Raw genomic sequence first — 144,179 nt, 5'->3', positions numbered from 1 at the left:
AAACTTTAGAATTATTCCTTGTACACTTGTTGCTGTTATTGTAGTCTTGTGCCATCGGGACTGTTAGTTTAGGATACGCTGCTTCACTTTCCCAACTATACCGTAATTTGGAGTGAAGTCCGACTACCACAGTACACACATGCCATAAGGCCCCGTTTATAGGGTAGGCAACCATTCACAGCACAAGACATTCACACAAAGGAAGGACAAGGACAGGAGAGAGACCGTACGTCCAGACCCGAGCTAGGATTCGAACCCGGGACCTCCCTATTGCAGTCAGACTCCTCTGTCCATTAGTCAGAGCGGGCGACCAATGTACACTTAAAATCGCTTTTTCTAAATGCTCGGACTTTTTCTCTGATTTATAACGCTTTGTATTAAACTTTACTGTCCCACAGATAGAATTAGGGTAGACCGACCAGTGAATAAACAGTTAAGCACTATTTCATTTTTTAAAAATCCTAGTAATTTTAAATTCTATACTATACAGATTGTGATAGCTAAAACATTTTAATTGATCTATGTAAATATCTCTAAAAAATCGCGGGAACTTAAATGATTCCGCTTCCGACTTTTTTAGGCGTTTAAAGAAAAAATGGCACAAAGACCTAGTGAATGAACATGATAAATTTTGATTCAAAAGGAAACTAAGTTTCTTTGATATCTATCTATCTATCTATATCTACCTTTTTATATCTCTATCCATCTATCTATCTATTTTTATATATATATATATATATATATATATATATATATATATATATATATATATATATATATATATATATATATATATATACTTATCTATATATTTATCTACTTATCTATCTATGTGTATGTCCATCTACCTAGCTATCTAGGTTATGTATGTCTATCTGTATTTATCTGTCTGTACATTTAGATATCTACCTATCTAAATCTATCCACCTATATATATCTATCAATCTATCTACCTGTCTATATATCTACTATCCATCTCTATATCAGTCTCTACCTAGTTATCTATCTCTATATTAGTCTCTCTATCTACCTATCTATCTATTAACCACTACCTATTTATTTATTTATCAATAAATCTATCGATCTATCTATCTATCTGTCTACCTACCTACTCTATCTCTATATTCATCTGCCTATATATTTATTTACCTCTTATTTTTTATATATTTATCTCTATATCTTCCTCTATCTATTTATCTATCTATATACAAACATACATACATATCTACCTATCTATTCTGTCTCTTTGTAAATATATTTCTATTTCTCTAACTTTCTATCTACCTGTCTATCTATCAAGAGAGAGAAAGATATAGAAAGATAGATGCAGTAGTGTAGGTTAATATACAGATAGAGATATAGATAGATAAAAGATAAAACTCAGTAAAAAGTGCATTGTTTGCAAAGACAAAAATAAAGAAATTATAAAATATAAAATGAAATACATAAATAAATAAGCATATAAAACTATCTGCATCACAAAAAAGTACGAAAATGAAAATATCTCAAAGAAACTTCAAATTTTTTTTTTAAATCAAAAGAAATTTTGCCATTGTTCATTCACTGGGTTTTCCCAATTTTTCGTACCCAGTGACTGTACACCCCTTTACCTGAAAATCTACGCATTCTGCATTGACTAAAACAATTTAAATCCATAGCCTAAATATGTATACTCAATTTTTCTTTCGTAGAGTTAAAAAATAAAATGTATTGATAAAAATAATATGTATCAAAATAATTGCTAACACGAAACCAGCCTTATTATTTTGAATGAGAGAAAGAACGATTCACAGCAGCAAAAATTTCAAATTTTTTCCAGGAAAAAATACGTATCCAAAGTAACCAATCAGGTGTCAGATAGCTTAGAATATCAATAAAGAACGCTTTTGTAGTGAATTTATTCAGAAAAAAAATTTTGGAACCTTATTTTTTTTAAAAAAATGACACACTGTTCATTCACTGGGTGGTGTTCACTTACTGGTCGGTCTACCCTATATAAAATACTAGTGGTGAAATACAGCTTGCAGGGTGCTTACTGTTTCGTACTAAGTTAAAGCAACTTCCAATGTCAGATGATATAGCTATCAAACGAGGTTTTGCGAGCAACATAAGAGAATTAAAATTGGGATTGTGAGAAAAAGTGAAATATCGGGGTAAAGTGAAATGGTGAAACATTTACCCTGTTTCCTATCATCCACTTATCCAGTATTATTTATTGTAGTAACGCATGCAGTCTATTTAAATCAGAGAAAAACTATCTCTGAAGATCAAAGCAATATTCAAAACGCAAGCAATATTCAAAAATTGATACTAATATTGCAATACTATATTGTAAGTCAAAAATCATGTTTGTTATTATAAAATTTTTGTTATTAGCACTTTAAATAATAATTTAGACCTTCTAATATTCGGTGCAGTATTTATTTATTTAAACTAGGCTTAATTTTATTTTAAATGCTTTTTGCAATTTGTCAAGTGCACGCGGAGCAAAGTGAAATAGTTCATTTTGTTTACGTATTCAATCTTTATAGGATTCCCTACATGTTCATTTATTTACCTTCCTTTATATAACAATTCACTCATTTATTCACCCATTCACTTGTTTTCTTATTCATTCACTATTTTATTCACCTATTCATTTTTATCATACATGAATTTATTTATTTATTTATTTGCTTGTTGTCACATTATCTGTTTATTTATTCCTTCCTTCTTTTATTCACTCTTTGTACTATTGTATATTACTACTTGATCAAAATATTTTTAATAAACAATAGAAAAATTTTCTGTCGAAAATTATTTAATTTTTATGAACCCATAAAAAAATATGAACAATTCCACATTTTATTTGTTTATTTGTTTATTTATTTGAAGGTAAAAATTTACGACCAAAAATTTAAAATAATGTTTGAATGCAAGTTTTTTTTATAAAATACATTGCTGCTTCTTTACGTACTATAATTTTCAAAACAAATTTTCAATTTGTTCATTTTGAAAAAGGTAAGTTAATCTATTTCACCTTAACTATTTCACCTAGCCCTATATCCCCCTGCATAAATTATAAAGTAAAATTTAAAATACAATTTATAAAATTAAAATAAATTCTTTGAAACACAGAAAATATTCAGCTTAGTTTGTACTCGTATAAAACCAAACAGTTTATTTTACTTGATTTTTCAAAATATTATGTAGCACATTTTTGCGTTTTATACTTTAATAGGAAATCAATAAAAGTAACGGGACCTAAATGTAAAAGCCTAAAAAAAAGCAGTTCCCAAAGCTGGCATCCATAAATAAAACAAATATTTAAGCATAACCAATTTTCAAAAATATTTTAGAATGAGTTTTTCTTTATCAAGAAGAAAGAAAAACTCATTTTAAATTATTTTAGAAAATTGGCAATGCTTTAAATATTTGTTTTATTTGAGAAGGTCAGCTTTAGAGTACACTTTATCATATCGTCGCCTCAGAGCAACAGTACGACATCTTAGTGTTATTTCCTGAATTTGATGATATACTGTTGCTCTGAGGCGACTATATATGTTCCTTACTGTAATAAATATTGAATAAAATATTTATAAAAAATTAATTTGTTACGCATATAAAACATTCTAAAATTTTATTCTAAAAATTACTTTACAGCAAGGGCTAAAATTTAAAAAATGATTGTCTAAAATAACGCAATTAAAGAATATCAAATGGACAAGAACCGTTCTATAATAATATCAAACTTTTTTCAAAATAAATTTAGAATTTATTCGCATCATTTTAAGTATTTTTTTTTTCTGAAATCTACTGTACAAGTATTATAGACTTCAGGGGCGCCGACTTGGAAAAATTATTGAGGGGGCTGGGGCCAGTCATCACGTGGGGTTTATGGGGTTATGTAATCCCACGGAGGTTACCCCCCCCCCCAAATAAAGATCGTTTTTTTGTGCCTTGAAAATGCCAATTTACAGAGTTTTAAAGTTTTTTTTAAAGCATTTTAAAGTCATATAATCGCCATTAAAACCCCGAAAAGTCAACAAGCTCGACACATATTTTTTGGCTTTGAAAAAAGGAAAAAATAATATACGAACACACCACAGTATTTTTGTAAAAAGGTAATTTAATTTACGCATGCTTTTTAAGACCAGTTGTTTTTTCATTAGTGATATCGGCTAACATATTCAAGCGTAAACGCAGTCTCTCAATGTCTAGGTCATTTTTGAAAAACTCAGTTGATTTTTCAAAATGTTTCACCTCTGTTTAATAAAAGCAAGCACTCTTGTTCAACTGCAATGACCTGTGTGCGTCCAGTTGATGTAAATCGCCCAATAATGCAAAATTGCACCATTTTACAAACCTCAATGTATATTGCCTTGTAGTACACTCGACTCCCCGACCTACGCAAGCGATGCATTCCAAGATACCTCGCGTAAGTCGAAATTTCGGGTTGTGGAAAAAGGTATGTGTAAAATTTTTTATAAACGTACCCAATTATTTTAGATACTTGTAAACACCCCCTCAAACTGTTAAAACCATCTCTTAACTCTACTCTAACTGTACATTCCTGTTTCTTACATAAAGGACTGAATGTTACTCTTGTTTTTTAAAAATACCGTTTTATTCAACATAAAATACTGCTACGATGTACAAAATCAATGATCAATGGGAAAGAAAGAAAAAATAAACCGGTATACGGTAAGCACAGTATATAGTAAGAAAAGCAAAATGCATCTTTAGTTGTACTGAACAGTCGATCCATTAATGATATTTGTACACAATACATGAGCAGTTTCCATTTTCATAAATATTTGCATTTTACTAATTTCACTACTCGGTGAATTTTTACGGATTTCCTTTTCTTGACTTGTTGTATGTATGGAAGATTCACTCATACCTAATTCTCGTGCTACCTTCAACGCATTTTTTAGTTGAGCTTCAGCTTTTCAAGAAGCTCTAGCTTTTCTTTAATTGTCAGAAACTTTCTCCTTTTATCTTCACAAACTTTAAATGAAACAGCGCTCTTAGGTGTCATTATATTTCATTAACTTTCGCATTTAAAATGAAAAAGGAACTTCCACTCTCAGCGATGCTAAAAGGAAAAAGATCCATTCATGAAAAAAAAAAAAAAATGTTAGTAGCCAAAGCCGATACGAACACACCACAATTCCCCTCCCGAGAATTTTCGTGTTGCGGGTGCGAAATTCGCGTTAGGTCTGAATACTGGAGAAAAAATCGCGTTATAGCCATTTCGCGAAAGTAGCGGGAGTCAACTGTATTCCTTTTAGATTTCGAAAGTGTGCGGTGAGCTGCCTTCGTTGTTTTCACTTCTTTGGTATACGTCGATTCCGAGGAAGGGAAGGATCATCATTTTGTGAAGGTTTTCTTTTAAACACAATTCCTAAAAGTATTCAAAATTATCACGCCTCCCATTTTATATATAAATCAAGCTCTCATATATTTTTTCCGGATCAGCAACACATAGGTGTGCGCGCCGCAGCGCTGCCCACCGGCAACAGGCTTGACCCGTAATTCGCGCACTTGGACAAATTTTTACAGTACTCGCAGCAAAATTACATTATCATTATTCACACCGCTCGTTTTCAGTTAACCTGCTTACACAACCCGTAATAATTATTTGTTTTAACTCATTACTGAATGTATTTTACAAGATAAACTATCTTCAAACAAGGAAAATAAAAGATAAATTTATGAGTTTAAAAAAGCATAATGTAATTAATATTTTTTTTTTGATTTATTGGGGGGGGGGCTCTGCCCCCTCAAAAATATTTTTGAGGGGGCTCGGGCCCCCTCAGGCCCCATGGAGTCGGCGCCACTGATAGACTTACCAGATTTCTGAAATGTTCAAATGGGACACCGAATTACCATCCCGCCGGCGTAGTGAATATCAAAAAGGGTGCACACCTCTGGTTGTTTTTTGGAATGTTTTAGAGGTTACTGAATTCTCAATAATATGAATAAATGGTTACTAATTATGAGCCTAAATCTGAGGTAGTAAATAATACATGACGCAAGCAAATACAGTTAAACATTTTTTCCCCTACCTGTTAATTTTTTAATGTTATTTTAGTAAGAAGAAAAACTTTGAATGGGGAAAGCAAAATTTAAACAAAACTTACACGCTCTTTGCATTGACTAGAACATTTTTAGAAAGACATTTTTGTTTTTAATCTTGTTGTAAAAATCCCCATAGGATAATACAATATTAATTTTACAGGTCAATGTTACAAATCTGTACCTCAGAGCCAGACTAACGTCAGGCACATAATCGCTACTTTACAGGAGATACGGGAAACATTTGTCTGGAGTATGCAAAGAATAGAACGGGCGCTCTTTTAACATTGGTAAATAATTACAAAGGATTTCTCCCTTTTTTTTAATTACGTTTGCATGGGTCGATGTGAACTAGGATTCTACGTACAATGTAGTAATAAACAGAAAATCGCATTTTTCGAACTTACGTCAGTCTGGCTCTGAGTTACAGTAAAGACTAAGTTATTATTTTAAATAACCCTTCACAGTTAATTATTTTGAAACTTTTTGGTCATCTGTAATGAAATTTATCTTTTTCCGGGACGTGAAATAAACCAGCCGGGACACCAAGATTTTGTCTGAAAACCGGGACGTCTGGCAAGCCTAACTATATACGTATATTGAGTTAGTTGCTTAGACCTTAAAATCGTATGATATTTTTTACTGTTTAAAGGGAATCAAATTAAACAGCTAGAATTTTCGAAAGACTTGAAGTTGAGAAACGAATTGCAAAAGAAAAAGGTAGCAAGACTTTCTTTGCTTCTTTATTTTAAAATGGAGACATTTCAATTTAATAGCTATTGCTTTACGACACTTGCACACGAGAGCAAAATATTAATCAACCTGTAATTGCCGATGTAGAAAGAAATGAAGCATACGATTTGAATTTACAAAATAGTTAAGTAGCCAAAGGCCTTTTTTGTATGCAAAGAACACACGTGGAGAAATAGACAATCTGAAGAAAAATACAAGGTAAGAAAAATTGCAGCTAAACGAAACCATTTAAAATATTTATTCATGTTTTTAATAAAGAAAAACATGATTGACCTCAAACTATACCGGCCCACTAAAGTTAAGTCTCGAACAAAATGGAGATATCTTAACTGTAACTGTAATTGTGAGGGAAAGGGTTCGTCCAATCATAAGTCAAGGAATCAAAAAAATGCGTTTAATTTCTAGGTTGCTTTTGTACGGCGGGATAACCTTTGACAGCTCTCGTGACTGGAAAACACACGTGATATATGAATTAATTATTCGCTCTTTCGAAGTTCACGTGTTTTATAAGATTATGAACAGAGTTAAGAGTTGTGTGTCTTACATTCAACAATGTACTCCAAGAAAAGTTTAGTATAACATTCATTTATCACTCATTTATGTAAAATTCGCTTCACACTAAAAGAAAAGAGGAGGGATCGCTTTAGAAACTTACTAATCATTGTAATTAATTTTGTTTCCCACAAAAGAGAAAATGAAGCAAATCAAAATTTAAATAACTTTTTAAAAGATTTTGCTGGTTGTTGAAATTTTTATTTCTCTATTTAGGAAGCAAAATTTTTAATCAAAATAAATAAATTTTCATTTATTTATTTTTTTTTTACTAATGAAATATAGCTGTCCTTATATGAAGTGTTGCCAGCTTGGTTTTGTACTGCAAAGCACGCAGTATTAAATGTAACGCTTGATTTCAATTTTCCATGTATAATGAATAAAATCCTACGTATCCGAGTCGACCTAATACTGCGTTAGACGCAGTGTCATTAAGGTTCAGATTTAAGTACAGTAAAAATACTTGGAGCGGACAGAAAATAATCAAGTTATCTTCTTGTAGATAATATTTTCTGCAACGATAGTACATTGACTAGTTAGCAAATTACGTCAGCGGTTATTCATCGTAGAAACAGAGAAATTCATGACTGTCACTACTGCTAAAGTAAAATATGAGTCATACATTTTACTGTCATATCAATGGAAATGCAGCACAATAATGCTGAGAGAGGACGCTTGCACATGCGCCTGGGGCAAGTTTTATTTTAAACGTAAATTTTGAATATTCTTGAATCATGGTTGCAAATCTTTCTTTTCAGAAAAAATATAGATGCCAGTACAGTGGACGCTGGTTAATTGAATCAGTAGTTAGTTGAATCAACCGCTTTATTGAATCAAATCGTCAAAACAGAACAAAATCCAGCTTTATTGAATTAGCCGCTGTATTGAATCAGTCACTTTACTGAATCAAAACCCTTTTGTACGAATGTGATTCGTATAAGCGGCGGCCACTGTATTATGAAATATTGTAAAAAAAAGACAACTATAAACATAGTTTCAGCATCTTATTGCACTGCAGTGCAATTCTTTTTCCCAACGCATTCAAATGACTTGGAATGACATGAACATATCAGACTTTACAGAATCATATTTTAACGATTGCAAATACCGTCAGCCCGGTTATGACATCCAGTATTTGCAGTTTCGTCTTTGCTATGGACTCACCAGTCTGGAATAGTCAATAACCGAGCTGGAGGCAGATGTTCTCTTACTGAAGCTGTGATTACCAACAAACTGGTAGCCAAAATTAATTTAGCAGAGGGTCGTATTTAAAGGGTGGATTTTTATGGTACTACCTCGAAAAAATTTCATCACTATTCAAAAAATGCTTTTATTAAAACTTTTTGCTGCAAAAAGTATTGTTACTATTTATTTTATATATCTATTCATTTATTTCTCGATTTCACTTGAAAAATTACAAGCTTATTCTTTAGAGTTGTTAAAAATACACCAAAAATTTAACACGGGTGAAGCTACGAGTGCACATCAGATTTGTTTCCTTCATTTTATAAATACGTCATTTCTTCATATTTGCTTATGTTAATGCCCTTTAAGTATTGCCCCCCCCCCCCTTAAATAACCTATTGTGATAAAAATCAATAAAATATGCAAGTGAAACAAATTTTATTGATCATATCGATTTTGGATCATACAGCGTTTGGTAAAACCCTCCCCGAAACATAAGTCGGGTTACGATCCTGATTTAGTACACTAGCAAGAGCACACAAGCACATTGCAATCCATCTCGTAAAATGATAGTAGGGGAGAGCGGGGCTAGAAGTTCCGTTTTTTAAACAAGCTCAAAATTTGTTATGAAAACGTAGTTCTAGAATTATTATTCTCAGATTAATATAGAGTAATATATGCCCCTATGATGTAGCAACTGTTTTTCGGGTAGTATTTCGTACGATTTTTTTTATAATAATTTTATAGTACCAAAAGTCGATTAGGAACAACTTGCCCCTTCATGGGGCTAGTTGTTACGCGGGTGAGGCAAGTTGTTCCAATGTCAACACGAAGATGTTAAACGATGATGATTTCGAGATGAACGTTGTTTTTAGACAAGTATTTGTTAAAGGTCTAATTTGTGATAAAAAAAATGATTGTTGATTAAAAACAAGTGTTTATTTAAAGAGTAATAATCAATATTCACCGAACAATGAAATGTCTTTCTTAAGCTTAAAAAAAAGTTTTTGACTCATATTACATTTTAGAATCGATAATTTGTGCTTAAAGGTTCAATTATTACATTTTAAGTACAGATACATATGTTAAGGCACAGTTAATAAGCACAGTAATATTATAATATATTAACAGAGTAAAATATAGTAGGAATAGAATAATGAAGTAAAATGAAAGAAAATATTTAACAGATTCTATAGCTAATAAGCTACGATAACTAGTTCAGTCTGCAACCATAACAGAAAACCATCTTTGATTTAAGACTTATACGATGTTTCGCATACGATCCATAAACGAGGTTAGTGCAAATAATAACAATGAACTCCAATTTTTTTTATTTTTTTTTCGGATTTGTTTATTTATTGTTTATTTATTTATTTATTTATTTTTGCGTTTGTAAATTACTGAATATGTCTAGAAAATACTCATTCTAACTAAACATGAGCAAGGTCCATTTTTAGGCATTCCAATTTGTTTCTTTCCCTTTTCTACCAAGGACATCAAACACTCCTCGGACATCGAAACCTGACTAGTTGAAACCCGATTTTTACATCTAAACTCCTTTTGCATGTAAACGAGTGACCGAGCCAGTTTTCCTAGAAAAATTTTTCCTGCTTTACACATTTTAATCGTAACCTAAGTTGATTTGATTTGGTTGATCTGTTTGCAGAATTTTCTGTGTCCGTTTGCAGTAATGAGCAACTCTTCTTTTATTTTTGCATTTATGTACATTTTCTACATAGTGCAATTGTCACTTTTAGTGTTACTAGTTTAATCTTTTGCCTCTAGCATCGTTCTGCAAGTTTGAATGTATGTCAGTGTTCTTGATTTTCATTTGCTCTTGTGTGTACTCGTGTTGTTTTTCTTACCTATGGTGCAACATCAAGCAAATGTCCACGAAATTCGCTTATCCGCGGATACCGTGGCATCCTATTCCGCGTATAACCAGGAGTATATTGTACATGCATGATATTCTAGCTACCATTTTCATCGACTTTTGCAACTACCTTTCTCTGGACTAAAAAGAATGAAATAAAAAAATTTGAAAAAAAAAAAAAAAATAGAACCGACTTCAAAATTGCTCTAAAAAGTGAAAAATAATTTTATTCTTTAAACACCATCGATAATACTTTTAAACATAATTTTTGAAGTTGGCACAAAACAAAAAGTAAAATCCATTGTAACCATGCTTCGTTCATATTTTTATCAAAAAATCATCCAAAGTTAGGAACGAAACATTTATATCGTTACTCAAATATGCTGTCATCAATGCGTAATGCACGTGGTAGTGAAGAAACTGGACCTGGTTAAATTTATACTTGTAGCTGAGTTATGGCTGTGAATTATTTTATCTATCGTTTTTGCGCCAACTTCAAAAATTATGTTTAAAAGTATTATCGATGGTGTTTAAAGAATAAAATTATTTTTCACTTTTTAGAGCAATTTTGAAGTCGGTTCTATTTTTTGTTTCAAAATTTTTTTTCAAGGACTTGTGCTTGTGGGGCTAGTTGTTATTTCTTTGTGGGGCAAGTTGTTCCGAGGAACAAATAGCCCCAAGAAACTCCTTGCTCCTATTTATCTATAGCAGCAGTACGCATATGAATAAATATTATATGTATATATTCGTTACTGTAAAATATAGAAATCGGAAAATGTCGACTCTCACCTATGATTTATCGATAATATTTCGTTATTTACTTATAAACAGATAAAAAAATGTGAAAATTTTGAAGATCAAAATGTGAATCAAAATATCTTTTGTACTTTTATATGAAAGTATGAAATTTGCGAAATTTTTTGTTCTAGAGCCTGATTACGCCGCCTTGCGGTGGTTTGAGAAAGTAGTCAAAGATGTAAAGCAGTTCAATGTTGCTCAAGACAGATATCTCATTAAACAGATCATATGCTGCGCAAGTGGATCTTTCTAGGCTTTACCTGGTCATTAGCCAGAGCCTGTACCTTCTCCTTTGTGAGTTTAGCGTCCTGATCAAACTTGTGCAGAACTTCCATCATCGGAGGTGTAAATTAAATACGCAAGTAATTTTATATTTCAGTAAAAGTAAGAAGTTACCTAGTAAGAAGTTCGGCTCTATATCACTGTATTGCTTTAGAAAAGCCTTTATTCAAAATTATCATTAGAATTACTATTAATGTTACCTACTGTTATATGGCACCAAACTTTTATAACAATGAGTTTCATATTGTCGCGTAGATGAAGATAGCGAGGACAATGTGAAAGCCAAATGAAGCAAATACTCGTTAGTCTCAACAAGAGATCTTTATTCCGAACCACGAATGAACATTACATCTCCTTATATACAACTTGAGAAAGTGCTGGAACTTTCCAGACTTGGAAAGATACAGAAATTAATAGAACATTCGAGAAAATACGGGAAACAGTAGAAACGAAATTTAAGTAAAATTCACTTTGTACTAGTCGGGATTTGAACCCGGGTCGCCCGTGTGGGAGGCGAGAATTCTACCACTGAGCCACCGTTATCCACGGATAAAAAGGGCGAACTTCGCTACAATATCATTTTAATCATTTAATAGGGAAATTTACTGTGTTTTGCCCATAACTTTTTTTCTCAAGAACAAATATGGTCAAACAAAGTAATGGGACCTAAGTTGAGCCATCCCCTATCCATTAAAAAAAGAATCATCAAAATCGGTTCACTAGGTGAGACGCTATGAGTGGACAAACAAAAAAAAAACATACATACGGTATGAATTGATAATCGCCTCCTTTTTGAAGTCGGTTAAAAATTAAATTTTAAGTTAGATAACGAAACGTAAATTGTTTCAGCGCAATGTTTTAGAATGCACAATAGATATTTGCATAAAAACACCAAAAAACTAAACTCTATCTTTAAATTTCGTGAAAAAGACCAAAAAGTTCTAAAAACGAATTTTTTTTCAAAAGTAGATCAGTGACGCACGTGCTCAGCTTTTAATATACCGGACAACACTGGCCTGGCTAATATGACTCCCATCGGTGCGCAGAAACGTTCCATTTTACCAGGTATTTACAAAATATATTTATCTTTTTTCTTCATTTAGCTATTTCAAAGGGAACAACTTACCGCGGAACTTTTAGCCCCGCCCTCCTCTACAGGTTTAAGTGATTAGTAGTAAGTTTCCTTCCAAATCCATACGGTTGATTATTTTCAATATCACGTTGACAGTGTTGTATTAGATGTAGACCAATTAAAAGACGCATTCATAACGATATCAAGTTCTAGGTATCGAAAGTTATTTCTAAAGAACTTATTTCATCCTTTGTAGGCCTTTAAAATGTTGTAATTATGCAAATAGCCAGAAGTGGAACCGTCACATTGCAAACGGAAAGAAATTCTTGCGATTAGAAATAATAGTCTTATGATTCATGTTGAAACATCCCCTAACTGTTGGTTCATTTGACTAATATTTTCATAAAATTGCAACGAATTTCGTTTTAAAAATAAGATTGAGGAACAGGAAGAGCTAAAGATCTTCCATGATTTTAATATTTTCTCACATGCTATGTTAATGTGTTCAAAGTTTAACAACAGCTATTTTCTACAAATCATATATTTATTTAATATTTTTGAAAGCTAAATGGAAAGTAGATGGTCTTAAATGTGGAAGATACTTTCCTCTCCTTAAGATAATGCTGAGAAATAATTTCCAGTGAAGTATTATAAGATGCGTTTTTCTTTTTTAAGTACAATATCAAAGTTGTGCAAGTGCAAACATGTTCCAATTTTAGTCTATTGCCAAACAATGTTGACAAGTTAAAAATCAAAATGCGAAAGATCGAGATCAGTTAAAGTTGGAGGAAGGGGGCCACAGGTTAACACTGTATGTTTTGCTATGATAACTTGAAGCAAAGTGACTTGAAAAATTCTACAGTGATGGCAGTACCAGTTCTAGCTCTTGACAAAACTTTTAGAGCAATGGGCTAGTTAGTAATTTAGTGCTGACAATTTCTTTGTTTTTGTCGCTGTTGTGTGCAATTTCATCAATGTCTTCTTCACGTGGAAGAATTTTTAACTCACTAATGAGCTTAACTTAACTGTTGCAAGCCATCGCAGGAGCAATCAGGTAGAATTTTGACAATGTTCAAATTTTCTCGTTTAATTAAAAGTTTTTTATTTTTTGCAATTTGCCCCTGATGTGGGGCATTTGTGAACATAACATCTGGGTCTGGGGCACATGTGAACAGTTCCTACTATATCCTCTCCGTAGTATGATATTAGTGTTTATGATATTATAAGTTTTGGAAAAATGTGTAAACATTTATAACTGTTATTTTTCTACAGTCAATTTATAAATTTATTGTCAAATGTGTTTTCAATTATTTATAATTTATTTATTTTATTAATATAATTAATATTTTTGCTACTACTTAGTTGGTCAAGAGTTTCGTATTATAGAACATCTACAGGAAATAAAAAGACACACAAAATCTTATGGAACTAAAATGATTTTAAACTTATTATTTTCAATACATTATCATACCCTGTATGAAGCTTAAAATCATTATATAACAAGAGTAATGTAATAGCATAAAGTACATAGTGGAATAGTATAGACAATATAGAACACATATAGATATTAAATTACATAATACAATAGTAAAGATAATAAATTACATAATAGAATAGTAAAGGTAATAAGTTACATAATACAATTGTAAAGATAGTAGAATACACAATAGCATAGTATACACAATAGAGTAGTTTTGATAATGAAATACGTAATAGAATAGTATTTCTGCTATGTAGTTTAATAAGGTTTATTTTTTTTTTTTATTTATTTTTTTTTTGTCACACGTGCTCCGTGTTGGGGCATTGAAGACATTTTTTTAAAAAAGGCTATTACGTACAGTTTTTTTTTTTTTTTTTTTTTTTTACAAATCTCAAAAAACACTATAACACGAAGGAAAGACTTCAATCATAGGGAAACTGTTACTATGAAAAGGATTTTTTTTTTTTTTTTTTTTTTTTTTTGCAGTCAGGCAAAATGGCAAACTCTGTTAGAAACGAGATTGGTTGGAGTCCTCGGTCTTACATAACATTTATTGACAACTTAAACAGAAAAACTTGAACTTAGAATGGAAGTTATGGAACATTTTATCAGTAGAATTATTACACTTTTAAAAATATGATATGGTTACCGTGAAGACTTGTCATTTGGGTGGACAGGAGGAGGAGGGGGAGGCAGAAACACAACGTATTTTTCCCTTTGGTATGTATTTTACTGTCACTTCTACAAAATACATTGAGTAGGGTCTGGTGGGGTAAAGTGGTCATAAAACCGTAGGTTTTCAACTTAGGTGGATAGTGAATACAATAAATTCTTTAAACATTCAACTTTTTTTGTTATTTTACATTGCATTATGAAAGAACACGGTACATTGAATTTTAGGGTGGAAAACATTGATTTAAGTAGTTTTATAACATTTTCTTTTCCCCATGTATTTATGACCACTTTACCACGTGTACACACTCTCAGAAATGGACTTTCAAATTCGACGAAATTTTCTTCGTTTCTGACGAAATCGCTTCCAGGGATATGCTCCGAGCGAACATTTCGTCAAATTGAGGAAACTGCTTTCGTCTCTGGTTTGAAGATGCGAATTTCGTCAAATGAAACGAAATATTTCTTCATTCTAGTTTCGTCAAATCGACAATCATTTTCGTAGTTTTGAGAGTATTAGTTTCGTCAAATTAATTTCGTCATATTTGAGCATGTTACTTTCATAATTTTTTGAGTTTATTATTTCTTTTATTTTTATTTTTTCCTTTTGCGCTGATTAGTTTTCTTTCTTTCTTTCTTTTTTTTTTTTTTTTGAGAATACAGACGAACCTCGTTATTTCGAACACGCTTAAAAAGAATTACTTCTAAAACGGACTTTTTTGTAATCCCTGTCCACTGTTTATTGTTTTTCGGATAAGACGAATTCTGTTAAGAATAATCGATTTTAATGATCCATTAAAGTTCGTTTTAACGAGGTTCGACTGTATTTTATAAGATTTAGTCAAATCTTTACTTCAGAATCTTACTACCATAATTTCCCACTTTGATGCGCATAGTCACACTCATAGGTTCGTCATTTACGGGGGGGGGGGTCATTTATGGGGGTTGACTTCCCCTCTTGATTTTTGAACATTTATGTCTTTACGTACGAAAGGCAGTGGTTTTAGTTGGTTTTCTATAAAATTTTTGAAGAGCCTTTTCCACAAAAAATCGAAATGACTGCCTGCACCCCCCTCCACCTAAAGCAAAAGGTAAGTATTTGTTGAAAAAAGAGGCACATAAAAGATGTTTAAAAATTTTTTTATTAATGTAAAAACTTTTTAACAAAAAAATTGAACCGCCGAAAAAACTGAAAAGCAAAAAATAATAAACCGTTTTAATTAAACCTTAATAACTAAGTTCTTAAACTGATGTAAGTATACCTAAGTATATATTTTTGTAATAATTTAGAGTTTTTAATTAACCTTAATAACTCAGTTCTTAAATTAATGTAAGTATACCTAAGTAGTTTTGAGTCGGTGCCAAACAAGCAAATTAATTATTTTTGTAAAGCGTGAGGCGCAGCGGTGGCGTATGGCGACACGCCCCTTCGCCGGAAAATGCCGAGCGTTCACGAAGTTAAAGCCGAACGTCGTCGAGTGGTCTCGAAGAAGCACGTGTCGAGTATTTGGCTGCTGCTGAGCTTTTGACTCATATACAACAGTCAAAATGTTTATATCATTGTTCATCATACTGAAGAAGGATTTCTCATCTTGTTAAAAGCTCAAATAAATGGTTTTGTGGGTCATAGTATATTATTCAGCGTAAGTATGGCATAACAACTGTAGCCGTTAATTGCATACATGACCCTGAAGATTTTTCTCACTGGTTGTTTGCCTCTCTCGTGCGAGGTCCCAAAGGTTTCAAAGCTCCAACGAGAGGTACTTTTTGTTGTATACGATCTACTAGTATTCATGATTTAATGATGGCGTGTGGAGGGAGCCTTTTTTGAAACATTTATGTTTATCGCCGGACATTTCACATTACATTGCTAATTTTATTTGGTTATTTCTTTAAATTTAGGTAATTTAGGGATCTTTGTTTATTTATTGTTTGGCACCGACTCAAAACTACTTAGGTATACTTACATTAATTTAAGAACTGAGTTATTAAGGTTAATTAAAAACTCTAAATTATTACAAAAATATATACTTAGGTATACTTACATCAGTTTAAGAACTTAGTTATTAAGGTTTAATTAAAACGGTTTATTATTTTTTGCTTTTCAGTTCTTTCGGCGGTTCAATTTTTTTGTTAAAAAGTTTTTATTTTATAATTTTTTGTGGCTATAAGCTACTAATGTGGCTATAATCTGTATGCTTATATTTTTGATTACTTTTAAAATAGCTACCTACCTTACTTTAGCTATTAACATATATATATATATATATATATATATATATATATATATATATATATATATATATATATATATATATATATATATATATATATATATATATATATATATATAATCGTATTTTAACAATTATCTGTTGTGTTACATAAATAATTTTTAAAAAGCAGGCTTTATATACTAACATGAGTAGGCCTACAAAAAATGCTGCTCGGATGAGGAAAAGATGTTTAGAAGAATCTATTAATGAGAAAGAAAAAAGGTTGGAAGCAAACAGAAAGAGAATTTCATTAACACGTTTCACAGGAGAGTTTAGGTCAGCGCGAGGAAAGACTGTCGAGAATGAGAAGCTACAATAACGATAGGTTATTGCAAGAAGGTGATAAGCAGCGCGCTCGTCGTTTAGAAATGAATGATAAGAGAGCGACTTTCAAATGAGAGTGAAGAGCAACGCGCTCATCTTTTAGATCTGATAAGAGAGCGACTTTCAAATGAGAGTGAAGAGCAACGCGCTCATCGTTTAGATCTGATAAGAGAGCGAGTTTCAAATGAAATTGAGGACGAACGTATGCTGCGTTTGGATGCTGCTCGTAACTGTTCAGCAATGGTGGTACTTCACGAATCTTCCGAGGAGAGAACTAATCGTCTGAGCGCCATGCGACAAGCAGCTCGCGAGCGAAGAAACCAGTGTAATGGAGAAAACTTTAAGAAATCAATTAATGTTTATGCTGACTTGTCGTGTTCAATGTGCAAAAAAAATTTGTATCCTCAGCAACGGAGGAAATTGCAAACTAAAAATTTAGGCTCTATTTTGCCTAACGAACTGGTAGCTTTAGGTAATATAATTACTTGTTCACGATGCTCAAACAATATTAAAAATTATAAAACTCCACCCCAGGTCAATTGGAACAAAATGTCGGTAGCTGCAATACCTACAGAAATTGATGAGTTATCGGAAATTGAGAAACGTTTTATTTGCAGATTAGTGCCATTTCTTAAAATAATTTTCATACAAATCCTGTATATAAAAAAATGTTTGACGACTGGCACTGAAAACTAACCCTAATCACAAGTACCAGAGACTGAGAGGTCTACACTGCCGTGTGCAGGTAAAGGGCTATAACTGCAATTTTATCTCTTTTTTTTTTTTTTTTTTTTTTGCATTTTGTCATCATTGTTTGTACGTTAGCTTTGTTGTACAAACTAACTTATTTGGTTTCCGGTAAAAAAAATATAATTCCAACATTTCCCAGTTGATGGTACTGAATCCAGCGCACAATTCTTCAAATATCTCGAAAACTCATTTCTGCAGATGCTGTCGTTTACCTGCTCAAGACAGTACACACGAGAGACATACAAGTCTGCATCTCATTCATCGTGAGGTTTTTTTTTTTTTTTTTTTTTTTTTTTTTTTTTTTTTATACCCAATTCATCATCAAAAAATCTTAGAGTGAACTACAAATCGCCCCCCTTTCCCCACACTTAGGGTAGGATTTTTCCCTCAAATTTATATAGAAACAACTTCAGGCTATACCCTTTCCAATAAAAAAAGAATATACTAAATCGGACTATTCTGTAAAAAGTTATGTGTGGTCATATATAAAAAAATCTGTGAGTGAACAACAAATCTCCCCCTTTTCCCACCCTTACTGTAGGAATTTTTTCTCCAAATTTATATGAGACCAACTTCAGGGTATAACCTTTCCAGTGAAAAAAGAATTATCAAAATCGGACTATTTTGTAAAAAGTTATGTGTGGTCATACATTAAAAATCTGTGAGTGAACAACAAATCAACCCCCTTTTCCCACCCTTAGGGTCGGAATTTTCTTTCAAAATTTTTATGGGACCACCTTCGGGGTATACCCTTTCCAATAAAAAAAGAATTATCAAAATCAGACTGTTCTGTCAAAAGTTATGCGTGGTCATACATTAAAAAAATATATATATATACGTGTCGAATTGAGAACCTCCTCCATTTTTTCGTCGGTTAAAAATACAAGCAGACAATTTCTTTAAAATGTAAAAATAATTATTGCAAATACAAGTTAAAGAACAATGTGAAATGATATCTGGGAATTACGCATTACGATGCATCGATACATCGTAAAATACCGATGTACAGTACACCCTACATCATTACAAAGGTTTAGAATAAAAACCTCTAAACCGATAGATCGGTGTGCTCCACAAGTTTACTTACATCCAAGCTTTTTTCTTTTATCCAAGCAAAACAAAAAAAAAAAGAACGGAGACCTGCATGTTAGTCCGGCCCCATAAACTCCCCATGGTATCTAACTAAACCCCCATAAGGGGGGTTTTCCTGCAAAAAATCTATTTTTTGCCGGATCTTTTTCAAATTTGGCACTGAGGTTCATTCTTGATGCTCAGGAATCCTCATTGAGCAGTTTTCATCCCGCTATGGGGGGGAGGGAACAACCCTCATGGGGGTTCTCCTTATAAAAGCCAAGTTTTTGTCGGATTTTTTCCAAATTTGGCACAGAGGTCCTTTGATGCTCGGGAATGCACACACAATGGTTTTAGTCCCTCCATGGTGGGGGGGGGGGGCAACGCCCATGGGGGTTCTCCTTACAAAAAAAAAGTTTATGTCGGATTTCTTATAAATTTGGCACAGAGATCGTTTGATGCTCGGGAATTCAAAGGGTAGTTATCGTCCCTCTATTGTGGGGGGGGGGGGAGAGGGAACCTCATGGGGGTGCTTCTTATAAAAACCACGTTTTTGTCGAATCTTTTCCAAATTTTACACAGACGTCTTTTAATGTTCGGGAATTCAAGCAGGATAATTTTCGTTCTTCTATGGTCGGGGGGGGGGCAACCCCTCATTGGGGTTATTCTTATAAAAACCAAGTTTTTTGTGGGATCTTTTCCAACTTTTACACAGAGGTCTTTTGTTGCTCGGGAATTCAAGCAGGGTAATTTTCCGTCCTCTATGGGGGGGGGGGCAACCCCCATTGGTGTTCTCCTTATAAAAAGCAAGTTTTTGTGGGATCTTTTCTGAATTTGGCACAGAACTTCTTTGACGCTCAGGAATTCCCATTGTGTAGTTTTCGCCCAGCTATTGGGGTCTTTTTTTTCTTTTCCAAAACCAGTTTTTATAAGATCTTTTCCCAATTTGGCACAGAATTCCTTTGATGCTCGAGAATACCCCCCGTTTTAGTCCCGCTATGCATGGGGAATCCCCCGCGTGGGTTTTTGTCGGATCTATTCCAAGTTTGGTACATTTGTCCTTTGATGTTTGTGAATTCCCATAGGGTAGTTTTCGTGCCAAATTTGGGACAATTCTGACAAAGGCTTGGATTTTTGCAAGGAAAACTCCCCTAATCGGGGGTTTGCCGCCTATAGCGGGGAGAATAATTCAAACTGCTTCAACTACTCGCAAGGTAAGTTTGGCGATGCATCACGATGTAAAAATTCCTACATCGTCCAGCACTACTGGGAATATAGAACTGCGACTTCCTCAGCAGACATTGGGTTCTGGAAGAATAAGACATAGGTTATTTTTATGCAGAGTTACATCAATATTTGCTCATGAGAAAATTGCTGGGGATTTACTTCTTCATTGCATCGCATAAAAAATTCCAAAAAAAAAAAAAAAGATTTTTATCAAACTAATACCATAAATTTTAAAGAAATAGTGCAATAAAATGGACAGCTTTAAGTTTGTATATCTTTGGTCGAAAATTAGATACAGAAAATGAAATTAGATAATCTTGAGAAAAAGCTTACCTTTTTCTTTTTTCAATCGATTATTTGTCTTATTAATTTTGCTTCTATGTAGAATGCTTGTTTGGCAAAATTTATGTTTAATACAGGAAGTGTATAATTGCATGCAGTACATATTTCATACTTTGGAGTACTTTGGTACATACTTCATACTTACCTGTCTGGAACTTCAAGGGAAATTAGGTACCTTTATATATCATAATTGAGTAGAACCTTGCTGATTTAATAAGATAGCTCCATAAGCATTAATGCAACCATGGCCAACGCTAAGACAGAATTGCAAGTAAGAGATTCAAAGGTATGTAATGAAAATAGTGACAAGCGTATCGAGCAAAGTTTTCTAGTTTTTATCATATACTTTTTATTTTCCTTTCAATTTTTCAATTGAAATTTTACATAGACATTTTACTTTGTCTACAGCAAAAACCATTACTCTAACTTAAATTTGGACTTACTAGTAGTTCGTCTATGAAATGCTTCTAAATGGAATTTCTCTTTTTTTTGCTGATAATTCCTTGAGGCAACAAATATGGCAATAAAATTAATGCTGCATTTATTTCAGCTGTAGAAACTATGTATAATGGAAAAATGCATAATTATCACAAATCAAGTAACACAAATTAACATAGAATTTAGCGTACTAAATGTGAAAATAAACAACAAAGAACGCTTTATAATTGTTATTATTTTCAAACGTGCTGCTAACTTACCTTTTTTTTAAAATCAAGGTTACCTACAATAAGTTATTTTAAATTTGGGAAAAATTGAAAAAATATTGAAAATATGTAGCTGCAAAGCACAATGATATAGTTCTTTATGGAAATTAATATTTTCTTTGTAACTTAAAATGCCTTGTATTAAATTAATACTTACTTTACTTCATGTTTTATTTTGCAAGTAAAACCATTCAAAAGAAAAAAGAAAGAAACAGACTCAACAAATAATGAAGTATTGATACAACATAGACAGGAGACAGCTGCAGAAGGGAATGACATTACATAAACAACATGAGGTGCGACTTTAATAAGTCCGGTCAACGAACCTAACAAAAAAAGGGGGGGGGTATCATTTCCGAACCATAAGCTGATAGCCAGTTTGCATTTATTTTTAATTGCATTAAGCGCTTTTTTTCCTCGATTTCTATGGGCTTGTTTAAAAGGTTGCTAAGCAATTATTAAAAAATATTCTTATGAACACTTTTGTGAGATAAAGTTCTTAATACTTTTTTATTATTAATTTGTTCAAAATCATATTTTATTTTGCTATTAAAATATTTCATGTAGTTTTGTTAAGAATTAGCTATAGAAGATCTATTGTTTACCAATTCCAAAATATTAATCTTACCTAATGGGTAGAGCAGTATTTCATTAAAAATGATAAGTGCTACGTACACTTTTGGTAGAGAGCTATTGTATAAATTATTGTATTGAATAAAATATTACATGTAGAGTAGAAGAAGAAAAAAATATCAATACTTAGAAAGGGAAAGGGGGGCGGTATATTTGTTTAAGAAAATAAAAATGCGGAGTAAAAAAATTTTGAATTATTAAACAAAAACACTTCGTTCACCAGAATTATATTAGTAAAATTCATGAGGAAGAATGAAAACACATAACCATGTAACATATTCAAGGTTGAAATTAAAAGCTTCAAAGTTCTATGCTATTTATCTAGGCGCTGTATTTATTATCTGCGTTGCTGTAGCAACGGTGGAATTTTTTACGTAAGTTTAAATTCGTAAAAATGCTTTGGTCACCTTTGTTAATTCTCCAACGAAATAAAGGAAGTACGTTTTCGAAAACAAATGTCAACAAACACACATTTTCATTTGCAAATAAAAAATAACGCTAGTTAAGCCTAACGTGGAGGTGATTCAAAGTTAGTTTATACAGAATTCCAAACCAAATCGAACACGTCGTTTTCAATTTTAAAGTGTTTTAAATACAATTATAAACACAACACTAAACAAAAATGTAACAATACATAAAAAAGGCACATTGCACATACAAATTTTAATAAATACTAACCTTTTTTATGAATCCTTTAGAATAACTGCCGTAAAATAATTTAACGAGCAAGTACAAGACTAAAACGAAAACTCCCAGAATGCACTGCAATGTTACGAAATCGAGACGAAATTATTTCGTGAAAAATTTGAGATTTCTGGTTTCGTCAAATATCACGTGATTCGGTGACTAAAGGATCGTAGAAAATAACGAAATAGTGCTCGAGGATTGCCGAATCGTTAAAATTGAGCGTTTCATTTTTGACAGTGCATACGTGTACATACGTCACGTGTACATACGTGTCACGTGTATATACGAGTATATACGCGTATAAACGAACATCATATCCGCGTATGCACTTGCATCTCGAGTACATACATGTATACCTGAGCATATCCGTGCACAGTAGACGTATATATGCATATATAAGTGTACATACATACATAAACGGGGGTATACACGAGTTAATTCGTGGATACATCCAGTGCGTCTTTGGGTAGGCGTCTACACACGTTTATATCTATGGAAGCCTGAGTATATACGTATGTATTCGTGTAAACACTATTATATACCTGTATAGACGTATATTTACGTGTATCCACCAGTACATATATGTATACATGAGTATATACGCTTATATACATGTATGCCTGCAGAGTGAATCCAAGCTCTTAGGCAAAAATATGAGGGCTGTGAGAGGGGAGGATACGAAGTTAAGAATCATAAGAGGAACTTATAGTCGCTGACGCGCTACATGCACACCAAGCCAGAAACTGATGGTTCTGAAACGGGTTACAAAGTTGTTGCACAAAGATGATTTTACTCAACATTTTAATTTTTAAGAAATATTTAGAGTAGTTGTTAAAAGTTACGGCCTGTGATAGCGCTAAAACACGCATCGCAACAAAGGCGCAGAGAGTGATGAAAGTTTTTCAAAAGTCTCGTTATTGCAACAGAGAGTGATTTGTGATTGCGACGCACATGTATAACAGCTGCAGGTCGCAAATTTCATCAATCGCTTTAAAACTTTCTTGAGACCTAAAATGTTGTGTAAAATTGACTTTGTGTAATAAATTTGTTACCTGTTTTGCATCCATCAATTTTTTGTTTACGTGCATTCCTTATGTGTGTGTGTGTGTGTGATTCTTGCTTCTTATCCTCCCCTTTAATACTTGTATATCATATGCTTGTATGTAAGTGTCTACTCGAGTACGTACGCGTATATACTTGTCTACCTGAGTAAATAAGTGTTCGTATATATACGAGTATAAGCGTGTATAGTCAAATGCATATCGTATATTTAAAACCACTTACTGTCAAAACAATACATATTAAGTGAAATTAATATTTAATTTATATCTGCCTTATACTTAAAGATTAAGTGACATTACAAGGACAACATTCTTTCAGCTTAATATTGTGACCACTTTACCCCATCTTACTTACATTGTTCTAAAAAAATATCTAAAATAGATCCAGCTAACTGCTAATGAGTAAGAGTTCTTGAGACATGTAAAAAGCCTCCTGTGTAGTCAATTTGTTCATAATTCAAACAAACAAAATTTCCCAAGGAAGAAAAAAGAGGTATTTAGATTTTAAAATTTTAAATTTTCACACAAAATATTTTTTTTTAATAAAAAAATAATATTTTGCCAGCTGTAAAATTTTGTCTTCAAAATGTAGTTTTTAACTGCCCTACACTGTAAAAACGATTCAGAAATGTTTCTTTAAAAAAATAAGCAGTTGATGTGCCCAATTTCAATCAGTAACATATCTTACAAAAACCAGGAACGTTTTCCGATAAAAGTGAGTAACTTTCCTGAAATACTAGGAAATCTCCCGGTTAAAGCGCGTCGTGAACCTTCTACAAAAATTGAATTGGTTTAATGTATTTGATTAGAACCTTCCTGGTTTACCAAGAAAGCTCCAAAAGCATTAGCGCAACCATGGCCAAAGCTACGAGAAAATTGCAAGCAAAAACCAAGCACATTCCTTGCCTGCAATTACTGCCTCGCAAAACTGCAGCTATCCAGTGACTTATTTGCTCCCATTGGGAGCTTAGTCAATCCAGACGGGCCGTAATTAAGCTAAAAACCAAACACTTAATAAACACGCTCAGTCAGCCTTTAAACCGGTAGCAAAAAACATTTTTCACACCAGTGAAAAGTCTACATTCGTGCATCTTTTAGCAATTCAGGATATTTTTTTGCGAAAATACTTGATTTTGCGGGGAAATAGGTGAAAACCTCTGAAATCCCGAAACGTTATACGGAAATAACCAGTAACGTTTCGGAATTTTTTTACAGTGTACTCTAAAACAAAATTTTCACATTCATTCGAACATTTATTTCCAAGCTATAGCCATTTTTTTGACGTATGACCACTTTACCCCATTGAGCACTTTCCTCCACCAGACCCTATATACTCTTTGTTCCTTCCCCTAAGGAATCCTGAAGCGACGAGACTACTTTCATGGTGTCAAATGGTCAATACATAGTAGGGTGGTTCGAAAAAAACGTTTTTTTCGAATTTGGTATCCGATTACCCCTCAAAAGTTGCAGTTTTGTACCCTGAATTCGGGAAAAATAATAAAAAAATTCTAAATTATCATCTATAGTTCGCGCATGTCGCCTAAAGTTACGAAAAAATCAATTATTTTCAAAAAATTTTATAATGTTGAAAAAAAATTCTAATTATGTTTTTTTTATCCAACACCAAAAAAACCAACAGTATGTAACATACATTTGATTTTAAAAATGGTTTTATTGCTGTTTTAAAATAATTTTGGTTCGCAAAAAAAGTTATAAAATGGTAATAAATCGGTGAATTCGGACATTTTTGACTATATTTAAATCACATCGTTGTACCAAAATTAATAGTTAAAAGGTTTTAACTACACTTAAAAATGAAAGTGTGATCGATGCATGTATGTGTGCAGCTCTTAGCTCGTCTCAAAGACATTGAAACTACCCAGAACTCACCACGGGGAGGTGGCTGCACTTCGAGTTCCACCCACTCCCTACCCAACCATCCATCCAAATGTAGGGGTGTTTTTTACAATATTTACATATTTACATTCACCAATTCTTGGCTAGCATGATAGTGAATTTAAGTTTACTTATCATCTTTAGACATTGTCTTGAATTCACTCTTAAAGTTAAACGATGGCATGACTGATCTTGAGAGCAGTGTTGCTCTTATGAAACCATCTCTATTTTCTTCCCCGCAAACTTTTGTACAAGACTCAGTTACCAGTTTTACTATTCTTTCCACACTTTGAGTATGGCAAGGAAATTTCATCGGGTCAAACTCCGGCAAAACATTACTACCAATCAGTTGTTCTAAGCTCTCATTTGACACATGGTTCATTGCTGGAGGAGGTGAAAGTTTACACTGAGACCAGTCAATCAGTTCAATGTAATCTGAAGCAGCAAAATTGATGGTCGAAGGTTGAAATGTACGCACGGATTTCCCTTTGGGCTCTTGATTTCTAGCTTTTAGCAACCTTCGAAAAGCTAACTGCCGAACATGGATTCTTTCGTCTACTGCCACTGATATTAACATATTTTCCGGATGACAAAAGAAAGCATTCCTCTGCATCACAGGATCAATGATATGCTTTACACTATCGGGTAGCTGACGTGACGACTGAATAGCTTTGAAGATGTGCTTGGGTCCAAACTTCACTGATGGGATGCCTTTTGATTTCAAACCAAACTGGGGCGTATACTTTCATAATGTAGTCTATAAGCATCTTAAGTCCTTCAGAGGGTGTCACTTCAGATATGTATAGCCTTAGTGTCCTATTTGCACATGCCAACCACCTATAATGACTAAGAGGACCAGGATCTTTCACAGCAAGATCTGAAGGACACTCTCCTGTCTTCACTGCTTGATATATGTCAAGTAAGTACTTTTGGTCCCTGCTCAAGTCAGTTTTTGTTATGTTTATATCTTCACCAGTGATTGTTTCAAAATTAACAACCGGGCGTTTTTCACAGTTCAATAGAATTCTGCCAATTGTTCCCGAGAAACTTGTTGGCCCTGAAGTCTCACCATCTACACTTTCAAACAAATGTCTCAGCGGCAGTTCATTGAAATGAAGCAAGCATATGAACCATTGCACTGGGCGGGCAAGTTTAATCTCAAGATTACGTATTGCACCGTTTTTCCAACCTGTATTTGTTGCTGTGCCGTCACATCCAACAGCAACAAGCTCATTATGGTCAAATTCCTTACTTTCTAAAAAACTCAAAATGGTTGATGCAATTTCGCTTCTTGTGCCACTTACTGGTGTCAAATGGCCTATGTACTTTCCACCAGGCTCTTGTACTAAACTTATGTGCTCTTCCTTCTTCAGTCTCCGATACATTTTATTACCAATTTTTTCTTGGAAATAAACATTGTCCTTCCTCCCATCAAAATATACCCCATATATCTTAGCACTGTTATTTTCGGTTTGTAAGGACTCTCGAACTTTATGTTTTTCACGTCTGATCTTGCTCTTGTCTATTACAAGTGATAAATCTCCTTCATTGATTAAGCCGATGTCTTGTAAAACACTTGAAGCGATAGCGGCAGTGGCTCTATCTGATATCCCGTATCTATCACTCATCAATGCAGTCGCAGGAAGTTTAATTCGCATTTGAGAAGTCGATGGTAAACTGTCACTGTCATCTCCGCAATTCTCGATTAGAATGTCATGTAAAGGTTCAATTGTAATATCTGTTTTACTGGCATTAACATCAGGTTCATCAATTTTAGGTTTCTTACAGATTTGTAATCGTTGATCTCTTTTAATTAACTTATTTGTCTCTACTCTGTCCAAGGAACCAATATACCTTAACCTCATATTTCGTTGGTCATAGATAAATTCTCTCTCAATAATAGGGATTTTCTTTTCCTTATCACACCTACAATCTATAACTATTTTACAATTACAAGAGTTTGGCCTCTTACCACATGAACACGTAAAATGCATAACACATTTGCATAAAGCAATGTCAAAAAGTTTGTTATTGGCTTCACTGACAAACTCGTTAAGCTGTTTCTTAAAGTTAGGTTTTTGTTTATCACGATTGAATGATTTTTTCAAAGTAAAATACTTGTCATGCAAATCTTTAATTAATTTTACGACACGTTGATGACTTACAGTTGGTATAGAAGCTTTACTGTAAATTTTTTCTATTTGATTACCAACACAATGAGATATCTCGGAAAAGGGTACATTTTTCGCAGAATTTGATGTTTCCTCAATGCATGCTAACAAAACATCTTTATGTGTGGGTAAAACACTTTCACTAAAAGGTTTTGACTTACCAAGAATTGGACTAAGACTCAAACGCTTAGAAGTTTTGGTAGACGTCATGTTGATTGTTTAGGACTGACTGACAGACTGTGAGGTGAGGAACGGGTGCGGTATGGTTTCATGTCAGCACAAGCTCGGCCAGTGTGCTGCATGTCGCGACAAGTAGGCGCCGTGCCGCGGTGGCTTAGTGCGTGGATCACGGCCTTGGCGAATAATTTAGTTTATTTTTGACTTTTATAGAAACATACATGCATCGATCACACTTTCATTTTTAAGTGTAGTTAAAACCTTTTAACTATTAATTTTGGTACAACGATGTGATTTAAATATAGTCAAAAATGTCCGAATTCACCGATTTATTACCATTTTATAACTTTTTTTGCGAACCAAAATTATTTTAAAACAGCAATAAAACCATTTTTAAAATCAAATATATATTACATACTGTTGGTTTTTTTGGTGTTGGATAAAAAAAACATCATTAGATTTTTTTTTCAACATTATGAAAATTTTTGAAAAAAATTGATTTTTTCGTAACTTTAGGCGACATGCGCGAACTATAGATGATAATTTAGAATTTTTTTATTATTTTTCCCGAATTCAGGGTACAAAACTGCAACTTTTGAGGGGTAATCGGATACCAAATTCGAAAAAACGTTTTTTTCGAACCACCCTAATACATAGACGAAAGTTAGAGTCAAGGAAATTCCAATGAAAATGTTGAGTAGTTGATGGTACTGTCCAATATTAAAAATTGACGTGAAAGGCACGTATTCATTTGAGGAAGATTGGAGGCGTCTTACCTTTTTTTCCGATTCATTACTTGCTTACATTTTATACTGACCTGCGTGATTTGAATCTAGCTTGTCGTAGCTCATCGTTTCTGCTTATGATTCTCCACAAAGTTCATTTCATTTTTATACCTTCCCCCTCAAAATTACGCTATAATTTGATAAATTTTTACAAAAAAACTCATCGTAATACCAAACTTAGTGTCTCATTTTAAAGTTCTTATAAATGAAGACACGTCAAGCAGTAGCACTTTAAAAAGTAGACTAAAAAAATGCTTGTGTAGAAAAGTTTTGCACGTATTTCCATAAATATTTTATTTTTATCAATTTATCACAATAAATCGCGGTGAAAGAGATCATGAGTAATTTAACCGTATGCATAACTTATTCATGGTTAAATGACTGAACTCATGTTTCGTTTTTGCCTTTCTTGAAAAACTAGATGATTGATGAAGAAAGTATGCAAAGCCTAAACAATCCTCATGTAAATAATAGCCGATGATCGAGTAACCCGCGTGCTTCAACAATAAAACTCGTGCCACGGCATGATAATTTGATAATATGTTTTGGTTGTGTTTAATTAACAGGGAAAGGCTTTGTTGAGACAAGGCTGAACTCGATCCGGTAACTTAACAGTTTTACTGTAAGACTGTGTCATTTCAGGGGAATGAAGAAACGAAAAAATGGTCAAAAATGAACGCTACCTACAGGAGTTTAGGGTTAATCCACTGGAGTTAGGGTTAAAATTTCAACTTTCAAAATATCACCAAACAGGCAATGGCTTCATTCAAATTTAGAATCAATTTTCGCCTGTCATACCTTGACGGACGACTTTCTAGTGGTACAATAAAAAAAAAATTTGAAAATATCAAATTTCAAATTAATTTTACCAGAATTTAATCTGGAATATCGGTGGACAAATCTATAACGCTATAAATTTATAGTTTCATAAATGAACTTTTGTCGAATGTGTTTTCATCCATAAGCTTACTTCTTTGTTAAAGAAGGCAATCCTTGAAACGCCGAAACGCGTGCATGTAATTATCTTCGAGTTTTGTAGAATAATACGTTGTTAATTTTAATTTTAATTTTAAGTTTAATAAATAAAAAATGTTGTTCAATCTTTAAAATTTTAAAAAAGAAGAATTATTTTTAAATGATAATTGTAATAAAAATAACAATGATGGTCACATAATATTTTACCAAGTAAAATGCATTAAAAAATTATTCGCCAATCAAACATAAAAATTTGTGAAAAGATATAAATAAATTTTCATATTTATAAAATTAAATATTTTTAAAAAAGTTAAGAAAAACTAATTTAAAATAATTAAAAAAAACTTCATTTGAAATTTATTTTTCCTGGTTTTTGCAAATGTCAACAAATATTCCCATCCCAACACAAAAAGTCTCATTTAACTCGAATATCTCTATTTAATTTCTGCCATTGAATAGACTACATTTGTCTTAATCATAATTCGTGAGCTAAAAGTAACGGACTTCAGCCAGCTCAACTTTCAGCGCAGTCTGGTATACTTGATAAAAGAAAAAAAATTAGATTTTTGTTGGAAAAAAATTTGAATGAAATTTGTATATTTAGAATTGTTTAAATAACTTTGTAGAAATGTTATTTAATTTAAATTGTTTTGCTATCGTTGTTGTTATAAATTTGTATAGGAACTTCATGAATAGTTAAGATTTTTAAAAGTTTTTTTAACCAAAACTATAATATTGTCTAGCAAGTAAACTGAACCGATCGATCAAGAAAATATCGCCCTCTGTTAGAATTAAAAGATCATAAAATTGACAACGTTGAATGTAACAATACGTCCAAATATAAACGTAATATAAGGTTTATAGCTGTGCTAATTTGTAAACGTTCAACGCAATATTCCTACACAAAGATTTCAGTAAAATTTTGTGTTATCTAGCGCACAAATTTAACCTTTAGCTTAAATCAACAGTAATAAGTACAAGTTTTTCAAACTCTAAAGTTTTATTCATTGAGCAACACCTATTTTTCCTGTTAAATCAAAATACCAGCAATTTTATTTAAAAAAATTCTGCATGAAACGAAGATTATTCACGATGAGAGACGATCATAGAAGCAATTGATATTGATTAAATCAATTATTAGTGTGTTTAAAATGTCATAATCATCAGGCTGTTGGTATTTTTAAACAAATCATGTAAATCACAGCCAAGTAGTTTCTTTTAAAAAAATGCCTAATAATTTTCTTTTCTAAAATAAAACTAACACAGTATTTTTTGTTCCAGTATATACTCATAAATTAGAACATCGCTTTAAATTATCGTAACTAGACTGCAATTCAAGCAAGTGAAGTAGGACAAAATGCTTCGGGGCATATATCAAGACCTCAGAATGAGTAATGTGTAACTTATTTATTCCTGATTTGACAAGTACGAAAGTTTACTCCTAATCATTTTCGCTCATGATGTGACTGATTTCTGATTTAATTTTAATCTTTTTTTCACAATGACATGAAAAATGAGGAAAAAATCCTCCCTGCAGGTAAGGCGTGAGTTTCACGGTTCAAAATTATGAAGGAAAATCAGAGTTTTTTTTTTATACGATAGACAGAAAAGTAAAATCAACAAGAGTAGCCATTTCGGTGATAAACGTTTTTGGCTAAATTAACGTTTTCCGTTGTAAAGGCAATAGTTAGTGAACTATTATTAGGCCACAGTGGGGCAAAACGATTATGACTTAATCAATCTTTACTATCAGTTCAGATCTACTCATTGAATTAACATACTTAATGTTCACTGATAATGATTGTTACTATGTACTTTGCAAAAAAAAAAAAAAAAAAACGAGGGAAGTTTTGGATTATTATATTATTTAGAGCAAGTAACTAATATTCTGAAGTTCCCAAAGTTTTTGAATTAATAAAAGGCTTGTAATCCCAAAATGCATGTATGCAATTCGTCTTTTTTCTTTCTTTTTTTTTTTTTTTTTTTTGCTTCTTTACTGCATGTTCTCCTGCCCAATGGAAGCTTCATCCTAGGGTCAAAAGACCAAAAAATTATACTAAAACTACTACTAAAACTATATATATATATATATATATATATATATATATATATATATATATATATATATATATATATATATATATATATATATATATATATATATATATATATATATATATATATATATATATATATATATATATATATATATATATATATATATATATATATATATATATATATGTACATATAGTGTATATATATATATATATAATATAATAAATGAATAACATCTTTATCCCTAATATGGCATTTGTTTAACAGTGATGAAAGGCGAGCAGATATCAATATTTGTCAAGCTTTTTGTCATTGAGGTAGACTAGCTGTAGAAAACAAAAATTCAACAGTTTAGGATAGATATCCATTTCGGTATCTAAATAATGTGAATCGCAAGAATTTGATGATAATAAAGGACTATGTACTGAAGTAGAAGAAAATTAATTTAAAGTATAGATTTCTACATCGTTCTGATCTGGATCTTTTTTTTAAATTTAGGTTTTAGCTATGGGAAATACAGTATATTTTTATGGTTGGAAAAATCGAGGATTTTTCGAAATTTATATTTTAAAAATTGAAAACTGTTTGAGCAATTGGGTGTGTTTATAACTAAAGAACAGCGAATTAAAATATAATTGCAATTACTTATATTTATAGCATTGAAACCTTGCGACTCTATTTGCCACACCTATTACATACATAGGGAATTTTGTAAATCAACACCCCCAAAGCCTGGAGGAGGTAATTGTTGCTGTCAAAGATCATTCATTAATGGCCTACAGAATCCCTTGTGTCCATCTTGGTGGGAAGAAACGTTCCCCTGCTGCTTGGTTCGAACAAGCACAGAAGAGTGGTACGCTTGACCCAAGGCCATTGGTGTACATGTACCCTCTGTAACATGTTAAATTTTACAGAATGAAGGTGAGAGAATGATTCGGTCTGGAAGTAGCAGCACCTATTAAGGTAATTACTTTAAATATAAAACGTTAGAATTATTTTTACATAAAAATGAGAAAATCCGCAATTTTTTCTTCGAAATTCAAAAAAGGGGGACCTTGGGCACGTGTTCATATTCATGGATTGACTTAAAATTTTGCAGGGATCATTTATTTGTATAATGGAACAAATTGAGGGGGCGTCGCGTAAAATATCTGCAATTTCAAAAATTATCTAATCTCGAGTTCCCGAAATGCGCATCAAGCAAATGTATACTCAATTTATTTTATCTTATAAATCAATTTCCATTCTCGCAATAACAAGCTACTCATTGTACAAATGTAAATTTCTGAATCGAAGCTACAGGTAGAGCACGAATTATTTTTTTTGCTGAAACACCGAAACCCTTTTTGATCTCTTTATTAAAATTGCTTTGTTCAAACTAATTGGGGAAGTAGTGAGGAAACTGAAGTAGGTCGTAAAAGAATGAGTTGATGAAAACGATAGCTCTTTTTGGACAGATAATTCGATTGACTCAATGCTTGTCATAAAACGAATGAAATGGTATTTTAATGGGAGTAGATTGCTTTAATTTATGTTATGATAACAAATGGAAAAAAGAAAATTCTCTTTTCAAAGAATATTTTAAATGTTTTTGCCCTTTAACTTCGCCGATTTTTATTTACATTAGATTCCTCTTTTTTAATGATTTAAAATGAAATTTTTCAGTTTATGTTAGTAGATTTGTTCTAGGTTTGCTTTGTTTTATACTAGCTGCCTTGCGTTGCCTGGCGTTACACGGTCAACCAAGAAAATAAAAGCTGTGTTAAGTGACACGCGCTCAACAATAAGGTTCAAATAAAAGAAAAAATTCCCCTCCAAAGTGTAGAACAGGGAAATCACATGACTTAAAATTTAAATTTAAACCTCTTTGGATTTTCTTTTTACATCTGAATATTCAGTTATTGTCATTCATTGGTGTAAACATTCTTTTTCACGGAATTCCCTAAGAGGGGGCTACCCTCCTCTCTTACGAAACAAACCCGTGGGATCAAAAAACCATTCTTGTACTTTCTAGGACGAAAAAAGAACGTGTGTTAGTTCGTGAGTGTCAAAGAACTTCTGTGCCATAGCCATTTTGGTGAAGATCCGACACAAACTGTGGATTTACTCAAGAAAAACCCTGTGGGGTGTTTTCGCACCCTCCCTCCTCCCATATGTGGACGAAAACCTCTCAACAGTTATGACAGTTCCTGAATATCGAAGAGTTTGTGTGTATAAGGAGCCCCCCCCCCCCCTTTTATGGAGAATTTCGTCCACTATTGCGGGAAGAAAATATCCCATTTAAATTCTTGAATATCATATGACTTCTGTGCTAAATTTGGTAAAATTTAGATTTGGTAAAAGTGGATTTGTACAATAAACATACACCCCAAAAAAAAGTTTCATTTTTGCATATTACTTATATTTGTTAAAAATAATAACACATTTTTCGGTAAAAAGTTCTTGAAATATTCTCATAGTATTTTGTTTTATAGTCTCATCCCCTTTCGTAAGTTTTTTTTTTTTTTTTTTTTGAAACTCCTTTTTTCCACTTCATTCAGCAAAAAGTGATACTATAATTTTAAAGATTACGAGTGTTTATATAAAATGAAAGTCCCATTAACTATAAAATACAGCCTGTAATAAACACAAACATTGTAGCATATTTTAATTAGTTTTTTTGCCTTATTATTTTATCCTATAGCTGGCTTTTTATTCGTATTTCGCAACAAATTATTGCTAGTGTCAGTATTATTTTAACTAATGTGTCGGAGTTTTCTAGTGTTGAAATAATGGCTTTAAAAATAGAATTTATTCTGACTGTTATGAAACAAGTTGAAAAACTAACTCTCACAGCTTCGTCATATTATGTGTTTCTTTTTCACGCATATGCATGAAAAAGAAAAAAAAATGCATTCGTATATTTATGCACATTCTTGAATATTAGTTACCTTAACGATTGAGAAAGCTTTGTTAATAGAGCAAAACCATCAGCTGCCAACAACACTTCATAATAATTTATATTCATCTCAAGTCAAAATACTGTTATTTTTAATTACATGCAAAAATTACGAAACCCGTAAACAATGTTTTAGTATGTATTTCTACTTAGCAAATTAAGGTAAAAGACTTTGGCAAGTGTAATTTCAACGCTTTCCGGGTAACTGCAATCTTCCGAAAAACGACAAATGAATATTGATTGCATACTGACGAATTAACATCCCCAAAACCATTATGCATACTCAAATTTTTGTTTCGTTATTTGATTAGCTATTTATTTCTGAATGTGTTGAGGAAGTGTGTAAATACTTCCCTATACTTGACAAAGCTTCCATTCCAACTGCTGTCTTGCAGAAGAAAGCAACATCGTTTAATTTCCCATCACGTCATTTTTTTTTCTACTTATCTTCAGGATTTTTTTTATTGTAAGACTCATTTAATTTCTCCAGTATACACGCTTGACTAGTAGAGGGAACTAAAGGTGTTTAAAAGATACTCTTCTGCAAACATTTAGTTTCTAATTATTTTTGCGATAAAAGTTTGGAGTTAAAATCTTAAACTTTTCATGCTATTAAGATAAGATTGTAATGCTTTCTTATCTACAGAGATAAATATGCAACATGCAGTTTGAATGATTATTTTTGCACTCATTGCAAATCGGATAAACCCAATGCTATGAAGTAGGAATTTAAAACGCATAATTTTTGAAGAAAAATCGTGATTTTCATTTTTTTTCTTCTAATGACATTGGTGGATAAAGGTCAAAGTTAGCGGTTTCCACTCGCCAACCAACGAAAATAAACAGCGGCACTGAAAAATATTAGTATTAGTCTCCTACATTTAGTTTCTTATTACTTTAACGATAAAGGTTTCAAGTTCAAATCATACCTTTTTATACTATTAAGATAAAAAAAAAAGTAATGCTTTCGTATTTCCAGACATATACCGTAAACGCGGGCTACTTTGACCCGGATTTTGGAATTTTTCTCATTATTTTTTCAATGATTTTGTAATTATTCATATTTTTTAGCTGTGGAAACATGTTTTACACATCTAGAGATCTCTTAATTTAATTTTTGAATAGTGATTAGTTTACTTACAAGTATTTTTACCTTTTATTATTTTTTTTTTTTCATTTGAGTCAATGTTACCCTTACGTTTGAGTTGCTTTGGCCCAAAGTAGTTTTCCTTGTTTAAAATCATTGTAGAACTAACTAGAGCCAAAGAAAGACGCGTCCTCATAGGAAAACATATTAAAGTTGAAAGGAAAATACATTTTACAAGAAGTTTGAGTTACACATAATTGTTTTAAGGATTTTTTTTAATGTTTGTGCATACCTAGTTATTGTCTCAGAAGTTACCGACGACTAAAAGTTATATTTTCAAAAGTTTTGGAGGTTGAATAATTTTATTGAGATAACACAAAAAACAAAGGATCTTAAATTTTCGGTCACTTCCAAAACCTTTTGGTGTGTTGCATGCTCTCAAAATTCGCTCCTTCTTTTGTCGCATGAACAGGTATCTTTGTAAACCTGAGCTCATTCCAATCTACAAAAATAAAATTTCGTAAACTCTCCAACAAATGTAACAATATTTGTAGGAAGTAGATGCAATTAGATAAACCTTTTACTAAACCTCCTCCAACTTTTAATTCATCTTTATCTTCCATAATGAAAGCCATGCAACTGAGCCCTGATGAATTGAGTCTGTAATCGCTCTCTTTACCCGTTGCCGAGAATTCAAGATTTCTTCTTGTGTTTTTCCTGTTTAGAGCCTTACTTTTAGCTATTCTTTTCTTTTACAAATATCTCTGGTGGACTTTTTCATGTTTTTTATACTGGAACAAAATAGCTCGTAATTTTTAGAGTAAGAGATCTGTTGTCATTGTCAATTAAAAAAAAACTAAACAGAAATGAGAAGAATGTTCAACTGTACTACGGCATCGAGTATTAAATAGTGCTCATAAATAGGTACTTAAAAAACGATTATCTGATGCAGAACTGCTTGTACATGGAGAAGTTTGATAGATTATGAAGGCACATGTTAGCACAAGGAACGCAAAACCACTAGTGTTGCATCTTGAGTAGAGCTCTAGAACTGTTTGGTATACATAATTGAGTGCTTGGGGATGCTCTCTAGTGGAATCTGTCAAAATATGTTGAAAAAATTGCGCTCTGAAGGTTGACAGAGAACGTTGTATCGTTTTTCCCATTTGGGCCCCTAGGGTCAAAGTAGCCTGCGTTTACGGTACATAAAACATGCAATTTGAGTGATTTTGTTGCACTCAATGCAAATCGAATAAACCCAATGATATGAAGTAGGAATTTAAAACAAAAATTTTTTAATGAAAATTCGTGGCTTACAAGTTTTTTTTTTCCTTCTACAACATTTCTAAGAGACAACAGTGGACAAAGATTAAAATTAGCGGTCGTAGCAAAAAAAAGTATAGAGACAATAAAAAATATTAGTATCAGTTGAAAACATTTAGTTTTTAATTACTTTTGCGATGAAGGTTTTCAGCTAAAATCTTAACTTTTTATACTATTAAGATAAGAGAGTAATGCTATCTTATCTCCAGAGATAAATATGCAACATGCAGTTTAAGTGATTATTTTTACACTCATTGCAAATCGATTGAAACCAATGCTCTGAAGTAGAAATGTAGAATGAGTTTTTCAAAGTTTTTTGAAGAAAACTCGTGGTTTACATTTATTTCTTCCAAAACTTTTCTGAATGACAACAGTCGGTAAAAATCAAAGTTAGCGGTTGAAACTCGCCCAATGACAACGAGAAAAATTAGTGACAATAGAAGATATTAGTATCAGTCTCCAAAATTTTATTTCTAATTACATTTGTACTAAAGGTTTCGAGTTAAAATCACAAATTTTACACCTTAAGATAAGAGCACAATGCCTTCTTAAATGTGTAGTGTCCAGTTTGAGTGATTGTTTTTACTCATAGCAAATCAAATAAGCCTAATGAAGTAGGAATATAAAATGAATAATTTTTGAAGAAAATCCGTGGCTTACATTTTTTTTTTCTTACAGAACATTTCTGAATGACAAGAGTGGGTAGAAATCAAAATTAGCGGCCGCATCCAAAAAAATTAGTGGCAAGAAAAAATATTAGTATCAGTCTCCACATGGTCGCCACTTTCTCCAAATCCACCTGTGTTATCAGTTATCGATAATAGCATTAATTAGTTCCATTAACCTTCATTCAAACTGATAATTTTCTTTGCTTCAGCGGCAATTACCCGATAACTTGCCCTTCACTTTTTTTTTTGTTTGTTTTTTTTAGCTTGCAAAAATGTAAAAACTATTAAATTTTTGCGTCTTCTTGCCACTGGTAACCAGAAAAAATCTCGATCTTATTCTTTGGCAATGTGGTACATATTACTTTAACAAATAGATTTTAACCATGTAATATCTTACATAAGTTGCATTTGCTCCAGATTAGACTCACAATTTTGGTCCGGAAACCAACAAGAACACTTTATGTACATAATAAACTATCAGCAGGCACGCCTTTAAAGAGTCATTATCTTCCGGATATGACAAAAAATAGGTCTTTCTCGCTTTCCAACAAGCCCCCCTTCCAAGACAATGGATTCAGCACAATGCCAGATCACCGCGGTCTCATAGGATGGGCGTTGGTCTATAAAAAAAATATATATGACCGCTGGAATTTTGAGGCTATTGTGAAACTTTCAATTGATAAGAACAATTCTACGATCGCAATTACAGAGTTGATGATCAATCTAAAGCTGTGATCTACGAACTGGTTTCGGTTTCTAAGAAGTATTCTTGATTTTGAGTCACAATGTGTGATTTTTCCCCCTTCTGCTTTTCTAGGTACGCTGTGAACTCATTGTTATTATAAGAGTGTAATAAAATGGAACAATTGGCCAAGCATGGTTATTGGAGCAGCATCTTTGTTTTATTTTAAAATTGTTTTTCGGAAAATAAACAATGCGTAAAGTAAATACTCGTTGTCGAACTAACATAGCTTTTAATTATAATTTGAAATGAAATCTTTATTTGTGATTCCAAATTATGCTGCCATATTCGTTCATTTTTTTATCATGATTTTCATCTATGTGCGCGTAATTTTGATTGTTTTCATGCGGTCAAGAAGTAATTTTATTCTTAATGAATTTCACTGAGGTATTGAAGTCAAATAGTGAATAAAGAGTAATTTAATCTTGTGACCATGACTTTTATAGGAGTATTACAGTTTATTGTCCCGAAGTTATGCTTTTTTCTTGAGTTTTGTACTTTGAGAAAGTTTAATCCATTATTTAACTGTCACATTATAATATTTTTGCAATGCCATTTATTATTAATTAACTAATTGTTGAAATTCATGAGTGGTCGAAAATCGTAAAATGTTTTATAGTGGGTATTAAATTGTCTTGAATTGTCATTTCTCTAGTATACGAGTATAAAGCGCCATTTAATTGGATTCCATGTTTTAAAAATTAAAAATGACAGTTATTTTGTATTGCTGTATTTTGTTTGCTGCTCTAAAAAAATTGAATTTTGTACTAAAAATTAACATTGAAAGATGAAAAATATCCATTTTCTTAGCAATTAAAATAAACTCTTTAATCCTGAGAAGCGAAATGGCGTTATTTTAAAATACGATACTATCTGGGTCATTATTGTATTACAAAAATGTATAATGATATATTGATATCACTGCCTTTGAACCATTTTAGGCAAATATATTGTTGAAAAGTCTTTTAGCTCACAAAAATTTTAACTAGAATCAAGCTAATCCGTTTTCGTATTAAAAAATAATGGGAGCAATTTTGAAGCAAAAAATTGAATCATATTATGCAGGTAATTTTGTAATACATAGTATTTTTCAAATTTTATTTTCATACATTACTGAATACACAAAAAAAAACTCCCATTGAAAAATTAATCCTTATCACCGCAATTTAAAGAATTCTCTCAGTTTCTTAACTTGAATGCTGCTCTCTCTTTTTTCTCCATACATCACTCTCTTTCTCGTTCTTGTAGTGCCTCTGAAAATAAGGCAAGATATTTTATTATTTATATAGTTCTCGCAGATGTTAGTTAATATTGTGAGGCTCTGAGAAGTTGAGCTCCGACGCTGACAATGTTTACCTCTGTTTCGGAAAATAGGAGGGGGGGGGGGGGGGGGTAGTAATGAGTGCTAAGTTGAGTTGAGAAACTTTCTTAGTAGTTCTTCAAAAAAATATTCTAACTAAAATTCGAGCCAATAACGCATCTATGTTTTGCTAAACTCCCCTAAAACAGGTAAACATAGTCACAGCTCAACTAATCAGAGCTGCAATATACTTCTTTAATCTTCAACTTCAACAATATTTATTTATGCATAAGGTGTGGGGAGCGGCGATTTCAATCCCACATATTTCTTACGTGTGTTGCATGATAATGACTTTTAAATAATATATGAAATAAGAGAAATGAAGTTTCCTCGGATTAAAAATGTATGTGACACAAACTGTGGGGCTAAAAATTCCTATTATGATTTTTTTTTTACAGTTGCAGTTTTGATAGATCTTTTTATTTCATGTTATAAATTCATTGACATTTTTCGTGGAGAAATTGATAAATTGATAAGAGCATAAGGGATGATGCCTGGAATTATTATAAAATTTTTGTTGGTTTCTTGATTTCGAATGACGGAGTAATATTATCTTTGCTAAGTATAATACGCTAGCAGTTCATAGTGATTGCTTCTCATGTGAAATTGTGGATTGCCAATTTGAAAACGTTGCTTTAAAGATAGGAAAGAGTCAGGCAGAGAGGGAATATTTCAGTGTTCGCTTTGCTTCCCCCAATTTAGTCCTAACAAGAGTGTAGCTCATAAAATCTATTAGTACATTTTTTCAGCTGTGTTCAAAACATAATCTAAACATGCACAGCAAAATATTTTTTAAAAAATTAATTTTATTTGCATATATTAGAATTACATCATTTTCTTCCCCCACCTCCCCCACATGATGATGGTGTGGTGTAGATTTCTCAATTTGTTCTGTAGGTTCGTTAGAGTGTAGATTTCTACCATACCTCCGTCGTGTGCATGTATGGGATGCAAATGACGGAGGATTGGAACATGATTTTAAAAAATCTAATTGAACGAATACTGTGCTTTGATTAATTAAAACTGAAATACAAAAGGACTGATTTGTCTGCGACCCCCAAATATTTGAGGTTCGGGATAGTTGTTTTATGATTTCGTTTTTTCTCTACTTCATTGAAGTCATCTTTCAGTTGAAATGAGACTTTCATTTCTTACTTATAAATTTAAGATCATCAACTTGTTAACTCATTGCAGTATGCCAGAAATTAATTTTACTAAACAATATTAATAGAAAGTAAAATTTTGAATTGTTATCATATTGAGGTAGTAAGAGACTAAAGAAAAAATAGAGAGATGGAGAGAGCAAAAGGGAACAACATCGTTTCAGTAGGAATAAAACATGTCGCATTCCTTTAGGAAGGTAATACCATTTCTCCCTCTGAAGGACTTTCTTTGAAGTTTTTCTCGCATAAAACATGCTTCATTTAGGTATAATTTGAGTGTTAAATTTTAAACACAATGTTCTAATATTTTATTTCACAAAAAAGAAATCGCAATCGAGAAACCATTGAGAAAGTAAGAACTTTTAACTCCTTCTGAAGAATAAAAGTACTTTTGGGGGGGGGGCGGAGAAGTGCATTAGGGAGTGTTGCCACATTCATGGGTTGTGTCAGACACCCCAAAACTCTTTATGGGAGCGAGTGTCGCAGCACCCCCCATTTTATTTATTTATTTATTTTTTTCGAAATTTACCACGGACCCTCTACTAAGGCGTGACCAAAAGTGTCCGCTGACCACAGTTTGGGAAGCGCTGCTCTAGGTCTTATACCTTCTATGCAAAGTTTCAACTGAGAAACGTCAACTATAACAGCTGGCAGCTCAGTGACCACAGGCTTGAGCAAACTGCTGTAACAGTCGGAAGGAATGAAATTTTAAAAAATAATGCTCGAAAGCTGCATTAAAATCAAATGACTTGTAGAAGAAATAGTAAGATAAAAAGTAAGGCATGATATGCGTACAAAGACATGTAATTGAATATATCTGAAAATCAATGCCCAGTGCTTAGACGAAGGGAGGAGGTGCAGGGCTGCGTAGCTTATGGAGATATTTGATTTGTTGTTTTAAAAATAGTGCTCATTTTAATAAATTTGATCTCATACCACCCTTCAAAAAATATCGGCTACTTCAAGAACTAAGGTTGACATGATTAGTCTAAATATGACATCCATCATTGACATTAGTCACTTGACACCATTCATATGTAATCAGTCGTGACATCTATCCTGTAAAAGAAGCGTTCCCCAAAATGTTTTTCATAAATACATCACCGCTGAAAGCTAATTACTTATAGCGAAGAATTTACTGTTTTATATGCACTTAAAAGCGAGTTTTACGACCTGAATAGCACGTAGGTTCTAAAAATGAAATACAATTGCAAGGTTATGTTATTATTGAGTAGCAGACAATCGGGAAAAAAATCAGTTGAGCATTAAGTTCGCGGCAAGTTCTTTCGCCCTGATCAGACTGGGTAAATCCCATTGAAATGTGACGACCGTGCAAAGATTTTTAAAAAAGAAGTTTCATTCGTAAACCAATTAACTGCCAATAGAAACTAAAAACCAGAAAAGAGAAAACTTCGTAGAAAATGAAAGGTGGCCGACCGTCCTCTGGCCTACTAAACAAGATCAAGAAAGAAAATGGGAAGGAAAGTCCTTACGTCACTAAGAAAAGGCCGTTGCCAATTGGAGGAAACGGTATACTTTTCCCTTGTAGTTTGGCATGGTTCGTCGGAGTCCTGTAAAGCACAAAGAAATAGCTTTTAAATTCAAGGGGGTGGGCAGAAATTATCAGTTATGAACTTTCGAACGCCTCAACACGTGACCGATTTCTTTCTGCCATTGGATTAGTCTGTCGTTCTTGTTACTGATATTTTGCTTTCTGTCGTTTTGCTACCGCTTTCTGTGAAGAGTGTTTTTATTGTCTTGAACCTCTCGAACTTGAATGGATCATTTAAGCAACAGCTGTCATCAATAGAACTGTTCCTGATCGGGCTCATAAGGCACACGGCTTAGGTAGGAGCAACAACTTATCCAACATGAGGGTCTCTCTTTGGACTATCAGCGTTCTCTCGTTCGTTCTTTGGACTGTGATTGATGAATGTTCGGGACAATTTTATGGGGATCGACGGTGGTTGACTTTTAGGAAGAAGGATCGGCTTCGAAAAGATGGACATAAAAAACATCATTTGACGTCGATAGAGAAATATATGAAAAAAGCTAGGAATATAAGACATTATTATGTGGCTGCTATCGAGGTTGATTGGGATTATGCCCCGCAAGGAAATTTGTTGGGAGAGAGAGCCGAAGAGTAAGTGCTTTTCTGATTGATTTCCTTGATTACATTAAATCGTGATTTGTGTTCTTTTTTTCCTTTGAGAAAAAGATAAGTTTCAAAGTTAGTGAGTTATTCTAGAGATTATGTCCCTTTCTGAATATTCATAAAACTCCATTACTGTTGTGTCGTTTAAAACCAATTTCCAAAGAGTAAGCTTTCGACAAATGTAAATGAAGATATAAGACTCAGTTTTATATCAAGTGATGATTTCTTTTTAATTTTTTTACATTATTTATTTATTTACTTATTTATTTATTTATTTATTTATTGCAAAAGGAAAAGTACAATTTGAACTGTGCGTATGAAAAAATTCATGCATATCACATAAAATATTTTAAAGTCTAAAAACGTTTTAAAATTATTTTTTCTTTTAAAAATATTCTTCGGGAAAGGTTAATTATCAATATTTTTTAATATATATTAAGATCAAAAGTATTTTTAAATGGTTCTCCGCTTTGTGGAAAAAATATTTATTGAAAGTAAAACAAATAATTTCATAGCAATTTTTTTTTCCATTCAATGTTTTGTGACAGAAAAAATAGATTGTTACTTCATTTTTAGTGCTGTTAAAACTTGGTTTGGATTATTTTAGTCAAGAGTTTTTTTTTTTTTTTCAAAAGTATTTTAAGAAGTGCCCTTCAAAAGACAATCATTCATTTATTTATGCAATATCTTAAATTCCACAAAAAAGTGTCTATAATGATTTTTTGTTTTTAAAAGTAATTGGGAAATATAGTTTAGTGCAATATTAATGACGTATTCTAATAGTGATATAATGGTATGATTTTACGGTTATAACTCAATCTCCTATATAAAATTTTGAGCAACTGCTAATTATATGTTGTTTATTTATTTATAAAAAAAATTATTGATAATACTTTACGATTCTTTCGTTGTTTTGTGTAATACGTTTCCTTATATTTCCACAATGCTTCCTGTCACAAACTAAATATATCTAGTTGTACAGTACAACATTTAGCTACTACATTTTACAATTTAATGTTGTAAACTTTATATACAACTATGATTCTCCTCCTCTGTCTGTTCTAAAACATTATTAATGTCTCTATTTAAATAACTATTCTGGATCAAAGCTTAAAATTCAAAAACTAATTAAAGTATTAAAAGATGTTCGCTTTCACATTATACAAATTATACTGAAAATCTGATTTGAATCTTAATTTGAAGAAAAAAAGGAGGTGGTAGACACATAATCTGAATTGGTAACGATGGTTTATCCAAACAACTTTTTACTACGATTAAAATTTGATGTACAAGATTTGCATTTAAATTCCGTGCAACAAAAATAGACTTGCAAGCTTTAGACAGATTTTATACTTTTCCTTGGAGAATGTGTTTCGTTTTTTAATTCCGAAAAAAGAATACAAAATTTTTTCCAAGAAATAGCGTTTCCATTTTCTTAAGATATAGTCAATCCTCTAATAAAAATTAACATTTAGGACTTGAACAAATTTTTTTTATTTGACATTACAGATGATTAATGCTTCATTATATTCACTGAATTTTTATGAATTTTTTTCAGAAACATCTCATCAGTATATATAAATAAAACAGATAACAATCATGATAAAATCAAACACTTTTAAAAGCAATTTATCATTCAGTAAGCAATCGATGCACTACGCCACAGAACTAATTATGGTAGGATGGGCCCGGTGTCACGTAATTGATTTTTGAGTTGATTGACTGTTTATAGGCAGAAATTCAACGAAACTTCCTAATGGATTCAATCCCATTAAGAAGTCTGGCACAGTGGAACAGTAGTGGGTTACTATTGTTCGAAGAATAACAACAAACAAGCTTCGAATGTGAATGAATGAAGATCTTCTGCGGAAGAACCAGTCTCTTCTTCTTAAGGCTCGAGGGCAAGTGAAGATGGCATTGACGAAATGCTTCATTATAATAGAAAGCAAAAGAAAAAAATAATAATAAATAGCGAGGCGTTCAAGTTCAGTGCACTAAGGTTAAATGTATTTACTACTTTAATTCCTAATATGCTATGCGTTCCGCCCCAAATCGTAATTCATATATTGAGGTGAAATTTACGGAAAAAATTACTTTTTTTTTCTTGTTTCGTTTTATTTAGTTTGCTTTTGCAAAGGTATTTTAGAAAGCAGATTTTGCATTTTTATTTTTCTCATTCACATTTCGAGACACTTGAATTTGCTTTATGGATTGATATAGTTTTTGCAAATTGCGTTAATGTGTATTCATTGTTATTTCGCTGTTTAGTCGTACATTTTACATCATTGTTTTTACATATGAGGCAGCGAGAAGCAAAGAAATGTAAGTGAACTTTTTAAAGTTTCCATTAAAACGTGTGTAAAATTCAGATTCTAGGTAGGCATTCATTGAAGTTTTTTTTCCGAATCATGCAATCAATCGAGCTACTTGTACAGGTGCACATAAACCTAAATATGAATCCACATATTGTGTATTACAATTAGGGCTCGACCGATGGCATTTTTTGGCCGATGGGCCGATGCCGATTGTTGGCCGATTGATCAAAGACAGCCGATGGCCGATGGCCGATTGTTTCCCTCCAAATGGCCGATTGCCGATGGCCGATTGCCGATGGCCGATGGCCGATGGCCGATGCCGATGGCCGATGGCCGATGCCGTCGGCCGACGGCAAAAAAAAAAAAATATCAAACAGAAATAAATTGATAAGATTATTAGGGATTTAAAGGATCGCTGATTCATTTCATTTTACTTTCTTTCTACGAATAAGGAATCGTATAATCACAAAAAAAAAAAAATAAATAAATAAATAAATAAATCAGATTTCGACCTAAACTTCTATTTTACGATCACCCAGTTTAAAATTATCGCAAATTCTCTAGTGATGTCTTCATGCGGGTAAACTTGCGTCACTCAAAAACGTTAGGAAATAGTAAGTTGAAAACACATACGTACGTAATATGATCTGAAAGTTCAGGACAAATTGTATACAACCTTACCCTGAATAGTTCACATTACCGAAGCCTATCTACAAAATAGTCACCTTGGACGACTATGCACTTCTGCCAACGTTCGTATAGCTTTTCGAAGCACTCCTGGAAGACATTTTACGCAACCTCCTGTAAGGCTTCTTGCGCTGCTGCTTTTTACTTCATCGTGGGGAAGAAGGCGACTTTCATGTTGAGGATGCACGGTTTGATTGGTCAATACTCTGATATGACAAACAAATAACACAACGTTTCGTCGGACTTAGCTCCGTGTGACTTCTACCTGTTCCCAGCAAAAAAACATTTGCATGGACGCCGTTTTCTTCCGTCAGGAGAAGATAAAGCTGCATCACAGAAGGTAGCGAAAAATGGCTTCCAGGAGTGTTTCCAAAAGTTATATGAACACTGGACGAAGTACATAGTCCCTCAAGGTGACCTTTTGAAGTTGGATGTGCTTCGGTAATGTGAATTATTCTGGGTAAGGTTCTATACAGCTTCTCCCCGAACTTTTGGGTCGTACTACGTACACTATGTATAGGGTGTAGTTATGCTTCTCCTTTTTTGACTGCTGTATGATGAAAGAGCAAGAACAACAGCCAAAAAAAAAAAAAAAAGAAAAAAAAAAGGACAAAAAACAAAAAGACTTTAATAATCAATTGATTTGTTTTTTTTTTTTAAATTGAGCATATAACTAAGATTTCAGTAATATTGTAATAATGTATGGATTTAGGTACACTAAAAATAGTTAAAAAACATTAAATTATGTTGTTTAATCATTCAAAAAAAAAAAAGAATAAAACTATGAAACCGTCAAGAAATTACGCAATTAAAGTGAAAAGATTGCACGTAGACATTTTTTAGTCATCAAATTAAACAAAAAAGGTAAATTACATTTTAAATCATAATAGGAATATTTTTGTACCTATTTAAAATTTATGAAAAGAAAAGTTTGCATTTTTCATAAAAGCTATAACAGTGACATACATTTTGCTTAAAAAGAGAAATAGTCATAAAAAGAGCGAGGTTCTTAAAACGCAGCTATAATAAACAAACTCAATATTTACACCAAGTTCATAACTGAATAAATATACTACTTGATCTGATGTTTGCACACATAATATTGAACAATTTGATTTTTTAATCTTTTATGACGCTTTACAAACAAGTTCAAATTAAATTTTTAAATTTAAGAATAATTTTCTGAAAGTTAAAAAATTGCATAATAGAAAATCCTTGAAACGTTTCTATAAAAACGAAAATAACTTATTCATTGATTTTATATAAATACAAAAAAATATTTACTTACAACAGAAAAAACATCGATCACTATTAATGATGCAAAAAAGATGGCGCATTGCGAAATATAGGTGAAACAAGTATGACAAATACGCAAAATGACATTTCTTGACCAAAATAAATAATCGCTATAAATATTTAAGAAATGCTTGAAACGACGAGGGAGGGTTAAGGGGGGAGGGGTCACCCTCTGATTTTGGAGTAACTCACACTTCGGCCCCAACTTCGGCCTCATTTTTTTAGTACAGAACCGCTACCACCAACGCCTCGGATGAGTTTCTGAATCTACTTCAGCACATCTGAAGAAAAAATTCAAACGTCCCTTTGATTTTCGAATTATGTCACCATTCACAACGTCTTTAATGAATTTCTTACATTAATGCTCTAGATTATTTCTAAACAATAAATTAAGTTGGAAAAAAAATCTCTAATTTTATGAATGGTGTTAATTTAAAAAGCTCAGAAGTATAACTAGGGTTTAATTTCAGAAATTGAGGGAGTGGGGGGAGGGGCACGCAAGTGTTCTCGGAAATTCAAAAGATAGTCGTATAATATAGAGTTCAAAATAATCATAAACATGGAGCAGAAAAATACTTTTAAAACTTGCACCCGAGTTTGTTTTGACGTGCAGTGGCGGATTTAAAATATAGAAAATGTTGCAATTGTACGAGAGGCCCCATAACCATCGGGGCACCGTAGGAGTTACAAAAATGCTTAGGATAAATGTTTCACAACTTCTGCGATAGAGAAATAGGGCCCCAAAATATATTTCGACGGGCCCTAAACTTGTAACTCCGCCGAAGCGATACAGAAAAGACTGCATTACTGTGATTCATATTACAAGTATTGAAAAATTAAAAATTACCGTCGGTTGACAGGAATCTACCAAAATGACACAAAAACCGGTTTCACCATCTCATATTTGTTTCCATGATCTCCAATTCGGCAATATATCACCAAATGATTGTCACTCTGAGACGATAGATTAGTTTTGCATTGAAATAAGTAATTAATAGCTATAAAAAGTAAGTAAACCGACTTTTCAGAACACCCGATCGAAAACAAAAAAAGAAGTGCACAACTGGAACGTACGCACATCCCACATGCGAAAACTTAACCTTCTACAGCGTACCATCTTAGAGTTATGACTTATGAGAGATATATACGTACATCCAGCTGCAAGAAACAACGCAATAATTAACTTGTTTGGTAATCTGAATGCAGTATTAAAAACTCTTTCAGGGGGGACTAAAATAGAAATTCATACTAAAATTTAAGTAAACAGTTTTATATGAAAACAATAACTCTCTTTACTTTGTATTAAAAAGTAAAACAACAAAGGTCCTTTTTTGTTTCAAAAACATCGGCCAATTCCATCGGCTTTTCGATGTATTTTAAGGCCGATGGGCCGATGTTTCCTGCAAGTTAGCATCGGCCGCCGATGCCGATGCCGATGGCTAAATTGTTGAACCATCGGCGCCGATGCATCGGCCAGGCCGATGCATCGGTCGAGTCCTAATTACAATTACGTCCATTAGAGCAAAATAGAAAATGACAACAATTAATCTAAAAATTGGGATGCACAGATCTGTAGTTTAACAAGCTAAATTAATTTATGTTTTCTCTTCGATAAAATGTATGTGTTCAATTTTGTTGATGTAACTTTATATAGTAAAGAATTTAATTTACGAATTACCAAAATAGGCATAAGTAGTTACTTACGAAGGTAATGAGTGTTGTAAACCAAAATTCTTTTTAGATATCGTCCATTTTTAAATGTTAAAAATTGTAAAATTATTGTTGTTTTAAGGGGGAAACTTTTTTTATTAAAAACAATGAAAGATATTCCTGTTTTTTTTTTTTTTTTTTTTTTTTTGCTGAAACATTGATTTATTTTTTAAAATAGTTCGTGTTATTAATTTTTAAGCACTAATATTATGTGTGTAAATATAAACTTAAATAATAATTCTACTATTTTCAGTATTCTGTCGGCATTTGTTTGGAGTTATAAAATTTGCGTGAAAGTTTTCATTAAAGAAATCTGTTTGGTCGCATAATGGATTGAATTCGCTTGGGGGAAAAAAAATTTTTTTTCAAGATTGTTCTAAGAAGATTTTTTTTTAATCGGTACACAAAATTAATGGTGACCTTGCCTTTCATTATTCACGCCCATCATCTAATAATATTACTTGATGTGCATAATGGATGTAGTTTAAATCATGAAACTCTCTTCTCAATGCAAAATACTTTCTGAAAATAATGTTCAATTGAAATAGGAGACATAAGAGAGAGAAAGGTTGTATATATTTTTGCTGAGATGTAAGAGTACTTTTGTACAGAAAATGAAACATCAATGATGTAAAAAAAAAGTTAGGATTCTTTACAAAGAGTGAAAAACCTAACGCCTGTATCAGAAGATAAAGAACCACAAAACGGTAATTGTTATTTATGTATATGAAAAAAGCCTAGCTTTTTTTTACCTATTCTGAAATGTTTACTTTTATCTTTTTTTCCTTAATTTTTCGTAGTTGTTACCCGATAAAAAATTTTAAACATTTAAGAATGAAGGTAAAATAATGCGTCACAAAAACAAAAACGTTTCCTACTAATTCTTCAGGGTGAAAAGTAAAGTTCGCCGCACGTACTGATCCAACCAGTTATGTAATGTGATGAAGGTAACCAAGTTAGTTAATCATGTTAAACTGAAGCAACCTGTAAAAATAAAGAATTGAAAATGAAAATAAATAAATTTTTTGTCATTCTAATAGTTTTGTACAGTTTCATTTTTGAAGTAAATAATTAATTTTGATTTGTTACTTCAAAACAATGAATTTTAACAATAAACTTTGCTAATAAAGGAATCAACTAATGCACTTGTTTTGTAACAAATTTGTTTCTTTGCAATACTGTTAACATCGAAAATTTATTTATTCTAATTTTGTTAAATATTTTTGTTGCTTTTTTCTCTGTTTAATCTAACTAAGTAGTGTAGTTATTTTTTTTTTCATTATGAACTAAATATTGATTGGGGGATTCAGTTTAGTCTATATACGCTTTATTATACATCAAAACAAAAAAAAAATAATTTAAACGACAAACCGCACAAGGTGGTTAGGGAAACTTCGATTTTTTTTTTTTTTTCATGTCTAGTGTAATTAGTTTCAATGAATTATGATACTCACGTATTTGTTTACCTTTATGCAGAATAATACAGGAATAGTTTAACGCATCTTTGCTTTTCACATTTAAATACGCGATTCGCTGTAAAGACTGGCTTTTTTAAACTTCTTTACTTTAGTTTAAAAAAAAAGCTTTGGATGCCTTTTTGTAAAGATGGAAAAATTTAACTGTGTTAAAAGTGTCAATTTAAAAAACAGCTGAATGTATATTGTTTCATTTCCTTGGGCTGTCTGTGCAAAATTTCCTTTTGCACTGAAGCACGCATAAGCCGACAATTAAAAGCTTTGGACTTTTAATCCATCTCATGTAAACAAGTATCCCAGTAATTAACACTTTTGCCTAATGATGGCTTTTTGACTCTGACGCGGTGCTCTATAATTACTTTTTCATAATGTCACTAATAATCAGAGCGAGTGCCTTTCTTATTTTAACGCAATCGCTGAAGAGGGGCCCTGGTGTAGAAGAAAAAAGCAAAGCACATTTAGATTTGACTTAGAATAGTAAAGAAGTGCTGGTCTTCTTAATATTATATTACTTATTTCTTAAGTTGAACAAAATGAAGAGAGAATGAAAGAAAATTGGTGTTTGTGTGTGCGACTTCTTTTCCTTGAAATAGTCAAAAGCTGTTTCTGGAAAAAACAATAGTTAATGATAGCCAGAGACATTTTTAACACACACACAAGCTACAATCATCTTGGATCTATTGAAAATCGGAAATATGCTTCTATAATTTAGTCGAGCGAATTTCCCCGCTTTATGTTATAAATACAAATTTAACGTCTTCCTGAGGCAAAAAGCAATTCGAAAGGTTTCTTTAAATATTAAACGTCAAGAATTTTAAATGTTAAAGATTAAAATACTGGTAGTTCACATCTTCCATGCCATCCTCTTTTCATCCTTAGAAAGTTAGAGTTTTTTTTATGAGTGGTCGCTACTGTGGTTTTTGCTGTTTCAGTATATTTCACTCTTCCAAAATGAACTTCACTCCTTTAATAAATGTCAATGACTATTTTCAAGATCTCAAAAAAAAAAAAAAAAAACTCTAGCAATATCTCTGTTGATAACAATGAATGCATTTCGATGTGAGCTTTTTATCTACAAAGAATCCCCCTCCAAAAAAAAAACTTTAAAATAATCACATTTTTTTAAAAATAAGTTTTCGTAGTTGACGAAATCTGAAGCATAATTACTTTGAAAATGGTGTATGGCTCATCTCACAAAGCCTCGTATTGCTTAAAAAGCTTGCCTATTTCAATCGGAATATATATGATAGGTGTGGTCTGCAATTATTAGTCAAGATTAAAGGTTAGAAACAGTCAAGGAGTTAAACAAGGGAAGTAACCACCTCTCAATTGGCTGTCATTATCATTCACACTTTAGCTATAATTTGAAAAGACTGTATCCTAAACACAATGCATATAAATTCGTTACAACCTATAGATTGAATAATGGACATATTCAAACATTTATTTTTGATACAAAGTAATGATTTTTTTTTTTTTTTTTGAAATTATGAATTCACAACGCTGCATGCATTATTTTCTCTGGACCTAATTTTCCAAAAAGGTAACGCACTGGGAACTTTAATTCAAAATGAAATTCACCTGAACTTTACCGCAACAATGAATAAATATAAAAAAAATATCTTTAATGCATATGCACCCACATTTTTAATAAACGGTTCATTTATTTTCACCAAATTTGGCATAGATCTATAGATAAGGGCGTTGCGAGGTTATTATGACCATGACTTTAGCTATTACACGAATTGAGGAAAATTGAGAACGCTGTTCAAAATTATCACGTAAACTATCTTATTTCTTTAAGTCAGGAAACAATTGTTAAGTAAATGACAAACTGGGTTATCATTACGTCGCGGAGTAATAATTGCTAGTCGCTTTGTCAATAAGTTAAACCATTTAATTTTATACTATTACTTTGTATATGCTAAAATGTTTGTTACATTAATACGCGAATCTGGTTACATGATAACTGGTTTCTCGTTTTCTAAAGTTATTTATTTCCTTTTTTATGGGGAGGCCTCGAATTTTTTTAATAAGAAAATATTTTTCTTTAGTTTCTATGTGTATCATCTAGCTGACTCAAAATCTGGATATTGTTTACAGGTTTAATTGTATATAATTGATTTAAACGATTAAAATTCTTGATTGTTGAAATACACATCAGTAAAACGTACTGAGGGCCATTGGCTAGAATCTACAGAAAAATATCGACTGATTTCCATTGTGAAAAGATAATTTAAATGCAACAGATCAGCTCTTTTAAAGCTTTACATTCCTGAGAAATATGTCGCAGAACATTTCTTCATCAATAATGAATGAAAACAAATTACATTTCTTTTAGAAACTTAAGTCTCATGACGAGCGCTTTTCTAAAACTTGCCACTGGAATCTTACTATCTAAACATTATTGTTAATTATTATCACTGCTTTGAATTGATATTTATTATTATTGCTATTGTCATTATTTACATGCCTTTTCTCTTGTAGTTCGAACAACTTGCGTTTTGCTAAACTACCAGTAGCAGATCATATAAATTAGAAAGCTTAGAGCCCTAACAACTACTCCTAATTGCAAAAACAAGTGGTAAATGCTTTGGTAGAACATTTTAAATCTTGAGACGATTCAACCCCCCCCCCCCCCCAACAAAAAATAAATAAATAAAATGTAAGTTAAAATTTCGGAAGAAATGGTATAAAAAGTTACAAAAGCATTTTTTAAATTGCAAAACTACGGCACAGTATAACTCGAAAATATGAAATATACTCCCCTCATCTTGGGATTAATTATAAAATGAGAAAGAACCGCTTTTGGTGTTTAAGTACAAATGTAAGAATTTCGTAAAAAAGATTGCTTTTTAGAGACGGTTTTAATTAAAATATTTGCTTGAAATGATAATTTTTGTATGAAAATAATTAGAGCATATTATGTAATTTGCAGATTTTATATTGGGAAGGAAATTAGTCCAATGATTTGAAAGTATTTTATTTAATATCAATATAAACATTAGAGTCCGATACCTGATTTTTTTAACTATCCAAGTTATTTATAGTTTTACATCGGATTACTGATTTGTTTCGTCGATTGTTCATATAAAACACTAAGCAGAGGCTTGATCAATGCTTAAATTAATGAATTTTAATTCATGTGGTAAACACTTCTTTGATTTTTTTTCGGTAAATTGTTTGCAAATATTGTTGCTTCAGCCATTTTGTGTGGTTTACCTGTTAACATTCACCAACTAAATCTAGACGTACTGCACTGTGACCAATGCCCTGATGCTAATTTATCTAAATTGGAATTGCAATCACATTATGCAAAATTAAAGAGTATAACTCAATAGATAGGAACCTGATGCATAAATTTCCGACGAAGTTTTCATAGCAAATTTATGCTCTAATACATTATTCCTTCCCAGTTTTCGTTCAGCACTAAAGTAATAAATTTCAATGTTGAATATTTACAGGTCCGCAATGGCAAACAAAGCAGCATTTTAAAATAAATATATTATTCATCCGTTATTGAATTTCAAAGCGGAACTGGCTATAAATAATGTTGAAGTAGCAGTTAAAATTCCAGAATTGTTTGAATTCAAATCGAAACTAACTGCCTCAAGTTAGAGCTGCAAGCACTTCAAATATTGCTCAATGTATTTATGGGCTTACAATAGCAAACAAAGCCTCGTTTTGAATTGGATATGCCATTTCGACTTGATTAAATCGGAAAACGCAAGTTACTAAACTTTTTTTCTTTTTCGTTAAATCAGTCAAGCATTCAAATAGATCTTTTAAAGAGATCTTACTTTTTACGACAGAACGTTAACAACGTTCCGATTTTTTATTGGTTCACTGATAATCCGTTTGAAAGGAATTCGTTTGTAATAATATATATAAGTGTGAACGTAGACGTCTTCAATCTTATCTTAAAGATCTTGAAATGAAATGATAAACTTTTCCTTGGAGAAAGTTAACATGATTAAAATGTATTAAGCATGTTCACAAAAGCTGCGTTCCGTGAGATTAGATTTCTACTCACGGATGTATAATAACTTTTTATAATATTTTTTTAAAATTTAATTTACGTAATTTACTTTTTATAATGTATTTTTTAAATGAAATATTTGCAGTGATGCAGGAACAATATTAAAACGTAATGATACTACTAAGTAGTTCAACTAATTTGATAGAAAGTATGAATCAGCAAGAACGCACACAAGAGGGGGGGGGTCATGGTGTAGATCGCGCCATTGACCTTTTTAAGAGTATTTTCTAGTTTTAGGGTGTGTATAATACTTAAGAGCTCCGCAGTGTTTGGGTGGGAGGTTTGTCATAGCTCTAGGGGAGAAGGCACCTCTAGATTTCGTATATAAGAGTGAAAAGTGTAACAATTAAAATTGTTACGTAAATTATCCTTGCATTTTTTGTCTTTTTTATTTATTAATTGGCTTCGTTGCCCGACGTTGCACGATCTATATCGAAAATAAAAGTTATGTCAAGTGACGCGTGTTCAACAATCAGTGTTAAATAAAAGAAAATAAATGATGCAATTTGCCATTAGTCGGAAATAATTGCGACAGTTTCAAAAAAATCCCCGTTAAAGTATGAACCTTGGTCGCTTAAAATTCCCATTTGAATGAAGAAACTTAGTAAATAATTTTACACTCCTCTAAAAATCAAAATACTCGAATTTATAAGGAGAAATGTAGATAAAGGGATCATTAAAACAAATGCAACATTTCCACAATAACGTCAACACACCCTTTGAATTCTCATTAGAATTCAGACAACAACCCCCCCAAAATCCACTGTACATTTTTGATATTGGTCCTGAAAATTATTTTATTGACTGTGGACACTAGTTGTTAAAGATCCCTATCAAAGTAAAGACAACAATCATTAAAAGTTCTCATTAGTCCCCAAACTCTCCATTAGAAAAAAAAAAACATGCCTTAGCATTCGATGATATGATAATTCCATCTTTTTCTAAAAATTACTATTAGAATATGGGTTACAGTTTTCAAATTATGTCAACAGTTGCTCTAAAAATATCTATCTGGACAAGTAGACTTGGAACTATAACTTGAAAAAATCCCCAGAATAAGTTCTTTAAAAGTTTCCAGTACAATAACGACGTTAGTCCCTCAAAATTCACATTAGTATCATGTTATAACTTTAGCGATAGTCATGGTGAATGTTTCGCTCATACAATGAGTCTCAAAATAATTTTACACAATTTTAATTTTAATGATTTTTAGGGCATTTTTTTCTTTTTTAATGAAGAGAATTCCTCCGATTTCCTTATAAATTCTATATTGATATTTCTTCTGAATTATTATTTAAATCGTTGATGATCGCACCAAAGTTAATAAAACAGAATGCGTTTGAGATAATCTAAATTTTGAATCACTTTTAATCTATTTAAAACAAATTTAGACACACAACAAAACACTTCAAAATAATGTACCATATGGGGAGAGTTAAGCAAAATATATCTGTCTGCACAAACAGGGAAAAATTAGTTCAGTTCGTGCTGAGTTGTAGAGTAAAATGCGAAATACAATAGTTCTTGTTTTTTAACTCATAAACTAATTTTCGTAATTAAATTTATTTACTTATTTATTCTAAGATAGATTTTTTTCTAGTAAGACGAAAATACTACATTTATTTATCGTAATCCATTTGATTACATTTTGATAGATCTTTGAGTATTTCTAAGTCGTTTTAGCTTACATAACCGCTCTTTGCCGCCAATTTTCCGGGTTCAAACTCCTTATAAACCTTCAAATTATTTGACTTCTATAGCGACGTCAGTGCTATTAACTTTCAAAGACTATTCACTAACGAATTTCAAAAGATTTATTCATTTATTTAAGCGAAATACTTTTTCCTAAGTAGTTACCAACAGGAAACTACGCTTTGCGAGTCTGAACAAAATCTCGATGACAAGCAGCGAAGGATTTTTCAGCCTTTTAAATCATGAAACCAACCTCTTGTCACGTTTCTTTTTAATAGATTATTATATTATGTAACTTATTTTCTTATTTCTGACACTTCTGGCGTGAACATAGGTTCGACGATCTCTAGATGAATTAGGGAGTGGTTTGTATTACTTTCATGGGATATCAGACAATTACATTTCCTGGCATCGCTGTCATTGTTTGTTAAGATACAGTGGTGTTGATGTGAATTAGACATGCAACTTTTTCCGTGCAAATATGTTTGGTTAATGATATATCAGGTTTGAGGAAAGTAAAATCCTTTGTAAAAATTGTAGTAATGATTGAATTGAAATTTCAATGTTTGTCAAACAAGCAAACTCAAGCAATCAACACTGATAAAATAGTGGAAATTAAGTAATTTTGAAGCCTAGTGCTGGGAAACGTGTGAAGTAAAACAATGGCTTAGTTTATCGTCAGATGCTGGGAACCACAAACGGTTTAAAACTTATTTTAGTTTGGATAATTTGCTTTTATGCTGTTTTCTATAATCATCTCAACCACTTTAAAGGGAAACTTCACGTTATAGTTTTAGAGTAATTGAGAGTTTTCCGAGTAAGTTTTTTCAACAATTACGTGAAACTAAAGGAAGATTTGATTTAAAAAAAAAATTATTTTATTTTACTATCTTTATTTATTTATATTTGTACAATCACTATTCCAAGTCTTTTCCTTTCTTTATTTTTTAACAATTCTTTTTTCGCTTTCTTTCCCTAAGATGCTCCGTTTAAGTACTTCTGTTAGTGTGAATTCTGTTGTCCGGTTCCTTTAAAAATTGAGTCTGTCTACACCACTTTAAGCAGTTAGTTTTGCGTTAAAGATTTTAGAACAGAGGACATTAGGAAACGGTACTTATCGAGAAGAATTCTAAAGAGTGCAATAAGGAGAGCGTTACTCAGTTAAAATTTGGATGAATAAAACTTGTACCATTTCCTTGTTTAATATTACACAAGTGCAGTTATTAAGATTTAGTTTGCTGATTTTAAAAATATGCGTTCATTTCTTGGAATATCGTCTTCTTATGCATAACAATACATAGCACCTACCTCACTAAAAGAATTCGTCATTTAAATGTACTTACTTAAGTTAATGTCTTCGAAGTATTAACTGCTCCAAAAATGAAGCATAAGTGCTCGTTGCAACTGATGTTTTTTTACTTTAAAAATAACAAAAAATCTTCTGAACTGTTTGCAGTTCAATGTTACCTACAATTTTTCTCAATGGTCAACAAAAACGCTTATAATAATAAAAAATACAGACATCAAAAGAGAAAACATGTTTCAGATGTGCGTCTTATCTGCTAACAACTTAGTCAAAGTAAAAGAGCAAATTTTTGGGATTTTTGTAAGGTGTGTAACAGTATAAATATTCAGTTTTTGTGTTTAAAATTACTATTTCTTTGAATCGATTAAAACAGTTCAGCTTTTTGCTCAAGTAATTGACTTATCAAAAGATCAGTTATCCAATAACCTGCAACCTCCAACTATTTCAAATAGTACCTGCCTAATATGTGTAGATAATATGATTCCAAATTAATAAGCATTCAAACTATTAATCGCATTGAGAATGGAAACATTTTACCTTTAACCCATACAAAATACATAGAAGAAATAAGTATAGAGTACATTTACTACTCATTTTTTTTTCGTTTCAGTTTTCCTTTTTGTTTTTTTCAATAATTGGGACTTTCTTCCAATAATTTCCTCTTCTTTTTTCCCCGGATATTTCCTGATGTTCTGATTATTTCTATTCAAACCGTGTTCCTCTGATCCATCCACCAACAAAAAGGCAGGTTGTGTGTCCTTTTTTGCCATCATCATTAATTTCGTTCAGCTGTTTTCTATCCATTCTATTCAACGCAAGTAGAATCTTTAAAAACCACGTTATATAAGCCTAGTGTCTGTTTATGTATTCTTTTGTCGAAATTTTTTTATTGTAACTGAAGTAACTTTAAACATTATTGTTCGCCCATTTCAGAGAAATTGGTTGAAGATGCCTGTTATTGTATGGCTTGATAAGCTTTATGCGGAATTACTGCTACTTCTCCGAGTTCTCTGTATTTACTACTTCCTTCTTCTATTTCTTGAGAAAAAAGTTGCACAAACTTTAAGTGGCTGTTGTTACAGCGCAGTTATGTTTTCTTTTCGGCTCGTTGTCCTGCATAATAAGTTTTCAAATTGAATCGCTTTTCAGATTTTTTTTTTATTTGTCATTTTATGAAAATAAGGTAAATTGTACAGACCTCCATCAAAGAGCAGTTTTTATAACTTTTTTTACTGAAATCCACATTTCAAAGCATACATTTTAAACGGAAATACATTTTCGTTGGGAATTGTGCGCTATAATGATTTTCTGTAGAAATTTTTCCCACAAATGAGCTTAATTTGGAGAAATACAAATTAACCTTTTCAAAGAAACTTTATCCTATGAAAACCGTAGAATCACAATAACTCTTACAACTTTAATATGAGCTCATAGATGTCACTGATAAGAAAAGGGTACTTTTATGTTTTATTGCTTGTAACTACAAAACTAAACTTTATTAAGAGTCATCTTTATTTTAATATGGCCCCAAGTTGCTCGTTTAAAATGTGATTTTTAATCCTCAACTTTTATACTTTTTTAGAACCATTTCACCAATAATTTAATGGATTCAACGAAACTTAGTAATTTAATGAATTCTTTAAAGATACAATTTCTTGTTGTGGCAGTATTTTGTAAGAGGAAAACCTATCAAATCTCTGAAATGTCACCCCTTATCAGTTTCGCCAACAGTCGACACTAGAATTAAAACAATAATGTTTTTTTCATCAAAAAACAAGTCGGCATTTTTTGCATCTATGGCCAAGAAAATAATAGTAAACGTTAAAGAATATGATGACAAAAGCAGAACAACAGCACTCAATGAATCAAACCATTAGAATTTTCCCAAACTATGTTAGCAAATTGTTCGATGGCAAATGTTGTTTTATCGTGATTAAATAACTTTTATTGTGACGCACCGTAGAAGAGAATTTTATCACTTGATTGATTTGCAGTTTGGTGAACCAACCTAAATCGAGATCGCTGTCGGAAAACATATCGGAAAAAAATATTCAAAATTGACTGACCTTAAAAATCTTATTAACATTTGATGGCTTATTGTCCAGAAATTCTAGTGATGATAAATACACTGGTCCGCTAGAATGGCCTGATGGACTAAAAATTTGTTTTTAGGCATTTATTTTCCGGGTTAGATTAATACCTACCGTTTAAAAGATCCAATCTTATTTCTGTCATTTTTTTCCAAGTAGTTAAAGTGAGAACGGAATAATATAAAAATATATATTATATTTTTTCTAAATTTAGCTAAGGAAATCTCTCAAATAAAGAACCTATGTCTTATATGAAACAACTTGTAACTTTACAAAACAGTCAATAATTGGGAACATAAGATAACAAATCAGTAAAAGGTGAAGTTATTTAATTACGTAGAAAAGAAATCTTGATTTTATACATTTTTACTAATTTATAATGCAGAAAAACCAGTTTCCTTCAAATAAAAGTGGAAACAAATGGGTTATTTTTAATATTTTTTAGTTTTAGTCAATAATTTTTAACACTGAAAATCTAATAAGTTTTAATGCAATAAAACTCAGCTGTTTGCTTACTTCACAAAGGATTTTTTTCCTTTTATTATTATTAATATTATTATTAGTATTACTATTATTACTGTTGATAATATTTCAAGAGAAGTGACAGTTATTTTCCTTTGTTAGGGAGAAATATGTTTTGCTATCGTACAATCATCAAACTTTAATTAATAATTACATTTCTTCAATTTAAATATTTAAAGCATTTAATAGAAAAAAATTCTTTTTAATTATGGCTATGCGTTTTGAAACATTTAAATAACGGTGCCTGTAACATAGACCAAAAAGATGATTGCGAGTTTAATGGAATGTTGAAAAATGGACCATGGTAAGAGTTCAAATTTTATCTTCTTCATACTTCAAATTGGAGTGTAGCAAATCTGGAAAAAGAAATATCTTTATTCAAATAGTTCTGGTTTATGCCGAAGCTACTAAATTAACATGTAACGAGCTAATGTTTGCATCACATGACTTCCTTTTACTCCAATTTAATGTCATTTCCCCATTACTGGCAATTTTAATGTGATTCAATAGCTTCCTCTCTAAATATCACCAACAGTGTCCAAATTGAAACTAGATTTTTAAAAAAAATCGCCAAATTTGTCGCCAAGTTGGCGACAAAACTTGGTGACCAAAAACTGACGATATATCGCTAAGTGTCCGCCAAATTATAACACCACTTGAGTTTACATCGAAATTAACAATGATTTCCCCCCAAAAAGGGGTAAAAGACCCCTTTAGAAACACCCGAATGCAACCAAAACGGAAGGGCCACAACTAGATCCCACTAGGAGTCTACGTACCAAATTTCAACTTCCTAGGACATACCGTTCGTGATTTATGCGAGATACATATGCACATACGAACATACGAACATACATACATACGTACATACAGACGTCACGAGAAAACATGTTGTAATTAACTCGAGAATCCTAAAAAGGTATATTTCGCGTATCTATACGTTCTTAGGCACTTATACACGTGTTGTCGGTTCGAGAAAAAAAAACTCAGCATTCATTCAGGGGTGAGTAAAATGGAAATTAAGGTCGATTTTTGAGTGAAAATTTTTTCGCGAATACAATACTTCTTTTTTGTAAAAGGAAGTAAAAATGCGTTAACTTAGCATAAAAACCAATGCACTGCTGTTAGATATAAATTATTATTTCACACTTATTTTTAAAAAAATTCAGATGAAAAATAAAATCATATTTCTAATCACTTTCCTCATTTTCCTCAGTTGTGCCAACACTAAATGACCGTAAACATTCCTTGTCAAATTTTTACTACTCATTTTATTAAAAGGTTAATGTACTTATGACCTGTTTAAACCAAAGTCGTAATGTAATATGGAGGAAGTTCAGATTTAAGGTTGCATAACTTGTACAGACAATTAATTAAAACTTTTGATAACAGTTAAAGTCGGAAGCCTTTAACAACGTGTAATCGATCTTGTGTCAGATTTGGTTCAAAACTTCGAATTTTGTTGATTTTATTAATGATTAAAATATTTCACAGTTTTTTTCTTTATCAAACGTAACACTCGATTTGCTTTTAGATATCATTGGACATTTTCTTTACGTAATACAAGCAGGTGTAACAGGTAATACCAGTAATACAAATAACCAATTTCGAATTGAGGGGACTTCATCAACTGCCGCTGAAAGTTTAGTCTTGCAATTCCTTGCTAGTTTACAGTGTGAAAATCTCGATTCGTTTTCTGAATAACAGATAAATAATACTACAAAAAAAAAAAAGATTGTTTTCTGTATTTTATTTATCCCTTTAGAAAAAATTAGAACACGCCTTTTGTTTGAAGATGCTTTTGAAGCCTTGTGAAATAATGGAAACTAGCAGTACATTTTATTGAAAAGTTACTTGTTGTTAACTTACAAGCTGGCACCAAAAAAATAGCACATTTTAATTAATTCAAGACGGTATTGCAAAAATGTAGATCCGGTAAAAAAATCGTCGATTAAGAATAGTTCTAAAAATTAATTAACAATTAATTTTAATTGGAAACACTATTCGAAATAACATTTCACTAAAAAAATAACTTTGGCTTAAACTATCAAAACATATTTTTCAGCAGATTCACGTCATATATAATGATGATGAATTTATATAATGCTGCCAAGCATTCATCGTTGCTTCTTTTTAGCCTTTCCCGTAAAAGTTAAAAGAAAAGAAGGAAAAAGCAACAAAGATGGCTTAATGCATGTTTAAATTGCAACTAAAAAACAAAAAAAAAAGTCAAAAATGAATAAAATACTTTACATAGATATAATAGGAGAAAAGTACATTTAAATAACACTACCGAAGAAAAATGGCATTTTTGTATAAAAACATTTAACGGATACTTTTCAATTGAAGGCTGCTTTTGAAAACTTATGAGGTAATAAAAATTAACAGGGATCCCCTTTTTAAAAGAATTACTTGTTCAGGTATAAGCACAGTCATTTAGAGGGGTCATACGGGAAGGCATCTATCTCTGTTTTCGGAAAACTATGTTTATATATATATATATATATATATATATATATATATATATATATATATATATATATATATATATATATATATATATATATATATATACTCGTAAATGGGCGTGGTTTTTGTTGTTTTCCGGTGAAATTTGCATTGAGTATGCACCCCCCCCCCCCTCCCAGCTTAAATTCGAAATGACGGGTCCGGTTATAAGTTGAAAACACGGAACAATATGTTACAAGTAAGTTTAGAGCAACAAAGCCCACAGAGTTGAACCATTTCAATCACTGGACAAATTACTTAAAATAGTCATTCAGTTTCAATCGTTGTTTATAATTTTTAAGAGTTTCGACCTTCTGTGAATTTATTAAACCCTCAAGAAAATAAATTCATAGATGAATTTAAAACTTTTTTTCACTTGTAAACGATAATGGCAGCAAGCTTTTCCTTCAGTTGGAGTGTTTAGTGAAAAACAATAATAATCATTCAATCTCATCACAGATTTACAACGATCCCACGTTTACTCATAACCATCTCACATGTACGAGGTACGAGCACATGCAATATACCGACAGCCCAGTTACCACATCCAGAGACTGCAGCTAGAGACAGATACAGCTTACTGTAAAGTTCTGCAGTTTTTGTGATCATTTTGATAATATTGAGCTATAACCTTTTCAATCAATCTAAAAGATAATTTTCGGACCATTAAATTTGTCTTATGCACGCATTTAATAAAACTTATGTCCATAATGCACTGATCTCTTTGTGCTTTAAAAGAATAATTCCTTGCAAATTGTACATTTCTACTTCCTGTTTTTGTTTTCTTTTTGATCATTTTTTATAAAAGAAAATCTTTTATGAAAAAAGATTAACCCCAATAGGTTTCCCATTTTCTAAATGATTCTACAAACAAATTTACTAATCTTGTTCTCGTAATTATTCACTGTGCTTCGTTAATTGTTAAAACAACATTTTTTCTCTATCTTTCTAATCATACTTTGTTTGTTGTTTTGTTTAAAGCTTTCTGAAGCATTTGCCTAGCATTAAAATGCACGTGCTTTAACAAGATGGGCTTTTAAATTGTCGTCTTTTCCATTTTCAAAACAAATTAACAATTGTTCATTTCCTTTGATTTGAGTCATTCTGATGAATAATGACAAATTGGTTGTCAAAATATAATTTGTGAAACTTAATGGCGTTGAGTAAGTAAAATGCCTTTTTAACCCAATTATCAGTCATGCGTGTTTCATCTTAATTAATTTTTCAAATGAAAATATTTACGTTTCATTTCGAAGTTTCCGTAAATACAAAATCAATCCCATCCAGATTAAAGAAGATAAGGAGTATTATAGATAAACAGCAGACGTTCTTTAAACACTTGTCATATTGGTTAGAAGAAGAACTTAAACTTTTATCTGGTGAGGTGGGGCAACTTAAACCATAGAAAACTCGACTTTACATTTAAGAGTATAGTAATGTTTACATATTTGTCTTTATACACTATTGGCCAAAAAATATTGCAAGTTTGAGAAATCTGACATTTCTACAACATAAGGCCAGCATGCCAGCAATGGCTTTTTTTTTTCAATTAAACTGATCTTCTTGAAATTTAAATGTAGTAGATATGCTTAAAGAAACAATGAACAAAGTACTTTGCATTATGAACGAACTACCAAAAGAATTGTTTCAAAGCCTAATGGTTTTTGTGCCTTAAAAAAGGTTGTTGTGGTTAAAGCCAGATGTATGCCGAAATCGTATAAATTCTTTTCGGTTTACTTGGATTCATTTATTTTCTTATTTTTTGAGCAGAACTTGAAAGTGTTTTATAATTTTTCTTTTATTTCGGGGGAACCAAAGTGGATTCCAATTTCTGATTACCTGAACTTTCTGTTTTTATGCGTGCTATATTTTCAGTAATTGAATAAATATTTTGTTCAATAACTTAATCATATGCCTTATCTTAAACTAATTTCATACATTGAAATCTTCCGTTGTCATCTATATAAATAAATAGTTAAAAAATAATTGGAAACAATCCTACTTTAATCGGCTAAATTTTCTGGAGTGACAAAAAACATAATGGTGGGGTCACATACACCCCACATCGGTACTTATATTTCAAAAAAAAAAAAGCGCTTCAATTGCATTGATAACCAACATAAGTCAAAGTTTTTGTTTGTTCTTTTATTTATGCTCAATTTTCTAAACTAGACGAGATATTTTCCTCCAAAACCAAAACGTTCTTTATAATGTTATTATGTACAGGTAGAAGTTAATAATTAAGACGAAACTCAGTTACGAATAAGAAGATAATTGCTGGATTAAAGCAAAAGCCATTATGTCATTTAACTCGCGTCTACCTCGTCGATTTTCCATAATGCATATGTACTTATCCTAGGTGTGTCATTTCTTTGAGAAATGGATCGCTTTCTATTCTAATGCAGTAAATTAATTCAAGCGAATGTTATGTAAGACATCAAATGGCACTCTTCTTATGCGAGTCATCGATTTATTTAATTCAACACTTGTGGCAATTTCGTTAATAGCCGATCATTCTGATAGAACAGGTTAGTTATTGGGGTGCATCAAACAGATGAACGTATTGGTTTCCTTTTACAAATTTTAGAGATGTATGCTCTGGCTAAATACCCTTTTCCGACGTTTTGCTCAAAGCATACCCGCCCTTTACAGATGTTTCGCTAAGCTATACGTCAGTGAACCTTTGGCTCGCGTGAAAAAGAAACAAAAGAGCGACGAGATCTAAAACGAATCGAAAGGTTTAATGATTTTATGTAAACGCATGTGGTCAAAATACAAATAACTGCAGAATTTAAATAAAATATCTGCATACACAATTCAAATGTATTTTACCATGCCAGCCTGGGTATAAAGCTTCTCTTTAAATTAGATTCAACGTTATGAGATTGTAGCCGTTGCTTCGGTCTCTCAGATTGAAAATGTCCGGTTCCAACCATTGTAATATAAAAATCTCCGACTCCAACTCCTTTAACACAAAATCAATCAAACATCAACTCCGCAACCCTGATTACAATCGATTTTAAGCTTCGTAAGAGGAGAAATTAAAGATGTATATATGTGGTAGTAAAAATGCGAGAATATTAGTGAAACACATACATAAAGTATTGTACCATAAGCATTTTTACTTGGCTCATGTTTACCAAAAAAAAAAAAATATTGACACGGACTTTGCTATATTGGGATAAATATCGCACATACATCATGGAGTACCCAAAACCGACAGCTGCAGTGCTTAGAAATTTGACCGCATTAGAGACTTTTTGGGTAGCATTTTATATTTATTTTACTTTATGTCGTTGGACAAGAAAACAACAACAGCAACAATTAATAGTTTAAAGTCTAATTTTTACTTCCTTTTATATCTAATATATAGAAGAAAGTATTGGATTCGTGCAAATTTTCGAATTTTGACGGATTCGAACGTTTTGAGGTGTGCTGAGTCAATTTCGACCATTTTTGGAAAATGTCTGTCTGTGTGTGTGTGTGTGTCACGTCTGTGTGTGACCAGTTTTTTGTAGCTGCTCTACAGCAAAAACTACCGCATGAAATTGAACGAAATTTGGTACACATATGTGCCTCTATGTGAACTTGTGCCCATTGGTTTTTGGCGCGAATTCCTCCAAGGGGGGTGGAGCAAAGGGACGTTTTTTGAGTTACACGTGTTTGCTATTCCAAAGGAAGTAACTGGCGGAATCAAACAAAATTTGGTCCATATGTTGCCATTAACAGAACAGGCGCTAATTCACTTTTGGTGTCAATAACTCAAGCGGGGGTTGAGCTATAAGACGTTTTTTGTCGTCAATTGTGGCTGCTGTATCTCAAGAAATAATGAACGGAATGAAAGAAAAATTTATCGGCAAGTAGCCCTTAGTGGGTATAAAAACTGATTTTATTTTGGTGTCAACAGCTAAAAAGGGGGGTAGCGCAATCGCCCATTCTTTTTTTTCCATTGTGAGTGCCCTATCTCAAGAAGTAATGCTACGTTCTGGTTGAAATTTGGAATATATGTGAATCCATATGTAAACAGGCTTTGGTTCAATTTTGACGCCAATCGCTCCTAGAGGTGTTGATTTTTTTTTTTTTCGAGTAAAAATATTTTTATTAATGCAACATAAGAAAGATAAATCATAATAGATTTTCGTCAGCGTATTTCTCGTGATTTTAATTATATGGAAATGATAGGAAATACTATCTCAATGATTCAAAATTTTTAACTGTTGCCATCTTATGTTTGTTAACAAATAAAATATTTGTAATTAATTCATGCAAGGCTTTTAAAATAACATTCAATTTTCTCTCTGTGCTTTGCTTTTGCAATAATTCAGACATTGGGATGGTCGTCAAGTTTTTGCATGTGTAATTTTGTTTTTTGTTAGGAATATTGCTTCCTCGTCAAGCATGTGGAGGGATCAGAAAAAAAAAGAAAAATATAGAAGAAAGTTTCGTGATGGCCACAACATACTAGTTAATGATGGAACAAATGACGCTCGATTAGCACGTATTCACAAAACTGGGATGAACAATTCAGCTAGAACCACTGGCTTTTGATAATTGTTTGCTCAATATTAATAAAAACTTTTAATAAATATGGTCTGAAAATTGAATTAATTTAGCCACAAAAACATAAGGGCAATAAAGTATTTTTTTCTTTTTTTCCTTTTATTTTCTTTTCTTCTTCTTCTTCTTCTTCATCTTATTATTATTATTATTATTATTATTATTATTATTATTATTATTATTATTATTATTATTGTTATCATTATTATATTTTTATTATTATATTTCTGTGTCATTGAAGCTATTCAGATTATTTACATAGTCAATGGAAATGTTTCAATCTTTAGTATGAATATTATAGATAAGCCAAGACCAGCAGTTTTTTGAAACATACATGAAAATAACTAAACAAGAAAAGTTGGGCAATCATACGTACTTTCATACAAAAAGACGAGTAAAATTGTTTTAATAAAATAATTTAACAGACGAGTTAATTTTTGTAGTAATTATTTGTCATATTAACAATTCCCATCAGGTTAAGACATTTCGTAGTATAAATGTGATGAAATATAAAGAATTCATTAACTTTATTGCAGTGGTTATAGTCTCATTATAAAAGTTTTTTATACGCTTGCTAAATGCTGTGTAGAAAGAATCTTTACTTTGGTAAAGTTATAGTTGATTACAAATACAATTAACGAACGAACTGTGAACAGTAGATAATTGTTTTCCTTCCCTTTATTGCTATCTACAAAATTGAAATACGCACTCTTACAAAGCTTTCAACTATAACTAACAAGTACGGAACATTCGAGATGAAATTTTAAATAGTCAATTTGTACGACATTCATAAAATAATTAAAATCGTATGGACTTCCGTTCACAAGCATTCATCGCGCTAGTTACGTTTACTTAGTTCACAAGATTCATTTTTATATCACTCTTACGCTTCAAAATTTGTTTTTCTTATTCTTTTTTTTTTTCTTAGACAGCTCATTTGGAACACTTTTGGTTAAATGAGCCTAAAAACACTTCAATATGTTACATTTGATCGTTTTGATAATTTTGGAATTAGGTGGCTCGGACCTCCTTGAGCAATTCTCAATGTATATTCTAAGTATCGCATTAATCACTATACCGACAATCGTTATATTGAATTACTCTTATGTAACACGAAACAGACAGAATGAACTCGACGTAGTTTCTTATCAAGTCAGATCACTGTTGACCTTGTTTCGGGCAACTATTGTTATTTTGCGTTTTTACTAAGGAACGTTTTCTCTGCATGATACATTTGTAAAACATTCAGATATTATTGCAAGCACTAGAGAGAAATTTGAAAAAAAAAATACTTTCAGGGTAAAAAGTTGCTTTATACAACATACAATGTATCAGTATATAAATAGAAAAGCGAGACATTCTGATCATTATGAAGCCAATAATAAGACTCCAATTGAGACTTTTTGCGTATGCAAATAACGTTTCGGTTTCTTTGAAGGTTTTTTACGCATACTTGGAAACATCTTAACGGGTAGACAGCGATCGTATCAGAACCTATTCATGCATACTAAATGTAACAGTTATAAACTTGTTTCGCATGACCGATACAGCGGTATACAACATATGACTGACTGAAGGACAAGAGGAAATGAAGTTAGAAATTCTATCTTGAAGAAACGTTGTGCAGAAAAATGTAGTATGTTTTTTAGAATATATATATATATATATATATATATATATATATATATATATATATATATATATATATATATATATATATATATATATATATATATATATATATATATATATATATATATATATATATATATATATATATATATATATATATATATATATACGAGGATACGTACTCATATCATATTCTATATCACTGAAATTCGCATATAATAGTATATGTCGTACACAAACCACGACCACTATACTGGACAGTATGAAAAAAATAGCGACATTTAATTTAAGCGAATAAATAAAAGATCAAAAATTTGTTGTTGTTTTTTCACTTGTGACTCAAAAATTCTGATCCTTTAACTCAAATGTTCTTCTGTTTGAGCTTGGGCATTTGAAAAAAAAAATATTTTATACGTTTACTTATTTTTTCTTTATTATTTTTTTTTATTTTAAATTTTTCTAATATTTTTATCTGTGATAATTCGATTCTAATATTTTAAACTTAAGCAAAAAAAGGATCTTATAATGTATTCATCTTATTAAAATAATATAATTCTATGCACATACAAGAAAAAAATACTTTCTAATCATTTTGTTTAATTAGAAGGAACATTTTAGTAAGTCTTAAGCTTTTCCGTGTTTATTATTTTATTTTATTTTATTCATTTCTTAATTTGTTTTTAATGTTTTAAAAGGCATTCTATGGGTACTTTTTCTGGGGGATTTTTTTTTAGATATAAAATCCTAGTTCTAATAACTCGTATGGAGATAGAAACGCATATATGCTGAATGTGTTTTTAATTCTCGGGTAATAATTATTTAGCTATAGAAATTAAACTTTTTTTCTTTTACCAAGATCATCATCAATTATGTAATGTATATTTTTGGTTCGTTAAACTATCCCTGGCTGGTAAGATTTCCAAAAATTTCCCTATTTAGAACTTGAATAGATAGAAATACTTGAAAAGTGTAATCGCGGATATGTGAGAAAAATAGTATAAATAAAAAAATATTTCCAAATAGCTAACTCCCAATGCAAAGAAAGAAATTCTGGCTGAATTGTAACTCATCAGTGCGGAGAGTTTCTAAAGATTATTATTATGATTATTATTATGAAAATTACTATTGTTATTATTGTTATTATTATCTATTTTATTATTATTATTATTATCTATTTTATTATTATTATTATTATCAATTTCAATATTATTGTTATTATTATCATTACTACTTCATTATCATTATTATTATTATTATTATTATTATTATTATTATTATTTTAATCTTTTGTAATTTGTCAAAAGATCTAAACCTCGAAAAGTTAGTGGTGGCATGAAACTGTGCCCAAATAAAATTCATAATAGTAAATCCTTGCTAGAAATACAACACATGCGTAAAAATGTACTAAACCTTTCACAAATTATTTAAAAAAAGTCATAAAACTAAAATCGTTTCAAAAAATAGCGAACAATGCCCCTGTTATCTGTAAATAAACAAGTAAAAGTACGAATGGAAACCTTGAGTAATTTTTCAGATTGCGCTGTAACTAATCTGCGGCTTTGAAATAGACGACATAAAAACCTAATAGTGGGAAAAAATAAACTCAAGTGGTCGAAAAGTCAAAAATTTAGTCATATTGTAACGATAAAAACATAATCGAATCAAAAATCATGTCAAAAGTTGTGAGCTTAATTTGAAAAGTAACAGTAATTGCATTCGCACTGAAATAGTTTTACTAATGAATTGTCTTTGAGAAAAACAACTCTTAGCCGTCATTAACACTCATTTCGACGCCTCTGTTCATCGAGATAAAATTACTAGTTAAGCTAGTAGAAGGGATTAGTTTTATAAAGCAAACTAAATGTTTTCCCCTTCTATCCCACCGTTTAACAAGTTCTGATTGTGTTCTTGTTTGAAGAAAATCATTAGCATGTATGGAAATGGGACTAATGATGTATATTTTAAATTATATCTCGATTGCTAACCAATTTCCGTCTTTTAAAAGGAATATAATTTTGCTAAATAGATTTTAATTTCATTCACTTCTTGTTGCAACCATTTCTCCTGCTACGAACGGAAATTATTAGGAACTTTTACTACATTAATTGCATTTATAACATTTAATTTTTAATTAATTATTTTCATTAAATTTCTCGTTTTACTAATTGTTTTTAAAAAAAATCCCATAAATACATGTTTTGTAATATTGAATTACTGTAAATGCTTATAGTAAACTTATTGAGTTTAAAATCTGCTATACTATATAGCATGGTATTAGCCAGAACTTCACGTCATAAAATTAACTGAGAAACATAAATTTTATTTCAAATTCCATTGTTTTTAACTTTCAAAACCAAAAAAATATGTTCTTTTAAAGTTTACATAGGTCAAAAGCGTACATTTTGAAAAGTAAAAGTTAAAAGGGTAGGGAGGGGTAAAAGGGTTCAGGAAGGTTTTTAGAGAAACCAAAAGTACACATTGTAGGAAAACTGTTTTGAGGCAAGCGATAGTGCTAGAAGCTCTAGCAAATGTTGCAAAATAGCATGAGTTAGAAAAACTTTTCAACGAAAACCTGCTTAGAATCTGAATTTTTAACACGTTTTGCTCAAAACCTGAAATGTCCACTGACATTCCTTCGCTTCTCACTGCCTCATTTGTAAACTAAATTTTAAAAAATTCATACGCGGCTTTTTAAATTTGAAATGGAAAACTACTGAGCAACTGCACTTCCCATTAAGTGAGGACAAGCTTAATTATAAGACGATTAAAGCCCAACGTAACGCTCATTGCGGGGAATACTGCATTAATTATGAATACGATTTTCACGGATCGTTTGAGACACGGTTTAGCAACCAGAAGTCGATCGAACTGATGATGTGATTCACGTCACGATTTTTGTTCATGAAGGATTTTTTTTTTAATACCATTTACTGAAATGGTGGGAAAAAACCAAAAACACATCCTGCTTCATTTTCGTAATTTAGATGTCCTTTCGCATTCAGCGATAAATGAGACCGTAGCAGAAATCCTAATGTATAAGAAACTTTACCCACGACGAATTAAAAACTCCGATGTAGCTCCTAGATAAGTTTGGTTGAGCACACAATTTTTCAAAATTTTGAAGTCAGAAGTAAGAAACATTGACTGAATGTAGGGAACATTTCTTGCATTGAATACGTGTGGTAAATGTAAAGTTCTTGCATGGAAATCCTTCGGATCAACGACATCTGAGTGCACTTAGAGACAAGGAGAAAGTAGGGAGGCAAGTAACGCCCCAAGGTACATGTCGAAACCAAGTGTCTGATGCTTTGTGCTGTGAAAACAGTTGTCTGCCCTGTAGTTTTGCAGTTGTAGGTGTTATCTTGTTTCACAGTTCTTAAAACTTCTTGCCGTGCTATAAGAATTCGAATTGCGCCCTTACGTTGCAAAGTATAATATTATAAGTTACTAGCGGTACTCGCGCGGCTTCGCCAGCAGTAAAAAATTAAAAGGTCATTTGGTTCGTCTGTATATTTACAAATAATGAATGATGAATTTCTCACCAATTTGCTATGTTAATTTGCTTGCCCATGTTATGGTAATTTGCTCGTCCACGCTATGGTAATTTGCTCGTCCATGTTACGATAATTCGCTCGGTAAAATGATTTTAAAATTATAATTTAAAAAATATATAGAATTTTCGAAAAATTGCTTCGAGGTTCACGCCTCTATGCTACAAACTAATTTTGTGCCACACTTCATGAAAATTGGCCGAATGGTCTAGGCACTATGCACGTCACAGACATCTAGACTTTCGGCATTATTATTAGTAAAGAAAAGGTAAAAATTATTATTTGTTTTGTACTGATGTTAAGTACGTGCTTTTTTCATTTATTCGTTTTAAAGACCTGCTAAGCATAAAAAATCAGTTTTGAGAACCGCTGATTATGGAGTAGAGCGCAATGTCAAGCAAAATACGCAAATTTGGCCGAAGCAAATTTTTTTTATTTTCAGAAAGGGTAAATAGAAAAGTGAAGATGAAACTGGTGATATGGGAGTGATTGTGCTCAGAGTAATTTCAAATGAAAAGATGCATGAACAGTGGGTTCATTGTCAGAAATACCTCTAAAAGGCTCATAGACTACACTTAATGAAATACAAATAAGAGAAAAAGAAAATAAAAATGAAAGGAACCTGTAGAAAGGGGAAAAATATGCTACTGACTCTGACAAATATGTTACAATACACTTCGAGTGTTATTTGCGAAATTCCATAATAGAAGCTATCCTGCGTAAATAAGTTTCCCAAATTTTTTTAAAAATTAAATTTATAGTTCAAATGTTTTTTCCTAGCTTTTAGAAACAGATAATTATAATTCCAGCATACTGAATTTCATTTTTCACTTAATATTATTACATTTTTCTTAATCATGTTAGCTGTAAGTAGTGATTGCAATACCGGTAAACCAGTATACCGCATACCGGTATTTCGAGCAATTTTGCAATTTCGTTATACCGGTATTTGATGTGGCAAAATACAGGTATTTTCGGTATTAGCGGAAAATAATAATTAGTTTCAACTGAAGAATTATCAATTTAACTTATTAAATATCTACTCATATTTCAAATGTACATTTCATTTTCCATCATACAGAACCAAAATCAATCAAAAATTCGGCTTCAAAAGCACGAACTAATAGAATATCATTAAGCAAACGTAGCAGAAAGATTTCAAAATGATACTGTAATTACTAGATGCTGAGATGAATATTGGCAAACACTTTTTCTTGTTAGCATAACAAATAGTAATTTGTAGTCACCAGTAGTATTGGTTTGTTGTCCTGTCTCGCGTTTTATAGTGCCTTGAAAATTTGCATAGAGGTAAAGCCTAATCAATTGAAACATATTTTCAGATATTTACATGATCATAGCTGTGAAGAAATTTGAAACGAAAGCGAAAACAAATAAGAAGCTAACGAGATCAAATTTAATTAAGTTAATCATAAATTTCAAACACAAACCACTCCTGCTCAAAAGAAAATGGTGTTAATATTGGAAAAGTATCGTCTGTCGGAAAGAAATTACAATAATAATACACTCAATACAAAAGAGACACACTCACACACAAAAAGATTTATCCAAAAATTAATCAAACCAGACCGAATTATTTGAAGATGAAAGACTTCTAGACAATTCATTAGAGGAGGTGTGTCGCGCATTTTTGACATTACCACCGACCTGCGTGAATTCAGAAAGAGTATTTTCAACTGCAAGAAAGTTGAGCACTGAAATGAGTTCCAGGCTTAGAGACAATTCAATAGATGCGTTTGTTTTTCACGATTAGTGACTTTTTTATTATGACATTTGTTCCTTCATTTTATATTTGTTCACAATACGTTTTGATAAATAATACAATTTTTGTACAAAATTGTGAAATGTGGCAACAAAACAATATGTTTTCAATCATTTTTGAGAAATTTCAAATACCGGTATTAGTGCCGGTATTCCGGTATCACATTTTGAAAATACCGAATAACGGTACTGAGGTTTTGGTCCGGTATTGCAATCCCTAGCTGTAAGTGACGAAAACAAAAGGTACTCCATTATCGTGCTTTTAACCTATTCTCTGGTAATAAAATAAACACCAGCATTTGACTCATTCAGTACTGGCAGTTTAAAATCTTAAATTTGAATCAAGATTTCATACTCGGGGTTGAAAAAAAGAACTTGTCTGTATGATACTGACAATTTAAAAAAAATTGTCTTGCATGCTTTTGTAAATCCTTTTACATCGCAAGTTAATTGATACTCGTCTTTTGTTATAACTTCATTCCCTAGGAAAATAAAATAAATATTAATAAGGGTTTCTAGTGACATTTGTTTCAGCTGAAGGCTGTTATGAACAGCGCAAATTACTGTCTTCAGAAACATTTTTATCTTTCTAAAGAAAACTCTCAACCCTGAAAAAACGAAATTTCTTGATTTTATCTCAATCTCGAAGCATGCAACTGTCAATGCGAAAAAAAAGGCAGAAAAATTCCAAGCTATATTTATCGCGGAACAATACAAACTTGCATATTACAGAGTTACTCCGCTAACCTATATGGCAGGTAGAGCGAAACGAGAGAAAACTGTCGGCCGAAGCAAGAGGAAGAGAGATAAAAATGAGAAAGGAGTGTCAGTTGCCAACAGCAAAATTCTTTCACTTTTTCATCCGCCGTACTTGCTGACATGTTATGAGAGAGCCTGAAGTCATGAAACGCTAAGACACCAACTAAGTGAAAGTGTTGAATATTTTATTCTTGTGTTAATTCGGCGTAGTATTGCATATGCAGTGATTTGTCTCCATTCTAAACAAAAGGTGATCTTAATTGAGTCATAAAGGCGATTAAACAGTTGAGGGTATATTATATTTGGTATTAATGAAGTGATGAATTTCATGAGTGTGAGAAAGCATTTAATCGGGAAATTATCATTTTTCTTTGTTTCCTCATTGAGTGTGTGTCAACTTTTATTTTTTATTGTTTGTAGAAACTCCTTGATCTGAACCCGCCAAATCCGATTTTTTTCTAATTCGAACACCGCCGAAATGAAATACTGTAAATAAAATTAATTTATCGTGCTACTCTGCGAGAGCGTTTGAAGTAAACATCCTTGCAGAACTTGATTGACTAGCATGTTAATGCACTGTGCTACTATATGTGTAAGAAATGCACCGTAAAATATATAGGCCGATTACTGATTACTGATTCATTGGCTAAAAATAATCAGCGATGCCGATTAATTGGCTGCCAATTAATTATACTGAGAGTGATTTTTAATTACCTCTCCATCAATAATTTTAAAAAAATACAATTTCGATTTATTCAGAATTAATTTATAGATTGGGGTGATTTTCAAATGCATTAATACATGAGGTTCAACACAATTTGAAAACTTTTGTTGTTATCTTCAAAATGATCATACATTTTTAAGTTTCATAAAAAGAGGTAAGCCGTAAAAAGAGGAGGGCCACCATTAAATACAACCAAGAGAGCTATTATGTATCGTATTTATGCTTTTAATTCTCCTCATGTTTCAACCTTCCAACATTTCTGCTGTTCACATAATTTTGCAAAGCATCCAATTTCTCAAATCATTAAATTTCTTATACATTAGTTGTCTCTGTTATGATTCTAGTTGAAACTAATATAAAAAGTACAGTTATATTTTTTTAACTTTCTGCTGCCAAATTTAAAACAAATTAGGTTTGCAACAGTCTGTATTATTTAAACAATGTACCTTTGTCTCAGTTTTGCAGCCCGGTTCCGGAATTGAAACTTATTCTTGCAGTCCGTTATAATGTAAAAAAAAAGAGGTTCCTTTTTCTTTTTTTCATAATTTGTGTGCTCCACTAGATAAAGTGAAACTTAGCTTATTCGAAGCTTTTTTTTTATAATTTTTAATTTAGACTTATTTCATATCTTTTATGTATAAATATATAGTCGCTTCAGAGAACAAAAAAAAAAAAAATCTAAGCCCTGAAATAACAGTAAGATTGGTCTGAGACCAGAGCAACTGAAACAGTTCTTATGGGCCGATATATTCTGGAAACATTAAAACTCTGCACTTTTATTCGGCAGATATGAAGCCTGGATCTTGACTAGGGTTGGTTTTAAGGGTAAGGCTTTGATTAAAAGTACCCAGAAAAATCATACTAATGATTCATTTTATTTAATCTTATTTTCAGGGAAACATGTTATTAGGTATAGACGAAAGTAAAAAAGGAAAAAGTCTCGAACTAACTATGCTAGCCCCCGGATCATTGACATAGTCGTCTTATGACATCAGAACCATAATGTTGTCGCCTTCTTTTTCCTTTTGACGGCTATTTGGGCTAACGATATTAAAATTTATCAAACTGACCATTAAACCTTCGATAATCGTATTAACAATCTTCATCATAATGTCAACCAACAAGAAACATCTTGTTGTGGCGCTACTTGAAGAATACAAAATGATTCCGCGTCAGACAGAGTGATCCTATCAATAACCCAAATCCAAGTTTAACAATTGTGTCTTATCAGTGAACGAACGACAATGCTTATTTTGGAAGGTAATGAGTTCCTCAAACCAGTACTATCTAACCAATATAACTTTCTGTTTTCCTACTAAAATCAATTTTATTTATTGAATCCAAATTTTCTGTAAAGATACTAAATAAATGTTCGTATATACTGCTTTCTTTCTGAATAAATATTACTTTTGTTGAATGCAAAATTAGAAAAGGGAAATTATAAGGTTGCGTTTACTGAACCAGATTACTAAAATCATTTTTATTGTTATTATTATTGTTATTACTGTTATTATTATTATTATTATATATACTGTTATTTTTTAAAACCTGTGTTTTTTTTCTTTTGTAGATCCCATTTAGCATTTTATTCCTTCGAAACTAATTAGACATCCTCTTAGATAGTGATAGTGTTATAAAACTGCCACAAATGAGAAGGTAAAACAAAAGAATAATTGTCCTTGATAGATAAGTAGGCATAAGCAAATCAAGGATGAAGGACTGAAATAATTTTTTTATAAAAGAAGTAATGTTAGATAGATATAAATATGAAAAAAATGCATCCTACTGTAGAGTAAGAAGGATATTGGGAATAATTAAAGTAATTAGAGAGCATCGGAAGATTTTAATTGGAGATGAAACGGTTTGAAAAAGTAATCATTGACTGACATAAACATTCAATTATTTATATTATTAGAAACTTTTCGGAAGTTTCACTACAAGATTATTTTTATTTTTAACCATTTTTATGTACTAAGTTTTTAATTGTCTTTGTAGTAAAGACATTTTATCACAGTATCACTTCAAAAAATGTACATACAGTTCAAACAAATAATAATAACTAAAACGCATTTGAATTAAAAGAATAAATACATTTATAAAACTCATTACCGTAGGAATGCTGGATAACCTTTTGGAAAGTAGGGAACAATATTAACTAGGGAAATTTTATCCTCATTTTTACTTTCTTCTATATCTAATATATAGAAGAAAGTATTGGATTCGTGCAAATTTTCGAATTTCGAATTTTGACGGATTCGAACGTTTTGAGGTGTGCTGAGTCCATTTCGACTATTTTTGGAAAATGTCTGTCGGTCTGTGTGTATGTGTGTGTGTCACGTCTGTGTGTGACCAGTTTTTTGTGGCCGCTCTACAGCAAAAACTACCGCATGAAATCGAACGAAATTTGATACACATATGTGACCCTATGTGAACTTGTGCCCATTGGTTTTTGGTGCGAATTCCTCCAAGGGGGGTGGAGCAATGGGACGTTTTTTGAGTTACGCGTGCTTACTATTCCTCAGGAAGTAACTGGCGGAATCAAACAAAATTTGGTCCATATGTTGCCATCAACAGGAACAGGTGCTGATTCAATTTTGGTGTCAATAACTCAAACGGGGGTTGAGCTATAGAACGTTTTTTGTCGTCAATTGTGACTGCTGTATCTCAAGAAATAATGAAAGGAATGAAAGAAAATATTTATCGGCAAGTAGCCCTTAGTGTGTATAAGAGCTGATTTTATTTTGGTGTGAACATCTAGAAAGGGAGTAGCGCAATCGCCCGTTCTTTTTTTCCATTGTGATTGTCCTATCTCAAGAAGTAATACTACGTTCTTGTTGAAATTTGGAATATATGTTAATCCATATGTAAACAGGCTTTGGTTCAATTTTGACGTTAATCGCTCCAAGAGGTGCTGGATTTTTTTTTTTTTTTTTTTGCGAATAAAAATAGCTTTATTAATGCAACAATAAGAAAGATAAACCGTAATAGATTGTCGTCTGCGTATTTCTTGTGATTTTAATTGTATGGAAATGATCGGAAATATTATCTCAATGATTTAAAATTTTTAACTGTTGCCATCTTATGTTTGTTAACAAATAAAATATTTGTAATTAATTCAAGCAAGGCTTTTAAAATAACTTTCAATTTTCGCTCTTTGCTTTGCTTTTGCAATAATTCAGACATTTGGATGGTCGTCTAGTTTTTGCATGTGTAATTTTGTTTTTGTTGGGAATATTGCATATTGTCAAGCATGGGGAGGGATCAGAAAAAAAAAAGAAAAATATAGAAGAAAGTTTCGTAATGGCCACAACATACTAGTTTTTTTTTCAATCAATTTTGTCATAGGCTTATGTTTACTCTCATATAAGTCGCATTTGTCATCCGATTTTTAATACTAATATTCAGCTACAACCTCGGTGTTAGAACATATTTTGGGATATAAAAATTTTATTGCATATTGAGTCACAAAATACTTGTTTCTTGACTCCGAAAAAGAAACCGGAGGGCGCAAATGTTCTTCGCGGGTTCACCCAATTATTGATTTAAAAAAAAAGTAATTTAAATAAATCATAGCCAATCATTTCACATCTAACATCGATCGTCTAGAATATTAACTGCATACATATCTAAAGAACGTATTTCACTGAACTCACCTCCGCCTTCATTCCAATTGGTGAAGTATCTCCGTTTCAAAAATTTTCCAAATACATGGAACTTATGTTAACATGTGGTTAAGGTACTTTTTGTGAAATTTAATTACTATATATTCACTCCAGGAATGGAAGTGCTACTTTGTGAATAACACGGTAACTACCTTAAGTTTTAAAAAAATTCTATTTTTGAGCAAAGAATATATTTTGGTCAGTTTTTTGTTCGTCCAAATTAGCATGTGGCGTAAGCAAAGCTGATTTATATGGAATTATTTCGGTACTTAACATCTTTTCAAGACTTAATGCACAATACAAAAGCTTAGCGAATGTTATGTAGGGGGAAAATAATTGGATGAGCTAGATTTCAGCTTGTTGTTTCTCCAACTTCACACTATCTGCAATTTCTTGCAGAATGTTGTAGCATTAAATAGAGGCAACTCATCATAGAAAATTTGGAATTGTTTTTTTATTTTGCTCTTCTCAAGTGTTACTGAAACCTGAAGATAGAAGGGTCTTACCCCAAGGTTGAAAAAAACTTTATTAAATGTCAATCAGTAATAATAATATTAGGTCAAGGTTAATTATCAAACCTGTTCATCCAAAGGTCCCTACTTTCCTGAAGATGTTGCTTAACTCATTTATCTTTAATTAGTCTCTATGGCTGATATATTATGCTCCAAAAAATATGGTATTTCTTTTCAGATAATATGCTTGAGTTCTCGAGCATGTTATCTAAGCCGACAAGAAGTTTTTTTTTTCCTGTTTCTGAAACATACATTTTTGCATTTAACCTCTGTTTATTTTGACGTTTGATATAACCTCTGACGACCATTATATTCCGCACTTATATTAGTATGTTTTTTAAGTATAATATTCAAACCATAAGCATGCTTTTAAGACGATTAACGCGGAAACTTATCACGTGGAGAGGAGATTTTACATGGGTCACAGGGATAGTCAATGAAGCGGTGATGTAAAATCAGATTACTTTCAAGCAAATAATAAATCATTCTTTTCGAAATAGAATGCTGAAGACTTCAAAAAACATATGAGGCAGTGAGAAGCAAAGGGATGTAAGTGACAAAATTTAAAAAAATGGAGATAACCAGTACAAATAGTAGGGCAGCCTTTCCTCTGTTTTGGGGCAAGAAATAGTTCTAGTAGCCTTGGTGCTGCTTTACAGTATAATTTAGAAAAAAAATCAATGTAATCCTACCTAGGACGTTATTTTTAAAGGCGTTTTACTCAAAACTTGAAAATGTCCACTTACCTTCCTTTGCTTCTCACTGCCTCATATGTATTTCCTTCTTAGTCTGTTCACAACTACTATTCCTAGTTTTAATTTAAGTATTTTATGAATAATTCTCTACTTACTAAACTAATATTACACTCCGTTAAATATTTTAATCATCATCAATCGCATTGTTAATATTACTAATGAATAAAATAACAGTAAGGCCATAAAACAGAGCCAGTCAATTTGGTATGAAAATTTGATTTTTTTTAAGTATATCGAAAGGAGAATTAGACTGCATCGAAAAAAACTTTGATTTGGAAATTCAAAATTTTAACTTGATAAAAAGTTGGCTCTAGAGATCCACATAAAGCATAAAAAATGTTTTGCAAATCGAAAAAATACTTAGGTTGAGTGCACAAAGTCTAAAAATTATCATTTTCAACAAAAAAAATCCAGTTTTCTATCTCTATTTTTTTTTCATTTAATTTATTATTGCGAAATTTTTTTCAAAAATTTTCAAATAGACCGATGCAAACAATGAAGTTGAATATTATTGTTAAAAAAATATTTGGCGTTTATGCAATTTTATGCCTACGGCATAATACTTAAAAATGGGGATTTTTTAAAAGTTAAAGTAAAAGTTTTCATTATACGCACATTTCTTACACTGCGCAGCATCAAAAATACTTCTGACACTGTTCCAGCTAATTTTCATGCGAAAAAGTCTCCTGAATCCAAACATGACCACCACTTAACGCCATCGCCAAGCCTTTCTGAAAGCGCCCCCATTTTTTCCCCCACTTTTATGCAGTTTTACAGCCATTATTTGGATTTGGAGGGGGAAGGATCTTTATATTAACCGCCTACATTCTTCTGAAGGACTGAGGAGCTGAAAAGTTTTAAAACATAAAAATATTTAGAAGGAGGGACACTTTTTAAAGTACTTTTTAATTATAAAAGAAATCCCATTTTCTGGGTTTGTGTTTCATTTGTTTTTCGGAGCAAAACCGGAGTGTCGGTCTCACTCGTATAGTACAAAAATATGTGCATGTCGTAAAAAAATTAAAAAAAAAAACAATGGAAGCGTCGGACGTTACATACGCGTCGCACATCTTCAGTAAAGAAATTTCCCGTATTATTTATTCACTGACAAGGGAAATATGATTGAAAATATAATTAAGTGATTTTATAACATTGCATTTAACATATAGTATTGATGTTTATGGTTTTTGCGTTGGATTTTCATATTCACCTCTTGGAATAATATACTGCTTATAACGATGTAAACGCATCATAAATTTTATTTTTTTGTAAAGTTTTGTTTGTAAATGTGTTTGCTGATAAATTCTTTTTGTTGTAAGTTTCACGTTCTTATATGAGGAAAAATTATTTGGATTTATTTTTTCCCTATACTGTAAGAAATTTGAAAATAAAAAGGGCACGAAATAATTTTTCAAGTACTATTTTAATTTTATTACCTGGCAATACATTATAGCAAGAATTTAATATGAAAACCATATACAAAAGCCTGAAAGATAAATATAAATGAATGCTATATTATAAGCTATATTGCATTTTCAATTTTAGTTACATCTGTGAATGTAAGCTTCTTTACTGAAGATCTGCGATGTGATTCGTATGCAACGTGCAAAACTTCCAATATTTTTTTTTTAATTTTTCAGCGTGAACATCTTTTCTGATACGGGATTTATACGAGTGAGACCGACATTCTGGTTTTACATCAAAAAATAAGTGAAAACAATTGTGAAAAACAAAACCAGAACACAAGATCTATTTTATGATTTAAAAAAAATAGTTTGGGGGAATACACCTCACCGTCTCTCCTCAGTCCTTCAGAAAAATGTTAACGATTAGCATAATTCTCCCTCCAAATTCACATAATGGCTATGAAACAAGATTTGCACATAAATACTGGTGAATTCCAGCGGTGACGGAAGAACGGTTTTTACAAAAAAAAAAATCGATGGATTTCTGTCTGTGAGTATATCAAAATACATATTTTTTCAAAATAGACTTTTATACGCATCAAAGTGAGTTGCTAAAAAAACCAAAGTCAAGAATTTTTCGTTAGTAACCTTTTTTTTTCAAATTAAAAAAACGGTAACGGAAGGACATTTTTGCGACATGATTTTCGCGCTATAATGTTTTCCCAAAAGTTCAGCTAAACTATAAATGGGGAAATTGTGAAATATTAGAGCACATACGGGAGTGTTCAATCTTTACAATTTTACCTCCAGTTTTAAAAAATAATTATTTTAAGCATATAAATTATGCATTTATTAAGGGTAATGGAAGGACAGTAACGGAACGACAAGAAGTCCAAAGCAATTAAACTTGGTAAATTTCAACTAAAAAACATTTATTCAGCTAATACAGCAGTCTAAAAAAATGATATCTAATGAATGAAACATCTGTTACAATTATGAATTCTTTAATAATTTATCAGAATCCACAGAACATTTATCTTCTTTCTCATTAAATACAAAGATCATTCCCGCATTATTATGCATTCTCAAACAAGCTATTTCTGTTCCTTTATCTTCTGTATGAAATACCTGTTCAGTATTGCTCTTTGTTAGTTTCTTTCCCTTCCATCCAACAAAACTTATCCAAACGTTAATGAATTATTTGGCATATTCTTTATGAATTGGTATTTTGGATACAGCAGTATCTTCATTTTTAACATTATTTATAACTGCCCTCCGTCTATTGACTTTAAAGTGAAATCTCATTCGATTTGTTGAAGTAGATTTGTTGAAGTACTTACTATATTCAATAAAATTACTTGTTACAGGGTTCAAATAGTGCAAATTTTGTGTGTCAGGATGAGAATGCATATTACTCCATCTTTGTAAAAATTGATCTTTGAATTTATTAATCTCTTCGCAGTGCGTTTAACAGCTAAACCAGTGCTTTCAACTGTCCTTTCCTGTGCCTTGTGGCAACAAATCTGAAAGCAGTTTCAATATTGTATTGTTCCAATATAAATTTCAAATTTGTAAGCAAATGCTTCTCCTTGAATTGGCTTGTCATATCCCAAACATGTCATACCGAAATGATTTTCACATGCTTAGGAACTTTAAGTGTCGTTTTCATGATTTTCATCGCATAAAATAGAAGAAATAAAATCACAAAACATTTTTTTTTAATTTAAATAAAGTTTATTTTTAAAATAAAAGCACTTATAATTTTTGTTCAAATATTACTTATACATGTTTTAAATGTGATTACTAACTTTAAACAATAGTTTGTTTTCTTCTAGTATTCTTAAATATTAACTTGTATCAGTTTATAGATAAATGTCCTTCCGTTACCGTATTTTTTGTCCTTCCATTACCATTAAAAACCATATAAATTAAATATCTATTAAAATTTTAACTATGCCTTCTTGTCAAGGGACGAAATTCTGCTTTTCATGAAAAAAACATTAGTTTCTATACCCCATAGGTTCTTGGTGAACTAATTGAGATGTAGTATTTCGGTAACGGAAGGACATCAAATTGTTACCTCTATAATGGACCTATTTCATGGTTGAAATAAACGAAATTTGAAATTACTTACCAAAACGTTTAACAAGACATTCAAAAGATAAAAATTAATCTAAATATTATTTGCTTATAATAAATTTATTCAAATTACAGTATGTAACAAAACAGAGATTTTTTTATCCGTAAAAACATAAAGAGAAAACTTGATTTTGCACTTGATTTTCTGAAAGTCATCAAGCTATTTGGGGAAAACAGGTTAAGATTCAAGAAATTCATTTATTTCTGAAGAGAATGGTGTATGGCAAGTGGCAGAGTATTAATTTTTAAAATTCAAGTGTCATGTCTCCTTTTTTTGGAATTCACCTACTGTCCAATGTATGTAACTTTCAAACGCGGATGACACAGCCTCTCGAATATTATCTTAAAAAAATGAGTTCTTCGTTAATAGTCAATGAAATCATTTGGAACTAGTTAGCTGCATAAAAAAATGATGACATAGTATTACAATAATGCAGATTCCACACACACATTTTGCAATTTATATCAGACGATTTTTTTTTTTTTTTGAAACAAACATGCTGAAGATATCCTAACAGATGTTCAATATTGTCTCTGAAACAAGTGAGCGGAAATTTAGCTGAAAATCCACATTAGATTAAAGATAACAGCATTAAAAATTATCATTAGAAAAAGGGCAACAGTTCCTAAAATTCTTTATTAAAATGAGGTCAGCTGTTTCTAAATTAAATCATTAGACCTTGAAAATTGTCATTGAAGTAAGGATAACAGTTCTGTATGTACCAAATAAAATGGACATAATAGTTCTTCAAAAACCCCATTAGAATAAAGATAACATTTCCTTAATAATGTAAAGAGTCTCCTAACTCTAAAACCCCTCACTAAAAAAATATAATTTCCTGAATAACACCAACAGATCTAAAAACTCTCTTTAGAATATGATCAGTCATGTTTTAAAATTGCTACTAAAATACAGTCAACAATCCCAAAAGTTCCCCCATAGAACTGAAACCGCGAGTACTTTTTTCTTTAGAGGACTTTTAGTTTGCGACCAGGGTTTTCAGCGTCAAATAACGCAGAATAAGATCTGAAACAAAGATTGGGCTGTAGTAAGCGTATTTAAAGATTTTGACGTCATTTCCTATTGTCATGTCTTGTTTCCAAATCAAGAATGGTGTCAAGTTTAAAGTTAATATCCGATTTCGCATCACAAACTAGGATCACTATCGCAAAACACAAGAGGAGAAAGTCATCACTGCATTTTCAAATTCATTATATACGAGCCATACTGCATATTTTTAACCTGAAAGTCGCTCGCTCAAAACTGTTTCATATTTTCCGTGTTTTTGTTGAATTATTCAAATATAGTAAATTGTATCCTTGAACTGAATCAACGCTTTCCTAGTAGATATTTTGAACACATAAATGTCAGCAAAATGTACGACACGTCCAATAACTCTTCATGTTACCACGAGCTAATCCAAACTTCCAAGACCTAATTCTTTAATCTCGCCATCAGTTTGTGAAAAGAGAAGACAACTTAATCTGAAAATCTTAAGCCTATATTTTACAGCTAAGGAAAGATTTCTTGAACAGGATTAAGGGAAAGTTCCCGTTTTTTCTGCGCAACAGTTTTGAAAATTTTCAAAAACTGTTCCAAGACATTTTCAAATTGTGGGTTAAAAGTGTTTCGTACTTAAGAGAATGTGTATATTGATACTTATCATGTGCAGAACCGGATATGAAAGAAAAGTGTATGTTTAGTTATTATCGATGTTTTTAATGTAACTGCGTCGTTAAAAGCTTGTTATTGAAATGCTTTTGCTTGAAAGCATGTAATAACTAGAATTAAAAACCTTTCTGCAACAGCTGATTTTCCCCTGAAGTTGTAAAAGACCTATTTCACTTGAACTCAATCCAGATATTTAAAAAAATGGCAACATAAATAAAACTGTCTTTGCATCTTTAAAAATATTTTCTCATTGTTGATAGATGTGTAGTATAAATAAAGTCACACTGAGAGTTTAAGTTAGTCAGTACTGCATTTTCGGTAAAATAAATTAATAAACGTACCAATATTTACAGCATAAATAAAGAGAAACTGTAGGCAGCGTTTTCCCACTTGAAAACTATAGAAATAGAAGCAACAGCTACGCTTTTAGGAAGACATAGATTCAAATGTAGTTCTTCAAGAACTAAATGAGTCAACTCTCATACATCAACATAGATTTTTTAACCTTAGGAATCTTTCACAAAAGATGTCATGCTTTGAGGGGAACGCATTTTTCCATACCTTATACATATGAAAAACAGCGTGTAATATGATAATTGCAGGGGAGGGAATAAGATGAAGGGTGACACTTTTCGACAAAGGAAGGGACATACTTTTTTTCACCGATCCAAGAACCAAAAAAGATTTAGACACGCTTTATTAAATCAGTTGTTTAAAAATTATACGTATCTTAAAAATAAATAAAAAAAAAACTATCAGAGTATTGCAAAACATGATGTCGAATTCATTCTTTAATTCATGTGGAGTTGATTGGGTAAATTCCATCGGTATTTTTAACAAGACATGCGTTGCAATCTTACGGTCTGCTTTGGTTTTGCAACCTCCCCCCCCCCTCCTCCTCCAATCAGTATTTCCCAATGTTTCATGAATATTTTGAGACAAAAGCAAATGTTTTTCTCCTATAGAAAGTTATTCTTCATATAGGGGAGCTTAAAAATATTCTAGTTCGATTCCACTTTTTAAAAAAGCACTTTTTTTGAAACACACTATAAAATGAGCGAGAAAATGTGTCCTTGTATGAAAATAAGAAGGGATGCTTTATTCATTCTACGATCTCTTCAACTCAGTGGTGCCCAACCCCTTTTTTTGGCTGAGGTTCGCACCCCGTTTTAGAAACAATTTCGGGGGATAGACCACACATGAAATGTATATATGTGTAACGTTTTTTCTAGATAGCATGAAAAAACATGGAAAAAGAGAGAAAATTACAAAGCAAGAACTGTTGTTATCCTTACTACACGCTTATCGTATTAACAAGAAGCTTTTACAGATTTTTTAAAAATGAATTTCTAACCATTTGGTTCCAAACTTCTCAACACGGAATGAAAGTGATCAATTGAGGCAGTGAAAAGCAAATGAAAACGCGTTTACAAATAATATCCAGGTACGCTTTCATTGATTTTTTTCCTAAATCATGCTTTACAGCAGCACCTACCAGGGCTACTAGTATTATTTCTTGACCTTAGACAGAGGAGAGGTTTTCCTACTATTTGTTCTGGATATCTCCAAATTTTTTATTTTACCACTTACATCCCTTTACTTCTCACTGCCTCAATTGTTTTAGAAAATTACAGAATATACTAATTCTGGATTTGTAGCGTTAAACCTTGCAACGGGCTACATGGGTTAATTTCGGGGGCCCTACCTAGTCCCCGGGTCATAAGTTGGGCACAACTACTTCCATTAATACTCTTTACTAAAGAGTATACGACTCTAGTCTTTCTGATAAACTTTTTTTTTTAATGTCACGATCAATGTGTTATTTTTATTTTTATTTTCCATTTTACTTTATTTGTTCCTCAGTTTCTTTTTATTTTTTTATGTACACTTTTATTTATTTTATTTATTTCTTTATTATTTATTTTATTTTATTAATTAATATATTTATTTTTATTTCTTTTATTTTATTTATTTATTTTTTGGCTCGAGAATCCAAATTACAACTTATAACTATCTTTATCAGAAAAAAAACATAACTGCTGCTTAAATAATGAGGATTGAAGCTTCATTTATTCTTGATAACTTTTATTTCTAATTATCCATTTATTCTCGTTGATTCTCACGGGATCTATTCATTTCTTCTCAAAATTCAGATTATGTTGAAATTTTTGTACTTAATCAACGAGAATGAACAAAATTTAGCTAAGTTTCATTTGATGGCTCAGCCTGTAGCTTCAAAAAGTCCTTCAGAATTAATTGCCAAAAACGCATTTAATTCATTTACGTGAAAGAGTGTTCTAATGAAGCCCGCAACAGCTCAGTTAAGGTTCTTTTTTATTAGATAAAGAACGAAATGCATTCGTAGGAATTGTGTAAAAACCGTTACCATAATTGTTTGAATTACAGAAATAGTTTTTCACCACGAGGTTTCTTTTTGTAATCTTGGTCAGTGAAAAAGAGAATTTGTGCATTGTAAGATTTGGGCGTTCTGCTAACAAAGTTTACTTCCGGTCTTTGAACAAAGAGTGTCTAAAGCAGGTTTCGGTTGAGACCATGTAGTAGGACAAACAATTCTCGTTGGTTTTTGAACACGAATTGGCTTTACAATGTCAAGTGAACAACTTAAGCTGATTTAATTTAATTGAATAGTTTGTTTCTAAACGGGAAAAATTGCAAAATTCGATACGAGGTCAATCTTTTCATTTGCATTTTGAAGGTGAATTCTTTGTTACCATGGCGGAGATGGAGATTTATTGGAAATTTCGAAGGAGGAAAACGTTATAATGCCATAAAGATTTCAGAAAAAGCAATGGTATATTTTCTGTAATTCATTCTTATTTACTTACTAGTGTGGTACCCACACGGCTTTGCTCGTAGTAGAAAATTAGAAGGTCTTTTGGCTTGCTTGTACATTTACAAATAATGCATGGTGCATTTCTCGTCAATTTTCTTGCCCATGTTACGGTTCCATGTTATGATAACTTGGTAATTTACTCGTCCATCTTATAATAATTTTTTTCGGAAAAATGTTCTTAAAATTGGAATAGAAAAATAACTAAATAGAATTTTCAAAAAATCGCATCGAGGTGCACATCCCCATGTTGCAAACTAACTTTGTGCCAAATTTCATGAAAATTGGCCGAACGGTCTAGGCGCTATGCGCATCACAGAGATCCAGACATCCAGACAGAGAGACAAAAAAACAGAGAGACTTTCAGCTTTATTAGTATTAAAGATTTAATAAATTTTTGCTGCGAGTGCAATAAAATTTTATGTAATAGTATTTTGTCAATGAAGTGGGAATCTTAATACTCATGCAAAATAAGTCGTTCTGTATTGTTTAAAAGAAAAAACTAGTAATACTGTATGTTTAACGTCACGTCTGTTGGGCTTTATTTTATTATATGATTTAATAAAGTTGGACAAGTTGGACTCTCTTGTTGTTTGAGCTGGGAAATCATATGTAACATTTCCACATTTTTTTTACAACTTATATCTTTATAGTTTAAAGTAAATAGCAATTTTCAAAGATTCAAGCTTGGGCTTTTATTGTTAGCTTTTCAATGCTAAGCCGGTTATTTCAGGCTGGAAGTTTATAACTAGCAGTGGAGATTAAAAATATATTTATAATCTACATAGCATAAACCGACACCCTAGTTATCCCATCCAGAGACCACAGTTTCGTCCTTGTTATTTACTCATTAGGCTGGAACAGGGAATAACCGAGTTGGTGGCAGATGTCACCTCATTGAAGATGAGAATCACCCGGTAAAAGTACCTGAGGAAGTAACCTTGGTGGTAACTTACTGCTTAATACCCAAGCTTTGCCTTCAATTTACGAGTTGAACTGCACCATGTCTGCGAACTCTCGCTGGTGAGATAAATTTACTTTTTCTACCAGCTTGTTGGCATTCTCAGTTTCAATTAGATGGCATCTGCCACCAGCTCGGTTATTCTCTATCCCAGACCGATAAATCCATAACAAGGACGAAACTGCAATCTTCGGATATATAGTCTGCAGTCTTTGGTCGGTGTATTGCATGTAGTTCTGCCTTAGTCCTAACTTAGAGATGGTAACTTACTGCTTTATATATTTGATGATTATATTCAAATGGTAAAGTAAAATCTCGTATTGCCGGACTAACGGGGACCAAAAGCAATCCGAAGAATGGAAAATCTGGTTAATCCGGTTAATATGATTAATAGGCAAAATAATTCCTTAAATATACATGGAAATGCGAACAGAATTTTTTTTAAATATATAAATCATTTTTCGTAACATTTCTTATCAAAGATTTGTCCTCGGACGTGTGCATTTTAAAGCACAGTCAAGTATAATAGATCCGTTGGAGTGGTGGCGGGCTGACACTCCACCATGATGCTTGTTGGATTACCATACGTTATTGCGCAATCTGTATAGGCACTGTAAGATTAATAAAATTAAGAAAAGCTAACATTTGGAACATTTTTTGTTAGTTTCATCTGTAATTCACTTATATTATTGTTTGAAATAAAAAAAGAGCTATAAATTTGATTCGGATTATCTGGAGATCCAAACAAAACAGGGCCAGATAAACAAAGTTCCGAAGCAGATTTATTGTTGCAATAGGTTATTATATCAATCTAATTGTCAAATGAATATTGCCAAGGTGTATGGATGCATTTCGTCAAACAACAATGAAGTACTTCCAATTTCAGAGTATCTTTAATTCGAAACGAAACTCAAAAATCGAAAGTGTGTAAGAAAATTGTACTTAACCCGCTGGTGCAACTCTTCAGCTCTCAGATGCAAGACACTTATAAGGTCACTTGCAACTACATGATATTATCAAAATAGGACAATTTGGGGTTTAACTGTTGCAGTGCCATGTCCAAGAAACGTTTCCATCAATTGGCAAAAGCTGACGACATGCGAAAGTGGAAAGCGAAAATCACTGGCGGAACGAAAGTGATAATAGGAAGAGAAATGGCACCCAAAATCCCTTCCTCGTATCGAATTACAGAATACGAAGCGAACGATAGGAAAAACCCGAGTAGATGAATTAGAATCAAAGAATAAGTCGTTCTTTGCCCTTGTCGATTCTACCGAAGAAGAGAGTGGAAATCCAATTAGGAAGAGTGAGACACGGTCCGTTAGTCCACATCTTCAAGTGAAATGAGGCACTAAGTCTGTAACGGTCGAAGCGTGTCGTATCTGCGACACGATCGAAAGACGGAAGGAAACAATGAAATTGATTTGCATGTGATTTGGAAGAATGTGCTTTCGCTCCATGTCGCTTTGACACTTTCGAGCACGAACAACGTGTCATTGTGTTAGTCTGGTGTTTGTTTTCATCGGCCGACACACCTTTTTTCATAACTCAGCTTTTGAAGTCGATATATTTGATACAGTTTCAATAACGTAAAAAATATTTTTACCGATTTTGTATTGATATAGATTGTAGAAAATAAATAATTGCACTTCTTAATTCTGACAGTGATTCAATTATTTGCTTTGTTATTGGTTTTATTTTTTGTTACATTTTGTTATCGGTTTCATTTTTCACACGCTATTAGTTAGTCCTATTTATTCGCCTACCAACTGAATAAAGATCTTCAGAAGCCTTAAAAACCATCTCCTCCCATATATGTAGGCAGGCCCGTCATGTGGGTGATCAGGAGAAGCAATTTCACCCCCACCCGCACCCAGTTTTAAAACATAATGCAATTATGAATTTTTGCACACATTCGAATTCTTCCCCTTTCAAATTAATTGAGTCTTAAACTCTTTGCCACACTATGCTTCTAAAAAATACTGAGGGCTCTCTATGTTCAAAAAAACTCGTGCTTTGCCAGGATAAATCTTTAAAATGTTCTCGAATGCTTGAAGAGGGAGTAACTTGTAGATTCAAACTCTCGGAACCAGAATTCTATTTTCTGGTCTCCATTGCCATAGATCATAAAAAAGAATGGCGTCTTTTTTCTTGTGAACCATTATAACAGAGCGAGTGAGCACAACAATTACCCCACCTGGTCCTATGTTACTAACAAAGTAGAATGAATACTAAGTATGAAACTTCCGGAATATATATATAATACATAATACCAGAAAATTGTTCACGCTTGCCATTAAGTTGTGGGGTGGGGTGGGGGGAATCCATGTGTCTTCCGTGCATGAATATGCTGCATTACTAACAACGAGTGAACATTAATAGTTGCATAAGGACATTAGTATCCTGAAAAAAAAATAATAAGGGAAAGTGATGAAGAGTTCGTTAAAACTAAAATAAATAGCATGGTGACCGAAAATTTATATTCATCTTTTTTCATTAAAAAAGACTTTCCTCTTAACTACTTTTATAAGATAAAAATACAAAAATTAAGCAAAACATGTTGAATAAACGTTGATGACTAATCTTCTGCTCTCTCAATTAAATTTACATAAAACTCAAGATGCAAAAGATGTTGAATGTAAACGATGCAAGATGATGAATAAAAAATTAAATAATTTAAACCTTCATGATAGATATTTTTATATTTACCTTAAAAATGTGAAATAAAATTACAATTTTTATTTCATTTATTTGATACTTTTTTTCTGTGCAGTAGTTTTTGCAACTGCAAAAAACGAAAGAAAAGGTAGAATTCCTTGCTCTTTCCAGGTTTTTAGGAAATTTTGAAAAATCTCTGGATTTTTCCTGTTTTTCTTCTTTTTTTTTATTTTTTCAATTTTTTAAATTTTCTTTTTTTCTTTTTTCGTGGTTTGCTCTATGGCGTGGTAACCTTGTGTGTAGAATTTCGGGTTTCATAAACTGTTGATAGTAGTAGTGACACTACAGGGGGAGGGGGCGGAGAGGACGGTCCACCCCAAAGTGAAATTAAGAGCTTTTTGAAAAACAGAAATTTTTTAATCCTAAAAATGCTCCAAAAATATGTATTTTAAACTATATTTAAGCTATCAAATTTCACTTAAAATAGAGCACAATATTGCTGGTAGGGGGCGACAACATATGCATCCAGAGCAAAAATTTTACATAACATGAGCTCATAACTTACACGCATTCAAGAAACGCCACTAATATGTAACTACAGAAGTTATTAAATAAATGTACTTTGTCAATGCAATATTTATAATTTATAATGACTATTTTCAAATGCAAATTTTAATACCATTACGTTTTACTATTTGTCTACTCAGAGGCATTGATATATTTTTCAAGCAGGACAAACAGACTACATTAGTTACTTGTGGTACATTTCTTCTAAAAAAGCAAAAGTTTTCATCGATTTAAAGACTATTGAAGAAGGAAAAAAGGAATTGAGATCAATGAAATCTTTATGCACGGTTAAAGTTTTTAAGGAATTTCAAAAAAAAATAATAATAATAATAATTAAGTATTTTTATACAACATTTCTAAATGATAAATTTGTATAATTTAGACTCTCTCTCTCGCTTTTAAAGAAAAATGCTTTTCAAAGTATAACATCTCCGTCTTTTTACGTTCCTATAGTTATAATGAATTTTCATTCTAAAACAGTATTGGGGCGATTTTTTTTTTCTTTTTTGTAGAATACATAAGCAACAGTAATGTGATGTAGAAAGCGTCAAATTCTTAAATATTTTCGATAGGAATAGTTTCGCAGTGGTTTATCTATACTTTTTAATTCTCGGTTTAAAGCAATGCGGTAAAAAATTGTTCCGACTAATCATAAACGGAACAAATTTAAATGCTAATACTGTCTCTATTAACCAGGCAGAAAATGTATGGTTCTCCTTGTCCCTATTTCACGCTATTCACAAACAAGAGGCTAATCAAAAGTTTGACCTTGAGTTAGTTAGATTGATCAAGATTATATTTGACCACGCCGTCAAGTCTTACCAGGAAGTAAAGACCAAGGGCGTTACCTAGTCATGGAACCTTTGCAACTGCTGCCGGAAAATGTAAATCAGCCAAAATCGGAGAGAACATCATGACAAGATCGTATAAGTGACAAAGCTTGGAAAAAAACGATTCGTTTTGATGAAATATTCATAAATGTGATTAAACCGATGCCCTAAATATTCGTTTTTTCATTTTTGAGGGCAATACTTTCAATACAATAGTCGCCTACCTCAGGTCATTTTATTTTTCATCAAGACAATCATAACTTCGTCATGCAATCTGAAAAAAATGAGCAAAATAAACTGATATTAAACGTAGGTTTTTTTTCCCCTCACTTTTCACTCCAGGGTCCCCCGTACCTCCCGTACCCACGACTATTTGTGGTTTAACCAGTTGGATACGACCCTGAAGACAGCTATGATTTTTTGATCCAGACTGGAAGCCAAGCAATCCCTTGTCCAGCACCCCAGAGGTATCGTTTCACTTGGAGGTCTTTGACCACGAGCATATTTAACGTCCCTCAGTCATCATTCATGAAGACGGTGGATCTTCGATCCAGCCAGGATAAAACTCGGTCACATGTCCGACGCCTTACCGATTAGACCACCACGGTCCACTAAACGTAGGCTTAAAACTTGCGTGAAAATTAAGTTGCATTCTACGCTACAGGCCAAAAATATTGCAAGTTCGAGAAATTTATCATGTTTTCAAGATACGCAACCAGAAATAGTATTTTTGAAATTAAACTGATTTTTTTAAAGTACAAATGTGTAGAAAAGAAATTTAAGGAAACAATAAATGAAGTTTGGTACCATAAAATAACAAAAGAAAGTGTTGAAAAACCTTGTAGATTTCATGCCTAAAGGAGAGGCTACTGTAATCATACGATAGACGACCCAAAAAACATAGTTGCTCTGATTTATTATTTTTACTACTCATATTAACTTGAAATTTTATCTGTGTTTCACTTAATTTTTTTAATTAAACATTTTTTAATCTTATATTTTTCATGGAATTAAATTTCTACTTGTGTTAAATAACTTAATCACATATCGTCACTTCAGAGCAACAGTTAGATATAGGCTATTAGTATTATATCTGGGGTTAGATATCTTATTGTTGCTCTGAGGTGACGATATATTGTCATTAATCTAATTTAACATTTTTACATAAAAAGGATTAGTTAAACAGAAAAACTTGGAAGGTCTCATGTCTGAAAAATTGTTAGACTTCTGAAATTCAATACTTTTGTCCAGTACTGTACATCTAATTTTATAAGTTAGAACAGAGAACATTGTTATATTTTCAATCCCATTCTTTGTTTTTCATATCTTATTACAGCATTTCTCAACTTTTTCACTCTTACGAAATCTTTTAACGGTGTCCAAGCTCCAAGAAACCGTATCGTCCATGAACTAGTAATATTTATTTCAAATAGATTGTTTTTCATTCAACATTCATTTTTGATTACAGTGACAAAAAGTTATGTTTTTGCACCATCATTTTACAAAAAATAACTGTGGAAACGTTTTAACAATACATTTAAGTAGCATAGGATTTTTTAAATGACACCAAGTTGTTGACGTTAATTAAAATGGCTATGAGTTTTATTTCATTTTCCTTTAAGAAGACGTAAAGTGATTTAGAAAGTCTTTATTTTCTGCTGAACCTCAGAACAGTATTTTTACTTATACTTATAATAAAATCAGAAGTATCTTGTTTGCTGCTCAGTGTTTCGTATACTGTCAACCAGTGATCTTCCCATCAATTTTTTTGGGGGTATACTCCCAGTAATCCACTATGCACAATATGTGTATGCGATCATATACATAATATATTTAAAAAATGTTTCAGAGTATACTGCCCCTATGGGGAACACCGCTGCCGTCAACCGTCAACATAGGTTGGCCAATTTTGCTAAAACTTTGCGGGGGGGATGCAAACAAGTAGCACGAGCTGGAGTTCTTTATTGATTATATTTTTAAATATGTTTCTTGGTTACAATACCAAACATTTACGCTGTGCATATGAACCGCTGTTCATGGACCGAAGAAACTTGAAATTGGCAATCCCCCCCCCTTCTCTTGTCACTTCTCACACTATTATTATTCTTATTAACATATTCTTATTTTAAAAAATGACGTCAAACTTATTGTTACTCCCTCCTTCCCCCGATGTACAAACTTTCACAATTTCACCAACCTTGTCAACTCAAAACATAGTTTGTGGATAGCTCCTACGCCAAGATTTTTAAAGCAACTTAAATCTAAAGGGGAACAAAGTGCAATGAATTTTACAAATCTACAAAATATATGCAAAAAAAAAAAGAGCTTAAGTAGAAAGCAGACAAAAAATGCAAGTAGCTGAAGTTTTCGGGAAAATGAATTCCTGAACAAATAAAGAATGAAAATGAAAGGCAATGAGAATGAGTGCACTGAATATCTGGATCTGTACGAAGAGCAAGCTTTGACCAGGGACTGTACTTAATACGTTACCTGGGGAAGACGTTTGCAAAAAAGCTGCACTATTTACATCAATAAATGCATCCATTATGGGGGGGAGGACTCCGATCAATTAAAAAAGAAAAAATTGAAATGCGAATGAACTTATTTTAAGTTACACGTGTTATTAAGTAATTTAGAGTAATTTCGTCTATTTTCTGACCTTCCTTGTTCTGCTTCTTTAAATTTGTTTTTAACTTAAAAATTGTTCTTTCTTTCACAATATTGTTCGTTTTTCTAGTTCTTAAAACATTGGGTTGAAATAATAACTCCGAATACAATAATGTGTCATGTCAAGAAATCTACAATAATATAAAGTAACTATTATTGTTAATAATTAAATTTATTAGTTATTGCTAAGAGCAATTTCTCCTACCCTTGAGCATTATTTCTTCGGCCCCATAAAAGTACATTTACGAAAGCGTCTTCTTGTTTTATTACAAATATTGTATTATGTTAAAGCATAACATGAAAATAGCAATGAAAATGCACAAAATACAAATGAAGTCATAATTGCTCATGAAAAGTTTAGCAAAAAAATGATAACTAGATTACTTTTTATTAATGGCTCGAAGTGTGCGGAAGCTCTTCAAGCTTTACCTAACATAAGTTCTTCTGCTTTTTATATTTTTTTTTCCTTTATTTAAAATTTTTTTTCTCTCAATCCTATCTGAAGTCTACGTAAAGGGAAATTCATTCAGAGTTTCTTCCTAAATTATATCGTACATGGCAACAATTTTTAAGTATTCTAAGAGTAAAACTCGCCTAGATGCGATGCGGAAGCGTCTGATACAATAGGTGTGAACATTGACGTAACTGAAAGCAAATATTGAATAGCTTGTTACAGCAACCAATTCAGCGTTAGCTCCAACTCTGGGGCGGTAACTTGAACCTATATCAAAGTAACATTTTTGTTTTCAGAAGAAACGACGTCATGACATAGTTTACAACTTCTTAGTAAATCGACTTAAAGTTATCTCTTTTTTAAATTGTTGCAAATGATATAACTGCACTGTATCATAAAAAGCTGAAAATGTGAGAAATACATTTCACCAATTGACTACTTTGATGATAAGAGGAAACTAGATAATTTAAAAGCTTAAACTCGTTAGTGACGAAATAATTTTCAAGTAAAAAAGTTTAAATGAGCTAAAGAATCAATATACGCGAAATAGAGGTGGACGAACTGAATAGAGCAAAATATTGCTCATTCATACCGTGACCATTTTTTTCCTTAAAACGGGACATTTACCAGTTTTCTGCATTTTCACGCTTGAATATTAAAAAAGGTTAGGATTTTTATGTGTAGTTTATGATATATAAAAAGAGAAATGAACCCTTAAAACAGTGATATAATTTTGCATCGTACGAATTTGCTTGTGAACATTTGGCACTGATTTTGAATAAGAATGAAACTCATGTTAGATTTTCATTCATGTTACTCTTACAATCAATATAACTTAAGAATTTTGATTCGAAGAGCCAACACATTAGTTATTAGCAAAAATATCCTTACTATGAGAGCACTAGTCCCGCGCAAGCATAAAAAAAATTTAATAATTATGCATGATCTAATTTATTCGTATGCAAATGATTAAAAAATTCCTCCTAGTGACTTTTAGTTGAAACATTCAATGTTCCATTCTGTCAGTTCATAAAACAGGACATTTCAGTATGTGCGGTAACAACGGAACAGGGTATCTAAAAACGGAACTGAGCCATACAAAACTCGACGAATTGTCACCATACTCATTCAGCACTCAGAGTAACAAATAGCTATTTTTCTTCTGTCAAAAAAACAACAACTAAATATTGTTTTTTTCATTCTATGCAGATTGGCTAGACGATATTTTCAGGTCAGCCGCAAGCCTCTTCGCTTAGGGAAGGTATTCAAGAAAGCCATATTCAGAGAGTTTACAGACCATACTTATACAGTCATGAAAGCCAGGGAGCCATGGCAAGGAATTTTGGGCCCAACTATTCGAGGGGAAGTCGGTGACATGGCCATCATCCACTTTTGGAACAACGCTTCGATGCTGTTGTCGATGCATCCTCACGGTTCACGGTACATCAAAGTCCATGAAGGTAAGATTTGTTATTCTAACCACAACATTACCATATGTTTGAATACTGATTCTTGCATAAACCAGGGTCTTCTGGAAAGTAACTTCCATACGGTCCGTGAAAAAGAGTAAAGCGTAACGACCGGGAAAGGTTCATTGCAAACGATACAGCAATATTTTAACCACTTATCAACATAAGATCTACCAGAATTGTAACACTTGCCATGGGGTAACCTTTTTATGTTCTCAGTGTTACAGAAGTCTATGACCTGGAAATGAAGTCAGTGTGTTACAGTTGTTCGCCCGCATGCGGTGAGTTTCATAAAAAATCTGCTGCAGAGGTTTTACTGTAAGGTGTTTGACCATCCGCTTTGTAGTCCTAATATAATCTTACTAACGGCCTACCACTTGTCCTTGCAACTGAATATTTCTTGTGCGTGCATCACTTTCCCATAGACGAAAGCATGCTTATACTTTCACTCCAGCCTCAATCCGTATACTTTTATGGTATGCCACGTGGAACGTTGCCATATGAATTTTTCATCATAAATTTGCCCATGGTATGACAAATGCTGCAAATCTTATAGTCTTTATATGGAGAAGTACCTGAAATATATTTGTATATTTTGAAACAAAAATTTCCAAGTAATTATGATTTCTTTCATCTTCTTCAGAATTCAATTCAAGAACAATTCATGTAGTCTAAATTGTTATTTATTTCTGCATCCAAGTTATTTTTAAGCTAAAATATTATATTTAGTAATATTAATAATGACGCAATGCTTTGAGAAAGTGATCGTCAACAAAAAGTATTGAAAAATTTGGTGAATCGACCTACACGAAAAACTCAAGACATAAAGAATATTACTAATAAATAAAACAGGGGGAGATTTAGGAAGACATAATTGCATGATACTCGAAAATAACGGTAATGATATCAATATAAAGTTAAAATCTTGATTCTGAATGTAAATAGAATTCCAAACAGATTCGTAACATATTTGCACTCAAAACTTGATCACAATTCAAAAAATGGGAACCTTGCGCCGATCTGTCGATTTACTTCAAGAAATACCTTTTATTTTTACTTTTGCCGATAAGACTATTTGAATATCTGTACTGAATTCATTCAAGAACGTTTTTTCTGCATTCAAATGCATTGTTACACGAAACAAAAATCTTCTAATATCTATTAAGAAATAAAACTTGGAATATTTGTAAACGCTCAATTTAACTTTAAATTGCGAACAACGTGAATCAATTGATTTAGATCAAAACCACAAGCGTAATAGCTATTTCCACTGTCACAGACATGCACGTAATAATCGACTATAATTTAATTTCAAAATATTTAAACGGCTTCAATCGATGTCTAATCCGTTTTTCCCATATCAACAGTGGTGCGTGATATTAAACAACAGTACCTTTCTCTTCCCTACGGAAAAACTCCAAATAGGTTTCTGTGTAATTTACGGATTAAGGAGTAATAGCACACCTTGCTTACATCATTTAAGTTTCACGCATCGTATTTGTAAAAATTGGTTGATTTGACTCGTAAAAAAGAAGAGAGCGGTGTTTTAGAGTAACATTTTTTTTTACTACGCTTGTTCCGCAATGTACGTAATTGACCAAGTGTCAAGTAAATGAGCATAAAAAAGCAATTTCCATTTTGTTCGCTTCCTACGTAACTGATAAAATAATACTCTTTAAAACATGCTGTTGCTTCTGACTAAAGAAAATTTAAAATTAAAGTCATCAAAATTATAAGTATTTTGTTCTATTTGGCTCTTAGATTTGCTCGGAAAAAAACTATGTTTATTAGGAATTGTCTTCAAAGGTGGCTTTAAGATACTGTAGCCCATGAACCAGTCGTTTTCAACTAACGACGCACATGCGACCAGCTGAGCACTTGTAACTGTCCCAAAAAAATCAGACAAAAAAGCGATAAGTCATGATATAAACTTACTTTTAATCTATAATAAAAAATATACTTAAAAAAAAACTTTTTAAACCGCTAAGAACTCAAAAAGGACATAAAATGAAAAAAAGACATTAAATATATTTTAAAGTTTAAAGTGATTTTTTTATTTGTCGCACTATCAAGATTAAAAATAATTCATTTTTAGAAGATTTGAATAACAATCTATAGAAGATGCATACATTTATTTAAATATTAATAAGTTTATGCTTAAGGAGGTGTGAAGGACAGCACATGGAAGAAGTTACCCAATTTTTTTTTTTCCTTTGTAATGGGGCTGCACTAGGCTATTTAGCCTTTGGCAGAGACATCGACCCAAAAACATCGATGTTTTAAAATATCGATGTTCTAAAACATTTAACTTTTTAATGTGTACTATATTCCAGCATAACCTAAATTTAACAGCGGTTTAGATGCTAGATCAGCCTGTATTTGTGCCATTCCACGGAAAATGGGCGTTTTGTCCCATACGTAACGCCTCATACATTTCATTAAAAGATAATACTTTAAAATATTAATGAACGAATTGTTTCTACTTAACAAATTACAAACTTTCGTGTGATTTGAACATACAAAAGTTGGAAGTTAGTTGTTTGATAGTTCATGCTAATTAATTTTAAAACGTTTTAATATTTTTCAGACTGAACTACACACACATTCACAAACTAAAGGAAATATAAAAGAAAAAAACAACAAAAGAAAAGAAAAGGAATTTTAAAAGTAAAAATATTTGATCAAGTATACTTTCTTCTAATTGAGCTACATGGAAGAATCGTACAAATTACATTTAAAGTGTAAAATATATTCAAAGGCTACATATATTTATACCGGCTTTAAATATATAATACTAACAGTATATTACCCTTTATAAAGTAAAATTATAATTTTTAAATCAACGGCTTGTAGAAAATAGGAGACAGGTTCTCTTAAACATGTATGAACCACATATATACAGGTTTATAGTACAACAATTAATATTCAAGTTAACAATGAGTTGGAAAAAGCTACTGTTAACTTTTCTGCTGTTTATAGTCTACTTTTATACGCAATTAACAGTAACTCTGTCCAATGTGATGTATGTAGCAAACACTATTTAATTAAGCTTTCTTTATTAATTGTAAACATATTCACATTTTTCTGAAAAATATTTTGGTTGATTTATAAAACATCGAAATCGAAAAACCAGGGCTTTTGTCTGAGGGAAAATGACCGACTCCGCGACATTAGAGCCTTTGACTCCGACTCCTTCGCCCAATTCAGAACGACTCCGACTCTGCAAGCACTGGCAGAGTTGCCGACTTAGAGGGAAAATAATCGACTCCCGATTCTTGGAATTTATACCTTCGAACCAACGAATGACCCCTTACGATTCGTGGCCTATCCAAGAGTTATTCAAATTTGGCTCGTTAGATCGCTGATAACTTTCTGAAGTTTTAACACATTAAACTTGAATTTTATCATGAGTTGAGGAATCTAGTTGGGTTTTAGATAATGAAAGTTATAAATTGATACCTTTCGCGCATGCGTAGTGAAGAATTAAACCTTTAAATGTCCGTATTTTATTAAATTTTCAACATTATAATTTCAAATTTAAGTATTATACTTCTCTTATATGTTAAATTTTCTGAAAGTTTAGTAAGCTTAGATCTAAAACTTTGCGTATTATAAGCCAAAACATTCAAATAAAATTCGCAGTTTTGAAAGAAATGCTTATATCCTTCGCGAACATCAGTGATACTTTCTCGAAAGTACATAAACCAATTCTCATAGAAAGCTAACTAGTTTTTGAAATTTAGAGCTTATTCTCTGCTATTTACGACGAATGATGGTCAAACAACATTTTTGCATTCTTTAATTTGTTACTGATCCCCAAAACACAAGAGTGATATAACTTTTTTTGGAAAGTGACAGCAGGAGCATATATTTTATGCGACAAAAGTTACAGAACAATTGGCCTCCTATTTCTCGAGAAATCCATAAAAATGTGAATTTTTGAAAGTTTCCCAATATTTTTCCGTGACATAGTGCATATTCTATACTTGAATTTGAACTTTGCATCCTACAGAAACTGCAGTATCAATTTGAGCTCTTGAATCTGATCCGAGATCTTTATCGCCGACTCAAGGGGGGGGGGGTTGGAATTTTATTTTTTTGGAGAGGAAAGGGAATGGAGCATGACATTCCCTCTTACATTTGCACAAATTATAATACTGGGATTGGCAATGTGGCCTAAAATCAAAAGTTTCTGGGGCTTAAACCTCAAAAAACAACTCCGTTGAGTAGCAGTCAGCATTCACATTTTTCTTATTGTCGCTCTGGTATTGGAAAATTTAAAAAAAAGCACCCTTCAGACATACTGACATACACACATTCTCGTACTTATGTACGCACAATCGCACATTCATAGAAAAATTAATTATCGATGCAGCAACATATGTGTATAGTTTTTATTTTAAATGGGGGAAACATACAATGCGTTTGTTCATAAAAAAATAAAATCATTTATGAATATTCTATAGACGAATAATAAATAGACGAATTTTTTTCGATCGTCTGTAAGCTTCAACAAAGCACCAGTAAATAACTGCGAAAAAAAATCAAGATGCGGAAAGATTTATCGTATTTTAAATGTGCAAGTAAGCTTTCTCTGCCACATTTTTTCATTAATGTCTCCATTTATTACAGTAATTTGAAGTTAAGACCATGCTAACAATGTTCCTTCGAAAATTATAATTTTTTTTATCTCTCTCTTGTCCCGTAATTCCTAACTGTTCTCGATAAGTTAGCATGCAAACATAGAAACATGTATACGTTTGTCTATTTAAAGGACGGTTTTGAAAAAAAGCTTGCGGACACGAGTTACTATTGAAGGGAACAACACAGTAAGTAATAGTTGATTAATCAAAAATGAAAAAAAAAGTGGGGAAACAACGAAAAATTATTGAAAAAATAATTTAATTTCTCAAAATTCATATTTATATGGCATAACAATTACACGTGCAATCTCAAATAAGTGTGGAAGCAAGCTGTTTTTCTTAAGTAATACCATAACTACCGTATAAAGAAACAAGAAAGAATTAAACCAATATTGCATGACCTAGACGCAAAAGTGAAACCTTTTCACCAAAACAAAGCAAACCTCATATTATCCCGTTTATGGATCATAAAACGGCAAATTATGATAATCAAACTGTTGACGATGCCAGATGATTATGAGCTTAGCCTTAGGAAACGAAATAAGAAAGCATGACTAGGAGAGTAAGATTTTGTTTATTGATGCTGCCGACTTTTCCGTCAAATTGTCTCTCAACATGATTAATTAAATTGCAGTATTTTGGATACTGAAAACATATAAAAACTTCGGAAATCTCGCGGAAAGAGCTTGGTGATATCGTGTCTGCGGTTTAATCCTTGTTTACCTGAAGATTAATAAATTTCAAAGCATAAAAAAGATTATCCGAAAAGAATTATTTCCGATAAAAACTAACATAAGAAAAAAAATTTTATACGAACAATTTTTTGTGCCGTCGCGTGAAATTCTTTAAGTCGGTCAAAGTTATTTACGGAAAAAAGATATTGAAATATTTCATTTTTTAATCTCTCAAATTAACAAAAAACATTGAAAAAGAAATACACACTTCCGTTCATACATTTTTCTGAAATAAATTTATTCACATTTATTGAGATAAAAGTTTTTTTAAAAGCTCTTTTGATGCAAAGCTATTAAACAATGCACTTTAACCGTCTGTAAAAACTATATAAATACGATAGAAAAGTGAAATGCAATTAAAATTCCATTGAACTATCTTAACCTCAAAACTAAGTTGCAAGAAATGCAGACCATTTCTCAACGGAAAATTTAGTTGATTTTTTATTAGCATTTTCAGGGATTGCAATCTTTCAGAGCAGGATACGTGACCCCAGCCCTGCTGTCGCCAATGCTTCTCCTTTTCTTTTCTCCTCTGTTAACTTGACTTTTCATTTTCTTTACCTTCACTGCATGTATTGCTATATATTCTTCGTAGTTTTGTTTGCATTTAGTTCTTTCATCGTACTTCCAATTTCTTCAACTACTTAAATTCGTATTACGTTTGGAATGAACTGTGACTTTGTTGATTTTATTTATCGCTAGCGGTACCTGCACGGCTTTGCCCGTAGTAGAAAATTAAAAGGTCATTTGGTTCGTCTGTATATTTACAAATAATGGATGATGAATTTCTCACCAATATGCTATGATAATTTGCTTGTCCATGTTATAGTAATTTACTCGTCCATGTTATGGAAATTCGCTCGGTAAAATGTTCTTAAAATTGGAGCATAAAAAGAGCAACATCGATTTTTTGAAAAATCACTTCGAGGTACTAACCCCTATGCTACGAAGTAATTTCGTACCAAATTTCATGAAACTCGACCGAACGGTTTATGGGCTATGCGCGTCACAGAGATACAGACATCGAGACATCCGGAGATCCAGACTTTCAGCTTTATTAATAGAAAGATTTATCACATTATTCTCTGAAGACAACGGGTTGTTTTTTTTTTCTCATGGCCATGTGTTTGTTTTAAAGCACATTCTGATTCATTATGATGCACATCATTATGTATCAGCATTTTAGTTCACTTGTGTATAGATTGTATTGTTTGCAACAACATTCGTTTTTTGGATGCACTTCTTTCCTCAAAATGTATGCATAATAAACTGATACATTTTTACAAACTTAAATCAGCCAACTTTCCAAATATAATAATATAACTAGTAAGAGATTTAATTAAGGCATTAATGCAACTATATTGCCATCATGCGCATTGTTTCTACAATTTTCTTAGGGCGAGACTAATTAAGTGTGTCAAAAACTTTCCTAGAAACATTCCAGCACGAATTTTAGAATATTGGAAGGAAAAAAACGAAATATTTTTAATTGCCCAGATTTTTATAAGTAGTTTTACGCATTATCTGCCAAATGTAATATTCCTTCCGTATCTGTAATTTAGTATTTTAGCTGATCTTTTCGTAATGCTAAAAACAAAATTGAGAGTTAAGTTTATTAACATTCTTCATTACAACTGATATGACTAATATTTTATTTCACACTAGTGATACCCGCACGGTTTTGCCCGTAATAGAAAAATCAAAAGGTCTTTTGGTTCGCCTGTATATTTACAAATAATGTATGGTGAATTTTCTCGCCAGTTGGCTTGTACCCATCTTACGGTTCCACGTTATGATAATTTCGTATCTCGCCAATTGGCTTGTGCCCATGTTACGGTTCCACGTTATGATAATTTCGTAATACACTCGTCCACCTTATGATATTTTTTTTCTTAAAATTGGAATACAAAAAGAACCACATCGAATTTTCCAAAAATCGCTTCGAGGTGCACACCCCCATGCTACATACTAACTTTGTGCCAAATTTCATGAAAATCGGCCGAACGGTTTAGGCGCTATGCGCGTCACAGACATCCTACAGACATCCAGACATCCTCCGAACAGAGAGACTTTCAGCTTTATTATTAGTAAAGATGTCCAAGATTTCCGAAATACGTAAAATTAAAAAATGTCTTGAAGTTGTCTAATGCACAATTATAGATGTTATTTCTTCAGTAACAATGGGCTAGTTATTGTCACTTCGTTAAAACTCTCTGGTTGAAACAGACAGCTAATTCATTACTCTTTTAATTGAAAGTGATATAACGATGCTGGAAAAAAAGGAATAAAATAGTTAATTATGTTTACAAGTTACGCTGTCAAATTATTTGCAATAATAAAGAAACATAGAAACAGCTAAATAGCATTTATTATCTTGTTCTGTCGACATTTAGTTAGTTTGAAGAAGTTTGGCCGTATTATGTTAATTTGAAAGACCGAAATAGAAAAATGTCTACTTTCACCGTTATTATATCGAAAATATTCGTATTTTGCCGATGTCTTCGTTGTGTGAACGATGATATTCACCGGCTAAGGACGACATTTAGTATACTACCATATACGTGTTCAAATACATTTTTCTGTACAGGAAGCTCTGGACACTTAAATGTAAAATTTACATTGTAAACTTTTTACCTTTTTGTCTTAAAAAAACTTACACTCAATCAAATCTGGTAAAATAAATTCAATAAATACAAACCTTTTTGAAAGTTAAAAAGAATAATTCTTGGTCTGATATTCTTGTTTAAGAAAAGTGTGTGAATCAAGAATTTTACGAAGTGAAACAAGAATTTTACGAATACAGTGCAGTCCCGTTACAAAGAATACTAATGCAACGAAACATTCACTTTAACGAAATTAATTTTTAGTTCCGACTTGATATCCATCATATTACTTGAATTTACAACCAAATTTCCCTCACAACGGACAAAATTTGCGGTCCCTTAAAGTTCGTTGTAACGCGATTCCACTGTATTTCAATTACATATGAAGCAATTTAAATTTGATAATTCAGCTTACAAAACAAAATATCTTGAACTTATGACATGGAAAGTATTTTATTGTTTGTTTTACTGTTACAGGTGCTTTGTATGAGGATAACACAGATGAATCTGAAAAAGTAGACGACCGTGTGCCTCCTGGCGGACAGCACACGTACCACTGGTTCTTTATTCCAGAAGACGGTCCTACGCCGACTGACGCAGACTGTCTCACCTGGATGTATCACTCGCACAGGAATGCCGACACGGACATTCATGCCGGTCTCCTGGGCCCAATCATTGTCTGTCGACAAGGTATACAAACATATATTGATGGTTACCATTACCTTCATTAGTAAACATTAATCCGCTGCCTCATAAAGAACTTCTCTGGCATTTTGTGAGTGATACGATTTGAAGTTTTTAAATCAAGAAGTGTTATTATTTGAGAAAAATACTGTCTTTGCTGCAAGTGTTCACTGGGTGGTTCGATGCAGTGAAAGTGCTACAAACAGGACACAAGAGATTCAATTGTTACAAGCGATGTACAGACCAGTTTCGCCCTTGTTTGAACTCAGAGTCTGGAATAGGGAAAAACCGAACTGATGAGGCAGTGACATCTAAATTGAGATGGCATCTGCCTCCAACTCCTGACCCTGCCTCCAGTCATCTCAATTGAGATGCCATATGCCTCCAGCTCAGTTATTACCTATTCTATACTGATGAGTCCAAACAAGGACAAAACTAGACTCTGGGTGGGATAACTGCACTGTCGGAATATTGCACGTAGTTCTCTTAGCCCTGACTTTGGGATGGTAACTTACTGCTTAAGATCTACTTGTTTGTTCGAGCTTATTAACAACTATATGTACGTGTCGCTCAAAATATATTTGTAATTTTGATAATACTTAAGAAGAATTTGATGAATTAACAATCATTTGTAACCAAATAACTCTGCATATTTTTTATGCATTGGTACTACAGATTAGAACTCAAGCTCTTCAACTAAATCGCTAATGAAATGTACTTTTACCTAACTTCAGTCGTTTTATATTTTATTATTTCTTCACATTTTCCTCTTTTTTTCGAAAGCTATTTTAGTGATGTTGTTAATTGTATTAATCACTGTAATTTGTTTAGGTTCATTTTTAAAACGTATTGAGTTTTTTTAGTAAGAAAAGGATAGAGTTAACTCTTTAAACTTGGATTTAATGACTATAGAAAAGCTTATTTTGGAAAATTCAGAAAAGACTTTTTTTTAGATTTATTTATTCATTTTTATTCTTATTTTATTTTACTTTATTTATTTATATTTTTCCAGCCAAATAATAAACAAAAATTTCAGATTTTTGTTAAACGTAAGTTAACATTTTCTTCGCTTTGCAAGATATTTACATTTTGTTTTTTTTAAAAATCATTAATTTTTTAGGCACCTTGGACATGTACGATCGACCCAAAAATGTTGACAAAGATTTCATCCTAGTGTTTATGATCTTTGACGAAAATGACAGTTTATACATTGACGAGAATATTGACAGGTTGGCGCCAGATCTCAGCGAAGAGGAAAGACAGCGGCTTAGGATGGACATTAATTTTAGAGTAAGTAGTGGTAGCGCACTAAGCCAGAACGGTTTTACGTTCTAAATCGTGCGTGGCAATCTTTGTTTGCAAAATGAAGATTCTCACTCTGCTGTACATCGAATGGCTTAAGAAAAATTTCCTTTCATCTACAATGGAGTTAAAAGTCCACCTTAAAGGCACCTTGTGGTATAAGTTACCGTATAGAACAAACTAAATACTTGAAATGAGGCAGATGGACATGGTATTGCATGGAATGAACTAAAGCAATTTTAAGTTTATTTAAACATTCATTTGTTTTGGTTTATTATGCGTACAACTAATAATGGTTCATTGTAGCATGAATTGTTTCAAACGATATATTATGTTTATTAACCATTAATTAATAAATCAAAATAATTAAACTTTGTCAATTTACATAAAATTATTTATTTATCAATCATAATATTCTGTGTAAGAAATCAAATAGCATCAAACGTAGATGAGACACCTAGTTTAGATTACCCTCTACCGATTAAATGAAGAATCATATAAATTGGTTCGTTTAGTGAGTAGTTATGAATGGACAAACAATCAAACAAAATACAAGAATTCACAGTTTAATTTATTCATGTGACATAATGTAGAATCTTAATTTTTTGTGTAGCGGAGTATTTATGATTTGAAAAAGGCAACTGTAACACCTAGTTTTACCTCATTGCTATGTACCATCAATACATAATTAATAGGCTAGCAGCAAATTTATCGTTCTATAATTGGGGCAAACCTAACCTGGTAGCAATGTGAAATCAACGCAGATCCTAATCTTAGCGTTAATATACTGCCAGGCTTGGTTCACCCCAACTTTATTTGTTGTTTCTTAATTATTATTGGGGAGAAATTCTCAATTCTTCATTTCTGATTCAATGAAAGATCAAGTGAAAACCTTTTTCCCACGTTGTCGGACTGTTAGAACTAAATAAGGCAGAAGATTCTCTATTGGATTGGGTGCTAAAAGCAAATTTTGAGTGTTTAGTGGACATCATTCAAATACATTTTTCTGTACAGGAAGCTCTGGACACTTAAACGTAAAATTTATATTGTAAACTTTTTACCTTTTTGCCTTTAAAAAACTTACACTCAGTCAAGTGTGGTAAAATGAATTCAATAAATGCAAACATTTTTGAAAGATAAAAAGAATAATTCTTGTTCTGATATTCTTGTTGTTTAAGAAAAATGTTTCATGTTTAAACCAAGAATTTTACGAAGGGTGATTTACTACATTTGAATGTTGCAGCTTCATCGCATTTGTATGATAGTTAAAATGAATACTACTTCATTTGCGTCCGGGAATGCATTGACTATAAATGTTATTGATTTATTATGCATCTTCTCAAAAGTTATTATAAGAATTAAGCAGAAAGAATTGATAAATCACCTTATTGGTCGATCTGTACTTTGACAAAAGCAATCATTATTGAATTAAATGTCTGATAGACTTGCAATATTTTATAGTTTTGGGTAAAGGTTGAGTTTTTGAGAAAATCAACAAAATACGTGATATAATTCTAAAAAAAAAGAACATTTAAAATAATTTCGGATAAAAAAATATGCGCTATTAGTCAGTGAAAGATTTGCTGCCGTAAGTAGATAAACGGCAGTATCTGCAGATATGGATTTATATTTGAAGAAATGCGTTTTGAATTCAATACTAACAATAAGGAAATGATGAAATTAGACTTTTTTGTGCTTTTCTTTCAAAAAAAAAAGCAAGCTTGTAGTACAATGAAGTTCCAAAACAATAGATTAAAAAAATGGGAAAAAAATGCTTCTAGCGCCCACGGCAGCATGGAGAGCTTATTGATCACAAGGTTTTATCAGGCCGCTAACTGGCTATAGGTATTAACATTGCTATCCTGTCTAAAAAATCTAATTCAATACAATTTATAATATTAGAGACATGTCTTTTTAAGAGGCTTTGTCAGTAAATGTTATGTGACTTGTTTATGTAATTTCTTGTTTTTTTTCTAAAATATATGCTAATTGTAATGATTTTCAGAGATCAAATATGATGTTCTCCGTCAATGGTCTGGGTTTTGGCAATTTGCAAGGCTTGGACATGTGCCTGGGTGATAAAGTAGGATGGCATATTGTCGGCATGGGCAATGAAGTTGACGTGCACAGCATCAGCTTTGAAGGACAAGTATTCACTGTTAACGGCATGACGTAAGAAAATAGTTTCTATTTGCTTGAACTTCAATGCATGTATGTACATTGTTCATGCACGTGCATACATGCGTGCATGCATGCATACATATATACATACATGCATGCAATGCATACATGCATGCAATGCATACATGCATACATACATAAATACATACATGCATACATACATACATACATGCATACATACATGCATACATACATACATACATACAATCAAACATACATACATACATACATTCATGTATGCATGCATACATACATACATACATGCATACATACATACTTGCATACGTACATACATGCATACATACATGCGAGCATGCATGCGTACATACATACATACATACATACAGACAGACATACCAGGGATGAATTGGTGCCGGGATGCCATTTCGATACTGATTTCTTGGAAAATGAACTACCCATAATACAAAATTGGTGACGACTCGGGGTCTATTTTTTCTAATTCTTTTTCAGGCAGTGGAAATTTTACCAATTCATCCCTGATGCATGTACTCATCCATACATCTATGTACTAATTTAAAAAATCCTCAAACATTATAGTAAAAATCACTCCCATCCGTATCACTAGCACTTTTTCCGTAAAACCCTATTTTACTGTAAAAATTAATCTTAATCATGTGTAGTCAACGGGACGTGTTTCGAACTGGGATTTGAACTAGTTGTCGCTACTAATTTAATTAATGCAAGCAATATCAAATCCCGTTATTGTAAAAGCAATTTTTACAGGCTATGGAACTGTCACTAGTATGCATATGTTTTCCTCTAAAATACTGCAGTTGGCTCTCTGTTTAACAACGCTCTATTTAACGACTTTCCCTATTTAACGACGTTTTTCACGGTCCCAGATGGTCCACTGTAGTGTTAAAAGCATTCTATTTAAGGACGTTTTCTACTTAACGACGATTTTTCGTGGTCCCTTGAAAGTCGTTAAACAGAGAGCCAACTGTATTTTTACAAATAAATGAAATTATCTCATTTTTCTCGAATTAATTGCAACAAATTTCGTTAACTTCCATAAATTAGACTTTTTCTACAAAAATGCTTCCATAATTGCATTCAGTGAACTTGTATGGCAGTTTTGAAAAATTTCACACTGAACATGATCGGATACCTTAACAACGAATAAGACGTCTTCAGTACTACTAAATCGAAAACTATTATCAAAACTCTCCTTCATCGAATCAACGAAACTTCCCAACAACGTTTTTAATGAACACAAAAAAAAGCCAATGTATATGATTTTATATTCATTATTTCAGAAGAAAATATAAAACTTTGAAACTTCACTTTGGTACACTATAAAAAAAATTGTTTAACCTTACTCCGCAAAAACTGCCATTTAGCTGGCATTTAACTGCCTTTTAATGTATACAGGAGAATAAAAGAGAAACTTGTTAAGAGCTTGGAACTCTCTTAGTACTATTTCTCATTAAACTTTGAAGTTCATTCCATTCTCATAAGAAACAACGTTTCATTTCCATCGGAAGGGGAGTGGAAGAAAACTAGTTTTAGCACGAGTTCTCCAAAAAGGCTATTAGGATATGTGCATGAAAAAATAATTCGATTAACACTTTTTTTTAAAAAATGACAAAAAATGTTGTATGTATAAATGATTGTCCTAAATATTTGTCTTTTATTGCTACTCCGAGTAAAAAAAAACTATTGAATGTTTAAATGATTGCCCTAAATATTTTCACTTTGTTGCTACTTTCATATTTAGCAGCAAATTTGAATAGAATGATGTTGAAATTACTACCCACATATTCGTGTAATTAGCAGCAATAGGTGAATTTTATTTTCTCATATTTGCGTTTGGCATGTAATGAACTTTATATACGTTTTCATATTCATATAAGCTTTCATATTTTCATATTCTTCATATGTCCTTCCTTTGTATTCGGTGGATGGGACAACCTTTCTAATCGATACCAAAAACAAATCTAAATAATTGTAATCATATAATTAACAGCTAAAAATGTAAAAAAAATAATTCCACGGCAGAACTTAAGAATCAAGCATAATGTACTTTTGAAACTTAACAAATTTTTTAAATAGTCTTGTTTTTGTGAGTTTCATCCATTGCAAAGCGTTTCCACCTCATACGTGTTCTTTTTTAAAGCATTTTACTTCTTCAACTTTTGATGTGCCATCAAATTATTACGAAATAAATAATCAATTTAACAAAGTCCGTCACAAAGTTTAGACTAAAATAATCGGTACAAAAACTAATTAAAATTTTATTTAAAAAAAAAACACATTTTATTTTTTAGAAATAATTGCTGAAGACTTAAAAGACAATGTTTCTAGCTGAATTGAATGCAACATTTTTCTTGATTCATAAGTACTCGTTTTTAGTCATATCGCTCAGCATCATTTTTTCCCTTTTGTCTTTTCATCCATGACTTCATCTATCAACAACGGCTCAATGAATCTGTCGTAGCTTAAGCTTTAAATAAACAATCGAGTTTATGTTAATAATCAAATATGTTTGTTTGTCATGTTCCCACTAAACTCATAATTGATTGTTTTGTCATATACATAATCAAACACGAACTGATGAATGTTTTTTTCAATACATCAATGACTCTATCCTTCCTTCTGTTTACAGTAAGGTATATTTTATGGTTTCCATAAATTCATAAACGACTGCAGATTTTTGTTTCCACTTGCATAAATTTCCAAAGTATCCTTTATGAAATAGGTTTATAATGGCATGCTTTACAAACCTTACGTAACGCGATCTAACTTCCTGTTCAGATTCAAACATAATACAATAGACCCTCGTTTTACGCAGGTTTATTTTATGCGGGTTTGATTATACGTGGTTAAGACTTGACACCATTATTTTATTTTACGCAGATACGGCAATGCAAACAAGATACAATTTTCTCCTCTTTCAAAATCCAAACTCCTGAGATTGCAGATTACTTGTAATAAACTGTATTTTGGCATGCTAATAATCGAGCTTGGGCAACTGGAGATGTTTTAATGCAATTGGTTCCAGAACTCTTTCCAGAAGTAAAGTTATTAAGCTTTAACAATTCACAGCCTACTAGGAGAAGAAGTTTTAGAAATGACAAAGAAGAACGAAATCAACGAAGATACATCGATGACACACAACCAAAAACGTTCACATTGAAAATTTTGAGCCATTCCTTGACAGTTTCAAATTATCTTTCTGATTTGTTAGTTATGGAAGAAGAAATGACGCAAGTGATCATAAATGTGTTAATGCTCTGCAAAGAACTACCCAGAAAAATTCTTAATGGATGCCAAAATACTATCATAGCCAGCTCCTTTTTATGAACACAAAATTTATTTATGAATTCTTCATGCATTTTGTGCATATATGTCGGTATAAGTAGGCATTAAACTTATTATGAACTCAGTTATTACTAGAATGAAGTTTTTTTTTTTTCAATGTATGGAACGTAACCCCTATTTTAACACTACTATTAAGTCTTAATTTACGCGGTATTTCCGTGGAACGTAACCCTCGGCGTAAAACGAGGATTCAATGTATAGTGAACCGACCCTTTACAACGAACCTCAACGGAGTGCAATTTTTGTTCGTTAGAACGGAATGTCACAGGCAAAACAAAATGTTGCGTAAAACGAGAAAAATCGTGTGGAAGTTCCATGAAAAAGTTTTCTAAACCACGCTAGAGCTAGCCATAGCATTTTGTACCAGGAATTTCGTTTTAATGGAATTTAAGTAATGTAACGGCATATAATCGGCACAAAAAATGGATTTAGTTGAAACGAACATTTTGTTGTATTTGTATTCATTTTAATGGGGTTTCATCCTATTAGCTTATGTTTTACTTGAAAAAGGGTCATTGTTACTCTTGTTAATAGCGATGCAGTCAAACAAACCTGAATTTTACATTTTACTAACAGTTGTCATGTTTTTATTCATTTTAACTAATTTATGTTACTCAGTTACTGCTAATATTTAAACTACCGATGTTAATAGTGTATGCTTTTTCTCATTGCAGAACTGATATTATCAGTTTATTCCCAGCAAAATTTACTACAAGTTTGATGATTGCCAGCAGAGAAGGAACCTATCCATTTAGGTGCGAAGTTGGAATTCACGGAATAGGTACTTGTTTCTCTTTTTTTTTTCTTTTTAAAATAACAGAAAGCAACAACAACAATAACGATAGTAATAATTCCAAAAATAAAATAATAAAAAAATAGAAACAACGAAATCAATAAATAACTACAACTACTAATGTTTATGATGACGATATGTATGGCATAATTGCAAGACGTCAAATCGAAATTTCATACACGATTGCGCCTAATCCTCTCACTCTGCAGTTTATTAATAACTTTATGTAGTATTTGATATTTACTTTATTTTGCTTTTTTATCCTTTAAAGTTGTTTTATGTATAAGTACAAATTTGTTCATTCAATGATGCTGCTAAAAATAAAGGAATGTCACTGGTAAAACAAAATGTTGTGGTAAACGAGAAAAATCATGTGGAAGGTCCAAGTAAAAGTTTTCTAAACCATGCTAGAGCTACCCATAGCAATTTATTGATACATAACTGATTGGCGTGCCCGAATTGCAAACAAAGTGTTGCCTTCGTGTTATAAGTTAAAATCGTGAAAACAACGTTAAAGTTACGCACATAGCATAACAAACTGCATACACATGTTTCGTGGTTAATAGAAAAAAAATTTTTAATTGAAAAAAAGTTTATAAAAGTATATATATCCGACATTTTCAGTGCATAAAACAGGATTACGGAGGAAAAGGTATTCGACAGAATTTCCGCTACATGTACATTCACCCAAACCCTTTTTTCTTTTTTTTTAGAATTCCTTCAACCTTGAAACACGTGTTAGCAGTTTTTACTGCTATTTCTGCATTTTTACGTTGTTTTGATGATATAAGATAGGTGTTTCTATTATTCGTGATAGTTCAATCCAAATTTTGATTTTTCTCACTTACACACCATTCTTTTAAGGTGCCTCGACATAAATTTGCTGTTTCAATGTTCATAATTTAAAAATATATATTGTTTATCTGTGTTTTAAAAAAATATATTCTAAATTTATTTTAAAAAAAAGAACTACTTTTTCCTCTTGTACCGAAGTTGAGTAACAATTACAGTCTGCTTAATCTCCTGTATTTTATATACATTAAATTTTATATAAGACTTTACACTGAATTTAATGAGCTTTTCTCAAAAAAAAATATGTACTTAAATTACTCACTGCTTTCTTCATTGCGCTCAAGAGCCCTAAATTTATTTTATACATTTAAGTTCTTGTATCTGGCCTCAAGTCAATTGGAAAGTGGAGGGGGGGTTGGAGAAAGAATTTATAATGATGGGGCTCCTAACGCATAGTTTTTACTCGCTATCACTGCACGACTACTACCTTAGTATGGACTGAAGAAGTTAGGGAAAAAATTCTAAGCATGTTCCAAAACAAAAAATAGCTTCATGGGAAGAAAATAACCAAAAGAAAATCAATATTAATTTGTTACAATAAAAGCTTTTGGAAGAATTGCCCAACTGTCACTAAAATTTTGATTTGAAGTTTTACAATTTTGAAGATCAGCGAGATATAATTTTCTTTATGTAACCAAAATTTCTAACCGAAATATATGAAAGTATTTTGATAAATAGGGAAATTAATCCAAAGGATTCAAAGAGCAAAAAATGAAGCAAATTTACATTCTTCAGATTTCCTGCAGCTGAAAAATTTTTCACTTTATTTTAGTATTTATGTAGATAAAAGAAACTATACTACAAACAAGAAAATATTGAATTACCTTAAAATGTGGCATGTTTATGTAATAAAAGTTCCACAATTCGATTCTTCAATTTCATAGTGTTTTATTTTGCGTTATTTGAGTAATTACGTCGCAACAAGTCATTGCTTAACAAGATCGAATAACTTTATTGCGCGTATTAAATCATTACCTGACTAGCAATTCTCCGTGTAATATCGTAAGGCTTCACTTTAAATACACTAATACCCGCATTCACCAGTCCATTAGATTCTTGACCAGACACCAGAACTGCTGAAGCCTTCTTATTGGCCGGCGGTTTGGCTGTCAGACTGAGGGTTGAATCGTCTGTTGAATAAGACCATAAGTCGAAAAATATTTTCTTTATTAGTGTTTCACTTGTAAAAACTACTACGATAGAGTACTTAATGTAATTACCAAAATTGAAAACATTTGCTGGCTAAAGGACTTAATACGAATACCAAACTTAAAAGGTTGAAATGAATAAAGATATGACTTAGTGAGTTGAACCGGTAGATTTTGTAGCCAAGTAAAACGGAATCGATAACCTAGAATAGCAGTGATATTCACTAGAGTATTCGATCCGCACTTAGACAGCCAAGACTCTGGTGGAAGCCTTCATCAATCAGCAGGAAGGTTTCAGCGGTTTGACTGTTTAACTGATGATCAACTCGTGTGAAAAAAAAAAAAAAAAAAACATCAGTGTACTTCTATAAACTTTGGAAATATGTTTTCTTAGCAATGCATTTCATTTTTGACGAATTAATAAAGATATTGAGAGTGGCAAATTATTTTGCAGATGCATCATTTTATTACAACAATTGGTTCGTCTACCTACTCAACCTTTTAGGTGACCCCTACTTTTGGCTGACACGAAATTTCCCTTCTCTCTATTTTTCAGTTTTAACCTTGCCATTTAATATATTAAGAGGGAGGAAATTTTAAATGTCGGCGAAAAGTAGTGCAACCAAACTTTTATGCATATAAATGATTCAGTATTTAGTAGGTTGCTTATGTAACAAACCTAGTTTCGAGATTCCGATAAAAATCATTAACAAACAATGGAAATTTTCAGTTGAGGGGGAAACATTTTCGCATGAACAGGCATGTAAAACAACGTTACTGCATACTTTACATTTTCAAAAATCGATGAAATTTGATTTCTATCAGTAATTTTCTTCATCTGTTGTTTCCTGATTATAGCTGGCATGGAGTCATACTTCACCATCAACTCCTGTCCTCATTCCCCTCACGTGCAGCCGAAACTTAACGGTGTAGTGCGAGAGTATTTCATCGCCGCTGAAGAAGTAGAATGGGATTACGCTCCATCCGGAATCAACAAATTCAATGGAATGGCTTTGGAAAAAGACAAGTGAGATATACAAAGAAGTCAACTTTCATTTTCTTCGGATTTCCCTGTTTTAGTTCAGTTCGGTGAAAGGGTCCACAACCTGTGGGTCACGACCTTAAACGGGATAGTAACATTTTTAATCATAACTTTTTACCGCCTTATTGCTGTCATATTAATTTTCAACACGTATACCAGCTTTTTCATTCTATTAGTATTTGATCGGTAATTAAGGACGTATTAGTTTGTGATTTTTTTTCTTTGTCCTTGTTTTTTTGCGATGTTTTCCGGTTATACGTTTCAGATTTAATTTGTTTTCGTTTTCGCTCAAATGAATATATTCTTCTTGAAAGTAATGTACTATATTTCATTTCTGGTAAAAACGAAGCGTTATTAATCTCCTCCATTCATATTATTCCTATAACTATTTATTAGTTTTTTTTCTGCATTTTATTTAATTGTTTTTTATTTCAATATTTTATTTAGTTGTTTTAGCCAAGACAATTATCCCGGTATTGAACGGGTTTTAAATTTTACACGCTAATCTAAAGAAAGTTTTTATAAGACTAAAAGAAACTACAAACGCGTCATAAAAAACAAAAGAATAAAACAAACATTAGTTTAAAGAAAATACCAAAAGAAGAACCTTTGAGAAATTCCTTAAAATGTTAGGACTATGTGTACAATAAATAATCTTAAAGAAATATAGATTTGCTAAATGAAAAACAAAATCCGACAGACTGAAAATATTTTTTTTCAATTTAGGTATCATAAAGCTTCACATTTTTAAACTTAGAATTATCTCTTCAGAGCAATATTCTGTTTCGGGAGGAGCCCAAGTGCGAGACGATCATAGTAATTTTTCAGTAAATATACTGGGTAACTCCAGGAAAATGACAATTTTTTTGGAGATACATGTTTTTTAAACTAATTTTTTTTTGAAGGAATTCATAAATTATTTCATTTATTATACTTTTTTCAGTACTTATATATGAGTCGAAGTGCAATTTAAAAAACATTTTTTTTTATTTAACGTATTGTCACTTTTATTGCAACAAATTGACTTAGAAAATTCTTATTGTTCCTACACGAACTTCAAAAATTTTAACCAATCCAATATGAGAAAAAAAAATTCAAATTAACAGTTTGTTATTGTTACTTTTGTACATACTTTTAAAAATGCTCATCCTATACATCATGAAACATAAAGAATGAGTTTATACATAATTGACGGAAATTTCTTTTTGTACTAAGAAATCCAACAGCTTGGTTGGAAATAATGCCATTCCGTCCCGAAGCATTGCGTAAAAATTGGAAAATAAAACAGTGCTATTGCTAACGATGAAAGAAAAGAAACGACAGTTCAAATGAAAACAATTTCACTGTAATCAATTAAACTTTAATTTATTTTCACCAAAAATGTCATTCCTTCACATATGGAATCGCCCCGTTATTAATATATAGAATTTATTACAAATTATTCTAAACACTGGTACTTCCTAATTAATAATTAAAACCATTTGTATACATATTAGGGAGAATCGGAAAGAATGGGATGGCAGAAGGAATGGGCTGCTGGGGGGCATTTATGCCGAAAGAAAATGCTTTTTCTAAGTTGCTAGATCTACCAGACAAGACACAATTTTTCTTTTATTTTGCCATAAATGCAGCAATCCCATTGCTCCTGACTCTCCCTATTTGTTGTATCATATCTTTTTTAAATAGTAAATAATCTCAAGATTTAAGCAGTAGTTACTATGATTAAAATATATTTTTTTATTAAAAGACAGAAATAAAGATGAGTTTTTATCAACCATAGAGTTAATAATTCATTTAAATTAACACAAAAAAATTTTTAACCCAAAAAACTCTGTCAGAAAGTTTGTGTCTATTTTTCTACATTGTAGAAGCTATAGTTAAGAAAATCAGCTCGAAATATCGAGGGTGATATCAAGGACTCTCTTAAGTCGTATTCCAGTTTGTCATTTGAAAGTTCTTCATATTCGCTTTCATTTCAGGTATGCTTCTGTATTCTTCGTCCGAAACGAAACCAGAATTGGCGGGACTTACAGAAAAGTGGTTTATCGAGAATATGCTGATCCTGCTTTTACACTGAAAAAGACTAGAGGATATGATCAGGCTCACTTGGCAATGCTGGGACCAACCCTGAGAGGCGAAGTCGGCGATCTGATAAAAATCGTCTTCCTCAACAAAGCAACGAAACCGTACAATTTGCACACACATGGTGCCTATTACGAGCCTGGTAAGAACAATTTTAGGCATAATGTAATCTAGGCGTTAGGCTTAGGGATGAGGTACAAGTACCAATTTTTGGCGTGAAAGCGAAGGGTACATTGGGAATATATCAAAAGCCTAGCTACACTCTTGCGACATAAAAAAGGGCGTTTGACTTCAAATTGTGGTTTTCGCAATCACGGATTGCGACTGAACCCTACTCGTTAAGTTTATGGTTTGTACAAACGAACTGGAATGGAAATGGAGAAGAAATTCGCACCCATGATATTATGACTGGTGATTTTCTAAAATAGGTAATACGAGGCATATCTATAAAAAAAAACAGTCACTAGGTAATAAAGATCTGGTTATTATGGGAAATTCGCACCCGCATACTCATTATAAAGATAAAATTTAGTGTATCCTTTTATGGTATTTTTATTTCTTATCAATCTTAAATGATAGGGATGAGTAATCTGGAAATTTTGTATTTAGATGAAGTTTCGCTGTTTAAGTTCATCTATATTGATGTTTTTCCCTGAAAAAAAATAATTTGACAACCCCCTCCACAGTTTTTAAAATAAACTCTGCTTAAGTTAAACCTTGAATGAATGCAAAACATTTGTAGCCATGCCGACGAAAATTTGTCCTCAATGAATATTTAAACAACGAGCTAGGCTTATTCTTGTCGCCATGGTAATCTGAAAAATCAGAGCAACTGAGCAACATCAACTTTGGTCAAGTGAGGATAGTAAACAATTCGTGATTGCTCAAAAAAAAAGGACTTATCACTATTACAACTAAGGATTTTCTAGTTGACGACATTTTAAGACTCTATTACAAGCATAGTTTTCGTCCCCATATTTGGTCAAAGTTACATGGTAACTTCTTATTTCGTAAAATAACATAAATTTTAGGCTTTTAAGTTATTTTTGATAAAACAAGCCAATCAACTAAATGAAAAATTCCATCAAATGTAAGAAATTTGGCCAAATATATAAATAATGCTATTAAAATTTAAAATAATCTGCCAAATAAATAAAAAAAGCCTTAAAATTACATTAAAAGTTACATTAAACTGTAAAATAGTCCGCCAATAGAATTAAGCAACATTAAAAGCCCCATATAATGTGAAATACATAATTCTCCAAACAATTATATCATGCAATTAAAAAATAATAATAGTTCAATAGAATATAATAAGTGGAGCAAACATTATTGTGACTTAAAAAAAAATTACGTTTTTGCCAAGATAAGTAAAGAAATAATAATTATGGCTAATTGCCAGGCGACTTGCCAGTAAGCAAGTCGCCAAGAGTCGATATGCCACTATTCTTTACTCTTTCTCAATTTTACGTCCAATTACGTGGTTCATTGGGAAAATATTTGCTTAAACAATGGAGGTGTGTTGAGTTGCAGAGAAAAGGTCATGCATCAGAAAAAGGAACTACATTCGGTGTTTATTTTACGATTCCTCTTAAGAAGTAGATTACAGGTTCCCTTTTTTTTCGATTGCAATAAAGTACGAACACAAGAGAGCTAATGACATCTAAAACAATCTTTTTTCTTGTAGCAGAAGCAATTTAATAGCGTCAAGTAACAATATTTCGTAAATTAGGTTTCGCCATTTTTGTTTTCAGTTCAAGGAGTTCGAAGTACATTGTGCTGAATGACCGAAGGTATTCACTTTTTTTTCTTTTCATTTGAGGATTATTACCATATCGGTGAAGTCTCTGCGACAACTCCCCATGCTTTAATGAAAATCATTTTGTAAAAGACCAGTGGTTTTGAAAGTTTGGCAATTCACAAAGATCTCAAAATATATTTACGAAGAGCCCTATGCAGATAAATGGCACTGCCAACAACTTTCTCTCTCTCTCTCTCTCTCTCTCTCTCTCTCTCTCTCTCTCTCTCTCTCTCTCTCTCTCTTTTTTTTTTTTTTTTTTTTTTTTTTTTTTTTTTTTTTTTTTTTTTTTTTTTTTTTTTTTGCCATCTGTCTTAATTTAGTTTTATTGCATAAACATGCTTATTTGGTGTCCTCTGGAAGAAAAACGTATAATTTTACCTTCATATTTAAATATTTCATTGATGTTTTTGGTGGGTGGGATGAGTTTTTTCACATTTCTCTACGACTCATTTTTGTAAATACAGTCCTTGACCTGCTCATGGTGGTAAAACGTTTCATTCGTGCTTAGAAGAAGTCATTACAGTTGGAACAAACTTAACCTGGCAGCACTGTGTAGGCTACGCACCTGTGATCCTAGTCACAGCATTATGACGGTGCCAGGTTAGGTTTTCCCCAACTATAAATTAATATCTAAAGTACTTCATTGTGTCTATATGTGAAATAATGATGAAGAAAAGTGGTGTATTTTTTACGAAAAAAATTAACATAAAATGAATGTAAATTTGCATTTAACTCGTACTCCTGGTAATATTTACCCTGACATTACATTTGGTGACTGGGTATGCGTCTATTCTGTTACTCAATCTGTAGAAGTCTTGATAATATTTACATCACCCATTTCATACTCAATCATGTTTCTTAATTTTACTTTCAAAAAATTAGTTAAATAGTTCATTTTGTTTATCTATTTATTTTACAAATTTAATGAGTTTTTTTTCCTCTTTTTTTTGTACGGCTATCTTGAAGATTACTGGTATTGACAATGGTTGCTGAGGATTTGTATTTCGAAAGTCATAAACGAATCTAAACTTTTGAATTGAAACAAACATTTCTACATTTTGAAAAAAAAAACACTTTGATTTTGGTCCTATCCCTTTGACCACCATTGTACTCAAAAAATTAATAATAATAATAATAATAATGAGCTATTGATTATGTATACATTACATCGATCGTATAAATAACTTTATACAGGTAGTTGCTCTGAAAGCTTCGAATGCCGAATAACTACCAAAAGAACAGTATAAGGCTCTAAAACAAATTAAATCCTTTTTTTTGAATCAGAAATCCCGATTCTTCCATTATTTGTTTTGAAATAAGAAGTCAATTTCTGAGTAATGGGTTAAAGTTGATAAAGCCCCGTTAAAGTTTTTTGGTTGAATAAATTGGGTGTAGTCTTCCGATTTCAAATCCGGTTTCCGTTACTTTGCGTTTGAAATTTGCCATCAAAAGCTAACTAATTGTATTTTAACACACATTCCTCCATTTCAGATGCAGAACCAGTTCATCCGGGTACAACTAAAACTTACAACTGGGCTGTCGCAGAACAATACGGCCCGACCCCTACAGATCCCGAATGCCTCACTTGGAGGTACTACTCCAGTGTTGACGTCAGTCGGGACATGTGGGACGGTGTCAGTGGGACACTCCTCACTTGCAGACCTGGAACGTTAGACAGAAGTGGAAAACAGGTTAGACTCAATTTATTTATTAAGTATATACTCGCCTTACACGTGTTATCAATTTTAAGTCCGTCTAGAACATGTCAATCAATATCCGTCCAAAATATTTTGTTCAATTAATACACATTACTGCTGCATATCTTGATTTTAAAAAAAAATAACATAGATTTACAGCTTTCGTAAGCATTAAGCATTAATATTTTAGTATAAATAGTGCAATTAGATCTCGTTACAACGAATATCAAGGGACCGAAAGTTTTGTTCGTTATAACGGGAACTTCGTTGTAATAGAAGTCAAATAACGTAATGGCAATTAAACGGAGCTGAAAATGTATTTCGTTGAAACTAATGTTTCGTTGCATTGGTATTCGTTGTAACGAAATTTCACTGTAGTAGTATTTTGTGCAAAGGCGATTTTGAAATTGATTTTTTTAATGTAATAAATAATCAATGTAAAGCATATTTTTTTCTATTTTTACTCTATATTTCTCTCTTTTCAAAAAATGAAAAATATCATATGCATTCTACTCATTTAATACTCATTTATGTTTTCAGAAATATGTGGATAAGGAATTTTCTCTTCTATTTGCTGTTATGGATGAAAGCCAGTCCCATTATCTGGTGGAAAATATTTTGGAGTATACATACCGGCCTGACCTTGTGAATACCACAGATCCCATGTTCATTGAATCAAATCAGATGCACGGTATAAAATATCCTTATTTTCTCATTTTCTATCTAAAGATTTACAGGATAAATATTTTATCATGCAAATCTTTAAATGTAGCTTGATTTTGCATGAAAAGAAAAACATAATTTCTGTCGGAAAAGTTTTTTTTTTTTTTTTGTAAACACAGTATTTGATGAATGAGTCACGGTTAAATCTTATCTTTATCTTATCTTTATGCATAGTAAAGATTTGTTACTATTTGCGGGATGTGAAGCCACAATTTATCTCAAGTTGTATCAAAAACCATTCTTCTAGAACTACAAAGCATCACCCATCATTTGAAAAAAAGATCCGAAAATCGAAAACATTATGATGTTTGAAAACTGAACTATTACTTTTAAAGTACTGCCATTTTTTTAATGGGAAGCTTCGAAAAACATGTTGTACCTTAACTTTTTGAGGCCAATGTATCTTTCGACATCTGAACACATTTTTATGAAATTTTTAAACATTGTGTGACGTGTGAAAATTCTGTAAAATATAGATATGTTAAAATGGCGACTTTTGTATTCTGGAATATTATATGTCATGATGTCGATCTCTTACTTTTACTTACCGCATCAAGGAAAACGTTTACTTTTGTTGAGTCGACTACACCTAAACATTTGGTTAAATACTATTGCTCAAAATACGTGGGACCGTTTGAATTTCCTTTGCTAGAGTAATATTTAGTGAGTAATATTTAGTTTATTTAAATTTCCCTCTTTTTATATAAATCGCAAAAGAAAAGAAAGTGTGTGACGGAGAGAATTAAGAACTATACTAGGAGTTACGTATCATAATTCGACTTATTTCGTATAATTTAATAAGTAATCTTTTCAAAAACAAAACTAGTATAAAAAATTTTAGCGGATGAATCATTCGTCTCGCATTGCTTCAGCAGTGTTTCTGAAGTGTTTGATGAGCTGAACTAAAATTAAATTTATGCGTGGAGAGAAATAATTTTGCGACACAAACCTAAGTCACGGCTTTGTTTTTTCGACGTTTCAAATGCCGCTCAAAATTTAAAGTCAAAAACTTTAAGGTGAAGTTATCAGTACGTTATTTTCATTTATAAATTGCATTTTGTCTCTTTTAGATAAATTAGAAATATGTTCAAAATATGTACTAGGGTCGTATGTACTTAGAATGGTTCAAATTATTTGAAATGCCATTGATTGATCAACTTATTTTTTCTCAGACATTGCCTACCTTTTTAGCGAGAAACCGTAAGATTGCGAGTTAGCGCGAGTGAAGGGGTTGAATCTTCCCATAAAAAGATTCCACAGCTCAAAAAATGAATTTTTGTCGGAGCAAATTAACTTGGCAGCATTTTAAGGCAGGACCTGATAATCGGATGGGTTAACTGACCCCAAATCGAAGGGCCTCCGACCATTGAAATTATATCAATATAATCAAATTAGTTTTTTTTTCATTTCTGATTTTATAGTTTTGATTGTTTCTGAAGAATATTTTAGGAGCAAGCTCATAAAGGGAAAATAATGTTAATTTTGCAAAAACAAAAAAAAAAAATGTGCACTGCTAAATGTATGCTTTTGATTTTACTATGACATTACGATGAAAAGCTTTCAAGTAGTTCATAAAGTCTTTTTACAACATTTTTAAATGTCACACTGAAAGTACTTAAATTTTGTTCTGCTATAGCAGAGAAAACTTGTTGTTATTCATATTAAACCATAAAAACTGCTTCCATTATCATGATAGTGCATTTGGTAGTGAGGGTTTGGTGTGCAAAAAGAGGAGGAAGGGGATCACTCACAGAAACTCTTGGCCCACAATCCCTCGATGGTTTTATCGAGCTTCGTTTTGAAGATTGCAAAGAGCCTGATCACTCGATTTTGTACTCCACCAAGTTTGCCTTACCCCAACTATAGTTGCACAATCAAATAGTGTGGCAGGATTCACTAACGGACCAGTAAAGAAGAATGTTTTCAAAAATCACGAGCTAGTTTTTTTTTTTTTAAAGAAATTGTTCGTTAATTTGTTACTTTTCTCATTTGATTGCCAAACATGTACTACAAGGCTGATTTTTTCTATGTAAAAAATTACACTAATTCACAATGCATTACCAGTGTCATTTTTAAATCTTACCCTTCACTTCACTTGTCTACCGAATCTGGAAATTCGTATAAAGTTTTAAATAAGACTTCCCATAGAAAAGATTTCCGACTTCTATTTTAAATTGTTATGCCTTAAAATATTTTAATATGTCCATTTATGTTCAATCTTCTATAATCATTTCAAAATTACATAAATCTTAATGAATACGATTTTTTCCAATTTTTTTCTAGCAATTAATGGAAGAGTTTTTGGAAATCTGGAAGGCCTTAACATTTGCGTCGGTGACAAAGTCAGTTGGCATCTGGCTACTTACGGAAAAGCTATTGATTTGCACACACCATACTTTCATGGCAACACTTTCCAAGTTACTGGAAAATTCAGAGATACCATCAATTTGGCTCCAAGCACACATTATACAGTGGTCATGCATGCTGATAACCCAGGTAAGCAAATACCATTTTGTAACAACATCGTTAATTTTCATCGTGGTTACAATTGCTTTGATAATATTGTACTACGAATCTTCAGACACTTTTTGAACATGGACACTTTTCTCCCTTTTTGGAACACTTTGAAGTGCAAGTTTTGGGACTGTTCTTAAAATCCTTTTGAAATTTCTCTTCAGGACACTTATTTGGTTCAGCATTTTTTCAACTCTTTTGGGAATGTTTTTGAGAACAGATTTTGAGCACTAACACATGTCCCTCCGTTAAGAACACTTCGTACACTGTTAAAAATTTTCCGGAAAATTTACGGTAATTGTTACTGGCATCCATGTTGCCAGTAACTATTACCGTAAAAATCAAATGTTACTGTAAAATTTTACGGTATCCTCGGTAGGCCGCAGCAACCAATTGGCGCTGGGATCGCTTATTTCTCCGGTATAAATTACCGTAAAAATCAGCGATGCGTCGGCGATGCAATTTTACAGTAACAATTACAAGAAAATCTTCCTGAATTTTTAACAGTGTAGCACATTTTTTCGGGACACATTTTGCAGCTCTTAACCTTTTAAACGCCGTAATTCAAATTTTGAATTTTTACTTTTAATTTTTTGCTTAAATGTCTCAATTTACCTCTAGTATAGCTAACCTAAACATGTTTTGGCGAAAAAAATTTCTAAATAGGGTTTTCAGGATGTTCCCATTTGGGAACATCGGCATTTGGAATGAAGTAAACGGGAGGATTGATCTTGAAACTTTATTACTTCGAAATGTGTGAAAAAATATGAATATTTTTGTTTATTTTACATACTATTATACTTTTCTCTTCTGAATGACACTTTTTCTTCCTTATTGTCCATGGTATTGGGGGAAGCAAGATGAACGGAGTCTTTTTTTACATTCAATGCTCGTTTTCGCACGTTCTTCTCACAAACCGTAAAACGTCTCTGAGTGAAGGGTACAATATAATGGTTATCTGTTTTTCTATTCAGAACAGGAAGGTGTGATTTAGGTTCAGGTCTGCTTGACACCTTCACTGAGAGTTAATATATCAGCTAGATGTTGCATATAATCCAGAAGAAGTATTTAAAAAAATACCTGCAGAAGATCCATTGCCTGAAGCTTGGGGAATTTTTCAGTCAATTTTTCGAGTTTTTTCCCCGGAAGATTTTCTTCAAACTTAGCATATTTTTTCCAACTAGGATAGGGTTCTTATTTCCGCTTCTTTGCTTTTGGAGTCGAGCATGAGGTTGTGTTTCCCTTTTGATATCCTGAATTGTGAAGCTGATCATCTGAACTATTTGAACCTGTATCTTCATCGCTAAGCATCAAGTCAACATGGCCGCAGACATCTTTAGGATAAACTTCATTTAAGGCTTCATCGTTTATGTGTTCTTCATCACTCAGACTCGCGTGTTTATCAGGTAGCAAAATACAAAAATCATGCTCGTGTTCGTCATCAAGTTCGCTGTCGGATAAGCTGTGGAAATAACCTAACGCAGCTTCTAACGTTAAAAACTTGCGAGGCATCTCTAGATTGCTGTTTATACGGAATGATAGTTCAAAAACACTAAATAGATTAAAACTACATTATTCTGAGTCTAAAAACAAAATCGTTGGTACGTATGAGACTCGCTAAAAAAAAACAGAACGCACGTGAGCCGAGTAATGAAATGAAATGATGAAATGAGACTGGTCAAAGTTCATAAAAGGCTTTATAAGTAAAAAAATAAAAGGCATAAAAGTTCATAAAAATATCTTTATCTACCCGTCAGTCACGAGATACATTTTAAAAGTTTGAAACACATACAATTCTTAGAAAGTGAGTAGGGTAGAAAACAAGAATTCCAACCCCGAAAACGCGATTTACTTATAATAGAGAGAGTGCATGAAGGCGGGTGTGAAGGTCATATTTACAATAGAATAATGGTGTGAAGAGCAAGCTGATTGCTAAAAAATGTATGTTCGTGAATGAAAGAACCGAACACGCGTATTCAACACAAAACAGATCTTCCACAACAAAATATTTGAAATAAAGAGGAATCACACTCAAATTCCGCGATTGACGAAAATCCCCCTCAAATACTATACTCTAAACGCCGATGTTCCCAAATGGGAACGTGTCGGTTCTTATGAAATAACTCATAAGAAATAATAATTGGAAATATTTTGTTAAGTTGAAATAAAATATATGTCCTCTGGCCACTAAACAACGCCAATAAAATATTTCTTACATCTTTTTCTTTAAAAGCAGAGACAGAAAAACTTAGACAAATTCTAAGTTCAGAAATTCAGTAAATTTGACTTTAATTTCAAGATAAAGGTTAAACGTACTTTAAAAATTAAGAACACCTAAAATAAATTAATACTGTTATGTGTCATTTCAGAAAATATGACAAGTCTACACAAATAATTAGGTTACTAAAAAAATTCACAAAAAAATGTTCCCATTTGGGAACATCGGCAGGTAAAAGGTTAAGAAACGCTACTTTGATTATACGACTAGTTTTAGCTGTTACTTATACATTATTGACAGGTAGTTAAAGAAAGTCATTGAAATTATCTTTGTACAAAAGAAAGCGATAATTTCACAAATGTTTGTTCTCGGATCACATTTCAGAACACTTTCGTTATGACGGAGCACAATTGGAACACATTTTAGTGAACATTCTGGCACCTTAGACACATTTTTTTAATTAAAGCATTTCGAACACACTTTCCAATGTGTACTCGGAATTGTTAATGTAACTACTGAAACTAGTTCCGCTTTTATCTTCCATTAAATCTTTTTTAAATTTTTCCTTAATATATATGAATGTACAAAATGTACAGGGTCAGACAAACCCTGGGCGCCAGGTCATCCGGTCAATTAAAAAAAATTACTTTACCAACTAGCTCTTTCAGAACAAGAGGGGGAAAATCCAACATGAATTTAATTTTTAATCCAGCGAATTACCACTTTCTGTTATCTCACAAATTCCACGTAAACGTGATATTTTACAAGTATTATCACTTGTAAAGTTTAGATTTTCCAGTCATTAACGTTTTCTCAACAACAATATGTTACCTATGTCTGACATATGTGCTAACGGATGTAAAAGAACTAAATTAGCTAGTAGTTTTAAATTTTATTCAGAATTGAAGGATCTAGTTTTTTAACCACCTACTAAGTTTTGTAAGTTGTTGATTTATAAGAAAACATAATGTTACCTACATTTATATAGATGCAGAAACTATATAAATGTTTAAAGCATTCTAAACTGACGAAAAAATAGAAGTTAATTTGTACCTTCATCCTCCCCCCCCCCCCCCCCGTTTCTGTAAATACTTTTTTGTTAAATTTTATGCTTCAGTTCTTATACGAAATGTGGCTTTCTAATAGTTCAAGTTAAGAACTTTATCTGCTTTGGTGTTTAATTTGTCTGGCGACTAAAATATATTACAATTTTTGTAGGACTTGGAAAATACATTGAGAGCTCAATGTGTCCAATGTGTGTCAATGTCTAATTCATTGTGTCCATATGATTAAAATCGGGATCACCGTATTTTCTGAACCAAATCCAATCGGATTCTCAACTACATTCCAAGCAGATACAATTACACAGGAAGAAAAGATTAAAAGTAGTGATGAAGTCCTTGCGTCTTCCTGAATTTTAAGTGATGCACATATATTTTGTTCTTCAGGTACCTGGGCCTTGGACTGCAGAACTAACAATCACTTTGCTGGAGGTATGCGTGCCGTCTACCATGTAGATGATTGCGGAGGATCGAAAGAATTCTTGCACCGTGACATATTTTATGAACCAAAGAAAGTTCGGGAATATTTCATTGCTGCCATTGAGGTCGAGTGGGACTATGCTCCTATTAACAGACATATAGTTGATGGATCTGACCTCTTGAAGAATGAGTAAGTTTAAAAATTTATCAAAAATTTGTTCTGAAGAAATTTTTTATCACATAAGCACTAAATTATGAACTATTTTATGCTTAGATTTTTCCTTTACAAAATGTAAACCGTAATGTAAATTTTTACATAATAAAGTTGCATTAATAAGCAACACTGGATAAAACCTTCAGCCGCCAGTGACCACTAGCAGCTATTTCAATAATATCACTTTTTGCACGTCGCAACTGCTTTTGTTTCTTAAACTCAAGGTACTAAACACTTTATTTTTTAATTTGTTGAAGTTCCTAATCTTAAATGCATCAATTAATGTAAATAATATGTTTGCAATAAATTAATTCATAAAGGCTGCATACTGATTTTGCTGGGGAAAATATTATTAATTACTTAATGCATTTTGTACATGTTAAGGTAATTAATTTATTTGTTAAGATAACGGTCAAGTGGTAATTGACAGATGATTTTTTAATCGCCCTTTTTTCCCCGTCGTCGCCGTGTATCCGATAGCAGTAGCTAATTTTGCCCCTTATGGTTTATTATCACATTTCTAACAATGACCAAGCAAAAATGTATTTTTATGAATATTTATAGCGTAGGATGGAACTTTTTGTATCCTTAGGTGAAGAAAACTTTGGATCAAATGACCAGAGGCGCAGCGAAGGAGGGTTTGTGGGTTAGCCCAATCAGGACTCTTTATTTTAAGTCATATATCTAATCCCATTGCGCTAGTATGTATACGTATAAATAGGGAATGTCCAACACCCCCTCCCCTCAAGGAAAAGTTTTGCTATGATTAACTACCCCTCCCCATCAGGAGAAAATTCTGGTTGCGCAGTTGATGATGGTTCGTTTTATTGCCTTGTAAAATTAATTTGTATGCGACAGGAATTTTCAATATTGTAGCGCATATAATTTACGAATAGATTATGCAAACTTTTATTAGTTTGGTCACAATTCCGGAATTGTGATAAACCTTTATTTAAATATACATTTACTGATCTTCAGCTATGATCTAAACCAGAAGTTCTTCAACTTAACCTCCACAGAGCGTTCCGCTGACTCCTTTTCCTTAAATCTAATATCCCTCAGTTCAAATTCTGCGTAAAAGTAAATATTCACAACACAATTGTGATTTAACGCACATCTTAGATACAACCTCTGACATTTCGAGTTTCTTAGAACTTTGCTTAAAAACCTGCAATTGAAATTTCAGTCAGGCACACTTTCTGGAAAAAGTTACATACTTCTGTCGAAACTATACTTTTTAGCCAGTTATCAATTGATCATTTTTTGACTTTCAGTAAGGTATTAGAGACTTAAAAGTTGATATTCAAGATAAATTAATAAAAACCCCAACGGGATTTTTTTTCGCGGAATACTAATGTGTTAATCCTTCTTTTTGCAATCTGGTCACAATGTTTAATACCATCTCATTATTCTCCTCGTTTCGTATGTGGGATTTTCCTACTACAAACTAATTTCAATTCATATTATTTTCTTCCAAAGCAGATTGAAACTAAAAGAGAACAATTACCTAAGAATTAGTTTTACACTTTAAAGTGTGTAAACTAGTTTGATACGATATCTTGTTGATTTTCAATGAAGTGTTGAAAAAGTTTAATTCATTCTGGTGTGTGGGATAATCTTATATTTTGAGAAGCTAAGAAAAAAAAGGACAAAAATGGAAGGGACGAGAGTCTCAGTTCTTAACTTCAATCTTTAGACATTAGGACAAGGTTCAAAGAAAGTTGAAGACTTGTTGTGTTCAGTTACTTAAGCAACCACAGACTGATCTGCATAATATTCATAAGAGTTACTAATGTTCTCTGAAAAGCTATTCATAAACTATGATATCAGAGATAATTTCATATTTTGAGAAGCTAAGAAAATAACAGATTTTTTTTTAAAAATACAAAGCACTTTTCATAATGCACTCAAAAGGACAAAAAAACTTTTCTGGGTCTGAAAGAACAATTTAGTTATTCCTGTAGTTTTCAATTATTCAAAGAAAAAGACTTCAGAAACGAAGAAAAGTGCGGCTCAAGTCATGTTTAACATTATCTAGTTTTTAATCACAAATTTGAGTGTTGAAACATGGATATTTTTCTTAATAGGAAAGTTTGGTTTGAAATGACTTGAGCACTTTTTCTTCGCTTGGGAAGTCTTCTTCTTGGAATAATTGAAAACTACAGGAATACTTGAATTGTCCTTTCTGACCCAGAAAAGTAATTTTGTCCTTTTGAGTGCATTATGAAAAGTGCTTAGTACTTTTTAAAAAATTCTGTTATTTTAGAGTTTTTCGTTTTGAAACAAAATTTTTCTTTAGAATTTAATTTTTTAGTGTTAAGTTGTTCTTTAAGATTAAACAAATCATTAGTTTTTCGAAGTCTCTACGTGATTTAGTTGCTGAGATATCAGCAAAAGAATAGTTCACAACATAAAAGTTACTTGTAATAAAGATCCTAATGTGTCTCTTTACTTAGCCCCGTTATCGATTATTGGCATAGATGACGATAAAAAACCTAAGGAAGCAACGAATGAATAAATTTCATTATTGCTCCAGCGAAGCCTTGATTCAAAATTTTCATTATGATTACTATTAACATTATTGTTGAAAGGTAACAAAATTAGCAACAATGGGTTTTCAAATTAAACATTTAATGGGGAAATGAAATAAAATTTGCTGTTTTCCATCCTAACCGAAATAATTATTTTATTTTAGAATTTAATTTTTTTTTGGCGCTAAGTAGTAACTGAAGATTAAGCAAATCATTTAGTGAAATCCTTAAGTCTCTAAGTGGTCTAGTTCCTGAGGTATTATCAAAAACAGGCCTGAGATTTCTCCGTGACAATCAGGCCAAATATAATAAAATTGCTTAAAAAGGACAAAAACTGAAAAGACGATTAGACAACAGGATAAGGGTTAACTGTTGAAGAAAGTTGGAGACTTGCTGTGTTCAGTTAAGCTACCACAGAAGGATTTCATAACATTTATAAGAGTTACTAATCTTCTTCTGAAAGGCTATTAGAAACTTAGGTTTCAGAGATGTGTGGCTGGAATGGAAAAATAATTTCCATGTGGAGTGAGTTCCAGAAAGATTTTCGTGTATTTACTAGTCAGCAATCCTCATTTTTAAGAAATTCTACTGTCCATTGTCGTGCAATACGCATCTTATTCTACCTATCGGAGAGACAGAGTTACGTTTAAAAGGGTTTCACCTCATTAATTTTTATTACTTTTCCTTTCCAGAGAAAGCAGAACATTTGTCGCCAATGGACCCAATAGAATTGGACGCATTTACAAGAAAGCAGTCTTCAGAGAGTTCACTGACTCAACCTTCACCTACATGAAACCCAGAGGCAAAGACGAGGAGCATTTGGCCATTCTAGGACCTTACATAAGGGCAGAAGTTGGTGACCTCATTCGTGTCGTTTTCAAGAACATGGCAAGCAGACCATACAGTATGCACCCGCATGGTGTCCTCCTGGAAAAGTTCGAAGGTTTTGATGATCTTGTTGAAGAGGATGAGCAACCTGTGGCTCCTGGAGACACTTTCATCTACGAGTGGCCGGTTCCTGAGCGGGCTGGGCCTGGAAGAAACGGATTTAATTGCAGTTCTTGGGCTTATTATTCAGCAGTAGATGTTGTGAAAGATACAAATTCAGGACTCATAGGACCACTTATTACTTGCAAGCCTGGTACATTGAGCAGTAAAGGTAAGGTTAATGAGTTTTTACAAAGGAAAAGCAGTTGTAAAGTATGACAGTTTTCTGGCACATTCAGACTATTTACGGGGTTTTCTTGTTATAGGGAGCTTTGTTTATTTTCTTCACTTAATATAGAGAAAAACTTAAAATGAATTTACTGCAGTTGATGAAATGAGGATCATTAAATTCTTTTTATTTTTGCTTAAAATAATAAAACTAATTTCGTTTCCAACAATATCTCGCTCTAAATGTAATTGTTAAAAGAACTTAACAACTGTTGATGGTATTTGAAAAAAAAGTTAAAGGTTGAAAACATGTCTGTAAACAAAATGGAAATAATTTAAAAAATTTTCAAAAATTCTCTAAAATACAGAAATATCCTCTTTATTCTATAATTACCTATTACATTATTTGATATTTTAAGAACATACAATAGTATTAAGATTTTATTTTTTTTTAGGACATCGACGTGATATGGACCATGAATTTGCTGTGCTCTTCACAATATTTGATGAAAATCGAAGTTGGTACATCAAAGAAAACACATATAAATATGCTACACGACCTGAAACTGTAAATCCTTTGGATCCAGGTTTTATTTTAAGCAACAGAATGCATGGTGAGTACACATATTAATCTTGTGCGGTTATTGAGAATGAAAAACATGTATAAGTGTGTAAAGAACTTTCCATTAAAACAATGTTTATTTCTTCCCATTAACGTAAGGTAGATGCTGGTATTAACACCTGTCGGCTAATAAGGCCTAAACAACAAAAATACAGTTAAAAAGGTTCGTATCCACTCAAGGAAGCACTCGTAGGAAGCTAACACTCATAGATGGCACTTCATACTGGTCGTGATATGTTGCTCACTTGTTGCGACCAGTGCGACGCGATTCACTTGCGCGGAGCGGTTGTGCAACACGAATAATAAAAAATCGTCCGACTGAATCTTAAATAATGTTTTTATATTACTTTCTGAGACATAGTTTTGTGCTCTAGTCTTTTTTTGTCAATGCTTCTATCGACCTTTGATGTCTGGATTATATACATAGACCAATTATTGTAGTTTTGTGTACTTCTTTGTACACGATGTAAGCGGCTAATAAGGACAACCAAATTTGATCGTTAGCCCTATTATACTCCTTTAATTTTTCAAAAATGTTTGTCAGTTTTACATCTTCTTTTAAATCTTTCTCAATAAATTGTAAATGTTTATAAGTAGTTACGACTATTTACTAATTGGTTCAGTGTTACAGTAGTACACCAAGCAGATCTTCTGAAAACTTTTACCACATGGTTTACGATTCTAGTTCGGACGATGAAGAAGACAATGCGGCTTGTTCCATTAAAAGTACAGCATTTCAAGAGCTTATGCCTACACCAGAGAAAATTATGAAAAAGAAAAACACCAATTGTTAGAAGAAAAGTCGTTAATTATCAGAGAACCCCAGTCGTCAAGGACCTGTTTGACAGAAATAGGAAAGAGAAAAAAATAAAAAAAGACGTAAACCCGCAGTGAGGAAAATGATAATAAAGAAAACGATGCTATTGGTACTGTCACACACTTGTGAGAGGATAAGATGAATGACATGAGACTATGTTTGAAGTGCGGCAAGTGGTATCATAAGGAATGCGTCGGTGTGACAAAGATAATTTTCAGTGCCCTGACGGTTGTTAAACAAATAATCTTTTCGTCATTTTGAAGACTTTAAGCATGATTAATTTATATATATTACAACTGATACAAATTATTAATGTTAGAAGCTTATTTCGATTATTTGAGAGTGTAAAGTTCTTGGACCTTATTATTCTATCATAGTATAATAAGGCCTAATGACGAGGCTTTAAAAAATGTTTAATTTTATCCCTGTTTTCTACAAAACTGGTGATTTTTCGATAGTTTCTTGTAGTAATTGATATGTATGTTCAATTAATATTACAATTTGTTGATTCGGGTACATAGTTTTTATTTCATTTCAAATCTCTCTTAGGTAGGCCTTATTACCCTCACCTAGCTTGTATATTGCGTAACTCTGACTTACCAGCTTTATGCTTCAAACCATTCAGTTATGAGAACGATAAAGTTAACGATTTTCAAAGTGATCACTCTCTGGAAGGGTTTAACCTTCATCAGTGAAATTCAACTCAAGCTCCCCTCTTTTTGAAATAAAATTTTACGTATTTGACAGAATTTAGGCTGACATCAGACTATTTGAGAATGATTATAATTAATATTAGAAATTGTACTAGTCAACCCGTGCGGAACTCCGCACTGTGCTTCAAATCGTTTCATATGGCATTTCACTCTTTAAAAATTTCAAAGAAAAGAACATTATGAAGTAGAACCGAAAAAAGTAAACGGATTAAAGCGAACTGAAAAAATCAAACGCACAAAAGAAGGCATGTAATTTGAAGATGTCAGCAACAAAACCTCGTTAAATACAATGTTGTGATAATGTGATCATCGTAACTTTTTGGTTGTACGTATTTTCAATACAATCATCAATATCATTAAAAGTGTGACTGAGTGACTCGTGAAAAAGCAGTAATTGTGCATGTAAAAAAGCAATTTAAAGGTTGTTGTATCTACTTTAAAAAAGACTCTATCGATACACATGTGTACTTAAACTGAATCAGAAATGTACAAGAACGTAGCCAGAGGGGTGCAAGGAGGAGCAACTGCTCCTCCCTAGAAGAGACCATCTGACTCTAACGCTCCTTCCAAATGTCACCAAAGATGACTTCAAATTGCAATTGTAAGACTTTAATTTCGAAAAAATGACCGGGGAGAACCACATGACCGCTTTTTCTGCCCTCATCTGAGCAAAAGTAGCATAACATGTTTTTTTAGAGGGAAAAGAGGACTATATTTTTACCCAGTTACCCAGTTCCGCACTAAGGGGGGGGGGGGGGCTAAACCCACTGTCGTGCTGCACCTATGCCTACCCCTCCTAACGGCAATCCTGGCTACGCCCTTGGAAACTTAGAGTGAAATTTATTAAATGGTAGATGAAAGAAAATTATTTCTTTTTGGTTGAGAAGGTGAAATGTCACATCTAAAACTGATCACTGACATGAATATGCTTGCACTGGGTTTAACAAATATTCACAAACATTTTTCAAGTAGGTTAAAATCTTTTTCAAAGTGGAAAATATATTTTGTTTAGTTTATGAATCTGATAGTTTTTTTTTTTTTTTTTTTTTTTTTGAGCAATCACGATTGCTTATTGCTTTTATTTGACTGTTTTGATGTCCTATCATTTTATTTTCTCACCGCTACCCGCCGCACCATCACCGTGGAACGGCCGCCTCACGATGCTGCTCCTATAGCGAAAGTCGTCTCCAGGTTGCGTCAATATCCTACACTTACACGCATACATACACGCACGTGCAAACAAACACATACACACGCATACATACACATACACAAATGCATACATACACCTACACGCATACATAAACACATTCATACACCTACACACATACACAAACACATACATACACCTACACACATACTCAAACACATACATACACCTACACACATACTCAAACACATACATACACCTACACACATACACAAACACATACACACAAACACATACACACACACGCATACATACAGACACCTACACATACACACACACCTACGCACAACTACCCACACACTCATGTCTACACACCACATACACATTCCCCCCCCCCCCACCACAAACACTCATACACACAACTGCCCACACACTCATACCTGCACACAGGCACAAACACACACGCCTACATACACACACACACACTCGTGATTGCGAAAAACATAATTTGAATTTCAGATGTCAAAATTCAAATTAATTTTTATTTATTTATTTATTTATTTTTAACTCTTTGAATGAAAAATAATTTTTTTTATTGTTTTTTAACAACAAAAACAACAATGATAGAAATTGCAATGATTATTATTATTATTGGTATTATTATGATTGTGGCGATAGTGAAGGAGATGATGATAATAACAATAATAATAGTAGTAGTAGTAATAGTAATAAATATAATAATCTTCATTATCATGACCATTATATTCATCATCATCATTGCAGTTTAAACACTATCAGACGTTGCTAGGAATCCTTTTTTAATAAACGGGGACGAAAACATTTGGTAAGCTTCAATACACACATAGAAAACTAGAAATGTTACGCATAGTCATCCAAAGGAAGACAAATTGATGTGCATTTTTTAAAAGCGTGATTGCAGGTTTGCGTGCAATGTCTTGATAAAATATTCATGGTAATTAAAATCGCATTTCATGCATGAAAAAATGTTTCTCTGTATTTAAATATGTTGTATTAATATGCAAAAAAATTCTCTTCCAGCCGTGAATGGAAAATTATACGGCTCTTTAGGTGGTCTAGTGGCCAAGCGAAACACATTGGCAGCTTGGTATCTCATCGGCATGGGAACAGAGGTAGACATGCACACGGCCCACTTCCACGGACAAACATTCTTGAGAAGAACGGATAGCACTCGAAGATCCGATGTGGTGTACCTTTTCCCAGGTATCTTCGAGACAGTTGAAATGATCATGGACAACCCTGGCACGTGGTTCCTTCATTGTCACGTGGATGATCACATGAGAGCTGGAATGGCTGTTACGTATACCGTTGAGCGTTGAAGATAAAATTTCAATTCAAATTAAGGATTATGTATAATAAAAAAATGACTTTAAGCATAGGTTGTGAACGAATTATGAAAGTACACTTTGTCATTTAATCTGTATAAAGAATGTGTTGTCAGGAACTGAATTATGATACGGTGGCTTTTTCGTAGGGGTCATCGTTTCCGATAAATGGTTGCGATATGTTCTTAGTCAGAAAAGAAGAGCATTTTTGATAACATTCTTTTTGCCAAAAATGTTTCGGTACTGTTAATTTATTTTCTAAACTTTATAGCTTTATTTTGAATTATGTATTATGTAATTATAAAACATTTTTACAGAAGAATTTTAATAATTTTTGCAATTACTTATAGATGTAAGCAGAATTCCATGAATGTATTATGTGTTAAAGTTCAATGTCTTAGATGCCAAAGTACGTCAACTCGCCATATTGGAAATGTTTGATTAATTAGTATCTCATTAACCGTTTCTGTGGCCTACGAATGACGTTAATCTGTTGTTATGACACTTTTATAGAATTAAGTTCTAATTTTTTATATATTCTTTAAAGCTGTGTTCAAGAATTTAGTTTTTTTTTTTTTTTTTCAAATTCAAAAATGTAAAATTATGCAAAAACAAAAATACAATTTTAGGTTTAGCTATAACTTTTTTTTTAACTTACTTTCAATTCATGATACAAATCGTAAAAATGTATAAATAATCATAATCATGATCGTTCAAGATAAAACATTTTATTGCCAACGACTCTACAAAAAAGAAGTTCGGGTTTATATATTATTTGAAATGGATGTACTAGTTGAATTTCAGACATGATATCCACTCACAAATTTGATAAGTCAGCCTGTGGAGACCTGATTTTTTTTTTCAGGTTAAAAAAATGCTGCTATTTTTTCTTTCATTTTAAAATATAATCAACCAATAAATGACATGAAATCGACATTTTTTTTAATCTAGTGAAATTAATTTCAGTAAAAAAGTCCATTTGCAATGTTTCAAAGATTTGATAAATGATAAATGATGTTCACATCGTTTATCAAAGTGCTAAAATTGTCTATTTTTAAAGTTTTGAGAGTTTGAAAAGAAAATGTTACATTATTTTATAAGTTTTGAGACCCTCATATTTTTTTGAGAAATATAAGCATGAATGTTGCATTGATATAAATCTTTAATAGAAATGTCTCACATTTGTATTGCTATTGAGGTCTGTAGCATTTGTTCCAATATTATATTACGGTTCAATTTAATAAGAACACAACACTTTCATCAGACGATTACACTTACACATAACACAGAGCTACGCAACTACGCCCTAGTGTCACTATTGACAATAGAATAACCAGTGTTCTATTCTATTTCGTTGCCATTTGGCATTTACAAACTCTTTAATCTCGCTTACAGGTTTCCTAACAAGCCACCAGCTACCTAATCGGTGGCTACACAACAAATATTGTAATTATTTCTCAATACACGTTCCTTTCGAAAGAGAAAATTTCCTTAACAATTTACAGAGTAAAAAACACTTAAAGGAAATACAAATCAAATAAATCAGAAGCACAAAAAAACAATCATTTAAGCTAATTATATATTTTACATTCGGTGGTCAATTAAATATTACTTTACATTTTATAATTTTGTTTACTCATTTACAATAGTTAAACTAAAATATTAATGTTGATTTTTAATCTTGACTAGTAAAAAATAACTATGCTAGCCACCATATTACGAATTCGAGTACTTTTGTTGTTTAGAAGCATATTATAAAATGCGTCAATACGTATGACTTACACTTTCAAGAATTTAAGTTTTAATAGACTGTTTCTCAACAAATATTTTATTTACTATCAACTACGTAGTAAAAAATTATATTTGAATAAAACAAGTTTCCACCAAGCTTATCGTATTTATCAAACTTGAGATAACCCTTCTGCTCCCAACAATTTGTCCCTATAAACTTCACAAACTCTTCGATTTCTGAATTTTCATGCTTTACTATTTTTTATAGTCTGAAAAAATAATAATAAAAGTTATTCATTAAAATTGTATAGTGGTAAAATGTATTCATTGTAACGGATTCTTGATGAAATGTTGCTCAAATACTAAGGCTTAAAAATGGAGCAAATTGCTAAAAATTATCAAGCGATGCAGAGTTTGCTGCAGATCTGTAGCATTAAAAACCACAGATCTGCAGCTTTTGAGTTTCTTGTGTAATTGAATCTATTGCCAATTCTTTGTCAACGAAATTATTCCTGTAAAATCATTTTCTTTGCGATTCATACTTACGTGGTCTGATTCTTGAAGTCAAATGATGTCATTAGAACTGAAGGCTTTTTGAGAATCAAAACACATATTTATGGTCATACGATTTATATTTTCATGATATTGGATAGTATCCTATTGAAACTATGTATGTTACTAAAATAATAAATATATGTACAATCACGAAATATTGCCTTTTTCTTTCATGATATGAGCACTAGATGCAGTATTTTACACGGTTAAATTTATTGTTTACTTAATAAGGAGGTAAATACACGTTTTATGTATCGCAAACTATTTTGGCAAAATTGGGAAGATTTCGAGAACTGACTGTTGGCAACTGCCAACGGTCTAAATTATCCTTCTTTTTTTTTTTAGATTAATGGTTTTCCCTATTGCACTTTGTACTACAAAATGATAAGTTCAACTATACATGTTTCAATCCTCATATGTATAATAGCGACTTCACTGATCGAATGGAGCTAATGTCACCAACAAGGAAACGCGGTTGATAGCTTGCGAGACGGCATTATTTCATTGTTGCATCACTTAAAATTCAGTAATTCCATTTACAGTTGCTCCCAAAAGAGCTCGTGCACCTTGAAATTTTGTAGTAAAACTAAAATAACACGAAATTGAATTCGAATATGAAGTCTAATTTTTTTTTAATCATTCCTATGCCATTCTAAATAAAACCCAGTAGTTTTTTTTTTTTTTTTTTTTTTAATATTGCCAGATTTTATTTTTTTAAATATTGCCTGATTTTATTTTTGAAGTTTGTCAAAAAACGAAGAGACAAATAAAAAATACGCCACAAAAATCATCGTACACTGAAATATTTTAGTATAAATTCATGATTAAAATTATCACATGTAGTTTTTTTTATTATTTTTGCATTGAGTTGACACAGTAAAATCATTTGGTTTAATTTTATGTTTATTCCCTAATATTCTGCTTATTATTTTTAAATGGCTGTTATTCGTAAAAAAAAAAAATCACCATTCCAAATTTGATTTTTTTTTCCTCACAGTAGCGGTAAACTGGTTTGAAATGTCTCTAAATTAGTGAATTTATACCATTCTATAGTGAAGTGCTTGATAAAATACTTTAAAGAAAAGAATCGGATCAAAAAAAGGTAAGAAAATGTCAAACGGCAAAATTAACAAAGCGTGATCGGAGATTTACAGTTGAACAATTTATGAAAAATACACATTTGAGTGCTGTTAAAGTTTCTGCAGAATTTAATGAAACATTTTACGTTTAATTTTCACCTAAAATTGTTTGCCAAGATCTCTGTTCAGCTGGATTAAATGGGACCTCCTCCCGCAGAAATTTTTTTGTTCGTGCGAAAAACAGAAAAGTTTACTCTTTTCGTCGCAAAATCAGTGATAAATAAGTTCAAAACGTTTTGGAATAACGTCTTACATACGAAAATAAGTTCAACAATTTTGGTTAAACTGTTGTATAATTGTAAATAGAAGAAAAAGGGGGAATTTATTTTAAGAACTTAGTTGAATCAGTTAATCAGGACGGTGAAGGTGTTCTTGTGCAAGGATGCATAGCAGCATCAAGACTTGGTAGTTTGGAATTTTTTGATGAAATAATAAATCATGCTGTTCATTTAAATATTTTAAAAAACAATTTTGAACTATTAGCCCAAAATTTGGTTATGGGGAACAACTTTGGTTTTTTTTTATCAAGATAACGATAAGAAGCACATGGTTTTCAACATTTGCGTCTGGTGCCTCAAAAATTGTCCTTAAGCTTAGAAATAATCCTCAATCGTCAGATTTAAACTTAATGTAACTTATTTAGAGATATCTGGAGACTAGATTATGAAAATGCAGCATTGAAACGAAAAGCAAACTAGAAACAGCAAGACTCGAAGTGCGCTTGATCACTTACTCTGAAATTGCACAAAAAAAGAAAAGAAAGGAAACAATTAAATATATTCCAAGACGTTTAAAAGCGTTGTTGATAATACATGATAATCTTACTAAATAATAACAACTTAGTAAAAAGTTAGATTATTTAATACTATATAGATATTTTTTCAAAGTTTACGAAAACTTTTGTGACGTAAAGTTTCTGGCACTTTTTGATTATTGATTTCTTAAAAATCAATAAGCAAAAAGTGCCAGAAACTTTAGTTTTATTGTGTTATTAAAATTTTTCATGTAGTTTTGTTGAGAATAGATCATAGATCTTATAATTAAGTACCTATTCCAAAATATTAATGTTAACCAACGGATAGGAGCGTATTTCTTTGAAAATCGTAGATGCACGAACACTTTTGGGAGTCATTGTATAATTAGATAATATTTCTTGGCAGCTTTTGAGAAGCAGAGAAGTTCTTTTTGACAAGGCAAAACTAGATTCAATAAGCAACTGCTTTACTGGTCAGACATTGAATAAAAATAACTTGGCGGTTCGTTTTAAGTTCAAGCCATTACGGCGATGATGAATTTAAATTTTTTTAATCAATGTTAACCATTTCTCTGTCATATATATCTATTTGAATGCGTCAAAATTCACAGGAAAGCTTTCTAATAAAGAAACAATTTGCACCCGTCATACCATGACGGGCGATTTTTTAGTATAATAAGGTTGAATACCCTTTTTATGTGCATATTGTTAGTCTAGAATAATAGTTTTCGAACATCTGGTTGTGTTGAGCTGCTAGCAATTCAAGTAGCAGCTAATACCAACTTGAAATTTATTTTAAAAATACCACGTGCATTGTACAATAGGGTGGGACGAAAATACACATTTTTTAATTTCGAAGTTGTAACAGCACGGAAAAGTTGCGTATTATAAAGACAAACAAAGGAAAAAAAGATTTATGGATCCCAAAATCATCCCGACTCCGACTCTTCGACTCCGACTCCGAAGCCCTGGCTTATAACCACTCTTAAACACTAATTCAGATGTCTATTTAAAGTTTGGAATAAACAGTAGCTCTTTTTATGATTTAT

The 144,179-nt window shown here is 32.0% G+C and overlaps 1 protein-coding gene across 1 annotated transcript; it reads left to right on the top strand.

The window, feature by feature from the left end:
* The first annotated feature begins 43,016 nt into the window (after positions 1-43,016).
* On the top strand, positions 43,017-138,945 carry LOC129216194 (hephaestin-like protein). The gene is made up of 15 exons (XM_054850380.1): positions 43,017-43,288; positions 98,286-98,536; positions 107,003-107,215; positions 108,330-108,499; positions 110,517-110,683; positions 114,709-114,815; positions 117,686-117,854; positions 119,849-120,093; positions 123,244-123,443; positions 123,990-124,140; positions 126,456-126,668; positions 130,353-130,575; positions 133,823-134,289; positions 134,741-134,899; positions 138,647-138,945. Exons 1-15 carry the CDS (start codon positions 43,017-43,019, stop codon positions 138,943-138,945), a joined length of 3,306 nt encoding a protein of 1,101 aa, XP_054706355.1.
* Positions 138,946-144,179: the final 5,234 nt, after the last annotated feature.

The sequence above is a fragment of the Uloborus diversus genome, chromosome 1 (assembly GCF_026930045.1).
Source record: "Uloborus diversus isolate 005 chromosome 1, Udiv.v.3.1, whole genome shotgun sequence".
NCBI lineage: Eukaryota > Metazoa > Arthropoda > Arachnida > Araneae > Uloboridae > Uloborus > Uloborus diversus.
The sequence above is the reverse complement of the archived record's forward strand: the minus strand, read 5'-3'. Positions and strand labels throughout refer to the sequence as shown.

Coding starts and splice junctions, on each gene's coding strand:
- LOC129216194 (XM_054850380.1), top strand. CDS start 43,017: ATGAGGGTCTCTCTTTGGACTATCAGCGTTCTCTCGTTCGTTCTTTGG. Junction 107,216..108,329: donor AATCATTGTCTGTCGACAAG/GTATACAAACAT, acceptor TTAATTTTTTAG/GCACCTTGGACATGTACGAT. Junction 110,684..114,708: donor TTCACTGTTAACGGCATGAC/GTAAGAAAATAG, acceptor TTCTCATTGCAG/AACTGATATTATCAGTTTAT.